This window comes from Cherax quadricarinatus, chromosome 28, assembly GCF_038502225.1.
Source record: "Cherax quadricarinatus isolate ZL_2023a chromosome 28, ASM3850222v1, whole genome shotgun sequence".
Lineage (NCBI taxonomy): Eukaryota > Metazoa > Arthropoda > Malacostraca > Decapoda > Parastacidae > Cherax > Cherax quadricarinatus.
Window position 1 is genome coordinate 20,050,149 of NC_091319.1, and position 144,179 is coordinate 20,194,327.

Below are 144,179 nucleotides of genomic sequence, written 5' to 3' on the forward strand. Positions count from 1 at the left end.
ATGTTATTATTATTTTACATATGTATGTACTTGATTTCTTATTGTTTTCTGTATGTAAATCTTTATTTAATTTGAAAAAAAATAATTTTTTTTTTTTTAATATTTTTCGGTGTCTGGAACGGATTAATTTTATTTCCATTATTTCTTATGGGGAAAATAGTTTCGCCATTCGCCAATTTCGTCCTTCGGCAGACTCTCTGGAACAGATTAATTACGAAACTCGAGGGTCTACTGTAATTCGTTCCATTGGAATTCCAGGCATGAAAAAATACTTCAATAATTTCCCTAATATCATCTCTATGGTTTATTTATCTATCACAATTCATTTAATATGACATAATAAGCAATATTAATAACATAGAAAGATATATACACTAGAATGAATACAATACAGGTCTCCCTCAACATTTGCGAGGGTTAGGGGATCAAGAGCCTCGCGAATGTTGAAAAATCGCGAATGTTTGGCGCCCCAATATATTGTAGGGAAATATAATACAATACTGCTTCCTTTACTTGTTGAACCATGAACAATTATAAAATACATGAAAACATTGTAAATTGTACTAAATACATACATGTTATGGTTTAATAACGTTTTTTTTATTATTAGCACACTGGCCGATTCCCACCAAGGCAGGGTGGCCCGAAAAAGAAAAACTTTCACCATCATTCACTCCATCACTGTCTTGCCAGAAGGGTGGTTTGCACTACAATTTTTAAACTGCAACATTAACACCCCTCCTTCAGAGTGCAGGCACTGTACTTCCCATCTCCAGGACTCAAGTCCGACCTGCCGGTTTCCCTGAATCCCTTCATAAATGTTACTTTGCTCACACTCCAACAGCACGTCAAGTATTAAAAACCATTTGTCTCCATTCACTCCTATCAAACACACTCACGCATGCCCGCTGGAAGTCCAAGCCCCTCGCACACAAAACCTCCTTTACCCCCTCCCTCCAACCTTTCCTAGGCTGACCCCTACCCCGCCTTCCTTCCACTACAGACTGATACACTCTTGAAGTCCTTCTGTTTCGCTCCATTCTCTCTACATGTCCAAACCACCTTAACAACCCTTCCTCAGCCCTCTGGACAACAGTTTTGGCAATCCTGCTCCTCCTCCTAACTTCCAAACTACGAATTCTCTGCATTATATTCACACCACACATTGCCCTCAGACATGACATCTCCACTGCCTCCAGCCTTCTCCTCGCTGCAACATTCATTACCCATGCTTCACACCCATATAAGAGCATTGGTAAAACTATACTCTCATATATTCCCCTCTTTGCCTCCAAGGACAAAGTTCTTTGTCTCCACAGACTCCTAAGTGCACCGCTCGCCCTTTTTCCCTCATCAATTCTGTGATTCACCTCATCTTTCATAGACCCATCTGCTGACACGTCCACTCCCAAATATCTGAATACATTCACCTCCTCCATACTCTCTCCCTCCAATCTGATATCCAATCTTTCATCACCTAATCTTTTTGTTATCCTCATTACCTTACTCTTTCCTGTATTCACTTTTAATTTTCTTCTTTTACATACCTTACCACCAACCTCTGCAACTTCTCTTCAGAATCTCCCAAGAGCACAGTGTCATCAGCAAAGAAGAACTGTGACAACTCCCACTTTATTTGTGATTGTTTATCTTTTAACTCCACGCCTCTTGCCAAGACCCTCGCATTTACTTCTCTTACAACCCCATCTATAAATATATTAAACATCCACGGTGACATCACACATCCTTGTCTAAGGCCTACTTTTACTGGGAAATAATTTCCCTCTTTCCTACATACTCTAACTTGAGCCTCACTATCCTCGTAAAAACTCTTCACTACTTTCAGTAACCTACCTTCTATACCATACACCTGCAACATCTGCCACATTGCCCCCTATCCACCCTGCCATACGCCTTTTACAAATCCATAAATGCCACAAAAACCTCTTTAGCTTTATCTAAATACTGTTCACTTATATGTTTCACTGTAAACACCTGGTCCACACACCCCCTACCTTTCCTAAAGCCTCCTTGTTCATCTGCTATCCTATTCTCCGTCTTACTCTTAATTCTTTCAGTAATAACTCTACCATACACTTTACCAGGTATACTCAACAGACTTATCCCCCTGTAATTTTTGCACTCTCTTTTGTCTCCTTTGCCTTTATACAAAGGAACTATGCATATTCTCTGCCAATCCCTAGGTACCTTACCCTCTTTCATACATTTATTAAATAATTGCACCAACCACTCCAAAACTATATCCCCACCTGCTTTTAACATTTCTATCTTTATCCCATCAATCCCACCTGCCTTACCCCCCTTCATTTTACCTACTGCCTCAAGAACTTCCCCACACTCACAACTGGCTCTTCCTCACTCCTACAAGATGTTATTCCTCCTTGCCCTATACATGAAATCACAGCTTCCCTATCTTCATCAACATTTAACAATTCCTCAAAATATTCCCTCCATCTTCCCAGTACCTCTAACTCTCCATTTAATAACTGCCTCCACCACTTCCTCAACCACTGTGAATCCCTACTACCCTCCCTCCGACCCCCGCAACTGGCAGCCAGCCCTCCCACCAATGTGGTGTTTTGTTTGTTCATTATTTGCTATTAAACTACAGTATAAATAATGTAAACCTATTCATGACTGCATATTGGAATGGCTGTTCGGACAGGTATTGGACGGTGACATCATGTGTTTACTCTTGAGCACAGCAAAGAATCAAACATTTCTGCTACAGCTAATAATAACAATAGTAATAATAATAATAATAATAATAATAATAATAATAATAATAATAATAAATACGATAGAATTGAAGAAGGAAATTGTACAAAAATACGAGGGTTGAAGCAATAGTGGAGGGAGTGGTTGACTCATCATCAGTGTGGCTTTGTTTATGCTGGAGTGAGCATTAGTCTCCGTGCTCTTCCAAACATTTCACAATAATTCATTGTGTTTGGTGCTTGTAGATTGAGCGTGACTGGAGTGGTAGAGGCAGTGGTTGAGGCAGCGGTTGAGGCAGTGGGTGAGGCAGCAGTTGAGGCAGTGGGTGAGGCAGCAGTTGAGGCAGCGGTTTAGGCAGCGGTTGAGGCAGTGGTATTTAATAACGTATATGTCATAAATAATAATAGTACATATTATTAATAACATTTATTATTATTATTATTAATAACATGTATTATTATTATTATTATTAACAACATGTATGTTATTAAATACCATTGCCTCAACCGCTGCCTCACCCACTGCCTCACCCACTGCCTCACCCACTGCCTCAACTGCTGCCTCAACCACTGCCTCAACCACTGCCTCTACCACTCCAGTCACGCTCAATCTACAAGCACCAAACTCAGTGAATTATTGTGAAATGTTTGGAAGAGCACGGAGACTAATGCTCACTCCAGCATAAACAAAGCCACACTGATGATGTGTCAACCACTCCCTCGTATTTTTGTACAATTTCCTTCTTCAGTTCTATTGTATTTATTATCATTATTATTATTATTATTATTATTATTATTATTATTATTATTATTATTATTATTATTATGGTTTAGATAAAGAAAAATTGGATATCAAATTGGGGAGGAGGAGTATGGTAGAAGTGAATGTTTTCAGATACTTGGGAGTTGACATGTCGGCAGATGGATTTATGAAGGATGAGGTTAATCATTGAATTGATGAGGGAAAAAAGGTGAGTGGTGCGTTGAGGTATATGTGGAGTCAAAAAACGTTATCTATGGAGGCAAAGAAGGGAATTTATGAAAGTATAGTAGTACCAACACTTATATGGGTGTGAAGCTTGGGTTGTGAATGCAGCAGCGAGGAGGCAGTTGGAGGCAGTGGAGATGTCCTGTCTAAGGGCAATGTGCGGTGTAAATATTATGCAGAAAATTCAGAGTGTGGAAATTAGGAGAAGGTGTGGAGTTAATAAAAGTATTAGTCAGAGGGCTGAAGAGGGGTTGTTGAGGTGGTTTGGTCATTTAGAGAGAATGGATCAAAGTAGAATGACATGGAGAGCATTTAAATCTGTAGGAGAAGGAAGGCGGGATAGGGGTTGTCTTCGAAAAGGTTGGAAGGAAGGGGTAAGGGATGTTTTGTGGGTGAGGGGCTTGGACTTCCAGCAGGCGTGCATGAGCGTGTTTGATAGGAGTGAATGGAGACGAATGGTAGTTGGGACCTGACGATCTGTTGGAGTGTGAGCAGGGTAATATTTAGTGAAGGGATTCAGGGAAACCGGTTATTTTTATATAGCCGGACTTGAGTCCTGGAAATGGGAAGTACGATGCCTGCACTCTAAAGGAGGGGTTCAGGATGTTAGCAGTTTGGAGGGATATGTTGTGTATCTTTATACGTATATGCTTCTAAACTGTTGTGTTCTGAGCACCTCTGCAAAAACAGTGATTATGTGTGAGCGAGGTGAAAGTGTTGAATGATGATGAAAGTATTTTCTTTTTGGGGATTTTGTTTCTTTTTGGGTCACCCTGCCTCGGTGGGAGACGGCCGACTTGTTGAAAAAAAAAAATTATTACTATTGTTATTATTAGCAGTAGCAGAAATGTTTGATTCTTTGCTGTGTTCAAGAGTAAACATATGATGTCATCGTCCAATACCTATCCGAATAGCCATTCCAATATGCAGTCATGAATCGGTTTACATTATTTATACTGTAGTATAAATAATGTAAACTGACTGGCTGCCAGTTGCAGGGGTCGGAGGGAGGGTAGTAGGGACTCGCAGGTGGCGGGAAACTTAAATATGATTTGGCAGCTGGGAATTTGGAGGCTGGGAATTCGCGAATGTGTGAAGCCCCCCGAAAGTTGAAAACGCGAATGTTGAGGGAGACCTGTACATATCATTACGTATGTGGCTAGTGGTGGTGACAGCGGCCATTGTTGTTATTGGGGTTTATAGGGCCACCACAGCGGCCATTTCTGCTCCTGACTACATGTGTAGAGAACCTAGGATAACCCAGAAAAGTCAGACAGTGTGACTTTTAATTGCTACACTCTTAATGCTGCACTTTGTCACTGACTCCTCCTGCTTTAGTATTGTACATATCGTAAAGTGGTATGCTGGTACTGCCTGGCCAAGTCCTTAACCCTCCACCTAGTTTGTTTATCTGTGATTTCTTGCTTTTATTCCGTGGAAATCATTTTCTTTTTCTTCTCAGCATTGTCCTTTGCACTTGCTTTCTTAGGACCCATGGTTAGAAAGAAGAAACTTCACAAAATAGCTGCACGAAATGTAAGAAAAACATGAGAATTCCCTCCACCATAAGTGGAGTGAATTGCCATTTTGTGGTGGCGTTCGGACTCTCACTCATAGTATACAGTACAACAAGGTCTGCCGTTGCTGTTTCATGTTGTCTGCCACTGCTGCTTCATGATGTCAACCACTGCTGTTTCATGTTGTCTGCAACTGCTGTTTCATGTCTGCTACTGCTGTTTCATGTCTGCCACTGCTGCTTCATGATGTCTGCCACTGCTGCTTCATGTTGTACCACTGCTACCTCATGATGTCTGCTCCCACTTTTGCTAGCATGTTGAAGAGCTTTCCAATATGTGAAGGTTGGGGGGCAGTGCCAATTGGACAGGTATTGGACGGTGACGTCATTTGTTTACTCCTGAACATCGCCAAAGAATCGAACATTTCTGCTACTTTGAGCTCAATTTCATGGTACTTTTCGTCATGAAACAAATCAAAATCATATCTATTTCTGTAGTATATCTTCCATTCTATCAAATGAGACCAAAAAAACGAGAATACAGCCATAAAAAACCATACGAAAATATACCGCTAAGGGGAGGCTAATGGCCAAGAAATGAACTCCGTTATTTATGGTCCGATTTCTTTCATTTATGGTGTACATTAAGAAGCATCTTTCCATCATGCATTGTCCAAGTTTCAGTAAGATAGTCCAACAAACAGCTGAGATCCAGTTCCCTAGATCAAGAGCAAGAGCCCCTCACCAGCGTCAAGGAACCTCCCTTGAGGCCTGCTCGCATCTGGAAATTTCATTCACATATGGAAGCAAAAAATCAACTGAGTGACTGCTTGTATCTGGAAAAACTCGCATGCGGATGCACTCGTAAGTAGAAACTCCACCATATATGTTAGTGTAAACTTGTTATCTGGTGTTTATATGCATTTATAAGTGGAAAAAATGGTGTTCTGCTTTGCGGCGGTAGCCTGGACCCTAACCTGCCGTATAAGTGGGGCCCTAATGTATACATGGAAAAATGGACTAGAGCTGCAGTACAGCATACAGTACAGTTCAGATGTATAGGGCAGACAGCAGCTGGACTGTCCCAGAGAAGGAGGAAAAAATGAAGGAGTAGGGGGAAGGAGAGAAGCATAAAGAGACATGGGGATTGGAGATTGTATGTAGTGTGGAAAGGTAGTGATGAATAAGATTGTGTAATGTAAGTTACTGTGTGAGCTGCTGTTCTGCACCTCACCCACTGAACATATGTAGTACCAAGAGCAGCCAGCAGCAGTTATCACAGCCCAGCCAAACAACATAGGTAATTATTTAATCACCAGTTCTTAGCCAGTATCTGCTAAAAAAAAATTTACACATGCATAAAAAAGAATATGCAGTATTCAAAATACCAATGCATTTAGTAAACAGCTATTCAGGAAAAAATAATGCTCTAATTATAATTCAGCCTTAAGAAAAGAGAAGAGTAAATGTTAAATTTAAGAGTTCTTGACCAATCCCTGCTAAACAAATGTGAGCTCTCTACACATGCACAAAATGAACATTCACAAAGAATTAAGGCATTTGGTAGAAACAACGGAGAAAAAATTTATAAAATAATTTGAGTTTTTGCAGTGCAGATCAGAGTTCTAATATCCTAAGTACAGTACATTGTATGTTGAGGCCTTACTGTAATTAATTTATCCTTTTTGTCTTCTTATATTTTTTATTTGGATTTTCTCTTTATCTTTTCTTCATTAATTCAAACTGCATTTAGCAGGCAACTCACTAACTCATATTAAATTGTTCAGTATTACTCTTACACGGTTTTTTGTTCATAGCCTCAAATAAGTGTTTTTCTCAGTGATGTTATAGTAACTGAGTTTGTAAAAATGACACTCAACAGTAAGACTGCTTAATGATGTCCCAGTGTTACAATATACCTTGTCTTTTCACAGGAATTGGGTGTGCCAAAATGTGAGGTGCTTCAAATAGCCATAGTGTGTGCAGGATACAATTCTTCACGATCAGTAGTGACACTCTTCAAGTCTCTCTTGTTCTATCGTCGTAATCCACTTCACTTCCATATGATTGCTGATGCCAAAGCTCAGGTTGTCTTGCATACGCTTTTTTCATCATGGAATGTTCCTCATGGTAATTTTTTTTTTTTCTGGTTTAACTGTATTTCATGCAGTATTAAAGAGTTTGTGTACATTCTTTCAGTAACAGTAGAATCTCAGGAAGTCAAACTTGGTGTCACAAAATCTGCTTGTTTGAAAATAATGCAAATGTAATACTCTGCGCATGTGTCTTAATTTCATCTTGTCGGTATTATATACCATTCTTGTACTACTACTACTACTACTACTATACCACCACCACCACCTCTTCCTACCTATATATAGTCGTCCTGCTCCACTTCTGGTTAGTGTGACTTTGTCAGTGGTCCAAGTCGGACCGAAACGTTGTCGTAAGCTTCTCTGTTTTTTGTGCGGGTTATTTGTGTATCGTTCCATTCACGGTATTGTGCATTTTTTTGTTATTTATGTAATACTCTGGCAAAGTTTGATAACCTTAATTTTTTGGAAGACTTGGCATAGCCATCTCGGTCCTGTGTTAAATGTATAAAGATAGGAAAGTTTGTTAACTTTAATTTTTTGGAAGACTTGACATAGCCATCACAGTCTATGTTCAATGTATAAAGATGTGAAAATCAATTACAAAAAGATTATGAATTCTTTAGTTTTCATTGAGGACAACTAGGCATAATTCTGTCTCTGAGCCACCACTATATACCATGCTCTTGGCATTTCTTCAAGTTACATGCTAAATTATATGCTCTTTCATTCTACATTATGTGCTCACACTCAAAAAGTTGCACAACTGACAATGATTTTGGCATATTAAACATGCTGTTATATTGGGCTGCATGATGATGATACACAATTGTACCAAATATTGTATTCCGAATCTAGGGCCTCATCTGCCTCAAAGTTTTATTTCAACTCTTTTTAAAGTTTAATTTTCCAAGATCAATCTGTGCTAGAGCTGTTGAGATACCATCTTAACTTTAGGAATGGGAAAGGGTGGGGCTCCATATTTGTTACTCTCAATGATCTGTGTTCTTACAAGACTCTGAAATAGTAGGGGAATTGGAAGTAAAATACTAGTATCAGTATGTAATAGTAAAACATGTAATAATAGAATCCCCAAGGGACTGCAAGCAACAGAGGTTTAATTTTATAGGATGGGCAAGATAAATTAATAGATTGTTTGGCAGAATTAATATATTGAAGGTAAATGTGGTATTATGTAAAAAATTATTAGGCATAATGTAGATGTAGCGTTTACACAGCATAATTTATGCTCAGAGAAGAGACAGAAAATGTTTAAGTGAGAATGTACAGTATTAATGGCTATGTTCATGAGTACTGGGAATGTGAAAATGGAAGTGGAAAATATCTATTGTAAAAGAGAAATTTATAAATTGAATGTCCAAGGATTATAATATGCAGATGAGATTTTGAATTATTTTAGTAACTGATAAAAGTTTGTGCACAGTCTGTTACTTATTTGTTATATTCTGTTGTATGCAGTATGTTAATGCATACTGCATGTTGTGGGAGATTTAGCTTTGTTAGCTAGGTAGATTCAGTTCAGTAACTTTAATACAGTATCTCATTCTTTACAGTTGAGGTGAGCTTTTATTTAACGGATAATTTAGCTGCCGATATCTCATGGGTTCCAAACAAGCATTACTCTGGAGTGTTTGGGCTCATGAAGCTTACTCTCAACAAAGCTCTTCCATCATCACTCAAGAAAGTTATTGTTTTAGATACAGATATTACAGTGGCTACAGACATTGCAGAACTGTGGAATCTATTTTCAAAATTTGGACCAAAACAGGTGAGAAAAGTTTGTTTCAGGAAAATTTACAGTTTCATACAGTCTTCTTGAATAAAATATGTTGGCATGTCATCAAATATGCATTCTAAATTTTACTTAAGGGTTTTATTGAAAAGGCCAGCTTGTTTCCAAGCATAATTTAAGAATGTTTCATTAGATTAACTTAAGATAGGTAGCATTTGTTTGTCCTCTCATTTTGTTAAGTTTCCAGAGTCTGTAGTATATGCTACTTCCATTTGCACTGCACTCTGGTTTTTTTTTTTTTTTTTTTTTTTAACATGCTGGCCATCTCCCACAGAGGCAGGGTGACCCAAAAAAGAAACACTTTCACCATCATTCACACATAATCACTGTCTTGCAGAGGTGCACAGATATGACAGTTCAGATGTCACTCCAAACAGCAGACATCCCAAACCCCTCCTTTAACCCTTTGAGGGTCGACAGGCCCTCTCCGAGACTTCTTCTCAGGGTCGGCCAAATTTAAAAAAAAAAAAAAAATTCTTACGAAAAGATAGAGAATCAATTCCTGATCATAATGACACCAAAAGTATGAAATTTGATGGAAAACTCACGGAATTATGCTCTCGCAAAGTTAGCGGTCTCGACGATGTTTACACATCAGCGATTTTGCCCACTTTGAGCCCTATTTTCAGCCAATTCCAGTGTACAAGTCAACAAAAATCATAACTATTTCTCTAGAACTCCATTTTTTCTATTGAATGAGTACAAGAAACCACCCATTTACTGATTTCAACTATCCAATACAGTGGTCAGAATTTAGCAATTTTGCCAATTTCACACAAATTTCAAAAGATCCCAATTTCCAAATAGGGTCCAGAATAAACAAGAAAGACATTCCTGGCACTAAAATAACATTTCCTCTGTTTGTTAGTCACATTCCCAGGCCCCTCTTATATTTCTTTGGCTTTCCACATTCAATTTTTATTCTTACAAAAAATAGAAAATTTACTGTTATGCAGACTGCTGCATTAGTGTAGAAATGATATAAATAATATCAGCGCACTTGTGAAAGAATATTAGACTCACCAGTTGATGTGTATTGGACGCTTGGCATGATTTGTTTACCTTTGAACTTTGGTAAAAATTGAACATTTCTGGTACTTTGAGCTCAATTTCAAGGTACTTTTCATTGTAAAACCAGTCAAAATCATTTCAATTTCTGTAATTTGTCTATCATTCTATAAAATGAGACCAAGAAAACTAGAATACAACAATAAATACCATACGAAAATACAGTGCAAAGTCGCTGTTTAATTCCAAAAACACTGTCACAATTTTTTTTTCTCATTATGCACTGTGTGCTGCAGGATTTTTTTTTATACTGCGCACACTGAACCACATAGACCCATTCTTTCATATGTAGGCCTACCAGCTTTCTCCCACTAGATTTGAGGGCGCTAGAACTTAGGTGTACTAGTACGTCAAAAACCCTGGGTCGTAAGCCGTAATAGTACGGCCGAAACCCTCAAAGGGTTAAAGTGTAGGCATTGTACTTCCCACCTCCAGGACTCAAGTCTGGCTAACTGGTTTCCCTGAATCCCTTCACAAAATACTGCTGTATGTTCAGGCCCCTTGCACTCAAAACCTCTTTTACCCCCTCCCTCCATCCATTCCTTTACTTTTTTTTTTTTTTTTTTTTTTTCAACAAGTCGGCCGTCTCCCACCGAGGCAGGGTGACCCAAAAAAGAAAGAAAATCCCCAAAAAGAAAATACTTTCATCATCATTCAACACTTTTACCACACTCGCACATTATCACTGTTTTTGCAGAGGTGCTCAGAATACAACAGTTTAGAAGCATACACATATAAAGATACACAACATATCCTTCCAAACTGCCAATATCCCAAACCCCTCCTTTAAAGTGCAGGCATTGTACTTCCCATTTCCAGGACTCAAGTCCGACTATATGAAAATAACCGGTTTCCCTGAATCCCTTCACTAAATATTACCCTGCTCACACTCCAACAGATCGTCATGTCCCAAGTACCATTCGTCTCCATTCACTCCTATCTAACATGCTCATGCACGCTTGCTGGAAGTCCAAGCCCCTTGCCCACAAAACCTCCTTTACCCCCTCTCTCCAACCCTTTCGAGGACGACCCCTACCCCGCCTTCCTTCCCCTATAGATTTATATGCTTTCCATGTCATTCTACTTTGATCCAGTCTCTCTAAATGACCAAACCACCTCAACAACCTCTCTTCTGCCCTCTGACTAATACTTTTATTAACTCCACACCTTTTCCTAATTTCCACACTCCGAATTTTCTGCATAATATTTACACCATACATTGCCCTTAAACAGGACATCTCCACTGCCTCCAACCGTCTCCTCGCTGCTGCATTTACTACCCAAGCTTCACACCCATATAAGAGTGTTGGTACTACTATACTTTCATACATTCCCTTCTTTGCCTCCATAGATAACGTTTTTTGACTCCACATATACCTCAATGCACCATTCACCTTTTTTCCCTCATCAATTCTATGATTAACCTCATCCTTCATAAATCCATCCGCCGACACGTCAACTCCCAAGTACATGTATCTGAAAACATTCACTTCTTCCATACTCCTCCTCCCCAATTTGATATCCAATTTTTCTTTATCTAAATCATTTGACACCCTCATCACCTTACTCTTTTCTATGTTCACTTTCAACTTTCTACCTTTACACACATTCCCAAACTCATCCACTAACCTTTGCAATTTTTCTTTAGAACCTCCCATAAGCACAGTATCATCAGCAAAAAGTAACTGTGTCAATTCCCATTTTGAATTTGATTCCCCAAAATTTAATCCCACCCCTCTCCCGAACACCCTAGCATTTACTTCCTTTACAACCCCATCTATAAATATATTAAACAACCATGGTGACATTACACATCCCTGTCTAAGACCTACTTTTACCGGGAAGTAGTCTCCCTCTCTTCTACACACCCTAACCTGAGCCTCACTATCCTCATAAAAACTCTTTACAGCATTTAATAACTTACCACCTACTGTATATATTTATCACTGCAGGATTACTGTCCTATGACTGTCACATACCTCTCCCACCCTTGCAGTCTGCACTGCAGACCTGTGGTTATTTCTTTAGGGCTGAAGAATCCATTCATGATGAAATGTTTTCTCAAAATATCCTAGCACTTCACATATGTCTTATTTCACTATTGTCAGTATTTTACATCAGCTTGAAGCAGAATAAGTAAGTGCATCAAATGATGTTACATAGAAAATATTGTTTTGAGGAAAAAATAATGATAGTAATTTGTAGTAATATGCAGGGAATTCTGACACGAGCCATGAACCTTTGACAAGCTGATGCACGTGTTGAATGACCATCTCTATTTGTTTTAGTTTTTAAGGATAAATTTATTATCATTAGCTTATGTTGTAAATTGTATTTGCTTATAATGCTGTAACTGCAAGTTAGGGTTCATTTCCTTACAGTGTTTCTCTGATTTCAAAAGTAATTTATTTTTGCTTGGGACAGTATATTGGCCTGGTAGAAAATCAAAGTGACTGGTACTTGGGTAAGCTGTGGAAGTCTCATCGCCCTTGGCCGGCTCTTGGTCGAGGGTAAGTCTGTCTGTCTTTGTCTGTTGGTAAGGTTCATAGTGTTATATATACAGATGTTAAAGGAGTTATGTTAATAATATAATATTCTACTTAGGTACAATATTTGCTTGGTTTGTTCGTATGTCAACATTGTATAATTCAGTGTGTTCTAATTTTTATTTTTCAAATGACCTCTTTTTAAAGTTTTAATAAAAAGAAATTCCCGTAGTTATAACACTGGTGTCATTCTCATTCGGTTGGATGTCATGAGGAGAAGTAACTGGTCTCAAAAGTGGAAACTAATAGCAGAAAGGGACTTGACAACGCTCTTCTCCACCCAACTTGCTGATCAAGATATAATTAATGCTGTTATCAAGGTATGATCTTGGGTATATTTTACTGTTATTGTATATAGATAGAAGAATTTTTTTTCAGGAAATAGTGGAATACTTTTCTAGTGTGTCTATCCTCATTACTATTTACTTGTCTAGATATTCACATTTCTTTAGGAAATATGTACTACTATTATATTGATTTTTTGTGTTCTTTGTTAAAATTCTTTTCTTTAGCTTGTGTTTCCCAGTTGAATTAATAATAAATAATATTAGTATAGGTAGTAGGTTGGTAGACAGCAACCACCCAGGGAGGTACTACCGTCCTGCCAAGTGAGTGTAAAACGAAAGCCTGTAATTGTTTTACATGATGGTAGGATTGCTGATGTCTTTTGTCTGTCTCATAAATATGCAAGATTACAGGCATGTCTTGCTACTTCTACTTACACTTAGGTCACACTACACATACATATACACATTTATTCATACACACTCATCTGAGTTTTCTTTGATTTTATCTTAATAGTTCTTGGTCTTATTAATTTTCCTTTTATATCCATGGGGAAGTGGAATAAGAATCTTTCCTCCGTAAGCCATGCGTGTTGTAAAAGTCAACTAAAATGCCGGGAACAATGGGCTAGTAACCCCTTTTCCTGTAAAGATTACTAAAAAGAATAAGAAGAAGAAAATTGTCAAAGTGGGAAGTCTGAATGTGCGTGGATGTTGTGCAGATGATAAGAAAGAGATGATTGTGGATGTTATGAATGAGAAGAAGCTGGATGTCCTGGCTTTAAGTGAAACAAAGCTGAAGGGGGTGGGAGAGTTTCAATGGAGAGGAATAAATGGGATTAGGTCAGGGGTTTCAAATAGAGTTAGAGCTAAAGAAGGAGTAGCAATAATGTTGAAGGATAAGCTATGGCAGGAAAAGAGGGACTATAAATGTATTAATTCAAGGATTATGTGGAGTAAAATAAAGATTGGATGTGAAAAGTGGGTTATAATAAGCGTGTATGCACCTGGAGAAGAGAGAAGTGTAGAGGAGAGAGAGAGATTTTGGGAAATGTTGAGTGAATGCGTGGGGAGTTTTGAATCAAGTGTGAGAGTAATGGTGGTTGGGGATTTCAATGCTAAAGTGGGTAAAAATGTTATGGAGGGAGTAGTAGGTAAATTTGGGGTGCCAGGGGTAAATGTAAATGGGGAGCCTTTAATTGAGCTATGTGTAGAAAGAAATTTGGTAATAAGTAATACATATTTTATGAAAAAGAGGATAAATAAATATACAAGGTATGATGTAGCACGTAATGAAAGTAGTTTATTAGATTATGTATTGGTGGATAAAAGGTTGATGGGTAGGCTCCAGGATGTACATGTTTATAGAGGGGCAACTGATATATCGGATCATTATTTAGTTGTAGCTACAGTTAGAGTAAGAGGTAGATGGGAAAAGAGGAAGGTGGCAACAACAAGTAAGAGGGAGGTGAAAGTGTATAAACTAAGGGAGGAGGAAGTTCGGGCGAGATATAAGCGACTATTGGCAGAAAGGTGGGATAGTGCAAAGATGAGTAATGGGGGGGTTGAAGAGGGTTGGAATAGTTTTAAAAATGCAGTATTAGAATGTGGGGCAGAAGTTTGTGGTTATAGGAGGGTGGGTGCAGGAGGAAAGAGGAGTGATTGGTGGAATGATGAAGTAAAGGGTGTGATAAAAGAGAAAAAGGTAGCTTATGAGAGGTTTTTACAAAGCAGAAGTGTTATAAGAAGAGCAGAATATATGGAGAGTAAAAGAAAGGTAAAGAGAGTGGTGAGAGAGTGCAAAAGGAGAGCAGATGATAGAGTGGGAGAGGCACTGTCAAGAAATTTTAATGAAAATAAGAAAAAATTTTGGAGTGAGTTAAACAAGTTAAGAAAGCCAAGGGAAAATATGGATTTGTCAGTTAAAAACAGAGTAGGGGAGTTAGTAGATGGGGAGATGGAGGTATTAGGTAGATGGCGAGAATATTTTGAGGAACTTTTAAATGTTAAGGAAGAAACAGAGGCAGTAATTTCATGCACTGGTCAGGGAGGTATACCATCTTTTAGGAGTGAAGAAGAGCAGAATGTAAGTGTGGGGGAGGTACGTGAGGCATTACGTAAAATGAAAGGGGGTAAAGCAGCTGGTACTGATGGGATCATGACAGAAATGTTAAAAGCAGGGGGGGATATAGTGTTGGAGTGGTTGGTACTTTTGTTCAATAAATGTATGAAAGAGGGGAAGGTACCTAGGGATTGGCGGAGAGCATGTATAGTCCCTTTATATAAAGGGAAAGGGGACAAAAGAGACTGTAAAAATTATAGAGGAATAAGCTTACTGAGTATACCAGGAAAAGTGTACGGTAGGGTTATAATTGAAAGAATTAGAGGTAAGACAGAATGTAGGATTGCGGATGAGCAAGGAGGTTTCAGAGTGGGTAGGGGATGTGTAGATCAAGTGTTTACATTGAAGCATATATGTGAACAGTATTTAGATAAAGGTAGGGAAGTTTTTATTGCATTTATGGATTTAGAAAAGGCATATGATAGAGTGGATAGAGGAGCAATGTGGCAGATGTTGCAAGTATATGGAATAGGTGGTAAGTTATTAAATGCTGTAAAGAGTTTTTATGAAGATAGTGAGGCTCAGGTTAGGGTGTGTAGAAGAGAGGGAGACTATTTCCCGGTAAAAGTAGGTCTTAGACAGGGATGTGTAATGTCACCATGGTTGTTTAATATATTTATAGATGGGGTTGTTAAGGAAGTAAATGCTAGGGTGTTTGGGAGAGGGGTGGGATTAAATTATGGGGAATCAAATTCAAAATGGGAATTGACACAGTTACTTTTTGCTGATGATACTGTGCTTATGGGAGATTCTAAAGAAAAATTGCAAAGGTTAGTGGATGAGTTTGGGAATGTGTGTAAAGGTAGAAAGTTGAAAGTGAACATAGAAAAGAGTAAGGTGATGAGGGTGTCAAATGATTTAGATAAAGAAAAATTGGATATCAAATTGGGGAGGAGGAGTATGGAAGAAGTGAATGTTTTCAGATACTTGGGAGTTGACGTGTCGGCGGATGGATTTATGAAGGATGAGGTTAATCATAGAATTGATGAGGGAAAAAAGGTGAGTGGTGCGTTGAGGTATATGTGGAGTCAAAAAACGTTATCTATGGAGGCAAAGAAGGGAATGTATGAAAGTATAGTAGTACCAACACTCTTATATGGGTGTGAAGCTTGGGTGGTAAATGCAGAAATTAGTATGGTACAGTATATTAACTTTTAAACAGATTTAGCATGAGATATCTTAAAAGATATGCACTTTGATATTGCCATATACATGTATATCTGTCTTTTTCAGTGGTTTTGTAATTCTTTTTCTGTGCAGGACTTAAAGAAATACAGTATCAAAATAAGTTTCACATAAATTCTTGTTTTCCATGTCCTTACAAGCAAAATGCCTTGGAAGATGTTACTTTATTATTTGAAACTGTACTTTAAATTGAATACGAATAATGGTGTCATTGATGTCAGTGATGCCAGCTAAATAAAAAGATGGCTAGAGAAGGTTATATTAGGGTTTCTTTCTGGTACTTAAAACCCTATTGAATACCTGCATAATCAAACACCTCCTGCTTGAATAATTATATATAAAATATAAAGAATTTAACAAAGTGGGTGTTGTCACAGTTGCTCTTTGCTGATGACACTGGGCTTTTGGTAAATTCTGAAGAGAAGTTACAGAGGTTGGTAGGGTATGTAAAAGAAGAAAATTAAAAGTGAATATAGAAAAGAGTAAGGTGATGAGGATAACAAAAAAATTAAGTAACAAAAGATTGGATATCAGATTGGAGGGAGAGAATATGGAGGAGGTGAATGTATTCAGATATTTAGGAGTGTTCGGGAGAGGGGTGGGAATAAATTACGGGGAATCAAATACAAAATGGGAATTGACACAGTTGCTTTTTGCTGATGATACTGTGCTTATGGGAGATTCTAAAGAAAAATTGCAAAGGTTAGTGGATGAGTTTGGGAGTGTGTGTAAAGGTAGAAAGTTGAAAGTGAACATAGAAAAGATTAAGGTGATGAGGGTATCAAATGATTTAGATAAAGAAAAATTGGATATCAAATTGGGGAGGAGGAGTATGGAAGAAGTGAATGTTTTCAGATACTTGGGAGTTGACGTGTTGGCAGATGAATTTTTGAAGGATGAGGTTAATCATAGAATTGATGAGGGAAAAAAGGTGAGTGGTGCGTTGAGGTATATGTGAAGACAAAAAACGTTATCTATGGAGGCAAAGAAGGGAATGTATGAACGTGTAGTAGTACCAACACTCTTATATGGGTGTGAAGCTTGGGTTGTGAATGCAGCAGCGAGGAGGCAGTTGGAGGCAGTGGAGACGTCCTGTCTAAGGGCAATGTGTGGTGTAAATATTATGCAGAAAATTCAGAGTGTGGAAATTAGGAGAAGGTGTGGAGTTAATAAAAGTATTAGTCAGAGGGCTGAAGAGGGGTTGTTGAGGTGGTTTGGTCATTTAGAGAGAATGGATCAAAGTAGAATGACATGGAGAGCATTTAAATCTGTAGGGGAAGGAAGGCGGGGTAGGGGTTGTCCTTGAAAAGGTTGGAAGGAAGGGGTAAGGGAGGTTTTGTGGGCGAGGGGCTTGGACTTCCAACAGGCATGCATGAGCGTGTTCGATAGGAGTGAATGGAGACAAATGGTATTTGGGACCTAACGATCTGTTGGAGTGTGAGCAGGGTAATATTTAGTGAAGGGATTCAGGGAAACTGGTTATTTTTATATAGCCAGACTTGAGTCCTGGAAATGGGAAGCACAATGCCTGCACTTTAAAGGATGGATTTCGGGATATTAGCAGTTTGGAGGGATATGTTGTGTCTCTTTATACATATATGCTTCTAAACTGTTGTGTTCTGAGCACCTCTGCAAAAACAGTGATTATGTGCGAGTCAGGTGAAAGTGTTGAATAATGATGAAAGTATTTTCTTCTTGGGGATTTCTTTCTTTTTGGGTCACCCTGCCTCAGTGGGAGACGGCCGACTTGTTAAAAAAAAAAAAAGTGTCAGCAAATGAGTCTGTAAAAGATGAGGTGAATTGACAAGGGGAAAAAGGTGAGTGGTGCACTGAGGAGTTTGTGGAGACAAAGAACTTTGTCCATGAGAGCAAAGAGGGGAATGTATGAGAGTATTTATTTATTTATTTATTTATTTATTTAAAAATTTGTGCACACATACAGAGGTACAAAAAATACAGAAAAGAGCAGTATGCCAAAGCCACTTATACTATGCATAGCATTACGGGCTGGCTTAAAATTAACTTAAGATGAACTAAGCAATGATGACATCGGTGATAAAACTTTAATGTAAACAGATTACTATAAAACACAAGTGAGTATTACAAAGACAGGTCATATGGTTGTATGCATTGTTGTACATTCAGTAGAATGGAGTATTCTGTTAGGTAGTGTATTTAAAAAATAATAAAGTTAGATTGGGTTTTAGGTTTAACATTTATGTGATATAATTGTGAGAAACATTTAAGATATACAATTTATAAGGTTCAGTTATTCAGTATTTATTTGGTTTTGGGTGAGTAAGTGATCTTTGAGAAGAGACTTGAATTTATAAACAGGTAGTGTTTCTTTTATATTTACAGGTAATGAGTTCCAGATTTTAGGGCCTTTTATGTGCATTGAGTTTTTGCATAGTGTGAGATGGACACGAGGAACATCAAAGAGTGATCTGTGCCTTGTGTTATGGTCATGTGTTCTGTTGAGGTTGGCAAGGAGATGTTTGAGGGGAGGGTTAATATCAGAGTTAAGTGTTCTATGTATGTAATAGGTGCAGTAATAAGTATGAATGTTTTGTATGGTGAATAGGTTTAGTGTATTGAATATTGGTGGAGTGTGCTGCCTATAGTGAGAATTTGTTATCATTCTAACTGCAGCCTTTTGTTGGGTAATTAGTGGTCTGAGATGGTTACTTGTTGTTGAGCCCCATGCACAAATTCCATAGGTGAGATAGGGGTAAATAAGAGAGTGATATAGGGCCAGGAGGGCTGACTGTGGAGCATAGTACCGTATCTTCGATAGTATGCCTACAGTCTTGGAAATTTTCTTAGAAATTTGTTGTATATGTGTATGAAATTTGAGTCTATTATCAAGGTGGATTCCTAAGAATTTTCCCTCTGTTAGCTTTGTGATAGGTGATCCGTTTATCATTATGTTAAGAGGGACATCTGTAGCTCTGTTACCAAACTGAATGAAGTAGGTTTTGTCAATGTTTAGTGTAAGTTTGTTAGTCCTCATCCAGGTAGATATTTTCTGTAATTCTGTATTTACAGTATTGGCTAGCGTGACTGGGCTCGGGTGGGAGAAGACGTATGTAGTGTCATCTGCAAATAGTGTGGGTTTGAGTAATTGCGAAGCATTTGGTAGGTCATTTATGTATAGGAGAAAGAGAAGAGGGCCAAGGACACTTCCCTGTGGGACACCAACTGTAATTGGTTGTGCAGAAGAGTTTGCCCCATTTGCATACACATATTGGCTTCTGTTGCTGAGGTATGACTTGAGGTAGTTGAGGGAGTGCCCTCTTATACCATAGTGTGACAATTTTACGTGGAGCAAGTCATGGTTAACTGTATCAAAAGCTTTACGTAAGTATAGTTATACCAACACTCTTATATGGATGTGAAGCATGGGTAGTGAATGTTGCAACAAGGAGAAGGCTGGAAGGAGTGATGTCATGTCTGAGGGCAATGTGTGGTGTGAATATAATGCAGAGAATTTGTAGTTTGGAAATTAGGAGTGATGGAGTGAATGATGATGAGAGTTCTTCTTTTTCGGGCCACCCTGCCTTGGTGGGAAACAGCCAATGTGTTAGCCCTTTCAGGGTCCAGAGGCCAAATTTCAAAGTGTTCACCAGGGTACAAGAATTTTCAAAAAATAATTTTGTTATTTTTTCTTATGAAATGGTAGAGAATCTTTTTCTGAAGGTAATAAAACAAAAACTAAAAATTTGATGGAAAATTAATGAAATTATGCTCTCGCAAATTTTGATGTGTCGGCGATATTTACGCATCAGCGATTTTGCCGACTTTGACTCCCATTTTAAGCCAATTACAGTTTTCCAGTCAACCAAATTCTTAGCTATTTCACTAGTATTTCTTCTATTCTATCGATTGAGAAGAAGAAATCGCCAAGTCAACTGTTTCAACAACAAAATAAAGTGACCGGAAATTAGTAATTTGGCCAATTTAACGCAAAGTTCAAAATATTCCAGTTTCAAAATAGGGACCAGAATAAACAATGCAGGCATTCCTGGCACTAAACTAACATTTCCTCTGTTCATTAGTTACATTTTCAGACTTTACAAATGAATTCCATTTTGATTTTTTATTATTTTTATTTTTTTTTTTTATTATCACACTGGCCAATTCCCACCAAGGCAGGGTGGCCCAAAAAAGAAAAACTTTCACCATCATTCACTCCATCACTGTCTTGCCAGAAGGGTGCTTTACACTACAGTTTTTAAACTGCAACATTAACACCCCTCCTTCAGAGTGCAGGCACTGCACTTCCCATCTCCAGGACTCAAGTCCGGCCTGCCGGTTTCCCTGAACCCCTTCATAAATGTTACTTTGCTCACACTCCAACAGCACGTCAAGTACTAAAAACCATTTGTCTCCATTCACTCCTATCAAACACGCTCACGCATGCCTGCTGGAAGTCCAAGCCCCTCGCACACAAAACCTCCTTTATCCCCTCCCTCCAACCTTTCCTAGGCCGACCCCTACCCCGCCTTCCTTCCACTACAGACTGATACACTCTTGAAGTCTCACTGTTTCGCTCCATTCTCTCTACATGTCCAAACCACCTCAAGAACCCTTCCTCAGCCCTCTGGACAACAGTTTTGGTAATCCCGCACCTCCTCCTAACTTCCAAACTACGAATTCTCTGCATTATATTCACACCACACATTGCCCTCAGACGTGACATCTCCACTGCCTCCAGCCTTCTCCTTGCTGCAACATTCATCACCCATGCTTCACACCCATATAAGAGCGTTGGTAAAACTATACTCTCATACATTCCCCTCTTTGCCTCCAAAGACAAAATTCTTTGCCTCCACAGACTCCTAAGTGCACCACTCACCCTTTTCCCCTCATCAATTCTATGATTCACCTCATCTTTCATAGACCCATCCGCTGACACGTCCACTCCCAAATATCTGAATACATTCACCTCCTCCATACTCTCTCCCTCCAATCTGATATCCAATCTTTCATCACCTAATCTTTTTGTTATCCTCATTACCTTACTCTTTCTTGTATTCACTTTTAATTTTCTTCTTTTGCACACCCTACCAAATTCATCCACCAATCTCTGCAACTTCTCTTCAGAATCTCCCAAGAGCACAGTGTCATCAGCAAAGAGCAACTGTGACAACTCCCACTCTATGTGTGATTCTTTATCTTTTAACTCCACACCTCTTGCCAAGACCCTTGCATTTACCTCTCTTACAACCCCATCTATAAATATATTAAACAACCACGGTGACATCACACATCCTTGTCTAAGGCCTACTTTTACTGGGAAATAATTTCCCTCTTTCCTACATACTCTAACTTGAGCCTCACTATCCTCGTAAAAACTCTTCACTGCTTTCAGTAACCTACCTCCTACACCATACACCTGCAACATCTGCCACATTGCCCCCCTATCCACCCTGTCATACGCCTTTTCCAAATCCATAAATGCCACAAAGACCTCTTTAGCCTTATCTAAATACTGTTCACTTATATGTTTCACTGTAAACACCTGGTCCACACATCCCCTACCTTTCCTAAAGCCTCCTTGTTCATCTGCTATCCTATTCTCCGTCTTACTCTTAATTCTTTCAATAATAACTCTACCATACACTTTACCAGGTATACTCAACAGACTTATCCTCCTATAATTTTTGCACTCTCTTTTGTTCCCTCTGCCTTTATACATAGGAACTATGCATGCTCTCTGCCAATCCCTAGATACCTTACCCTCTTCCATACATTTATTAAATAATTGCACCAACCACTCCAAAACTATATCCCCACCTGCTTTTAATATTTCTATCTTTATCCCATCAATCCCGGCTGCCTTACCCCCTTTCATTTTACCTACTGCCTCACGAACTTCCCCCACACTCACAACTGGCTCTTACTCACTCCTACAAGATGTTATTCCTCCTTGCCCTATACACGAAATCACAGCTTCCCTATCTTCATCAACATTTAACAATTCCTCAAAATATTCCCTCCATCTTCCCAATACCTCTAACTCTCCTCTCCTGTTTTTAACTGACAAATCCATTTGTTCTCTAGGCTTCCTTAACTTGTTAATCTCACTCCAAAACTTTTTCTTATTTTCAACAAAATTTGTTGATAACATCTCACCCACTCTCATTTGCTCTCTTTTTCTCCATATACTCTTCCCTCCTTGCATCACTTCTACTTTGTAAAAACTTCTCATATGCTAACTTTTTCTCCCTTACTACTCTCTTTACATCATTCCACCAATCGCTCCTCTTCCCTCCCGCACCCACTTTCCTGTAACCACAAACTTCTGCTGAACACTCTAACACTACATTTTTAAACCTACCCCATACCTCTTCGACCCCATTGCCTATGCTCTCATTAGCCCATCTATCCTCCAATAGCTGTTTATATCTTACCCTAACTGCCTCCTCTTTTAGTTTATAAACCTTCACCTCTCTCTTCCCTGATGCTTCTATTCTCCTTGTATCCCATCTACCTTTTACTCTCAGTGTAGCTACAACTAGAAAGTGATCTGATATATCTGTGGCCCCTCTATAAACATGTACATCCTGAAGTCTACTCAACAGTCTTTTATCTACCAATACATAATCCAACAAACTACTACTGTCATTTCGCCCTACATCATATCTTGTATACTTATTTATCCTCTTTTTCTTAAAATATGTATTACCTATAACTAAACCCCTTTCTATACAAAGTTCAATCAATTTACAGCTGGCACCCCGAACTTACCTACCACACCCTCTCTAAAAGTTTCTCCTACTTTAGCATTGAAGTCCCCTACCACAATTACTCTCTCACTTGGTTCAAAGGCTCCTATACATTCGCTTAACATCTCCCAAAATCTCTCTCTCTCCTCTACATTCCTCTCTTCTCCAGGTGCATACACGCTTATTATGACCCATTTTTCGCATCCAGCCTTTACTTTAATCCACATAATTCTTGAATTTACACATTCATATTCTCGTTTCTCCTTCCATAACTGATCCTTCAATATTACTGCTACCCCTTCCTTTGCTCTAACTCTCTCAGATACTCCAGATTTAATCCCATTTATTTTCCCCCACCGAAACTCCCCTACCCCCTTCACATAATGAATTTTTATTCAAGCCAAAAAATAGAAGATTTACTGTTATGCAATATTGTAATAATTGTATAAATAATATCACCACATTTGTGAATGTATATTAGACCCACCAGCTGTCATGTATTAGACGTGTGAGGTCATTTGTTTACTCTTGAACATCGGCAAAAATTTAACATTTCTGCTACTTTGAGCTCAGTTTCAAGCCATTTCCAGTACTAAAACCAATCAAAATCATCTCTATTTCTGTAGTATATCTTCCATTCTATCAAATGAGACCAAGAAATTGCAAATACAACTAGTATAAAAACATACGAAAAACACTGCAAAGTCACTGTTTTAATCGAAAATTACGGTCTCAGTTTTTTCTCTCATTATGCACTGTGTGCTGCAGGATTTGTTTTATGTGGTGCACACATACCACATAGATGTATTCTCTCATATCTAGGCCCAAATTTACTGCTCATGGCATAGATCTATGGTTTGGACCCTGAACGTAAAGCCGTAGATGTACGGCACGGACCCTGAGAGGATTAATGATAAAAAAAATAACAAATAAATTAAAAAATAAAAAATGCATTATGTTAAGTATAGAGTGAAACAGATGCTTTGGTAGCAGGGAAAATAATAGGACAGAGGGAAAATGGAAATTAGATAGCAAAGTTCAGTATTTTTTAGGGGTACAGTACAGTGGACCCCCGACATTCGATGGCATCGACATTCGATAAATCAGACATTCGATGCATTTTAATGCAAAAATTTCGCCTCGACATTCGATGGAAAACCCGACATTCGATACGATTCGTACGAGACGTGTCCACGTGTGGCCTGAACTGCCCGGTGTGTGCCAGTGTTTACAAGCCAGCCAGTGTGCGCGATTCGTAGGATACATTCGGTACATTCCATATTATCCATATTATCACTGTTTTTGGTGCTTGTTTCTGCAAAATAAGTCACCATGGGCCCCAAGAAAGCTTCTAGTGCCAACCCTTCGAGAAAAAAGGTGCTAATGACTATTGAAATGAAGAAAGAGATAATTGCAAAGTACGAAAGTGGAGTGCATGTGTCGAAGTGCATGATGATTTGGTAAAGAAATTGCCTGCAACTAGTGGTGATGTGAGTGAATTTAAGGCCAGCAAAGGTTGGTTTGAAAGATTTAAGAATCGTAGTGGCATACACAGTGTGGTAAGGCATGGTGAGGCTGCCAGTTCAAGTCCTAATGGAAGGGGATTCCCCTTCTAAACACTAACACCATCCACACTCTCCCCTCCTCCTATCCCATCAATCATCACCAGATCTTCATTAAAGGTAAGTGTCAATTATTCTATTGTTATTAATCTATTATTATTGTTATTATTGTAATTATTCTATTGCATTAAACTAAATATTTCATGTGGTAAAAATTTTTTTTTTCATACTTTTGGGTGTCTTGCATGGATTAATTTGATTTCCATTATTTCTTACGGGGAAAATTAATTCGACTTTTGATATTTTCGACATTCGATGGCTCTCAGGAATGGATTAATATCGAATGTCGGGGGTCCGCTAGTGGAATGTGAGCAAAGCAGCAGTTATGAAAGGATTCAGGGAAAACTAGTTAGTCGGACTTGAGTCATGGACCACATAAAGAGGGGTGAGAATGTTGCAATTTTGGAAATCATCTAAACTGTGATTTCAGCACACTTCTGGCAAGATAGCAGTTAAATAAATGGTGGTGAACTTATTTCCTCTTTGCTTTTTAGTCACCACACATTGGTAGAAGATAGCCAGTATTACATAAAAATATAATGGAACTTATTATTAATATTGTAGCATGGCTAATGATATTTTGATAAATGTAGTAATTTACTTATCTGTTTTTAGCAACATCCTGAGATTGTGTACAACCTTCCATGTCAGTGGAATGTGCAGCTATCGGATAACACTCGCTCAGAATTATGCTACTTAGAAGTAATGGACTTAAAGGTACAGTATGTTTATAATTTGTTACTTAATGATGGACGTAAGTGTTACCTCATATGATATTACTGTGATTAGTTTGCCATATACAGACGCCACCCTACTTACGAACATTCGGACATACAAACAGACATTACCAAGTTTTTTCTACCAATTAAAAAGGTAAGAAATTTTTTATTACAGTATTTATTATTAAAATATGCTTTAGTATTAAGAACTGAACATTACTGATACTGTACAGCATTGACTTTAAGTTTTCAACAAACAATGGCATAGAGAACAATAATAATAATGATAATATTAAAAACAATAATAATTGTAACAATAGAAAAATGGCAAAATAACGACTTATGAACAATTCAGGATATGAGCAGCCTTCTGGAACATAACTTGTTCGTAAGTTGGGAGCGTCTATAATGTGCTTCCCACCATATTTTCACATCTGAGGAAGAGTTGGTAGAGTAATAAGCTCTGTTAAACTTAATGAAGTTTAATAGTTGGTTATGCTTCAGTTAATTATCTGTTTTCTCACAGCTGTTTGTTTGATATGGGAGAATGATTCAAGGTGACTTTATGGAAAGAAACATTTACTACATTCTGTTTTGCTTTAGCGCTTAATTAGTATATATATTTTATTTTCTAAATGGGAGTAGACACTGTTACTTTTTGTTGATGATACTGTGCTTTTGGGAGACTCTAAAGAAAAGTTACAAAGGTTAGTGGACAAGTTTGGGAGGGTGTGTAAAGGTATAAAGTTGAAAGTGAATATACAGTGGAACCTCTACTTGCGAGTTTAATCCGTTCCATGACCTTGCTCACAACTGGATATGCTCATTTGCAGAGTCAATTTTCCTCATTTAAGTTAATTGAAATGCAATTAAAACCACCTGGTGGTTCACACTTACACTCACTCACTCACCCATTTGACTATAAGCACAGAAATACGTATCTTAATCTTAAAATAATGATTCCTAACTAGATGCCTATGAAACTCCAATATAGAAACTATGTATTTTGCCAAAACAAAAGCATTCACATTGCTAAACTCACAAACTAGTATTTAGTCACTTAGTATTTAGTCAACTTACTCTGCAATTTGTAATAATTTAGAGTTAAGAATTAATCTGAGTTTGCCCGAAATGCCTAGCCATGCTAGGTGTCCTAGTGGGCCCCTCTGTAATTAGTATTTTATTACATGTAAACCACACAATAACCAAAATCTGTAAACCCTGCATTGTAAACCTTATAGAGAATAAACTTTGATTGATTTGATTGATTGTTCCAGTGGAATTCTGTACTTCAATAATTTTGCTAATATCAACTCTGCTGCTTATTTATCTATCTCACTTCATCTTATATGACATAATAAACAATATAAACAACATAGAAGCCTGATATATACTCTAAAATGAATAAAATGTCATTCATGTAGTGGTATGGGCAGTATCGGCGGTGGACGAGTTTGTCTGGAGACCGGACAAAATACTTCTTGAATAATTTCGCTAATATCATCTATACGGCTTATTTATCTATCACAGTTCATCTAATGTGACATAACAAACAATATAAGTAACATAGAAACCTGATATATACTCAAGAATGAATAAAATGTGTCATTATATATGTGACGGCAGCAGCGGCCGACGAGTGCTTGTCTGGAGACAGGACGAAATACTCCTTGAATACTTCGCTATCATCAACTCAACGGCTTATTTATCTACCACAGTTCATCTGATATGAAACAATGAACAATATAAATAACATAGAAACCTGATATATACTCTAGAATGAATAAAATATGTCGTTATGTAACAGGTGGAGGCGGCCACAATCACTCCCTCTTCGTTGTGGTAAACACTGCCATATAGTGACAGCCTTTTGAAGCCGTCTATTATTATAATTATTATTATGTAGTACATTATTATTATATATGTGTGTATTATTATTACACGTATTATACTATTATTATTATTGTATTACAGTGGACCCCTGAGTTTCGTGATTAATCCGTTCCAGAGAGCCTGCCGAAAGTTGAAATTGCCGAATAGCGAAACCATTTTCCCCACAAGAAATAATGGAAATAAAATTAATCCGTTCCAGACACCCAAAAATATTAAAATAAAATATTTTTTCAAATCAAATAAAGATTTACATACCGAAAACAACGAGAAATCAAGTACAGTGGACCCCCGATATTCGATATTAATCCGTTCCTGAGAACTCAGCTAATCAATTTTCCTCATAAGAAATAATGGAAATTAAATTAATCTGTGCAAGACACCCAAAAGTATGAAAAAAAAAAATTTTACTACATGAAATATTAAGTTTAATGCAATAGAATAATTACAATAACAACAATAACAATAGAATAATTGACACTTAGCTTTAATGAAGATCTGGTGATGATTGATGGGATGGGAGGAGGGGAGAGGTGTTAGTGTTTAGAAGGGGAATCCCCTTCCATTAGGACTTGAGGTAGCAAGTCCTTTTTCGGGGTTACTTCCCTTCTTTTAATGCCACTAGGACCAGCTTGAGAGTCACTGGACTTCTGTCGCACAACATATCTGTCCATAGTGGCCTGTACCTCCCGTTCCTTTATGACATTCCTAAAGTGTTTCACAACATTGTCAGTGTAATAGTCACCAGCACGACTTGCAATAGCTGTGTTAGGGTGATTGTCATCAAAAAAGGTTTGCACTTTAAGCCACAATGCACACATTTCCTTAATCTGTGAAGTAGGCAACTTCTTCAATTTCTCTATCCCCTCCTCTGAAGCAGTTTCCTCAGGTGTGACCTCTTGCTGTTGAAGATGATCTAGCAGCTCATTAGTGGTTAGTTCTTCATTGTCCTCCTCCACCAACTCTTCCACATCCTCCCCACTAACCTCCAACCCCAAGGACTTCCCCAATGCCACAATGGATTCCTCAACTGGCATAGGCTTCTCAGGGTTAGCCTCAAATCCTTCAAAATCCCTTTTGTCTACACATTCTGGCCAAAGTTTTTTCCAAGCAGAGTTCAAGGTCCTCTTAGTCACTCCCTCCCAAGCCATACTTATAAGGTTTATACAATTGAGGATATTAAAGTGATCCTTCCAAAACTCTTTTAGAGTCAGTTGAGTTTCTGTGGTCACTACAAAGCACTTTTGAAACAGCTTTTGTGTACAGTTTCTTGAAGTTGGAAATGACCTGCTGGTCCATGGGCTATAGGAGAGGAGTGGTATTAGGAGGCAAAAACTTGACCTTAATGAAGCTCATGTCCCCAGAAAGTCGCTCTGCCAAGTCTGTAGGATGACCAGGGGCATTGTCTAATACCAGGTGGCATTTAAGGTCTAATTTCTTTTCAATTAGGTAATTTTTCACAGTGGGGGCAAATGCATGGTGTAACCAGTCATAGAAAAAGTCCCTAGTGACCCATGCCTTACTGTTTGCCCTCCACAGCACACTCAAATTAGCCTTGAGGACATTGTTTTTCCTGAACACTCTGGGAGTTTCAGTGATACACCAATAAAGGCTTCACTTTGCAATCACCACTAGCATTGGCACACATGAGAAGAGTAAGCCTGTCTTTCATAGGCTTATGTCCTGGGAGTGCCTTTTCCTCCTGAGTAATGTAGGTCCTGCTTGGCATTTTCTTCCAAAACGGGCCTGTTTTGTCGCAATTAAACACTTGTTCAGGTTTCAAGTCTTCATTGTCTATGTAATCCTTGAATTCCTTCACATATTTTTCAGCTGCTTTTTGGTCCAAACTGGCAGCCTCACCATGCCTAATCACACTATGTATGCCACTACGATTCTTAAATCTTTCAAACCAACCTTTGCTGGCCTTAAATTCACTCACATCAGCACTAGTTGCAGGCAATTTCTTTACCAAATCGTCATGCAACTGCCTAGCCTTTTCACAAATGATCGCTTGAGAGATGCTATCTCCTGCTATCTGTTTTTCATTTATCCAAACCAATAACAGTCTCTCAACATTTTCTAACAATTGCGGTCGCTGTTGCACCTTTTGCAAAAACAGCTTCCTTGATTGCCGTTTTCCTGGTCACTATAGTAGAGATGGTTGATTGGGGTTTATTATGCAACCTGACCAGCTCCGACACACGCACTCCACTTTCGTACTTTGCAATTATCTCTTTCTTCATTTCAATAGTCATTAGCACCTTTTTTCTCGAAGAGTTGGCACTAGAAGCTTTCTTGGGGCCCATGATGACTTATTTTGCAGAAACAAGCACCAAAAACAGTGATAATGTGGAATGTACTGAATGTATCCTTAGATGCGTGCACACTGGCTGGCTTGTAAACACTGGCACACACGGGGCAGTTTAAGCCACACGTGGACACGTCTCATGCGAATCGTATCGAATACCGGGTTTTCGATCGGATACCGAGGCAAAATTTTTGCAATATAATGCATCGAATACCGGATGTATCGAATACTGATGCCATCGAATACCGGGAGTCCACTGTACAAGAGCATCCAATGGGCTTGTGTGAGCATATTAGACAGGAGTGAATGGAGACTAGCTTTTTTTATGGATGTGTTGTAGTGTGAGAAGGGTAAATTTTACAAGGGAATTTAGGGAAAACTGGTTAACCAGACTTGAGTCCTGGAGTTGGGAAGGGCATTTCCTGCACTCTGAAGGAGAGGTAGGGATGCTGCAGTTGGAGAGGTGGTCTGATTATGATGTCAGCACACTTCTGGAAAGAGCAGTTAAGTGAATATTGGTGAATGTGCTTTTTTTTTTGGGTCATCCTGCCTTGGTGGGAGATCGCCGTTGAGTAAAAGACATAATAATAACAGTTATATTATACTTTGCTGATACAGTAGTTTATATTGTATATATTAAAGAGACTTCAACAACAGGATTTGAGGCTTAGAGATTTACAAGTTTAACCCTTTGACTGTTTTGGTCGTATATATATGTCTTACGAGCCAGTGTTTCGGTCGTGTATATACTGAATAATTCTAGCGGCTTCAGATCAAGCAGGAGAAAGGTGGTAGGCCCACATGTGAGAGAATGGGTCAGTGTGCACCACATAAAAAAAATCCTGCAGCATGCAGTGCATAATGAGAAAAAAAAACTGATCGTTTTTTTGGATTACAACGCCGACTTTGAGGTGTATTTTCCCATAGTATTTATCGCTGTATTCTCATTTTCATGGTCTCACGTGATAAAATGGAAAGCATATTGCAGAAATAGAGATGATTTTGATTAGTTTCACGATGAAAACGACCTTGAAATTGAGCTCAAAGTAGTGGAAATGTTCGATTTTTACCAATGTTCAAGAGTAAGCAAATCACACCACACGTCCAATGCACGTCAACTGGGAAGTCTAATATTCTTTCACTAGTGCACTGATATTATTTATATCATTTTTACAGTAATGCAGTAGTATGCATAACAGTAAATTTTGTATTTTTTGTATGAATAAAAAATCAAAATACAGAAAGATCACCTCCATAGTAAGTGTATATGTAGACGTGGGCTGAAATGGACTAGAGGTCACTGGCACCTGAACATACTACTGGAATGAAAAAAGTTCGTTAACCGGGGGTCCACTGTAGAAAGCAATAGTAATATAAGAGGGGCCTAGAGACATGACTAATGAACAGAGGATATGTTATTTTAGTGCCAAGAATGTCTACATTGTTTATTCTGGACCCTATTTTGAAATTGAAATTTAATTTGCGTGAAATTGGCCAAATTGCCAATTTGACTACTTTATTGGGTAGTTCAAATTGGTAAATGGGCAGTTTCTTGTACTCAATTGATAGAAAAAATGGAGTTCTAAAGAAATAGCTATGAGAGTGGTCAACGGAATTGGCCAAAAACAGGGCTCAAAGTCGGCGAAATCTCCGATGTGTATATGTCGCCAAGACCGCTAACTTCGCAGGAGCGTAATTCCGTGAGTTTTCATTACCATTGGGAAAAGATTCTTTATCATTTCATAAGAATTTTTTTTTTTTTTTTTTCCAAAAATTTTGCAACATAGAATGACAGTTTCAGAAAGGAGCTTGCGACAGTCAAAGGGTCAACCCTTTCAGGGTTTTGGCCGCAGTAGTACGGCTTACGAGCCAGGGTTTTTGACGTATTAGTACGCCTAAATTCTAGTGCCCTCAAATCTAGGGAGAGAAAGCTGGTAGGCCTACATGTGAAAGAATGGGTCTATGTGGTCATTGTGCACGGTATAAAAAAAATCCTGCAGCAAACAGTGCGTAATGAGAAAAAAAAAACTTTGACCGTGTTTTTGGATTAAAACAGCGACTTTGCACTGCATTTTCGTATGGTATTTATTGTTGTATTCTAGTTTTCCTCATCTCATTTTATAGAATGGAAGATATATTACAGAAATTGAGATGATTTTGACTGGTTTTACAAAGAAAAGTACCTTGAAATTGAGCTCAAAGTAGCAGAAATGTTCGTTTTTTACCAAAGTTCGAAAGTAAACAAATCATGCTATGCATCCAATACACGTCAACTGGTGAGTCTAATATTCTTTCACAAGTGCACTGATATTATTTATACCATTTCTACACCAATGCAGTAGTCTGCATAACAGTAAATCTATTTTTTTGTGAGAATAAAAATTCAAAGTGGAAAGCAAAAGAATGTAAGAGAGGCATGGAAACATGACTAATGAACAGAGGAAATATTATTTTAGTGCCAGGAATGTCTTTCTTGTTTATTCTGGACCCTATTCGGAAATTGGCATCTTTTGAAATTTGTGTGAAATTGGCAAAATTGCTAAATTCTGACCACTGTATTGGATAGTTGAAATCGGTAAATGGGTCGTTTCTTGTACTCATTCGATATAAAAAATGGAGTTCTAGCGAAATAGTTATGATTTTTGTCGACAAGTACACTGAATTGGCTGAAAATAGGGCTCAAAGTGGGAAAATCGCCAATGCATAAACATCGTCGAGACTGCTAACTTCGCGAGAGCATAATTCCGTGTTTTCCATCAAATTTCATACTTTTGGTGTCATTATGATCGGGAAAAGATTCTCTATCTTTTCATAAGAAAAAAATATTTTTTTTTTTTTTAAAGATTTGGCCGACCCTGAGAACAAGTCTCTGAGAGGGCCTGTCGACCCTGAAAGGGTTAATATCAAATTGTTCATATTTATCTTTCATTTTTCAGGCCATTCACTGGAACTCGCCAAAGAAATTGAAGGTAAAGAATAAGCATGTAGAATTTTTTCGAAATTTGCACCTGACCTTTCTAGAATATGATGGGAATCTGCTTCGACGGGAACTTTTTGGCTGCAATAACTCTCGCTATATCACCGCATCTAATTCACTGTCACAGGTATGTTGGTGTAAAATATAAACATAAAAATATTGATTATAAATTGCTTTCACAAATTTTGTTCATTATTATTAATTGTTAATATTCCAGGTAAAGATATATTATGCTTTTGATTGTTGGTCATGTCCCAAGTAGGAATATTAGAATTTTGACTTGATAATTTTTTTTCTGGCTCTAGGTTCTTGATGATTTCTTGCGAATATTTTTTTTCATCAATCAGAAAACTTAAAGCTATTTGTACAGTGGTTATAATCTATGTATGAAGGACTTATAATGTCATGCTTAATGGTAGAGAAGGAGAGGGGGAGGAGGAAAACTGTCAGCTACACAATACACATTGGTACAGTAGGCTTTACCAGGCTCCCTCAAGCAACCTTCTTGCCTCTCAGTATATGGTTGCTTAGTGAAGATGTGGTGGGCCCCTATTTATTTTGTATAATTTGATCAAGAAACTTATTTTTTTTTTAAACTACAATTCTCAGTGAGAGATATTCAGACTCATTAACCTTTCCTAAAATTAGAGTAAGGCTAATACATAGGTGTGTCTTATATGATGGATTAGATTATGCTGCCTAGATGGCTAGTTTCTTATTCACTTTGTTTCCTTCCTGTAAATGGTAGCACAATAACATATGGATACACAAAAGGGTTAAACAGGATTATATCTGTATTGTGTAGGATTACATCTGGATTTTTTTTTTCAACAAGTCGGCCGTCTCCCATTGAGACAGGGTCACCCAGAAAGAAAGAAAATCCCTAAAAAGAAAATACTTTCATCATCATTCAACACTTTCACCTCACTCACACATAATCACTGTGTTTTGCAGAGGTGACTAGATACAACAGTTTAGAAGCATATACGTATAAAGATATATAACATACCCCTCCAAACTGCCAATATCCCAAACCCCTCCTTTAAAGTGCAGGCATTGTACTTCCCAAGATTTTCCAGTACTCAAGTCTGGCTATATAAAAACTGGTTTTCCTGAATCCCTTCACTAAATATTACCCTGCTCACACTCCAACAGCTCGTCAGGTCCCAAAAACCAGTCATCTCTGTTCACTCCTATCTAACACGCTTATACATGCTTGCTGGAAGTCCAAGTCCCTTGCCCACAAAACCTCCTTTACCCCTCCCTCCAACCTTTTCAAGGACAACCCCTACCCTGCTTTCCTTCCCCTACAGATTTATACGCTCTCCAAGTCATTCTACTTTGATCCATTCTCTCTAAATGACCAAACCACCTCAACAGCCCTTCTTCAGCCCTCTGACTAATACTTTTAGTAACTCTACACCTCTTCCTAATTTCCACATTCTGAATTCTCTGCATAATATTTACATAGCACATTGCCCTTAGACAGGACATCTCTACAGACTCCAGCTGCCTCCTCGCTGCAGCATTTGCAACCTAAGCTTCACACCCATATAAGAGTGTTGGTACCACTATATTTTCGTACATTCCCTTCTTTGCCTCCATAGATAACGTTTTTTGTCTCCACATATACCTCAATGCACCACTCACCTTTTTTCCTTCGTCAATTGTATAGTTAACCTCATCCTTCATAAACCCCTCCACTGAGAAGTCAACTCCTAAATATCTGAAAACATACACTTCTTCCATGCTCCCTCTCTCCAATGTGATATCCAATTTTTCTTTATTTAAATAATTTGATACCCTCATCACCTTTCTCTTATCTATGTTCACTTTCAACTTTCTACCTTTACACACCCTCCCAAACTCGCCCACTAACTTTTGCAACTTTTCTTTAGAATCTCCCATGAGCACATTATCATCAGCAAAAGTAACTGTGTCAACTCTCATTTTGTATTTGATTCCCCATAACTTAATCTCACCCCTCTCCCCAACACCCTAACATTTACTTCTTTTAAAACTCCATCAATAAATATACTGTGGACCCCCCGGTTAACGATATTTTTTCATTCCAGAAGTATGTTCAGGTGCCAGTACTGACCGAATTTGTTCCCATAAGGAATATTGTGAAGTAGATTAGTCCATTTCAGACCCCCAAACATACACGTACAAACGCACTTACATAAATACACTTACATAATTGGTCGCATTGGGAAGTGATCGTTAAGCGGGGGTCCACTGTATTAAACAACCATGGTGATGTTACACATCCCTGTCTAAGACCTACTTTTACCTGGAAATAATCTCCCTCTCTTCTACACACCCTAACCTGAGCCTCACTATCCTCATAAAAACTCTTTACAGTTTTTAGTAACTTACTACTATTCCATATACTTGCAACATCTGCCACATTGCTTCCCTATCCACTGTATCATATGCCTTTTCTAAATCCATAAATGCAATGAAAACTTCCTTACCTTTATCTAAATACTGTTCACATATATGCTTCAATATAAACACTTGATCTACACATCCCCTACCCACTCTTAAGCCTCCTTGGTCATCTGCAATCCTACTCTCTGTCTTACCTCTAATTCTTTCAATAATAACCCTACCATACACTTTTCCTGGTATACTCAGTAAACTTATTCCCCTATAATTTTTACAGTCTCTTTTGTCCCCCTTCCCTTTACATAAAGGAACTATATATGCTCTCTGCCAATCCCTAGGTACCTTTCATACATTTATTAAACAAAAATACCAACCACTCCAACACTATATCCCCCCTTCCCCTGCTTTTAACATTTCTGTCATGATCCCGTCAGTTCTAGCTGCTTTACCCCCTTTTATTTTACATAATGCCTCACGCATCTCCCTCACACTCACATCCTGCTCTTCTTCATTCCTAAAAGATGTTATACCTCCCTGGCCAGTGCATGAAATTACTGCCTCCCTTTCTTCATTGACTTTTAAAAGTTCCTCAAAATATTCCCACCATCTACCCAATACCTCCAGCTCCCCATCTACTAACTCCCCTACTCTGTTTTTAACTGACAAATCCATTCGTTCCCTAGGCTTTCTTAACTTGTTTATCTCACTCCAAATTTTTTTCTTATTTTCATCAAAATTTCTTGACAGTGCCTCTCCCACTCTATCATCTGCTCTCTTTTTGCACTCTCTCACCACTCTCTTCACCTTTCTTTTACTCTCCATATACTCTGCTCTTCTTATAACACTTCTGCTTTGTAAAAACCTCTCATAAGCTACCTTTTTCTCTTTTATCACACCCTTTACTTCATCATTCCACCAATCACCCTTCTTTCCTCCTGCACCCACCCTCCTATAGCCACAAACCTCTGCCCCCATACTAATACTGCATTTTTAAAACTATTCCAACCCTCTTCAACCCCTTCCCTACTCATACTTGCACTAGCCCACCTTTCTGCCAATAGTTACTTATATCATACCCTAACTTCCTCCTCCCTTAGTTTATACACTTTACCCTCTCTTTTTACTTGCTGTTGCCATTTTTCTTTTGTCCCATCTACCATTACTCTAACTGTAGCTATTAAATAATGATCCGATATATCAGTTGCCCCTCTATAAACATGTACATCCTGAAGCCTTCTTATCAACCTTTTATCCACCAATACATAATCTAACAAACTACTTTCATTACATGCTATATCATACCTTGTATACTTATTTATCCTCTTTTTCATAAAATATGTATTACTTATTACTAAACCTCTTTCTACACATAGCTCAATTAAAGGCTCTTCATTATCATTTACCCCTGGCACCCCAAATTTACCTACTACTCCCTCCACAACATTTTTATCCACTTTAGCATTGAGATCCCCAATCACAAGTACTCTCTCACTTGGTTCAAAACTTCCCATGCACTCAACATTTCCCAAAATCCCTCTCTCTCTCTCTCTCCTCTACACTTCTCTCTTCTCCAGGTGCATAAATGCTTACTATAACCCACTTCTCACATCCAGCCCTTATTTTACTCCACATGATCTTTGAATTTATAAATTTATATTCCCTCTTTTCCTGCCATAATTTATCCTTCAACATTGTTGCTACGCCTTCTTTAGCTCTAGCTCTATTTGAAACTCGTTATTTCTCCCCACTGAAACTCTCCCACCCCCTTCAGCTTTGTTTCACTTAAAGCCAGGACATGCAGCTTCTTCTCATTCATAACATCCACATTCATCTCTTTCTTATCATTCACACAGCATCCACGCACATTCAAGCATCCCACTCTGACAGTTTTCTTCTTTTTCTTTATAGTAGGCTGTACGGGAAAAGGGGTTACTAGCCCATTGTTCTTGGCATTTTAGTTGACTTTTACAACACGCATGGCTTACGGAGGAAAGAATCTTATTCCACTTCCCCATGGATATAAAAGGAAAAGCAATAAGAACAATCAAAGAAAATTCAGATGAGTGTGTATACATAAACATGTACATGTATGTGTAGTGTGACCTTATTGTAAATAGAAGTAGCAAGCCATACCTGAAATCTTGCATGTTTGTGAGACAGAAAAAAGACACCAGCACTCCTACCATCATATAAACAATTACAGGCTTTTGTTTTACACTCACTTGGCAGGATGGTAGTACCTCCCTGGGTGGTTGCTGTCTACCAACCTACTACTGTTACAAGAAATTTAGGATATGTTCTTAAAATATCTGGTATCTTATTTTCATTAATAAAATACCTTGACATATCACAAAGGTTATTATACTCTTTAGATTCCTCACCCAGTGGATGATCATTATGATTGAAAATACAGTAACTCAACAAAATTATATTTTTTTCCATTTTACAATATGCAGAACAACCACTGTGAAAAAATAAGTGAAAATTCCATTTTATTCACAGTTAAGTGAAGAAGATGAATGCTATGAGTTTCGTCGTGCTCGTCAGACTAATTACCGCACACACTTGTTCTTCCTCGACCATGAATATGATCCTACGACAGATGGTTATGATGTGACACTTGTTGCTACTCTCTCCATGGATCGTTTGCAAATGGTAGAACAGCTTCTAACACACTGGGATGGTAAGCAAAGTGATAAATGATAGTGATAGATATTACTTTGTTTTATTTATATAATCAAACACTACTAATCTAAAACTATGTAGGTCAGGACACATTTTGCAATAGATAATTTTTTAAAAATAAACTGTCAAAAACTATAGGAAAATTAAATAAAACTGTTCACTGGTTAGCCACCAGATGTGCTCAGGCAGTAGTAACTCATAACATCATCTGTAATTGTTTTAGTAACACTGTCAGGCTGTTTCAGGATACGAACCATCGTTTGGTCGATATTTTGCTTTAGGATACGAAAAAAATTTCAGGATGCGAACTTCCCTGAAGGGATTCAGGGAAACCGGTTATTTTCATATAGTCGGACTTGAGTCCTGGAAATGGGAAGTACAATGCCTGCACTTTAAAGGAGGGGTTTGGGATATTGGCAGTTTGGAGGGATATGTTGTGTATCTTTATATGTGTATGCTTCTAAACTGTTGTATTCTGAGCACCTCTGCAAAAACAGTGATAATGTGCGAGTGTGTTGAAAGTGTTGAATGATAATGAAAGTATTTTCTTTTTGGGGATTTTCTTTCTTTTTTGGGTCACCCTGCCTCGGTGGGAGACTGCCGACTTGTTGAAAAAAAAGAAAAAAAATATATTTCTTTGCAAAGGTTACAGTGTGTGTTTACATATCATAATATGATTGGAGCAAAGAACGCCACAATCATGCCGAGGCATTTCGGGCAGAAATACCTACTTAAGACTTCACACAAGTCTAGACAGGTGAAAAGTGTACTAGTAGTGGTTACCAGTGTTTTGCTGATGGTGGTGCCAATTACTGGCAGCCTTTTGAAGTTTCTCCTTACTGTTATTATTATTATTATTACTATATTGTATTATTGTTATAATAATAATGATTCTTATTATTACTATTAGTAGTAGTAGTAGTAGTAATAGTAGTACATACGTATGTGGTGAGGGGCTCTAGATCTAGGAAATTGAAGCTGTGCTCCAGGTCCCTAAATTAATAATAATATACTAATGCTTAGGTACTACTAATAATGAAAATACAGTGGACCCTCAGCTAATGATATTAATCCGTTCCTGAGAGCTCATCGTTAGACAAAATTATTGTTAGCTGAATTTATTTTCCCCTTAAGAAACAGTGGAAATCAAATTAATCCGTTCCTGACACCCCAAAGTATGAAAAAAAAAAAAATTACCACATGAAATATACATTTTCCTACACACAAAAAGAAGACGACATGCACAATTACTACTGTACTAAATAAAGAATACATGACACTTACCTTTATTGAAGATCTGGTGATGATTGATGGGATGGGAGGAGGGGAGATGGTGGAAGTTGTTATTGTTTGGAAGTGGAATCCCCTTCCATGAGGACTTGAGGTAGCTAGTCCTTTTCCGGGGTTACTTCCCTTCTTCTTTTAATGCCACTAGGACCAGCTTGAGAGTCACTGGACCTCTGTCGCACAAATCTGTCCATAGAGGCCTGTACCTCGTGTTCCTTTAAGATTTGCCTAAAATGGGCCACAGCATTGTCATTGTAATAGTCACCAGCATGGCTTGCAATAGCTGTGTTAAGGTGATTTTCATCCATAAAGGTTTGGGCTTCAACCCACTTTGCACATTTCCTTAATCTTTGAAGTAGGCAACTTCTTCAATTTCTCTCTCCCCTCCTCTGAAGAAGTTTCCTCAGGTCTGGCCTCTTGCTGTTGCAGATGCTCTTGCAGCTCATCAGTGGTTAGTTCTTCATCGTCCTCCTCCACCAAGTCTTCCACATCCTCCCCACTAACCTCCAACCCCAAGGAATTCCACAACTGGCATAGGCTTCTCAGGGTTAGCCCCAAACCCTTCAAAATCCCTCTTTTCTACACATTCTGGCCACAATTTCCTCCAAGCAGAGTTCAAGGTCCTCTTAGTCACTCCCTCCCAAGCCTTACCTATAAGGTTTACACAACTGAGGATACTAAAGTGATCTTTCCAAAACTCTCTTAGGGTCAATCAAGTGTCTGAGGTCACTTCAAAGCACTTTTGAAACATAACTTTTGTGTAGAGTTTTTTGAAGTTTGAAATGGCCTGCTGGTCCATGGGCTGCAGGAGAGGAGTGGTATTAGGAGGCAAAAACTTGACCTTGATGAAGCTCATATCCCCAGAAATTCACTCTGCCAAGTTTGAAGGATGACCAGGAGCATTGTCTAATACCAGGAGGCACTTAAGGTTCAATTTATTTTCCAGGAGGTAATTTTTCACAGTGGGGGCAAACACATGGTGAAACCAGTCATAGAAAAAGTCCCTAGTGACCCATGCCTTACTGTTTGCCCTCCACATCACACACACATTAGCCTTAAAGACATTGTTTTTCCTGAATACTCTGGGAGTTTCAGAGTGATACACCAATAAAGGTTTCACTTTGCAGTCACCACTAGCATTACCACACAACAAAACAGTAAGCCTATGTTTCATAGGCTTATATCCTGGGAGTGCCTTTTCCTCCTGAGTAATGTAGGTCCTGTTTGGCATTTTCTTCCAAAACAAGCCTGTTTCATCACAAACACTTGTTCAGGTTTCAATCCTTCAGCCTCTATGGGAAAGAAGTCATGGGAAAGAAGTGAATAGGTAAACAGTCAAGGTTAATGTTTTAGTAGCTGACCTATATTCAGCTGACCAGTGTACAGTGAGAGAATCATAGCAGAAAATGCCAAATATATCTATAAACTCAAGGAAAGTCAGGTTGTAGGTGGCGTTTACTTCCCTCAGTGTTTTAAAAATGGCCGAGTCAGCAGACCAGGTCAGGCAATCAACAACACCACACAACCCCCGATAAATGGAATTGAGGGGGATTTGGAAGGATAAAACCATTGATTAAACCTTTCTGGTCTACCAGAATGGAAAGGAGTTAGAAGTTAATAGGTGAAGCCGGACTGTGAAGTGAGGTGGGAAGGGGAGTGTGTAATAAGGGGTTAACTGAAAGGGGTTTGTGAAGTTAAGGGAAAAGTGAGCAGTGAAGAGGGTTTTGAAGAAGAAAATTTACTAGTAATTCAGTGGTGATTGCTAAAGCAGATACTAGGGTGTACTAGGTGACTGGAAAAGAGAAATAAATATTATTGTATATGAGTAAAAGTGCAAAGAGTGAAATTGGAAGGCATTAGGGGGGTACAGGCTGCCATAATTATATTTATCTTTCTTCTTCAATTCCATGAAGAAAGAAATCAGTCATGGGGACTGGAAAAGGTGATTGGAGTAACAATGCCCTGAACAGTAAAAGCCCAACAGTTGCCATCCTACCAGAAAAGTAAATGTCACTATCTCCGCAAGGTATGGCAACACCGCATACCCAAACAGAAACAGTGGCACACAGCTCTTGTTGTAGCGCTCTTAAGTGGTGATATCCAAATTAATCCAGGACCTCAAACTATTGTGCAGAGGCAAAGCAAACAGATAAATGACAGTGATAATGACGGTCTACTAGCTAGGAACGATAACCTTAACTCCATATGTAATGCATACATAGGTCAATGTGAGACAATACAGCCATTATTATCTCAAACACTACCAAACAAGTGCATACACTGTACTAAAGTACACATGAAAAACAGAAAAGGCACCTTATGTAAAATGTGTAAGGGGTGGGTGCATGATGGATGTATGTACAATTATAGCAATGGTGCCAGAATTCATTTTGTGTGTAACAAATGCACTTTGGCACAGTTACTTTAGCAATGATGACATTGATTTACCTAATTTTAATACAAATGACCCATTGCCATATATTGATGATTATAATTGTTTTATGAAAACAGGCCTTCACTTTATTCATGTCAACACAAGATCACTTCTTCCTAAATCGGCAGAGATTAGGATTCTAGCTAACAAAATTAGGGCGGTATTTATAACCATCTCTGAATCCTGGTTGGATGATACGGTGACTGACGACGAGGTCAAAATAGAAGGTTACAATATAAAACGCTTAGATAGGAACAGAAAGGGTGGTGGAGTATGTGCCTACATTAGAAATGACTTAGCTTACAACCCAAGACCTGATTTAAATAACAATAAACTGGAGATTCTATGGTTTGAAGTGCTGCTTCCCAAGACCAAACCCATCTTAGTAGGAACTAATTACCGCCCTCCCACCCAGGACCAGTTCTTAGAAGACTTTTCCAGAATATTGTCCGGACTTGAAAACAATTGCGAGACAATAATACTGGGCGACTTCAATATCTGTTTTCAGCAGCAAAATAACGGGCTATGCAAAAGGTATAAGCAAATTCTAGGTTTAAATAGTTACACTCAACTAATTAATACACCAACCCGGATCACACAGTTCTCAGCCACCCTAATTGACCACATACTTTGTAACCGTGCTGAGAACATTAGTCAGTCAGGCGTCATTACCACAGGTCTTAGTGATCATTTCATCATTTACTGCACCAGGAAAATCACTAGGGATAGAATAGGCCTACACAGGACAATAAAAATGAGGTCAACTAGAAACTACAGTAAAGAAACACTGGTAAATAGACTACACAATTGTGACTGGACAGAGATAACAAGTTGCACGGATGTAAACGATGCCTGGGAAAAATTCAAAACAATGTTCACTACCATCCTTGACAATATTGCACCAGTTAAAGAGGTTAGGATTAAACAAAGAACTGAACCCTGGATGACTACTGAGATATTAGATAATATGAAATTCAGAGACCAGCTGCTAAAAAGATTTAAAGCAAACAGACAGGATATTGCAGCACTAAATGAATTCCAAAGGGTGAGGAACAGAGTACAGAGACTTATAAAAGGAGCAAAGGCAAAGCACTATTGCTCAAAAATTGAAGAGTATAAGCATAACCACAGAAAGCTCTGGCAACAGCAAAAACAGGTGGGGTATAGCCATAAGCCAGTAGATAGGTCTAACATAGTACTCACTATCGATAATGAGGTATGCCACGAAACATCTAAGGTGGCAAATTGCTTTAATTCCTACTACACATCTGTTGCATCAACACTAGTAAGTAAACTACCAGCTGCATCAAATACCTTTAACACAGACTCTGATAAGTTTCAAACATACTATACCAATAAAGGGGTAACCCCAAACAGTTGTCAACTAGTAAGTGTATATCATGACTTTATTCAAAAAGAACTAAGCAGGTTAAACCCAACTAAGAGCACAGGCCCTGATAACATCCCATCTAAATTCCTAAAAGATGGTGCTTCTGAACTGTCAATCCCTATTGCTCACATAATAAATCTATCAATCACCACTAATACTGTACCGGAGGGGTTCAAGGAAGCCAGAGTTACTCCTATCTTCAAGAAAAATAGTAGGTCTGATATCAGCAACTATAGGCCTGTTAGTATACTCAGTATAATATCCAAAATTCTAGAGAGGGCAGTGTACTCTCAAGTAGTTAAGTACCTTAATGACAACAACATTCTCCATAGCTATCAATCGGGCTTTAGAAGATCTTCCTCAACCGATACCTCCCTAATTGATCTGATGGATTACCTGAGAACTGAAATGTCAAAGGGGAACCTCATAGGTATGGTAACCTTAGACCTGCAGAAGGCCTTCGATACTGTCAACCACAATATATTAGGTAAGAAACTTCAAGCTATCGGTATAGGTTCTGTAGACTGGTTTAAGTCCTACCTTAGCAACAGGAGACAAATTGTCAAAATCAACAAAACGGAATCAGAACCCCTGCCGATAACATGTGAAGTTCCCCAAGGTAGTATTCTGGGTCCCTTATTATTCTTATGTTGTATCAATGGCATGCCTATCAGTGTCAGGTGCAAACTCCTACTGTATGCAGATGACAGTGCCCTGTTAGTGTGAGGTAAAGACCCACATGATATAGCTAATGTTTTAACTCTGGAACTGGAGTCCTGCAGCAAATGGTTAGTAGACAACAAACTATCATTACACCTCGGGAAAACTGAAGCCATTCTCTTTGGCACGAAACATAAACTGAGAAGGGTAAATAATTTTAATGTCCAGTGTAATGGGGAGCCCATCACTTTGGTTTCATCAGTAAAATATCTGGGAATCCCCTTTGACCCATGCATGTCAGGAGAATTGATAGGGAACAGTGTAGTAAAGAGAGCGAATGCCAGACTGAAGTTCCTGTATAGACAAGCACAATGCCTACCTACTGAGGCTCGCAGGACCCTATGTCTAGCCCTTATACAATGCCGTATGGATTACACTTGCTCTTCATGGTACTCTGCCTTGACAAAAAAACTGAAAGATAGACTGCAAATCACCCAGAACAAAATCGTAAGATTTATCCTGGGGCTGGGACCAAGAGAACATGTAGGCCAGGATGAATTACAGCAGTTGGATATGCTGAATGTTGAAGACAGAGTAAAACAACGGAAGCTAAATCATGTTTATAAAATTGCTCACAAACAGTGTCCAGAATATCTTGCTGTCAATTTTGTCAAGGTTGGGAACCAAAGCAATCATAGTACTAGGGGGAGAGAGCACAACTTTGTAGTACCCACAGTCATTGGCCAGGCTTCAAACACCTTTTATTGTACAGCAATAAAGGAATGGAACAGACTACCCGCACATGTCAAAGCCAGTCATAGCATGAACCAGTTCAAGAAGAGTGCCAAAAGGTGTCTGATGAATGTAGCTACAGAAAGGGAGGGGAAAGATTTTCTATTTTTTAGCTAACATGCGTGTAAATTTGACCTTATTCCTAGTAATGACCCTCGTATTGTAGATAGTCTTAATGACCCTCGTGTAGTAGATAGTCTTTTTAGTATGATAATAAGATGTTATCTTCATTATAGAATAATAAGAAAATATTATAACCTTTATATTATAATAATAAGGTAAAAGGACCCCAATGGAAATAAGTCACTCTGTCTGACTTTTTTGGGTTATCCTAGGTTCTCTACACATATGCTGCTATGTATGATAATTCTGTGTAACTGTATTTGTGTATACCTGAATAAACTTACTTACTTACTTAAAGTGCAGGCATTGTACTTCCCATTTCCAGAACTCGAGTCTGGCTAACCGGTTTCCCTGAATCCACGAATCTTGTAACCAGCTGGCCCAGTGACTAGCACGTCGGTCTGAAGTTTTATGACTTTCTGATCATGGGTTCTATCCCCACCCATGGTATGGTTTCCCTGAATCCCTTCACAAAATATTAAAAAAGAAAAAGGTCACATATAAGAGATTTTTACAGGGCAGAAGTGATATAAGAACGGTGGACTATATGGAGAGTAAAATGGAGGTGAAGATAATGGTGAGGGAATGCAAAAGGAGAGCAAATGATAAAGTGGGCGAGGTGCTGTCAACAAATTTTGCTGAGAATAAGAAAAGTTTTGGAGTGAGATAAATAGATTTCTTAAGAAAGCCTAGGGAACGAATGGATTGGACATTTAAAAACAGGGGAGTTAGTATATGGGGAGTTGGAGGTATTGGGAAGCTGGTGGGAATATTTTGAGGAACTGTTAAATGTTGAAGAAGAGAGGGAGGCAGTAATTTCATGCACTGGCCAGGGAGATAACAACATCCTTTAGGAGTAAAGAAGAGCCGGATGAGAGTGTGGGGGAGGTGCGTGAGGCATTACGTAGAATGAAAGGGGGTAAAGCAGCTGGAACTGATGGGATCATGACAGAAATGTTAAAAGCAGGGGGAAATATAGTTTTGGAGTGGTTGGTAGTTTTGTTCAATAAACGTATGAAAGAGGGACCTTTGGATTGGCAAAGAATGTGTATACTTCCTTTATATAAGGGAAAGGAAGACAAAAGAGACTAAAAATTATTGGGGGAATAAGTTTACTGAGTATACCAGGTAAAGTGTATGGTAGGGTTATTATTGACAAAAAAATAGAGGTAAGACAGAGCAGGATTGCAGATGAACAAAGAGGCTTTAGAATGGGTAGGGGATGTTCAGATAGTGTTTACATTGAAGCATATAAGTGAACAATATTTAGATAAAAGTAGGAATGTTTTCATTGCATTTATGAATTTAGAAAAGGCATATGATGGAGTGGATAGGGGAGCAATATGGCAGATGTTGTAAGTGTATGGAATGGGTAGTAAGTTGCTAAATACTGTAAGAGTTTTTTATGAGGATAGTGAGGCTCAGATTAAAGTGTGTAGAAGAGAGTGGGATTACTTTCCAGTAAAAGTAGGCCTTAGACAGGGATGTGTAATGTCACCATGGTTGTTTAATATATTTATAGATAGAGTTGTAAAAGAAGTATATGCTAGGGTGTTGGGGAGAGGGGCGAGATTAAATTATGGGGAATCAGATACAAAATGGGAGTTGAAGTGTGTTCAGATATTTGGGAGTAGATTTGTAATCAGATGGGTTTTTGAAGTGCAAAGTTAACCATAGAATTGATGAAGGAAAAAAGGTGAGTGGTGCATTGAAGAGTATGTGGAGACAAAAAATGTTATCCATGGAAGCAAAGAAGAGAAGGTACAAGAGTATAGTGATACCAGGAATCTTATATGGGGGTGAAGCATGGGTTGTGAATACTGCAGTGAAGAGGAGGTTGGAGCCAGTGGAGATATCATATCTAAGGGCAATGTGTGGTGTAAATATTATGCAGAGAATTCATAGTGTGGAAATTAGGAGGAGGTGTGGAGTTACAAAAAGTATTATTCAGAGGGATGAAGAAGGGCTATTGAGGTGGTTTGGTCATTTAGAGAAGATAGAGCAAAATAGAATGATTTGGAGGGTATATAAATCTGCAGTGGAGGGGAGGATGGGTAGGGGTCATCCTAGGAAAGGATGGGAGGAAGGGGTAAAAGAGGTTTTGTGTGCAAGGGGCCTGGACATACAGCAGGCATGTGTGAGCGTGTTAGGAGTGAATGGAGACGAATGGTTTTTGGGACCTGACGAGCTGTTGGAGTATGAGCAGGGTAATATGTTCTGAAGTGATTCAGGGAAACTGGTTAGCCAGACTTGAGTCCTGGAGGTGGGAAGTACAGTGCATGCACTTGAAAAGAGGGGTTTGGGATATTGGCTGTTTGAAGTGATATCTAATTGTCATATCTGGGCATCTCTGCAAAAACAGTGATTATGTGGGAATGATGGTGAAAGTGTTTCTTTCTTTTTTGGGGTCACCCTGCCTCAGTGGGAGATGGCCGACGTGTTTAAAAAATATAGCTATATATCTATACTGTATTTAGTACAATATATATTAGCAGTTTGGTAGTTATACTTGAATTTTGTGATAAATAACTTTGTATGTTTATGACAGGACTCACATTGTAGTGATCATAGTTAATTTTGTATTATTTATCAAAATATAAGGAGTAATATGTCCCTCATTTTATGCAGCAAATGTGGTCCAGGATCCTGGCAACCATACTAAGTTCACTGGACCATCAACACTTAATTTTATATAATAAAAATTCATTATATTTTGTATATGTGGTATATGTGGAGACAAAAATCGTTATCAGTGGAGGCAAAGAAGGGAATGTATGAAAGTATAGTGGTACCAACACTCTTATATGGGTGTGAAGCTTGGATTGTAAATGCTGCAGTGAGGAGGTGGCTGGAAGCAGTGGAGATGTCCTGTCTAAGGGCAATGTGTGGTGTAAACATTGTGCAGAGAATTCGAAGTGTGGAAACTAGGAGAAGGTGTGGAGTTAATAAAGGTATTAGTCAGAGGGCTAAAGAGGGGTTGTTGAGGTGGTTTGGTCATTTAGAGAGACTGGATCAAAGTAGAATGACATGGAGAGCGTATAAATCTGTACGGGAAGGAAGGCGGGGTAGGGGTCATCCTCGAAAAGGTTGGAGGGAGGGGGTAAGGGAGGTTTTGTGGGCAAGGGGCTTGGACTTCCATCAAGCGTGCATGAGCGTGTTAGATAGGAGTGAATGGAGACGGATGGTTTTTGGGACCTGACGATCTGTTGGAGTGTGAGCAGGGTAATATTTAATGAGGGGATTCAAGGAAACCGGTTATTTTTATATAGCCGGACTTGAGTTCTGGAAAGGGGAAGTACTATAATGCCTGCACTTTAAAGGAGGGGTTTGGGACATTGGCAGTTTGGAGGGATGTGTAATAGGACAGTATATATATAATTGGGGCCCTGATATTATATTCTATAGGGAGTTTATTATATTATTTCAGGTCACTTTTTATATTGTATCCTTATATATGCTTCTAAACTGTTGTATCTGGGCACCTCTTCAAAAACAGTGATTATATATGAGTGAGGTGAAAGTGTTGAGTGATGATGAGAGTATTTTTGTTTTGGGAATTTTCTTTCTTTTTGGGTCACCCTGCCTAAGTGGGAGACAGCCAACTTGTTGAAAAAAAAAAATAAAAAAAAATTGTAAACTGCACTGATCACATGTACAGAATTACTGATCGATATAGGACATCATATAATAGCAAATTCACATAAATTGAACCTGCATGAAGTGAGGGGAACTGTATATAGTGCTATTTTCAGTAAACTGAACTTGTACACAGAAGTTATGTACTGAGTAGTTAATCCTTTGATTTTGATTTACAGGTCCTGTAAGTCTGACACTGTACATGTCAGATGCAGAAGCTCAGCAGTTCCTGTCCTATACCCAGAGTTCAGAAATCATTGCTAACAGGAAAAATGTTGCATATCATGTTGTTTACAAAGAGGGGGTAAGTTACCAGCTCTTCTGACTTAATATTTAACCCTTTCTCTATTGACACCTTCCAGATTGAAAGCACCTTCTGTCTGCATTTAAAAAGTAGTAATTTCTGAAATAGAGAATTTTTTTCTAAAATACAGATTTGATATAATGCTTATGAAATTATGCAGGTGCAAAATGGAAAGTCGAGGAGCACTTTATACAGCAACAATTTCACCCACTTTTAGATAAGTTTCAGTGCTCAAACCATCTCACTTCCTGGTTATATTGCTATTATGCCTTCCATATTACCCACTGATCAGAAAAAAACTGCTTCTTCAACTAGAGTTAAGCACCCAGAAGTCATTGACTTGGCCAGTTTTATGCTCTTTTCAACAAATTCCAATTTAAAAGCAGAATTCAAAACATACACTGTAAGCATTCCAGCCATTAAAGCAACTTTCCCTGTGTTCATTAATCATGTCCCCAAGCCTTTCCTCTCTAACACTAGCCCTCCATTTTGAAACCATTTTAACACAAAAATTATGTTTTTTTCCCTATTTCTTGGCTAATAAACCATAACAAGAATGGTTGAGGCCTTCCTAATAATTGAAGCAGACCTACAAAAACCTATGAAACAGACCATTGAGAGGAGGGGGGAGGGAAGGCTCCTTCCCTTCCCCAGGAAAATCAACAAAAATTGATAATTTCTGCTTCTTTGAGGATGATTTCAGGCCACAAAATCCTCTCCATTTCACCAGTATGTCTTTGGATCTAGCTATTGACATTAAGAAACCCATGAAAGCCACCCTAGAAAATGTCCCAAATTTACTGTTTTAACCCAAACACAAGGTGAAAAATTATCTGTTCCTATCATGCATTGCATGGAGACAAGATTTTTTTGATACTATGCACAACCACTGCACAGACCCATTCTCTCATGTCTTGACCAAAACTGGCCACTCACAACAAATTTGGGAGCACTATGACTTATGCACAGATCTAAGTGAGCTACACTGACCCCAGTGATGTTGATCTTTGTGACCAACAGTGAAAGGATTCAAGATGTTTTCCTAATTCTAGTAAGATAAGAATTATATTTAGTGAAAAGAACTACTTTTGACCTAGGTAGTAGGTTGGTAGACAGCATCCTCCCAGGGAGGTACTACTGTCCTGCCAAGTGAGTGTGAAATGGAAACCTGTAATTGTTTTACGTGGTAGGATTGCTGGTGTCTTTTTTCTCTCATAAACATGCAAGGTTTCAGGTATGTCTTACTGCTTCTACTTTCATTTAGGTCACACTACCTATACATGTACAAGCATATACATGTATGTATATACACACCCCTCTGGGTTTTCTTCTATTTTCTTACTAGTTCTTGTTTATTTCCTCTTATTTCCATGGGAAAGTGGAACAGAATTCTTCCTCCATAAGTCATGAGTATTGTAAGAGGTGACTAAAATGCTGGGAGCAAGGAGCTAATACCCCTTCTCCTGTATGCATTACTAAATTTAAAAAGAGAAACTTTCATTTTTCTTTTTAAGTCATGCTGCCTTGGTGGGATTTGGCTGGTTTGTTGAAAAAAAAAAAAAACTTGAACGCTGTTGTAGGATGCTATACATATACACTGGAACCTCGGCTTACAAGTTTAATCCGTTCTGTGACCTTGCTCGTATCCTGATCTGCTAGTATGCTGAGTCAGTTTTCCTCATTTAAATTAATTGAAATGCCATTAATCTGTTCCAGCAGAATTCCTGCTCTCAGGAGGCAGGAATATGATGCTAATATCAACTCTATGGCTTATTTATCTATCACAATTCATCTAATATGACATAAACAATATAAATAACATAGAAACCTGATACTGTATGTGCTCTAGAATGAATAAAATATGTCATTATGTGACAAATGGTGGCGGCCGCCTTGTTGTGGATCAGCGGGGGAGACCTTATGCCATCCCCTGCCATCCACTGACACTCCCGATACCACCATCCCAGCTTAGGTGTTCAGTTCCACTTCTCTCCTACAAGCTAGCTGTGTTTGTGAATGTGTTTTGATCTTTTAATTACCATATCTTGTACAGGTACCATCCGACTTATGACCGAGTTCGGTTCCGAGAAACCGGTCATAAGTCGAAATGGACGTAAGTCGAACTTTACTACTGAATATCAACATCACATTTTTGTAATGACTTTATTTTATTGTTTTATTTTGGTATTTCATGTTTTACTTTACTTTTTATGCTGTTAGTACTGTATTTTATACTGTAAGGTTTAGGATAAACACTGTGTGCAACACAAACAGTTGTTTATTTCCCAGAAATTTGGCATAAAAAACACGGTCATAAGTCGAGTGGTCGTATGTCGAGCAGGTCGTAAGTCGGATGGTAGGTGTATATGCCAAGCAACGATGACACCCAGTAGGCATTCCAGTGTTGCTGAATGACTTACTGACTTGACTGGCTTACTGATTTGACTGAATGGCTTGACTAACTGATTTAACTCACTGACTTAACTAAATGACTTAGACTTTTTGACTGAAGAGGACCCTGAAACGGTGTTTAAAGCAGCTGATGCCTTACCATCAGTTGTATAATGTACTGCAGGGTAAAATAAAACAGAAATCCATTACAGAATTTATGCACATTCCAGTACAACCATCGACTTCAGTACCAGAACCTCTATCATCCACCGGAGCCCAATAGGGCCACAGCATAACTCTCCACTCTCTTCACAATCATCGACAAACACCAGCACCCGCAATTTAGGTAAGAAATGCTATTATTTCTGTTGCAGTTATAGTCTTAAGTAGTAAAAACAACATAATACATCACAACAATGAACTACAATTATATATTCACTTTTACTTTTGTAAGATCTAAAGGTATAACAAAAAAAGTTGTTTGAGGGGGGAAGCTTACATCCTGAATTTTTATTAGTATCCAGAAACAAAAAATCAACTGAGCAACTGCTCGTATCCTGAAAAACTTGTATGATGGGGCACTCGTAAGCCGAGGTTCTACTGTACTGGTATATGTTATAATTACTAAAACAGGAACTTGTTAAGAAAAATTTAGTACAGGTCCGCCATCACAAATCCGGCAATCAGTTATTCGGTTCCTTCAGTTATTCGGCACTAATTTTGGCTAGCATAATTTCAAATTTCCAGGGTCGCCACACCAACCTGCTGGTACTGTTTGGTGGCGCTACTTGCTGCACAAGTCATTCAAATTTCTTTTTCTCCATTTATTGTTTTAACCTGCTTACTTTTAGCCCTAGCCATGGTTCCAATGAATAAAAGAAATGCTTCTCATTATGTAAAGCACCTACACAGTACATTATCCATTAAAGATAAGGTGGCTTTGAAGCCACTGTCGGTTGCCATGAGCTCAGTCTCATGAAGCAGGAGAATATGCTTTATTATTACGCTAATATCAACACTACAGCTTATTTGCCTATCACAATTGATCTAATATGACATAAGAAACAATATAAATAACATAAAACATGTTAAATACTCCAGAATGAATAATATTTGGCATAACAGCGAGCAGTTCGACAGAGTTATGAAGAGGATATGGTAAACAAGTACCATTCTCCTATCCTTGTCTTGGGGGCTTATATTAGAGAAAACGGAGTATAGCACAGGGCTAACTATGATATACACTCGTACTCCACCATAAACATGAAACAAAAAAGTTATTTTCTCTATATAGATTATCACACATAGCAGCATATGTGTAGAGAACCTAGGATAACCCCAAAAAAGTCAACGTGGCTTATTTTTAGTACCTGGCTTGGGTTAGCCATATGTGATTTTTGGTAAATATTCGATTCCCATCCAGGGTAGAAACATTAGGCATGTTTCTTTACACCTGTTGTCTATGTTTACCCATCAGTAAATGGGTACCTGGGTGTTAGTCATCTGGTGTGGGTGTTATCCTGGGACACTGACCTAATTTTATTGAAATACTCAGCATAACAAGTGCCTTTCTATACAGTAGTATGTCACTGATGTCAGCTAGGCCTGTATACCTTGTACATGTACGTGTAGTAAATAAAGATATTATTATTATTATTATTATATTATTATTATTATTTTCTCAGTTGTTTGTTGGGTTATCTTATTCAAACTTGGGCAATGTATGATGGAAAGATACTTCTTCACGTACACCAAAAATGAAAGAAATCAGACCATAAATAGCGGAGTTCACTTCTCAGCCATTAGCGGCCGCTTAGCAGTATATTTTTGGATGGTTATGGTTATATTCTCATTTTTTCGGTCTCATTTGATAGAATGAAAGATATATTACAGAAATAGATATGATTTTGATTGCTTTCATGACAAAAAGTACCTTGAAATTGCGCTCACAGTAGCGAAAATGTTCTATTCTTTAGCGAAGCTCAAGAGTAAACAAATGACGTCACCGTCCAATACCTGTCCACCTGCCAGTCTAAATTCCAGTACGGAGTCAAGAATGGATTGACATTATTTATACAATTATTACAATAATGCAGTAGTGTGCATAACAGTAAATCTTCTATTTTTTTTTTTTTGTGAATAAAAATTCCAAATGGTAAGCAAGAGTAATATAAGAGGGGCCTGTAGTCGTGACTAATGAACAGAGAAAATGTTATTTTAGTGCTGGGAATGTCTGCATTGTTTATTCTGGACCCTATTTTGAAATTGGCATCTGTTGAAATTTGTGTGAAATCAGCCAAATTGCCAATTTCTGACCACTTTATTGGGTAGTTGAAATAAGTGAATGGGCGGTTTCTTGTACTCAGTTGACAGACTAGAAGTAAATAAGTTTATTCAGGTATACACAAATACAGTTACATAGATTATCATACATAGCAGTGTATGTATAGAGAACCTTGGATAACCCAGAAAAGTCAGACAAAGTGACTTATTTCCAGTACCTGGCTTAGGCTTGCCATATATGATTCTTGGTAAATACTTTTTTTTCTCGGTTGTTTGTTGGGCTATCTCATTGAAACTTGGCCAATGTATGATGGAAAGATGCTTCTTAACGTACAACAAAAATAAAAAAGACGGACGATAAATAAGGGAGTTCACTTCTCAGCCATTAGTTGCCTCTTTGCAGTATATTTTTGTATGGTTTTTATAGTTGTATTCTCATTTTTTGGACTCATTTGATAGAATGGAAGATATATTACAGAAATAGACATGATTTTGATTGCTTTCATAACAAAAAGTACCTTGAAATTAAGCTCAAAGTAGCGGAAATGTTCGATTTTTGCCGATGTTCAATAAGCTGTGTAAGTCAAGTTGGTTAATTTTATTAAGTGTATTCTAACCTAACCACTCTGTAATTCGGCAAACTCAGTAATCCGGCACACTACAGGTCCCAATGATGCCGGATTTGTGATGGAGGACCTGTAGTGTATTGTATTGTGTAGCGTGTTCGAACACTATGTTTAACCCCTTCAGGGTCCAAGGCCCAAATCTGAAGTGGTGCCCCAGTGTCCCAAGAATTTAAAAAAAAAAAAAAAAAAAAATTATTTTTTCTTATGAAATGGTAGAGAATCTTTTTGTGAAGGTAATAAAACAAAAAGTATGAAATTTGATGGAAAATTGACGAAATTATGCTCTTGCGAATTTTGATGTGTCAGCGATATTTACGAATCGGCGATTTTGCCGACTTTGACTCCCATTTTAGGCCAATTACATTATTCCAGTCAACCAAATTCTTAGCTATTTCACTAGTATTACTTCTATTTTATCGATTGAGCACAAGAAATCGCCAAGTCAACTGTTTCAACTACAAATTAAAGTGATCGGAAATTGTTAATTTGGCCAATTTAACACAAAGTTCAAAATATTCCAATTTCAAAATAGGGTCCAGAATAAACAATGTAGGTATTCCTGGAACTAAACTAACATTTCCTCTGTTCATTAGTTACGTTTTGAGGCTTTACAAATAAATTCCATTTTGATTTTTTATTCACATAATGAATTTTTATTCACACCAAAAAATAGAAGATTTACTGTTATGCAATACTGTAATAATTGTATAAATATCATCACCATATTTGTGAATGCATATTAGACCCACCAGCTGGCGTGTATTAGACGTGTGAGGTCGTTTGTTTACTCTTGAATATCGGCAAAAATTTAACATTTCTGCTACTTTGAGCTCAGTTTCAAGCCATTTCCAGTGCTAAAACCAATCAAAATCATCACTATTTCTGTAATATGTCTTCCATTCTATCAAATGAGACCAAGAAATCGCAAATACAACTATAAAAACATACGAAAAAACACTGCAAAGTCGCTCTTTTAATCGAAAAATCATGATTTCAGTTTTTTTTCTCTCATTATACACAGTGTGCTGCAGGATCTGTTTTATGTGGTGCACACATACCACATAGATGTATTCTCTCATATCTAGGCCCAAATGTACCAGTCAGTTTATCAGAGTGAGCTGAGCTCATTATCATGTGGGAGTTCGACACGTGGATTAGGTAAAGAAATACTCACGTAGGCTGGTAGTACGTATAATTACAGATAATGTGGAGTGCGCCCTTACAGCCGTACCTATCTCTCTGCTCTCTTAACACTGACTGACTGGCCGCCCACAGTACCCATATGTGAGGGGGTCTTTGAATAATGCCAGGTCAGCGCAATATGAGTTCAGATAGTGACTCAGGCAGAGACGGTTGGTCGTTGAGTCAACGGTACACTGGTTACTGGTAACTGGTTACTACTACTGAGATCATGACGTAGATCTACAGTTTGGACCCTGAACGTAAAGCCGTAGATCTACGGGACGGACCCTGAAAGGGTTAATGTGCATTTAGATTTTAATATTTTTCAAAAATTTTTACTGATTTGCCCAGATAAGCATGCTTGATAATTATTATATTTTATTTACTTTTTGTACACCAACCATCTCCCACTTAGGTAGGGTAACCTGAAAAAGAGGAAATGCTTCTACCATCACTCATTCATTCACTCTCTTGTTCAATGTGTAAGTAGGTCGTGACACCACCTACGACTGCTGCACTTCTGCCTACGGTTTATAAGCTCCTTCTCCGCACTTATGCCATATTCTATTCAAGATTGATGGACTGACCACATCGACTCAAGGTTGAGGGACTGATTACCTCATTCTCCTCCTGTTCTTCAAGATTCTCCTTTGTATGGACTGATGAAGCCACTGTGTGGCGAAACGTTTCCTCAATAAAGATACCCAAGAGTTGCACATGTGTCTAATTTATCAACATGTCGGTTCTCTGAACCATTCATCTACAATCCTGTCAGACACTGCAACTTCTTGGGATCTTAATACTTGGGAATTCTTCGCTTGCTTAACCCTTGGGCATGACCTACTTCCACATTGAACAAATGTGACACCACTTACGACTGCTGCACCTCTCCTGCCTATGGTATATAAGCTACTTCTCTGCACATATGCTGTATTCTGTTCAAGATTGATGGACGGATCACATCAACTCAAGGTTGAGGGACTGATTACCTCATTCTTCTTCTGTTCTTCACGATTCTCCTTTGTATGGACTGATGAAGCCACTGTGTTGCGAAACGTTTCCTCAATAAAGATACCCAATAGTTGCACATATGTCTAATTTATCAACGTGTCGGTTCTTTGAACCATTCATCTACAATAAATGTTATGAACTGTACACAAGTGACTTGTTCCACAGTTTGTTAGTATCACCATACCATTTACAACTTAAATGCTTCTGTGTAAACACTTGGCCTACACATCTCTTACCCTTCCTAAAGCCCCCTTGTTAGTCTACAGTCCTACTTACTGTCTTACCCATAATTCTTTCAATAATAACTCTACCATAGCTTTTACCCAGTATATTCAACAGGCTTATTTCCCTATAATTCTTACTCTTCTGTTATCTTTTTCCTTATACAAAGGAACGGTGCATGCTCTCTGCCAGTCTCTACTTATCCTCTCCTTTCCCTTTCATGCATATATTGAAAAAATACCACAACCAATCCAAAATTACATCCCCCTCTTACATTTAACCCTTTCAGGCTTGAGAGGCCCTCTCAGGGTCGAAAATTTTTCGGAAAATTTTTTTTTTTTTTCTTACGAAATGATAGAGAATCTTTTCCTGATCATAATGGCACCAAAAGTATGAAATTTGATGGAAAACTTATGGAATTATGCTCTCGCGAAGTTAGCGGTCTCGAGAATGTTTACGCATTGACGATTTCGCCCACTTTGAACCCTATTTTCAGCCAATTTCAGTGTACAGTGGACCCCCGGTATTCGATGGCATCGGTATTCGATGCATTATATCGCAAAAATTTTGCCTCGGTATCCGATCGAAAACCCGGTATTCAATACGATTCATACGAGACGTGTCCACGTGTGGCCTGAACTGCCCAGTGTGTGCCAGTGTTTACAAGCCAGCCAGTGTGCGCAGATCTAAGGATACATTCGGTACATTCCACATTATCATTGTTTTTGGTGCTTGTTTCTGCAAAATAAGTCACCATGGGCCCCAAGAAAGCTTCTAGTGCCAACCCTTCGAGAAAAAAGGTGCTAATGACTATTGAAATGAAGAAAGAGATAATTGCAAAGTACGAAAGTGGAGTGCTTGTGTCGGAGCTGGTCAGGTTGCATAATAAACCCCAATCAACCATCTCTACTATAGTGACCAGGAAAACGGCAATCAAGGAAGCTGTTCTTGCAAAAGGTGCAACTGTGATTACGAAACAGCGACCACAAGTGTTAGAAAATGTTGAGAGACTGTTATTGGTGTGGATAAATGAAAAACAGATAGCAGGAGATAGCATCTCAAGCGATCATTTGTGAAAAGGCTAGGCAGTTGCATGACGATTTGGTAAATTGCCTGCAACTAGTGCTGATGTGAGTGAATTTAAGGCCAGCAAAGGTTGATTTGAAAGATTTAAGAATCGTAGTGGCATACATAGCGTGATTAGGCATGGTGAGGCTGCCAGTTCGGACCAAAAAGCAGCTGAAAAATATGTGAAGGAATTCAAGGATTACATAGACAGTGAAGACTTGAAACCTGAACAAGTGTTTAATTGCGACAAAACAGGCCTGTTTTGGAAGAAAATGCCAAGCAGGACCTACATTACTCAGGAGGAAAAGGCACTCCCAGGACATAAGCCTATGAAAGACAGGCTTACTCTGTTGATGTGTGCCAATGCTACTGGTGATTGCAAAGTGAAGCCTTTATTGGTGTATCACTGAAACTCCCAGAGTGTTCAGGAAAAACAATGTCCTCAAGGCTAATTTGTGTGTGCTGTGGAGGGCAAACAGGAAGGCATGGGTCACTAGGGACTTTTTCTATGACTGGTTACACCATGCATTTGCCCCCACTGTGAAAAATTATCTAATTGAAAATAAATTAGACCTTAAGTGCCTCCTGGTATTAGACAATGCCCCTGGTCATCCTACAGACTTGGCAGAGCGACTTTCTGAGGACATGAGCTTCATTAAGGTGAAGTTTTTGCCTCCTAATACCACTCCTCTCCTGCAGCCCATGGACCAGCAGGTCATTTCCAACTTCAAGAAACTGTACACAAAAGCTATGTTTCAAAAGTGCTTTGTAGTGACCACAGAAACTCAACTTACTCTAAAAGAGTTTTGGAAGGTTCACTTTAATATCCTCAATTGTATAAACCTTATAGGTATGGCTTGGGAGGGAGTGACTAAGAGGACCTTGAACTCTGCCTGGAAAAAACTGTGGCTGTGTAGACAAAAGGGATTTTGAAGGGTTTGAGGCTAACCCTGAGAATCCTATGCCAGTTGAGGAATCCATTGTGGCATTGGGGAAGTCCTTGGGGTTGGAGGTTAGTGGGGAGGAGGGGATAGAGAAATTGAAGAAGTTGCCTACTTCACAGATTAAGGAAATGTGTGCAATGTGGCTTAAAGTGCAAACCTTTATTGATAACAATCACCCTAACACAGCTATTGCAAGCCGTGCTGGTGACTATTACACTGACAATGTTGTGAAACACTTCAGGAATGGCATAAAGGAACGGGAGGCACAGGCCACTCTGGACAGATATGTTGTGCGACAGAAGTCCAGTGACTCTCAAGCTGGTCCTAGTGGCATTAAAAGAAGAAGGGAAGTAACCCCGGAAAAGGACTTGCTACCTCAAGTCCTAATGGAAGGATATTCCCCTTCTAAACACTAACACCTCTCCCCTCCTCCCATCCCATCAATCATCACCAGATCTTCATTAAAGGTAAGTGTCAATTATTCTATTGCATTAAACTTAATATTTCATGTAGTAAAAATTTTTTTTTTCATACTTCTGGGTGTCTTGCACGGATTAATTTGATTTCCATTATTTCTTATGAGGAAAATTGATTCGCTTTTCGATATTTTCTGTATTCGATGAGCTCTCAGAAATGGATTAATATCGAATACCGGGGGTCCACTGTACTAGTCGACAAAAATCATATCTATTTTGCTAGAACTCAATTTTTTCTATCAAATGAGTACAAGAAACCACCCATTTACCGATTTCAACTATCCAATAAAGTGGTCAGAAATCAGCAATTTTGCCAATTTCACACAAATTTCAGAAGATGCCAATTTCCAAATAGGGTCCAGAATAAACAAGACAGACATTCCTGGCACTAAAATAACATTTTTTCCTGTTCATTAGTTACATCCCCAGGCCCCTCTTACATCTCTTTTGCTTTCCACTTTAAATTTTTATTCTCACAAAAAATAGAAGATTTACTGTTATGCAGACTACTGCATTAGTGTAGAAATGGTGCAGAAATGGTGTAAATAATATCAGCGCACCTGTGAAAGAATATTAGACTCACTAGTTGACGTGTATTGGACGCTTGGCATGATTTGTTTACTTTTGAACTTTGGTAAAAATTGAACATTTCTGGTACTTTGAGCTCAATTTCAAGGTACTTTTCATCATGAAACCAATCAAAATCAATTTCTGTAATATGTCTTCCATGCTATAAAAAGAGACCAGGAAAACTAAAATACAACCATAAATACACTGCAAAGTCGCTGTTTTAAACCAAAAATACGGTCGGAGTTTTTTTTTTTCTCATTATGCACTGTGTGCTGCAGGATTTTTTATACCACGCACACTGACCACATAGACCCATTCTTTCATATGTAGACTTACCAGCTTTCTCTCGCTAGATTTGAAGGCGCTAGAATTTAGCCGTTCTAGTACGTCAATAACCCCGGTGCGTAAGCCATACTAGTACGTCGGAAACCCTGAAAGGGTTAACATTTGTCTTGATTTCATCTATCCCAGCTGCCTTAACCTCTTGTTCTACCCATTACCTCATGCTCTTTCCCTACCCTCACACCTCGCTCTTCCTCACTCCTACAAAATGTTATACCTCCCTGCTCAGTGCATGAAATCGCTGCCTTTCTTTCCTCATTATCATTTACCATCTCAAAATATTCCCTTCATCTTTCTCATCTTTTGTTTTTGACTGCTAAATCCATGTGTTCTATAGGCTTTCTCAACTTATTAATCTCACTTAAAAGCTTTCTTATTCTCAGCAAAATTTATCAATAAAATCTCACCCTGTCTCATTGCCTCTCCTTTTGCACTCATCTTTTAAATTTTATTATACCCTCCACATACTCATGTCTACATTTTAAAAACCTCATATATGCTAGTTTATCACCCTTTTACCTCATTTTACCATCAATTGCTTCTCTTCCCACCCACACCTACTCTCATGTACCCACAAACTTCTGCTTCACACTAACTCTGCATTCTTAAATCTATTCCATACTTCTTTGATCCCCTCCTCATTACCTGTACACTGTAGCTCATATTTCTCCCAGTATAGTTTCTTACATCTTACCCTTTCATCTTTAACTTTAATTCATTAACTTCTACTTTATTCTAACCCAATGATGACATTCACCTTGTACTCCATCTACCTTTTACTCTCAATGTAACTACTATTAAATCATGAGCTGGTGTATCAGTTGCCCCTCTAAAAACATGCACAGCCAGAATTACAATGGTACCCCGAGTTTCGTACAGCTCCCAACTCGAACAATGATGTAAGTGTATTATTGTAAGTGCTTTTTTAAGTGTATTTTTGGGGGTCTGAAATGGACTAATTTAATTTACATTATTCCTTATGAGAATAAATTCGTTCGGTAAAGGCATTCGAACAGCCTTCTGGAATGAATTATGATCGAAACTCAGGGTACCACTGTACAGTATTTTGAGTAGTAAGACTCTCAAAACTCATCATAGGTATCAATGGACCCTGTATCCGCAGTTTACCATGGCCTGAAAATAACTCTTCGTTTTTCCATAATAATGACCTCAAAGTGTAAAAGTAGTGATGGTAAAAGTTCTTCAGAACCTAACAGAAGCCATGAAGTGCTTCCCATCAGTGAAAAATCATTCTCCACTTATTGTGCATAATTTATCAATTAACCCTTTCAGGGTTTCGGCTGTACTAGAACGGCTTACGCACCAGGGTTTTTGACGTACTAGTACGCCTAAATTCTAGCGCCCTCAAATCTAGTGAGAGAAAGCTGGTAGGCCTACACATGAAAGAATGGGTCTATGTGGTCATTGTGCGCGGTATAAAAAAAATCCTGCAGCACACAGTGCGTTATGAGAAAAAAAAACTTTGATCGTGTTTTTGGATTAAAGCAGCGACTTTGCACTGTATTTTTGTATGGTATTTATGGTTGTATTCTAGTTTTCCTGGTCTCATTTTATAGAATGGAAGACATATTATAGAAATTGAGATGATTTTGACTGGTTTTACAAAGAAAAGTACCTTGAAATTGAGCTCAAATTAGCAGAAATGTTAAATTTTTACCAAAGTTCAAAAGTAAACAAATCATGCTATGCGTCCAATACACGTCAACTGGTGAGTCTAATATTCTTTCACAAGTGTGCTGATATTATTTATACCATTACCATTTCTACACTAATGCAGTAGTCTGCTGAACAGTAAATCTTCTATTTTTTTGTGAGAATAAAAATTCAAAGTGGAAAGCAAGAGAATGTAAGATGGGCGTGGGGATGTGACTAATGAACAGAGGAAATGTTATTTTAGTGCCAGGAATGTCTTTCTTGTTTATTCTGGACCCTATTCGGAAATTGGCATCTTTTGAAATTTGTGTGAAATTGGCAAAATTGCTAAATTCTGACCACTGTATTGGATAGTTGAAATCAGTAAATGGGTGGTTTCTTGTACTCATTCGATAGAAAAAATGGAGTTCTAGCGAAATAGTTACGATTTTTATCGACAAGTACACTGGAATTGGCCGAAAATAGGGCTCAAAGTGGGCAAAATCGCCGATGCGTAAACATCGTTGAGACTGCTAACTTCGCAAGAGCATAATTCCGTAAGTTTCCCATCAAATTTCATACTTTTGGTGTCATTATGATCGGGAAAAGATTCTCTATCTTCTCATAAGAAAATTTTTTTTTTTTTATTTTTTTTTTTGAAATTCGGCCAACCCTGAGAACAAGTCTCTGAGAGGGCCTGTCGACCCTGAAAGGGTTAAACTTTATAATATTCAAATTCCAATTCAAAGTTTATTCTCTATAAAGATTACAATGTTGAATTTACAGAATTTGGTTGTTTTGTGGTTTACATGTAGTTAAATAATGATTACAGAGTGTACCACTAGAACGCCTAGCATGGCTAGGCATTTCGGGCAGACTTAGTTTAATTCTTTATTTTAAAATATTACAAATTATGAGGTAAGTTGGTATTATGGCTAAGTGACTAAATACTAGTTTGTGAGTTTAGCAATGTGAATGCTTTTGTTTTGGCACAGTACATAGTTTCAGTATTGGAGTATCATAGGATTCATTGTTTTAAGATTGAGATTAATATTTCTGTTTATGGTCAAATGGGTGAGTGAGTGTAAGTGTGAACCACCAGGTGGTATTCGTGTAGTTAGTTGATGGGGTTTATCAGGGAGATAAGATGTTTTCTAATCGTAGTTTTGAAGGTGATGAATGTGTCTGCAGTTCTAGAGTTCTCCGGTAGGATGTTCCAGATTTTAGGGCCTTTGACATACATTGAATTTTTGTAAAGGTTTAGTCGGACATGGGGAATGTCGTAGAGATGTTTGTGTCTGGTGTTATGCCTGTGGGTTCTGTCACAACTATCAAGAAAGTATTTTAGGTCAAGGTTGATATTAGAGTTTAAGGTCCTGTAGATGTAGATTGCACAGTAGTAAGTGTGGATGTACTGAACAGGGAGTAAGTTTAGATCTATGAAGAGTGGGGGGGTGTGTTGCCAGGGATGGGATTTAGTGATTATTCTTACTGCAGCTTTTTGTTGGGTTATAATTGGCTTTAGGTGTGTTGCTGCAGTTGATCCCCAAGCACAAATAGCATAGGTGAGGTATGGATAAATAAGTGAGTGGTATAGTGTGAGAAGGGCATTTTGCGGCACGTAGTATCGTATCTTGGAGAGGATCCCAACTGTTTTGGATACTTTTTTGGTTATGTGTTGGATATGGGTGCTGAAATTCAGGTTGTTGTCAAGGTATAGGCCTAGGAATTTGCCCTCATTATGTCTGGTAATTAGAGTGTTGTCGATCTTAATGTTAATTTGTGCATCTCCTGCTCTGCTACCAAACATAATATAGTAGGTTTTGTCAGTGTTAAGCGTAAGTTTATTGGCTGTCATCCAAGTCGATATTTTGATCAGCTCCTCATTAACAATGGTGTTGAGGGTGGCAAGATTAGGGTGAGAGATGACATAAGTCGTGCCGTCAGCAAAGAGAATGGGTTTCAGGTGTTGGGATACGTTTGGAAGATCATTGATGTATATGAGGAACAGCAGGGGACCAAGGACACTTCCCTGCGGAACTCCAGTATCAAGTGGCAGTGTTGTTGATGCTGTGTCTTTAATGGTAACATACTGATACCTATTAGTAAGGTAAGATTTGAAATAAGCAAGCGCATGGCCTCTTATACCGTAATGGTCAAGTTTGTGGAGTAGGATGTCGTGGTCTATTGTGTCAAAAGCTTTTCTTAGGTCAATAAAAATTCCTAGTGGATATTCCTTATTTTCCAATGCTGTGTAAAGCAGATCTAGCATTTTTATGATTGCATCATTAGTGCTTTTATTTTTCCTAAATCCAAATTGGCAGGGGTTGAGTATGTTTTGTGCTGTTATAAACGAATATAGTCTCCTGTGCACGAGTTTCTCAAAGATTTTGGATAGCAATGGTAAGTTTGATATTGGCCTATAGTTGTTTAAGTCTGTAGGGTCACCACCTTTATGTATTGGTGTAACCCTTGCCATCTTGAGTAGTTTCGGGAAGGTGCTAGTCTCTAGTGACTTGTTAAAAAGTAATGAAATAGCATGCGAAAGAATATGGGCCGCTCGCTTGTACAGTAATGGTGGGACATTAGACAGATTCCCCGAGTTGTTTTTAAGTGACTTTATAATCTCGGTGACTTCCGAGGGCTCAGTTGGTGCAAGATAGAAGGAATTTGGGAAATTCCCATCTAGGTAGTCCCCGGCATGGGCATTAGTATGTGGGATTTTATTGGCGAACTAGATCCTATGGTTGAGAAGAAGTCGTTTATCTTGTTAGCTGTGTCAGTGGGATGTAGTGGTGTTTCATTAGGTTTAGTTAGGACAATATTCTTGTTTTTTTTCAGTTTGTGGGTCCCTAGAATCTGAGAGAGTGTTTTCCAGGTCTTTTTTATATCTCCTCTAGTGTCTGTGAATCTACTGGAGTAGTATAGTTGTTTGGCTTTCTTTATTACTTTGGTGAGAACTGATGAATAGTGTTTAAGAATATCTTTGTGTATTATGCCCTGTCTATATTGCTTTTCATATTGGTGTTTCTTGTCAATGGATTTCAGAATGGTGCTGGTTAGCCATGGGCAACCAAGCCGTTTGTTTGTGATCTGTTTCGTTTTTATAGGACAATGTTTGTTGTATAGTCTAAGTAATTTGTTAAGAAAAATGTCTGTCCAGTCATCAATACCATTGGCCTTGGAGAATTCTGTAGGCCAGTCAACAATCTCTAGGTCAGTTGTGAACTTCCTTATTGAGGCCTTGTCATGGAGTCTAAATGAGACTTTGTTGTATTCAAGTGGTGGTTTATTAATGTTTGTCAGGAGGAAGGTAGGGTAATGGTCTGTAGTGCTATCTGTGATTATCCCTGATTTAAGGGGGGCTAGTATATTGGTCCATATGTGGTCTATTATGGTTGCACTTGTCTCAGTGAGCCTGGTTGGTTTAGTTATTGTTGGTATGAGAAGTGTGTTGTTCATATTGTTGATGAAATCAGTTACAGGCTGATCATCTAGTAAGCCAAGGTTGATGTTGAAGTCTCCAGCTAAGAGAAGGTGGTGTTTATTCATTTGTCTGTTTGTTATTAGTGACTTTAATTTCTCACTGAAATTTGGGATGTTTGTGTGAGGTATCCGGTAAATGGCACCGATTGTTATAGGTGTCGTTTTTTACAGTAAAATTAGCAAAAATGTATTCCCCATATTCATCACTAAAGCAAGTGGTGCTAATACAAGATAATTGGTTAGAGTAATAGATTGCAATACCACCCCCAACTTGGTTTGGTCTGCAGTTGTGAATTGCTGTGTATCCTGGTAGAGGGTAGATATCTATTGTGTCCTGCTTAAGCCAGGTCTCAGTAAGAATAATGCAGGAGAAGGGTGTCTTTAGTGATTCAAGGAGTGCCAGGAGGTCATCATAGTGTTTGCTTAAGGACCTGATGTTGTAGTTAAGTACTGATAGGCTTTTAGCATTGTTTAGGATAGTGCTGGCTTGTGATGCTGTGTAATAAAGGCAGTTACTTTCCAATAGGTTTTGATTGGGTGTCAGATTATGGAGGTTTAGATCAGGGTCAACATGATCAATCATCTTCTAGGTTTAAATTATGGTTATTTATATCCTGAGTTATGTGTTGAGTTCTAGTACTGATATCTGTAGTGGTGGGAAGCTTGGATAAGTATATAGCTAGAGTATTTTGGTCATATAGAGTATAGTCACTACTACACATAATGAAGTTGATGTTGTCTATGTGTTGTGCTGGAATGAACTAAAGTACAACTAGGTATAAACTAGTAATATAAAAATACAAATTTAAAATAGAACAAGACTCTCACTTGTAATTGCACTAAGGTCTAATATAATGACTTTTGTGGAGTCTATGTTTTGAGCTAGAATGAGCTATAGTACAACTAGATTTAATCTAATAATATAAAAATACAAGTTAAAAATAGCACCAGTCTCTCACTAGTAATTGCAATATGGTCTAATATAATGAATTTGGTATTGACTATAGTACAACTGAGTTTAATCTAATAATATAAAAAAGGCACAAGGCTCTCAATTGTAATTGCACTAAGGTGTTATATAAGTTGTTTACAAGAATTAGAGTATAACTAGATTTAAATTGACAAGATAAAATATACAAGGTAAGGTAGCAAAAGAATAAAAAAAGTAGAAAAAAAAAAATATGAGGTAGTTGGTACTAGTTAGCAAAAGATAGTTAAGGGCCTTGAACAATAATATAATTGAAATATACACTAATTGCACACACAATATAGTCACTAAGATATGAAAACAATCTTAGAGTAGGAATTAAATATAAACTTATAATATAAAAATACAAATTGAAATGGTACTTGCAATTGCACTAGAGTTTGGTATAGGTTGTTGACAAGATCAAGAGTATAACTAGATTTAAATTGACAAAATAAAATTCACAAAGTACCAAAAGAATAATAGTAAAAAATAACAATGGTAATGTCTTGGTTATAATATGATAGTAAGATGGTAGACAGGTACACAGGTACAAAGGATAATATAAAGGTTGGAGTTGAATATACAAACTTGATAATTTGGCAACAAAATGTTTTGGGAAGTATTAAATAATGTTTAATGTACAAAAGTAAAATTGACTGGTAGTAAATATGGTGTTTAATAAAATTTTAGTAAGTAATAATGATTACAAAAAAAGTGAAAAAGTAATGTTTATTTCATTCAATATTGCACTGGTAGTTATACTAGAGGTTATATGGCAGTACAAGGTAATTAAGAGTACTCTAAGAGAGTAAATGTGGTATTAAAACAGGTAAAGGTAATTAGACAAGTAATGGTTATTAAATGTCAAAAATGTTAAGAGTAAATTGAAATTATAGTAAAAATTATAATTATTAATTTTAGTAAGTAATATCAATTGATAGTATTTAAAAAAATATGAGGTAGTAATATGGACAAAGAAAGTATCAATTCAGCTAATGTTTAAGCAAACAATAGTAAATAAGAAAATTACATAAGGTGACTTATGCTTACTAGTAAATCACAAAATGAGGTAGTTGATTATTTAATTACTAAGAGATTGTACAATGAAATTTGAACAATAATGGAGCAAAACATACACTACACTACGTAGGCTTTTAAGTTGGACATTGTTTAGTTATTCTCTGTAAGATTAGTATCCCTGAGGAATCGTGATAGATCATTCTCGTTCGTGATTGTGTACAGTTGACCTACATTTGTTTTCCTAACAAGAATTTTCCCATCCCGTGTGAAGCATTGGTGTATTGTGTCGTTATTCTCCCGCTTAAGTTTTCTGACTCTATACAGGAGGTTCTTGGAACCTATCCCCTGCAGATACAGGGGGTCTTGCTGTATACCCATTAGCCTTTTATCTACTAATATATAGGCTAACAAACTATTGTCAAGTCTTGTACTTATTTATCCTTTCTTAAACTACCTATTGCCAAACTTCTTTCTATATACTGTATATGGTAGTTCAAATACAGGCCTCCCGTTGTCATTTACCCTGGTATTCCAAACTTACCTACTATGCCATATACACCATTTTCTCATTTTTAGCATTTTTGTTCCCACAACATTTATTTCCTTACTTGGTTCAAAACTCCCTAAATATTCACTTAACACCTTCTAAAATCTCTTACTATAACCCCACTTCTTACATCCCACCTTATTCTAATCCACATATTGTAATTCTTGAATTTAAACACCCATACCCTGTTTTTGCCTTCCACAGTTGATAATTTAATAATACTACTACCCATTTTTAACCCTTACGAGCCACCATTTTTGATGTATATATACTCATAAATTCTAGCAGCTTCAAATCAAGCAGGAGAAAGCTGGCAGGCCCACATGTGAGAGAATGGGTCTGTGTGGTCAGTGTGCACCATATAAAAAAAATCCTGCAGCACACAGTGCATAAGGAGAAAAAAAACTCCGACCATTTTTTTTTAATTAAAATGCCGACTTTGTGGTCTATTTTCGCATAGTATTTATGGTTGTATTCTTGATTTCTTGGTCTCATTTGATAGAATGGAAAACATATTATAGAAATAGGGTGATTTTGATTGGTTTTACTATGTAAAGAACCTTGAAATGGAGCTCAAAGTAGGGGAAATCTTTGATTTTTGCCAATGTTCAAAAGTAAACAAATGATGTCATTGTCCAATAAATGTCCAAGTAGCCATTCTAATATGCAGTCATGAATGGGTTGACATTATTTATACAATTATTACAATATTGCAGTAGTCTGCATAACAGTAAATCTGCTATTTTTTGTTTGAATAAAAATTCAAAATAGAAAGCAAGAGTAATATCAGAGGGGCCTGGGGACGTAACTAATGAATAAAGAAAATATTATTTTAGAGCCAGGAATGTCTGCATTGTTCATTCTGGACCCTATTTTGAAATTGTCATATTTTTTTAATTTTCGTGAAATTGGCAAAATTGCAAATTTCTGACCACATTATTGGGTAGTTGAGATCAGTAAATGGGCAGTTTCTTGTACTCAATTGATAGAAAAAATGGAGTTCTAAAGAAATAGCTATGAGTTTGGTCGACTGGAACAATGGAATTAGCCAAAAATAGGGCTCAAAGTGGGCGAAATCGCCGATTCGTAAATATCACAGAGGTTGCTAACTTCGCGAGAGTGTAATTCCATCAGTTTTCCATCAAATTTCATTCTTTTGGTGGCATTACAATCGGGAAAAGATTCTCTATCATTTCGTAATTTTTTTTTTTTTTTTTTTTTTTTTTTTTGGCGACACCAGGATGTCAGCATAGTTGCTGATCCCTGTATTCCCAGTATTATATAGCATAGCATATTAGTATCATCCCACCGCTGCCACCATTTGTAGAGTGCATGAATACAGATCGATCGATCAATTCCATCCATATTGTATAATGATTTGTACTTATAGTTTGTAAGGATTACGTTAACACCCATTACGTCAAAATCATGTTGTACCATCCATTAGTTCTAAGTTATATATGCATTTGTTATTGTATAGAATCAGCCCAGATCCGCCTGCCTGTTCAGCCTATAGATAGTAGTGTATGTCGGGACGACATACGTAACATGACCGAGCTGTCAGCATAGTTGCTGATCCCTGTATTCCCAGTATTATATAGCATAGCATATTAGTATCATCCCTGTGCTTTAGACACGAGATCCCTCGTAAGCCTTTGGCTTTGTGTGACGTCATAGGCATACACATGGGCAGTGATCCCTTTGTCCCGCTCTCACTCGGCGGCAGACCTACAAGACGTGAACAGGCTTGGCACCGGGCTCCATCTCTCATCTCAGTCTGACAATATATCTACCATCCTACAAGTGTGTCTACTTTCAACCTGTGATATCTCCATTTAAGAACCATTACGACAAGGAGACACCTCAGGATTTGGGGTTGTGACAGTCAAGGGGTTAAGCTCTAGCTCTCAGATACACCTGATTTAACCCCTTTTAATTCTCATTGAAATTATCCTACTTTATTCATCTTTGTTTTGTTTAAAGCTTGGACATCCAGCTTCTTTCATTCGTAACATTAACAATTAATTCTTTCTTTCCATCTGTACTACATCCTCGCACATTCAGAAAACCCAACTTCATGCTTCTGGCACTCTAGTCACCTTTCTTGAAATACATTACTTATGGAGGAAGAATTCTACTCTACCTCTCCATGGAGATGAAATGAAATGCTATAAGGACAAGAATTGTTTAAAAATTAAGAGAAACTCAGATGAGTGTATACACGTAAATGCACAATTGCACATGTAGTATGACCTAGGTGTTAGTAGTTGTATCAAGTTGTACCTGTCATCTTATTTTTTTTATTATTATTAACCCTTTCAGGGTCGACAGGCCCTCCCAGAGACTTGTTCTCAGGGTTGCCCAAATTTCAAAAAAAAAAATCCTTATGAAAAGATAGAGAATCTTTCCTGATCATAATGACACCAAAAGTATGAAATTTGATGGAAAACTTACGGAATTATGCTCTCGCGAAGTTAGCGGTCTCGACAATGTTTACGCATTGGCGATTTTGCCCACTTTGAGCCCTATTTTCGGCCAATTCCACTGTACTAGTCGACAAAAATCATAACTATTTCACTAGAACTCCATTTTTTCTATCGAATGAGTACAAGAAACCACCCATTTACCGATTTCAACTATCCAATACAGTGGTCAGAATTTAGCAATTTTGCCAATTTCACACAAATTTCAAAAGATGCCTATTTCCAAATAGGGTCCAGAATAAACAAGAAAGACAATCCTGGCACTAAAATAACATTTCCTCTGTTCATTAGCCACGTCCCCATGCCCCTCTTACATTCTTTTGCTTTCCACTTTGAATTTTTATTCTCACAAAAAAATAGAAGATTTACTGTTATGCAGAGTACTGTATTAGTGTAGAAATGGTATAAATAATATCAGCGCACTTGTGAAAGAATATTAGACTCACCAATTGACGTGTATTGGACACAGCATGATTTGTTTACTTTTGAACTTTGGTAAAAATTGAACATTTCTGCTACTTTGAGCTCAATTTCAAGGTACTTTTCATTGTAAAACCAGTCAAAATCATCTCAATTTCTGTAATATGTCTTCCATTCTATAAAATGAGACCAGGAAAACTAGAATACAACAATTAATACCATACGAAAATACAGTGCAAAGTCGTTGTTTTAATCCAAAAACACGGTCAAAGTTTTTTTTCTCATTATGCACTGTGTGCTGCAGGATTTTTTTATACCACGCACACTGACAACATAGACCCATTCTTTCATATGTAGGCCTACCAGCTTTCTCTCATTAGATTTGAGGGCACTAGAATTTAGGTGTACTAGTACGTCAAAAACCCTGGTGCGTAAGCCGTACTAGTACGGCCGAAACCCTGACAGGGTTAATACATCCCCCCCCCCAAAAAAAAAATATGATCATCATTCACTCCATCACCATTATGCCAGAGGCATGCTTGAACTACAGTTATATAGCTGCAACATTAACACCCCTCCTTCAGAATGCAGGCACTGTACTTTCCACCTCCAGGACTCAAGTCTGGCCTGCCAGTTTCCCTGAATCCTTTCATAAATATTACCTTGCTCACACTCCAACAGCATGTCAAGTCCTAAAAATCTAACACATTCACACATGCTTGCTGGAAGTCCAAGCCCCTCACACACAAAACCTCCTTTACCCCTCCTTCCAACCTTTCCTAAGGCCTACATGTTTATCTGACAAAGAAAAAATGCCAGCAGCTCTACCAGAATGCAAAACAATTACAGGTTTCTAGTTCACACTCATTTGGCAGGATGGTAATAAAACACCTCTCTCTGTGGTTGCTGTCTACGAACCTTCTGCCTGTGGGAATAAATCCTAGAGCATTGCTTCTTTAAAAAATATTTTATCCATGCCTGCTAGTAATAAATTTATGGCAATTTCTTGATTAAAAATATTATAATTAGGGAATGGGCCTTATTAACTTAGTGTCTTACCTCAACATTGTCACTTAGTATTTTAAATATGATTTCCATAGAATTATTTGCAGTTCATTTTAGTCCAAATTGTAAAAAGAAATAAAAATGGGAACATTTGAAGAAGCATTGAAAAATCATATAAAGCAAAATTTCAGTTTCAAACCAAAAATAATAAATTAGAATATGTTTGTCTCAATACTACAGTTTATCACATAATATTTAGAGCTGAATGTTGCATACTAGAAATAGAGTAAGTTCAAAATATGCTTGTAATAATTATCATAGCATTGGACAATGTACCTCTTATTTGACATTGTTTGCCCTCATATATTATTATTTCATTGAATAATATGTTAAATATAAGATGCCTCAAATGTTGCCTAAACTTACATCGTACAGAGATCCTGATCCTTTGTTTCAACAGCATGTGACTCATATGTCTTGCATTCAAAGTAATATTTGTGATGTTAGTCATTTTGTTCTAAGATAACATCTTTAAAGATGTACTGTACCTGTTACCAAGGTTGAGTTTTTCTACCCTTTCAGTGTAGCCTGAGGCCAGGCATTTCTGTTTATGAAAGTAAAGACACATGTGCAACATCTGGATATCTTTATTGTAGATAAAGATATCCAATAAAGATATCCAGATGTTGCACATGTGTCTTTACTTTCATATTGTCGGTATTTTATACCTTTCTTGCACAACTTGTCAGACACTGCAACATCATGGAATCTTGGTTCAGAGGACATCTACAAGACCTTCTTCATGGCTGCTGCAACTAACCCATCTCTTTGGGAAGGACCTACTTCCTCTGGGGAATCCCGCCTACCAGTGACTATGCCCCTGTCTGCTGCATGTCCTTATCCACTGACGCCTATATAACCGCCAGTCTTCTTGCCTTTACTCCAGATTCTCCTCCACCACGATGCTGTGAACACTAACTCCAAGGCTGAGGGACTGATTACCTCATCTTTTGTATATAGTTCTACAGTCTTCCAATTATGTCCTAGAATTTGTATTGATAAAGCCACTGGATGGCGAAACGTCTACAATAAAGATATCCAGATGTTGCACATGTGTCTTTACTTTCATATTGTTGGTATTTTATACCTTTCTTGCACATTTCTGTTTACTTGTTGAATATGACTGTTGCTGTTGATGCCTCCCTGGCTCATAGCCATCACAGCTGGTTGGTGTGGCAATATTGCTGGTATCTGTTTTTAGCAGGTAGTCTTGGACTATCGATGTTGATATAGTGCTCTCTTATTGTGCCCATGTCACCCCTGCTTTTCACTGGGTGTATTTTACACTTCTTCCCATATCTCTTTCAGTACATTGTTTTGGTAGTGTATACATTTGGGACTAAGCCCTCAGGTATATTTGACTAAATTAATTTTTTTTGCATTTTTTTTTTTCAGAATTTTTATCCTGTCAATTTCCTTCGTAATGTTGGGGTGCAACATGTAAATACACCATACGTCTTCCTAACAGATATAGACTTTCTTCCCATGTTTGGCCTTTATGTCTACCTAAGAAAAACACTTCAAAATTTACACCCTGATGATAGCAAAAAGGTGGGTAAATATGCATAATTAATTGTGAGGATCACTTTGTTATTTAAATTAACAGAGATTCACTAGTGTTGGAGTTACATAAAGTATTAGTTATGGAGTCCATATTTAATTTTCTAAACTCCTTTCTTGGAGTTTGTCTCTAAGCTTGTGTAACCAATTTTTAATTATTTATTTACATGGAATCTACAATGTCCAACTTTTTATCTATCAGTCTCCTGAGTGAATTGTTAAAAATGCATTAAGCTTCAATATAAAATAGCATATGTCCTTTATGGTCTTCAACTTTGAAAAAATGGTTTCATTATATAGTAATCTTTCTCAAACAGCTAAGCAGGGAAGATTTGTAAATGTGCGCTTGAAACATTTGCTTTTACAGTATAACAATATTTACTTTTCTCTTCCTACAAATCTATATTGCACTTTTTCTTTTCCTCGCACATCAAGGACATGGAAAATTAATTATATAACATTGAAAATGAAGAGGATTCCAAATGCTAGCTTTATAATCAGAAGTAAATATCTTTCAACAAATCGGCTGTTTCCCACCGAGGCAAGGTGGCCCAAAAAGAAAAACAAAAGTTTCTCTATTTAACTTTAGTAATGTATACAGGAGAAGGGGTTAGAAGTAAATATTACTACCACAAAATAAATAACTGCTGTGAAATAAGTGAACACAAATTGGAGCAGGAGTAGGAGAAAGAACAAAGTACCTGGACTGTTTGTGCTATTTAGATTAAAGAGGGTAGAGGATGGGAAAAAAAATGGGTGCTACCAATTTTTACATATGGTTGCTGGTTTGTGTTATTTTTTGTTTTCTTTGTGTTGATATACTTGTGATGTTTATTAAACGTGTTCATCCTTAACTGAAACCAAGAGCAGCTGCCTTCATCACTCATTCACACACTATATACCCAGGCATCTAATGCCCACACCATAACAGTGAGAAGGAGAGCTCACATAAAGAGTGTTGTGTCAGATACGATGAGGCAGAAATGTAATCATGCTGACTATTTCTGCGTGTAGAGATAGGAAGCATGTAAAATATGACTGCAGGACTGCATTTCTGCCTCTTCATACTGCCTCTCTATACATGTTGGGATAGGAAGCATGTAAAATAGAACTGCAGGACCACATTTCTGCCTCAGTGTATCTGACACAACACTCTTTACATGTGCTCTCCATCTTCTCACTGTTGTGTGTGGTGTGCAAAGGAGTCATGAAGGCAGCTGCTTGTGCAGGAGGGCATGGTGTGAGTAAGTGGAGCTGCTGCATTTAAACTATTTTCACAAATTGAACACTGTAGTTCTCTTCGTTAATATTTGTAGGATCGTCTATATAATCATTAGTCGAGCAGCCATCATAATTATTAACCACTTCACTGACTGTGCCGTAGTGCTATGCCTTTGAGTTCACTGGCCATGCCATGGTACTACGGCATGAGCTCAGCTCACTCAGATAAGTGTGAGCGGTAAATTTGGGCCTAGATGTGAGAGAATGGGTCGATGTGGTAAATATGCATTATATAAAAAAAATCCTGCAGCAAGCAGTGCATAATGAGAAAACCCTGCAACTGTGTTTTTGGTTTAAAATCAGTTTTGCAGTGTATTTTCATATTGTTTTTATGGTTATATTCTCAGTTTCCAGGTCTCATTTGATAGAATGGAAGATATATTATAGAAATAGAGATGATTTTGATTGGTTTTAGGACAGGAAATAGTGTGAATTTGAGCTTAGATTAGCAAAAATGTTGGACATGTATTGGACATCATGCATCCGACACACATCCAACTAGTGGATCTAATATGCGTTCACGAATGCGCTGATATTATTTGTACAGTTATTACAATATTGCATAACAGTAAATCTATTTTTTTTGTGTGAATAAAAAATCAAAATGGAATTCATGTGTAAAGCTTGGGAATATAACTAATGAACAGAGGAAATGTTATTCTAGTGCCAGAAATGCCTGCATTCTTTATTCTGGACTCTGTTTTGAAATTGTAATACAGTGGTACCTTGACTTAGGAGTTTAATTTGTTCCGTGACCGAGCTCATAACTCTATTTGCGTGTATGTTAAATCAGTTTTCCTCATTGAAATTAATTGAAATGCCATTAGTCTGTTCCAGCCCCCAAAAGCCACCCCAATTTTTTTGTCATGAGTTTTTAAATAAGAAAAATGTATTTATAAATAAAAAATGTTTTTTCCTTTTTTGCCAGGTCCCAGCAATGTTTTAGAAATGCTGGAGTATATATGACATTCCTTGAAGCTTTGTGTAAGATGAGTGTCACTCCACGGCTGACAGTGCAGCAGTGGAGTGGCATTTGATGATCGTGCACTGCCTTGGCTTTATTTTTCACTGTTACACATAAACATGTCTGTCTAGCTTTGTCTCTGCTTATATGTCTTTCTGTCTGCCTGTGTTTCTGTCTCAGAGAGAGATCCTCTCATGAACCAACAGGTATTACACACGATGCAGAGCCGTAATGTCTGATTCCTGAACAAGTGAAAATGTGTATTACTTGCCAGTCATGCTTATTATACTTTATATCTACAAGCATAGTACAATATAGCATTTTGTCTGTATTTTTTGGGGTTATCCTAGGCAATTTACACTATGTACAACTGTATTTATGTGTACCTGTGAGATAGATACAGAGAAAATTTGCACAACTTTAATGCTTCTTATTTGAAATACAGTGGACCCCCGCATAACGATCACCTCCGAATGCGACCAATTATGTAAGTGTATTTATGTAAGTGTGTTTGTACGTGTATGTTTGGGGGTTTGAAATGGACTAATCTACTTCACAATATTCCTTATGGGAACAAATTTGGTCAGTACTGGCACCTGAACATACTTCTGGAGTGAAAAAATATCGTTAACCGGGGGTCCACTGTACTCATTTGTACTTCATGTTGTAATTTGTTTACTGTAGTTTTTACCACTGAATATATCATTGCTTAGTTAATCTTAAGTTAATTTTAAGCCTGCCCATAATGCTCTGCATACAAGGGGCTTTTGGCATGTACACCCAATCACTATATTTCTTTGTACAACTATATATCATGTCCAAATAAAAAAATAAATAAATAAAAATCAGCCAGCCAGCCGGCTGCCCACCCAACCAGCTGGCCTATCGAACATATGTTACACATGTTCCAGAATTGTTTCTCTTTACCTAGGGCATAAGTTATAGAACATTCTGGCAGGATGACATTACCAGTGGTATCAGAATTGAAAGGATGTTACATATTGGTTATTATTAAGGTTTCTGATATTTCCTTGGTATCTCCTGCGAGTGGTAGCGTATCTGAAGCTTGCACATAACTCGGATTTTGGCTCACAACTCAAAGCAAAAAATCGACCAAGCGACAGCTCATAACTCGGAAAACTCATAAGTTGGGGCACTCGTAAGTCAAGGTACCACTGTATTTTGAAATTTGTGTGAATTTGGCCAAATTACCAATTTCTGATCACTTCATTGGTTAGTTGAAATAATTGATTGGGCAATTTCTTGTGCTCATTTGATAAAGACATGCTTGTGAAATAGCTAAGGATTTGGGTGACTGGAACAATGTAATTGGCATAAAATAGGACTCAAAGTGAGCAAGCAGCGATTAACCCTTTGACTGTCGCAAGCCCCTTTCTTAAACTGTCATTCTATGTCGCAAAATTTTTTTTATGAAGTGATAGAGAATCTTTTCCCGATGGTAATGACACCACTCACAGAATTACGCTCCGGCGAAGTTAGCGGTCTTGGCAACATATACGCATCGGCGATTTTGCCGAATTTGAGCCCTGTTTTTGGCCAATTCCGTTGTTCCAGTTGACCAAACTCATAGCTATTTCTTTAGAACTCCATTTTTTCTATCAGTTGAGTACAAGAAACCGCCCATTTACCGATTTGAACCAACCAATAAAGTGGTCAGAAATTGGTTATTTGGCCAAATTCACGCAGATTAAAAAAGATGCCAATTTCAAAATAATGTCCAGAATAAACCATACCCCCGGCCGGGATTGAACCCGCGGATTCAATCCCGGCCGGGGGTATGGTTTGTTTGCAATCGTGTCATTACGATTTCTTGAGTCATGTTAAGGTCCAGAATAAACAGTGTAGACATTCTTGGCACTAAAATAACATCCTCTGTTCATTAGTCATGTCTCTAGGCCCCTCTTACATTACTATTGCTTTCTATTTTGAATTTTTATTCGTACAAAAAATAAAAAATTTACTGTTATGCAGACTACTGCATTATTGTAAAAATTGTATAAATAATATCAATTTTCTAGTGAAAGAATATTAGACTCCCCAGTTGACGTGTATTGGACGTGTGGTGTGATTTGCTTACTCCTGAACATTGGTAAAAATCAAACATTTCTGCTACTTTGAGCTCAATTTCAAGGTCATTTTCATTGTGAAACTAATCAAAATCATCTCTATTTCTGTAATATGTTTTCCATTTTATCATCTGAGACCATGAAAATAAGAATACAGTGATAAATACTATATGAAAATACACCTCAAAGTCTGCGTTCTAATCCCAAAAAAACGGTCAGTTTTATTTTTTCTCATTATGCACTGCATGCTGCAGGAAATTTTTTATGTGATGCACTCTGACCACACAGACCCATTCTCTCACATGTGGGCCTACCAGCTTTCTCCCGCTTGATTTGAAGCCGACAGAATTTTTGCGTATAAATACGTCCGAAACAGTCAAAGGGTTAACCCTTTCAGGGTCCAAGGCCCAAATCTGGAGTCACGCACCAGTGTCCAAGAATTTTCCAAAAAAAAATTTGTTATTTTTTCTTATGAAATCGTAGAGAATCTTTTTGTGAAGGTAATAAAACAAAAAGTACAAAATTTGGTGGAAAATTGACGAAATTATGCTCTCGCGAATTTTGATGTGTCAGCAACATTTACGAATCGGCGATTTTGCCGACTTTGACTCCCATTTTAGGCCAATTACATTATTCCAATCAACCAAATTCTTAGCTATTTCACTAGTATTACTTCTATTCTATCGATTGAGCACAAGAAATCGCCAAGTCAACTGTTTCAACTACAAAATAAAGTGATCGGAAATTGTTAATTTGGCCAATTTAACACAAAGTTCAAAATATTCCAATTTCAAAATAGGGTCCAGAATAAACAATGTAGGCATTCCTGGCACTAAACTAATGTTTCCTCTGTTCATTAGTTATGTTTTGAGGCTTTACAAATAAATTTCATTTTGAATTTTTATTCACATAATGAATTTTTATTCACACCAAAAAATAGAAGATTTACTGTTATGCAATACTGTAATAATTGTATAAATATCATCACCATATTTGTGAATGTATATTAGACCCACCAGCTGACGTGTATTAGACGTGTGAGGTCGTTTGTTTACTCTTGAATATCGGCAAAAATTTAACATTTCCGCTACTTTGAGCTCAGTTTCAAGCCATTTCCAGTGCTAAAACCAATCAAAATCATCTCTATTTCTGTAATATGTCTTCCATTCTATCAAATGAGACCAAGAAATCGCAAATACAACTATAAAAACACGAAAAAACACTGCAAAGTTGCTGTTTTAATCGAAAAATCATGATTTAAGTTTTTTTCTCTCATTATACACAGTGTGCTGCAGGATCTGTTTTATGTGGTGCACACATACCACATAGATGTATTCTCTCATATCTAGGCCCAAATGTACCACTCACAGTTTATCAGAGTGAGCTGAGCTCATGGCGTAGATCTACGGTTTGGACCCTGAACGTAAAGCCGTAGATCTACGGGACGGACCCTGAAAGGGTTAAATAAGGTTTACAACTGCTGCTCGTTTCTCTTTGTCATCTACCAAACAAATATGATGCATATAATAAACACAAAATACTAATACAGTGGACCCCCGCCTTATGAACGCATCGCATTACATTAACCCTTTGACTGTCGCAACCCCCAATCCTGAGGTGTCTCCTGGTGTCACAAAATTAAAAAAAAAAAAAAAAATTTCTTATGAAGTGATAGATAATCTTTTCCCGATTGTAATGACACCAAAAAAACGAAATTTGATGGAAAACTGACGGAATTATGCTCTCGCGAAGTTAGCGACCTCGGCGCTGTTTACAAATCGGCGATTTCGCCCACTTTGAACTCTATTTTCGGCTAATTCCATCGTTCCAGTTGCCCAAACTCATAGCTATTTCTTTAGAACTCCATTTTTTCTATCGATTGAGTACAAGAAACTGCCCATTTACCGATTTCAACTACCTAATAATGTGGTCAGAAATTTGCAATTTGGCCAATTTCACGAAAACTAAAAAAATATGACAATTTCAAAATAAGGTCCAGAATGAACAATGCAGACATTCCTGGCTCTAAAATAACATTTTCTTTGCTCATCAGTCATGTCTCCAGGCCCCTCTGATATTACTCTTGCTTTCTATTTTGAATTTTTATTCAAACAAAAAATAGAAGACTTACTATTATGCAGACTACTGCAATACTGTAATAATTGTATAAATAACATCAACCCATTCATAACTGCATATTAGAATGGCTAGTTGGACATTTATTGGACAATGGCATCATTTGTTTACTTTTGAACATTGGCAAAAATCAAACATTTCTCCTACTTTGAGCTCCATTTCTAGGTTCTTTTTATAGTAAAATCAATCAAAATCACCTCTATTTCTATAATATGTTTTCCATTCTATCAAATGAGACCAAGAAAACGAGAATACAACCATAAATACTATACGAAAATAGACCACAAAGTCGGCTTTTTAATTAAAAAAAAAGGTCTGAGTTTTTTTTTCTCATGCACTGCGTGCTCCAGGATTTTTTTTATATGGTGCACACTGACCACACAGACCCATTCTCTCACATGTGAGCCTACCAGCTTTCTCCTGCTTGATTTGAAGCTGCTAGAATTTATGAGTATATATACGTCAAACACGGTACCTCGTAAGACGTATATATACGGCCGCGACAGTCAAAGGGTTAAATCCGCCATACGAAGCATTTGAACACAAAAATTTTGCCTCGCCTCACGATAAAAAAACTCTCCTTACGTGATTCATCCGGGACGCGTCCCACATGTGGCCTCAGCGCCAGTGTAGGCGCATCTACGCATACATTCGGTACTTTTCACATTATCCCAGTGTTTTTAGTGCTTGTAACTGCAAAATAAGTCACCATGGATCCCAAGAAAGCTTCTAGTGCCATCCCTGTGGTAAAAAGGGCGAGAACTAGTATGGAATTGAAAAAAGAGATTAAGGAAATGTGTGCAAAGTGGGTTGAACTGCAAACCTTTATGGATGAAAATCACCCTGACACAGCTACTGCAAGCCATGTAGGCAACCTGTACAATGACAATGTTATGGCCCATTTTAGGAAAGTCTTAAAGGAACAGGAGGTACAGAGCTCTATGGACAGATTTGTTGTGCGACAGAGGTCCAGTGACTCAAGCTGGTCCTAGTGGCATTAAAAGAAGAAGGGAAGTAACCCCGGAAAAGGACTTCCTACCTCAAGCCCTAATGGAAGGGGATTCCCCTTCTAAACAATAATTTCCACACTCTCCCCTCCTCCCATCCCATCAATCATCACCAGATCTTCAATAAAGGTAAATGTCATGTACAGTGGACCCCCGCATAGCGACCTTAATCCGTGCAAGAGGGCTGGCTGTTATGCGAAATGTTCGGTATGTGAATGAATTTTCCCCATAAGAAATAATGGAAATAAAATTAATCCGTGCAAGACACCCAAAAGTATGAAAAAAAATTTTTTTTACCACATGAAATGTTAATTTTAGTACACACAAACTGAAAAAGGCATGCACAATTACATGACACTTACTTTTATTGAAGATCTGGTGATGATTGATGGGATGGGAGGAGGGGAGAGAGAGTGTTAGTGTTTAGAAGGGGAATCCCCTTCCATTAAGACTTGAGGTGTCGAGTCCTTTTCTGGGGTTACTTCCCTTCTTCTTTTAATGCCACTAGGACCAGCTTCAGAGTCACTGGACTTCTTTCGCACAACATATCTGTCCATAGTGGCCTGTACCTCTCGTTCCTTTATGATTTGTCTAAAGTGGTTCACAACATTGTCATTGTAACAGTCACCAGCACGGCTTGCAATAGCTGTGTGAGGGTGATTTTCATCAAAAAAGGTTTGCACTTCAAGCCATTTTGCACACATTTCCTTAATCTTTGAAGTAGGCAATTCCTTCAATTTCTCTCTCCCCTCCTTTGAACCAGTTTCCCCAGGTCTGGCCTCTTGCTCTTGAAGTTGATCTATCAGCTCATCAGTGGTTAGTTCTTCATTGTCCTCCTCCACCAACTCTTCCACATCCTCCCCACTAACCTCCAACCCCAAGGACTTCCCCAATGCCACAATTGATTCCTCAATTGGTATACTCCTCTCAGGGTTAGCCTCAAACCCTTCAAAATCCCTTTTGTCTACACATTCTGGCCACAGTTTCTTCCAAGCAGAGTTCAAGGTCTTCTTAGTCACTCCCTCCCAAGCCTTACCTATAAGGTTTATACAATTGAGGATATTAAAGTTATCTCTCCAAAACTCTCTTAGAGTCAGTTGAGTTTCTGAGGTCACTACAAAGCACCTTTCAAACAGAGCTTTTGTGTACAGTTTTTTGAAGTTTGCAATAACCTGCTGGTCCATGGGCTGCAGGAGAGGAGTGGTATTAGGAGGCAAAAACTTCACCTTAATGAAGCTCATGTCCCCATAAAGTCGCTCTGCCACGTCTGTAGGATGACCAGGGGCATTGTCTAACACCAGGAGGCACTTAAGTTCTAATTTCTTTTCAGTTAGGTAATCTTTGACATTGGGGGCAAATGCATGGTGTAACCAGTTATAGAAAAAGTCCCTAGTGACCCATGCCTTACTGTTTGATCTCCACAGCACACACAAATTATCCTTGAGGACATTCTTTTGCCTGAACGCTCTGGGAGTTTCAGAGTGATACACTAATAAAGGCTTAACTTTGCAATCACCACTAGCATTGGCACACATCAACAAAGTAAGCCTGTCTTTCATAGGCTTATGTCCTGGGAGTGCCTTTTCCTCCTGAGTAATGTAGGTCCTGCTTGGCATTTTCTTCCAGAACAGGCCTGTTTCATCACAATTAAACACTTGTTCAGGTTTCAGTCCTTCAGTTTCTATGTACTCCTTGAATTCCTGCACATATTTTTCAGCCGCTTTGTGGTCCGAACTGGCAGCCTCACCATGCCGTATCACACTATGTATGCCACTACGCTTCTTAAATCTCTCAAACCAGCCTTTGCTGGCCTTAAATTCACTCACATCATCACTAGTTGCAGGCCTTTTTTTAATTAAATCCTCATGCAACTTCCTAGCCTTTTCGCTTATGATCGCTTGAGAGACACTATCTCCTGCTAGCTGTTTTTCATTTATCCACACCAATAAGAGTCTCTCAACATCTTCCATCACTTGCGATCTTTGTTTCGAAAACACAGTTAAACCTTTGACAAGAACAGCTTCCTTGATTGCCTTTCTGTTGCCCACAATAGTAGAGATGGTTGATTTGGGTTTCTTGTACAACCTGACCAGGTCGGTGATACGCACTCCACTTTCATACTTATCAATGATCTCTTTCTTCATTTCTATTGGAATTCTAACCCTTATTGCTGTAGGGTTGGAACTAGAAGCTTTCTTGGGGCCCATGGTCACTTATTTTCCAGAAACAGCACCGAAAACACTGTAATAATACGAAATATTCCGATTGTATGCTTGAATGTTACCGTGGAGGCTGGCTGGTAAACAATGCCACCGGCGGAACATATGAGGCTGGCTCAGGCCGCACATTGGACGCGTCTCGGACGAAGGGCGCTGAGCGGGTTTTTGGGCGGTATGCGGGGCAAAATTTTAGCGATCAAAGCGTCCGGTATGCGGATTGTCCGTTATGCAAGGCGTCCGGTATGCGGGGGTCCACTGTATTCTATTCTTAGTAGAGTAGTAATTGTGCATGTCTTCTTCAGTTTGTGTGTATTAAAATTAATATTTCATGTGGTAAAAAATTTTTTTTTCATACTTTGGGGTGTCAGGAACGGATTAATTTGATTTCCATTATTTCTTATGGGGAAAATTAATTCGGCTAACAATAATTTCAGCTTACGATGAGCTCTCAGGAACGGATTAATATCGTAAGGCGGGTGTCCACTGTACAGTGGTACCTCGGGATACGAACAGCTCAAAACTCGAACTATTATGTAAGTGTATTTTTGTAAATGCTTTTGTAAGTGTATTTTTGGGGGTCTGAAATGGATTAATCTAATTTACATTATTCCTTATGGGAACAAATTTGTTCAGTATCGGCATTCGAACAGCCTTCTGGAACGAATTAAGTTCGCATCCCGAGGTACCACTGTACATCGCATTATGAATTACCTGAAGAGGTAATAATATTTATAATTCATCTTTAACCCGTAAACGGTCCAAACGTATATATACGTTTTTACCGCTAGTGCCCCAAACGTATATATACGTTTTATGTGTTCTACATTTAACATTGCCACGATAAGCCTGAGTCGCCCAGACATGTGAGAATGGGTGTGAGCACTCACTGTGCACCATATTAAAATAATTGGGGATGCCTGGGTACCATATGCTCTTTTTTCTTATTAAAAAACATTTTTTTTTTCTCAAAAAAGTTGGGGCAGTACGGTAGTGAACGTTTATATACGTTTGGACCATTTACGGGTTAAGGCAAGTACAGTGGAACCTCAAATTTCAAACGTATCACTTATCGAACGTTTCAAAAATAGAACCCTTTTTGCAAACCAACTTTGTCGCTATTATTGAACGTGCCCCTATTTTCGGACTGCCGGGCACCGGACCTGTCCACCAGCCCACTCTGTCCGCATCCCCGCGCAAGCACCATGAGCCAGTCTGGCTTTGTTGATGCTTGAGTGAACACTAACCTGCGCTCTCATTCAAACATTTTATGATTATTTCATTGTGTTTAGTGATTGTAGGACTGTGGAATAAGCTACCATGGGCCCAAAGAAACTTGCTAGTGGTGCCCCTGTGGTAAAGAAAGTGAGAAACACCATGGATGTGAAGAAGGAAATAATTCAGAAGTATGAGTGGTGTGAGACTTGTTGAGCTTGCCAGGATGTACAGAGGACTGTGAGACAGAAACAGACGACTGTGAACAGTAATTTTGTGAGACAGAGCTCCAGTGACTCTCAAGCTGGCCCTAGTGGCATTAAAAGACAGAGAAGGGAAGTAACCCCAGAGAGGGCTTTGATACCTAAAGTTCTTATGGGGGGATTCCCCTTCCAAACACTACCCCAACTCCCTCTCTCCTCCTCCCTATCTTCCAGATGCCGTCACCAATCTTCAATAAAGGTAAGTAAAAATGTTATTTTATATTTATATACATAATTGAACACTATATTATTTGTTGTGTGTATGTAAAACTGTAATTAATCTATATAAAATGTATTTTTTTGTGAATATTTTTGGGTTTCTGGAACGGATTAATTGTATTTCCATTATTTCTTATGGGAAATATTGCTTCGATTTTCAGACTTTTCGAATTTAGAACTAGCTCCTGGGACGGATTAAGTTCGATATTTGAGGTTCCACTGTATATATAATTACTAAATCTACAATTCCTAACCAGTCTCTCACAAACAAATAGGAGCCCTGCACACATGCATAAAATGATTATATACAAGATATGAATGCATTTTGTAAAGAAAAACTGAAAAAAGTTATTGAAAATGATTTCTTTCAGTTTTTACATCTGCAGATCAGCATTCATAGGACACTGTGTTCTGAATTGCCTTGTTCCTAAGTGTGGATGTTCATAACTTTGGTGCTTGTAACTGCAGGTTCTACCGTACTATATGTTTTCTTTGCAAATACATGTGAATTTCAAACCTTCACTCGTCATCCAATCACACTTAATTTTCTCTTACTGCAGTACAATATTATAATTTTTTTCTCTTGACAGGCATGGGTCGTGCCCGCATTTGAAACACAGCGTTACCGCTTATCATTCCCACGCAGCAAGGCTGAGCTCCTTAACAGACTTGACATGGGAGAACTGTTTACTTTTAGGTTAGTGAAAAGTGGAGTTCTGAAGATATTAAGTTGGTAATATAATCTTACATTTGCAAAATATTTTTTAATTGTAAGTTTAAAAAATGGTATTACTGTACTAGATATGTATCAGCAATTCTATTATTCCATGTTTGAATTGTTTGAGTTTTTTAAGATGCTGTTAATTTTATCATCAGTTTCCTATTTTTCATTTTCATGGGGGTAGAACAGCCCACATTAGAGGTTACAGAATATAGTCTCACCCCCACCCGCTCACACTATCCTTTACATTCAATAGCACGATGCAGAACTAGCAAAATATGTGTCGGTATTACAAGCATTTCATAGAAAAGTAACAAAATTACTACATAAAAAATTACTACATACTTGTTCATTATCTCTTCTTGTGCTTTCTCCACACTTGCACTATACTTGCCCACCTGCCTCTATTGGCCTTCCTTTACTCTTCCTATCCTTAAACTCTCTTGTATAAATAATCATAATTACACTCACATTATTCAAACATATTGACACTACAATACCACTGTAGCAAACTCCTAAATCTCTCTAAGTTACAGACTTTTATATTCCACATCTTTTATTTTATTTTATTTTTATATTTATATAGCCGGACTTGAGTCCTGGAAATGGGAAGTACAATTTCCTGCACTCTAAAGGAGGGGTTTTGGGATATTAGCAGTTTGGAGGGATATGTTGTGTATCTTTATATGTATATGATTCTAAACTGTTGTGTTCTGAGCACCTCTGCAAAAACAGTGATTATGTGTGAGTGAGGTGAAAGTGCTGAATGATGATGAAAGTATTTTCTTTTTGGGGATTTTCTTTCTTTTTGGGTCACCCTGCCTCGGTGGGAGACGGCTGACTTGTTGAAAAAAAAAAAAATTTATTAACATTGCCATTCCTTATTGTTTATCCCAATGCTACTGCTCTATATTTTTTCATGTTTATGGCACTGACACAAGAATTTCACACCCATACATTAAATAAGCATGATTGAAGCTAAAGGGGTGGGTGAATTTCCCTGTAGGAAAAGTGGGATTAAGTGTCAGTTGTATCTGAAAAATGAGAGCCAAAGAAAGAGTATCAGATACTTGTGGAAAGAAAAAAGGACATATAAACATTTAAATTTAAGAATTATGTTCAGAATAAAATTAGAAAATGAAAAGTGGGTTATATTAATTGTTATATTGTTTCTGCATCTGGAGATGAGAAGAGTGTAGAAAAGGTAGTTTTCAGGAGGTGTTAAATGATGATTTAGGGAATTTTCAACTAAGTGAGATTATTAATATTAACAGAGTGCTAAACCTATCAGAATCAGAACCATGAGTTAGTTTGTGTTAAAACCATTGCTACCTTTAACAAAAATGACACACTGAAAATGGGACACAAGTATAACTATGCTCCCATAATTACAACTTAAGTATTCACAAATGCACATTTGCAACTAGTTTTTCTACAAAGGGACAAACTAATTTTCAAAAGCTCATTTAACATTTTATTATGACAGGGTGGATAGGGGGGCAATGTGGCAGATGTTGCAAGTGTATGGTGTAGGAGGTAGGTTACTGAAAGCAGTGAAGAATTTTTACGAGGATAGTGAGGCTCAAGTTAGAGTATGTAGAAAAGAGGGAGATTATTTCCCAGTAAAAGTAGGCCTTAGACAAGGATGTGTGATGTCACCATGGTTGTTTAATATATTTATAGATGGGGTTGTTAGAGAAGTAAATGCGAGGGTCTTGGCAAGAGGCGAGGAGTTAAAAGATAAAGAATCACACATAAAGTGGGAGTTGTCACAGTTGCTCTTTGCTGATGACACTGTGCTCTTGGGAGATTCTGAAGAGAAGTTGCAGAGATTGGTGGATGAATTTGGTAGGGTGTGCAAAAGAAGAAAATTAAAAGTGAATACAGGAAAGAGTAAGGTTATGAGGATAACAAAAAGATTAGGTGATGAAAGATTGAATATCAGATTGGAGGGAGAGGGTATGGAGGAGGTGAATGTATTCAGGTATTTGGGAGTGGACATGTCAGCGGATGGGTCTATGAAAGATGAGGTGAATCATAGCATTGATGAGGGGAAAAGGGTGAGCAGTGCACTTAGGAGTCTGTGGAGACAAAGAACTTTGTCCTTGGAGGCAAAGAGGGGAATGTATGAGAGTATAGTTTTACCAACGCTCTTATATGGGTGTGAAGCATGGGTGATGAATGTTGCAGTGAGGAGAAGGCTCTAGGCAATGTTTGAGGGCAATGTGTGGTGTGAATTTAATGCAGAGAATTCGTAGTTTGGAAGTTAGGAGGAGGTGCGGGATTGCCAAAACTGTTGTCCAGAGGGCTGAGGAAGGGTTGTTGAGGTGGTTCGGACATGTAGAGAGAATGGAGCGAAACAGAATGACTTTAAGAGTGTATCAGTCTGTAGTGGAAGGAAGGCGGGGTAGGGGTCGGCCTAGGAAAGGTTGGAAGGAGGGGGTAAAGGAGGTTTTGTGTGCGAGGGGCTTGGACTTCCAGCGGGCATGCGTGAACGTGTTTGATAGGAGTGAATGGAGACAAATGGTTTTTAATACTTGACGTGCTGTTGGAGTGTGAGCAAAGTAACATTTATGAAGGGATTCAGGGAAACTGGCAGGCCGGACTTGAGTCCTGGAGATGGGAAGTACAGTGCCTGCACCCTGAAGGAGGGGTGTTAATGTTGCAGTTTAAAAACTGTAGTGTAAAGCACCCTTCTGGCAAGACAGTGATGGAGTGAATGATGGTGAAAGTTTTTCTTTTTTGGGCCACCCTGCCTTGGTGGGAATTGGCCAGTGTGCTAATAAAAAAAATACCCTATAGAATACTTCTGAAGTCCACATGCACATTCAATTCATTAGTACTTCACATACCAGCTCTGAAGTTTTTTAGGAATATATACTGTGTGATTGACAGTAGGTCACCTGGTTTTATTAACCCTTTCACTGTCTCTCACATATTTACGTTATTTAAGCCAGTGTTGCTTATGTAGATCTACATTCTAAACACAGTGCCCTCAAATATGCTGTGAGTGATCAGTTTTGGCCCAGACATGAGAGAATAGGTCTGTTCAGTGAGTGTGCACAGTATAAAAAAAAATCCTGCCCCCACAAAGTGCATGATGGGAAAAGCAAACCTCTTGACATTGTTTGGCTGAAAATAGCAACTTTGAGGTGTTTTCCAGAACAATTTTCATGCTTTTATTGGCTGTTTCTTGATATCAGCTGATAGACTGGAAGACATACTAGTGAAACAGAGAGGATTTTGGTCAGTTTCAGACTGGAAGTACAGTAGCTTGAAATAGGGCCCACATTGGCAGAAATAATAAACTTTTGGTGATTTTTCTGTGGAAGGAGAGGGGCTCCAGTACCCCCTGGTCTATTTCATGGGTTTTTACTAGGTCTGCTTCAGTTGTTAGGATGGACTAAACTATGGTTATATTTTATTAATCTGAGAAATAGGGTAAAACTTGGACTGTGTGATGTTGGATTCAAAATTGAGGTCAGTGTTATATAGGAGAGGCTTGGGAACAAGGAAAGGTTACTCTGGCAACTGGAATAGTTGCAATATATATTTTGGACTTTTTTTAAATTGGAATTTGTTAAAGTTTGACCAAATTACCAACTTCCGTGCACTTTGTAGGGTAGTTCTGATCATTGAATAGACAGTTTCTTGCATTCAGTTGATAAAACAGAAGGAATACTATTGAAATAGCTAGGAATTGGGTTGAATTAAACACTAGAATGGACTTAAAATAGGACTCAGATTGGGCAGAAACTGTGATGTGTAACTTGCGCCCAGACTACCAAATTTGTGCCTATATAATTCTGTAAGTTTTCCATTAAATTTTCCATCATTACTTTTAGTTTCAGGGGTCATGACAGTGAAAGGGTTAATTACCTTTTTTTGGTACCAGTAAGTAAAGTTTTAGGCTTTGCAAATATATACTTTACACTATAGATGATGCTTAGAGCATAGTAATAAGGGGTGTTTTATTTTGAGCGTCTGATCATTGGTATTCCTAGAAGTCTCTGGATAGCACAGCATTTTTTTTTTCTAAAGTAAGGCTTATTCTTGGTAACATTATCTAGTGATGAATTGTCAATGACATCAAAATAGTATTGTATATCTAAGCATGTTTCCATTAAGTCAAAGAAAATTTTATTTTTAATCTATAAATCAAAGATAGATGCATCTATGATTTTTTTTTTTTTTTTTTTTTTTTTTTTTATAAACAAGTCGGTCGTCTCCCACCGAGGCAGGGTGACCCCAAAAAGAAAGAAAATCCCCAAAAAGAAAATACTTTCATCATCATTCAACACTTTCACCACACTCACACATTATCACTGCTTTTGCAGAGGTGCCCAGAATACAACAGTTTAGAAGCATATACGTATAAAGATACACAACATATCCCTCCAAACTGCCAATATCCCAAACCACTCCTTTAAAGTGCAGGCATTGTACTTTCCATTGCCAGGACTCAAGTCCGACTATAAGAAAATATAAATATATATATATATATATATATATATATATATATATATATATATATATATATATATATATATATATATATATATATATATACATATATATATATATATATATATATATATATATATATATATATATATATATATACATATATATATATATATATATATATATATATATACATACATATATACATGCAAAACAACCACTCTGAAAGAATAGAGAAATTCCAAGCGCTTTCGTGACTACTCACATTATCAAGGATAATGTTCCTTGATAATGTGAGTTTTTTCAACAAGTCGGCCGTCTCCCACCGAGGCAGGGTGACCCAAAAAAGAAAGAAAATCCCCAAAAAGAAAATACTTTCATCATCATTCAACACTTTCACCACACTCGCACATTATCACTGTTTTTGCAGAGGTGCTCAGAATACAACAGTCTAGAAGCATAAACATATAAAGATACACAACATATCCCTCCAAACTGCCAATATCCCAAACCCCTCCTTTAAAGTGCAGGCATTGTACTTCCCATTTCCAGGACTCAAGTCCGACTATATGAAAATAACCGGTTTCCCTGAATCCCTTCTCTAAATATTACCCTGCTCACACTCCAACAGATCGTCAGGTCCCAAGTACCATTCGTCTCCATTCACTCCTATCTAACACGCTCATGCACGCTTGCTGGAAGTCCAAGCCCCTTACCCACAAAACCTCCTTTACCCCCTCTCTCCAACCCTTTCGAGGACGACCCCTACCCCGCCTTCCTTCCCCTATAGATTTATATGCTTTCCATGTCATTCTACTTTGATCCATTCTCTCTAAATGACCAAACCACCTCAACAACCCCTCTTCTGCCCTCTGACTAATACTTTTATTAACTCCACACCTTCTCCTAATTTCCACACTCCGAATTTTCTGCATAATATTTACACCACACATTGCCCTTAAACAGGACATCTCCGCTGCCTCCAACCGTCTCCTCGCTGCTGCATTTACCACCCAAGCTTCACACCCATATAAGAGTGTTGGTACTACTATACTTTCATACATTCCCTTCTTTGCCTCCATAGATAACGTTTTTTGACTCCACATATACCTCAACGCACCACTCACCTTTTTTCCCTCATCAATTCTATGATTAACCTCATCCTTCATAAATCCATCCGCCGACACGTCAACTCCCAAGTATCTGAAAACATTCACTTCTTCCATACTCCTCCTCCCCAATTTGATATCCAATTTTTCTTTATCTAAATCATTTGACACCCTCATCACCTTACTCTTTTCTATGTTCACTTTCAACTTTCTACCTTTACACACATTCCCAAACTCATCCACTAACCTTTGCAATTTTTCTTTAGAATCTCCCATAAGCACAGTATCATCAGCAAAAAGTAACTGTGTCAATTCCCATTTTGAATTTGATTCCCCATAATTTAATCCCACCACTCTCCCAAACACCCTAGCATTTACTTCCTTTACAACCCCATCTATAAATATATTAAACAACCATGGTGACATTACACATCCCTGTCTAAGACCTACTTTTACCGGGAAGTAGTCTCCCTCTCTTCTACACACCCTAACCTGAGCCTCACTATCCTCATAAAAACTCTTTACAGCATTTAATAACTTACCACCTATTCCATATACTTGCAACATCTGCCACATTGCTCCTCTATCCACTCTATCATATGCCTTTTCTAAATCCATAAATGCAATAAAAACTTCCCTATCTTTAAATACTGTTCACATATATGCTTCAATGTAAACACCTGATCTACACATCCCCTACCCACTCTAAAACCTCCTTGCTCATCCGCAATCCTACATTCTGTCTTACCTCTAATTCTTTCAATTATAACCCTACCGTACACTTTTCCTGGTATACTCAGTAAGCTTATTCCTCTATAATTTTTACAGTCTCTTTTGTCCCCTTTCCCTTTATATAAAGGGACTATACATGCTCTCTGCCAATCCCTAGGTACCTTCCCCTCTTTCATACATTTATTAAACAAAAGTACCAACCACTCCAACACTATATCCCCCCCTGCTTTTAACATTTCTGTCATGATCCCATCAGTTCCAGCTGCTTTACCCCCTTTCATTTTACGTAATGCCTCACGTACCTCCCCCACACTTACATTCTGCTCTTCTTCACTCCTAAAAGATGGTATACCTCCCTGACCAGTGCATGAAATTACTGCCTCTGTTTCTTCCTTAACATTTAAAAGTTCCTCAAAATATTCTCGCCATCTACCCAATACCTCCATCTCCCCATCTACTAACTCCCCTACTCTGTTTTTAACTGACAAATCCATATTTTCCCTAGGCTTTCTTAACTTGTTTAACTCACTCCAAAATTTTTTCTTATTTTCATTAAAATTTCTTGACAGTGCCTCTCCCACTCTATCATCTGCTCTCCTTTTGCACTCTCTCACCACTCTCTTTACCTTTCTTTTGCTCTCCATATACTCTGCTCTTCTTATAACACTTCTGCTTTGTAAAAACCTCTCATAAGCTACCTTTTTCTCTTTTATCACACCCTTTACTTCATCATTCCACCAATCACTCCTCTTTCCTCCTGCCCCCACCCTCCTATAACCACAAACTTCTGCCCCACATTCTAATACTGCATTTTTAAAACTATTCCAACCCTCTTCAACCCCCCCACTACTCATCTTTGCACTAGCCCACCTTTCTGCCAATAGTCGCTTATATCTCACCCGAACTTCCTCCTCCCTTAGTTTATACACTTTCACCTCCCTCTTACTTGTTGTTGCCACCTTCCTCTTTTCCCATCTACCTCTTACTCTAACTGTAGCTACAACTAAATAATGATCCGATATATCAGTTGCCCCTCTATAAACATGTACATCCTGGAGCCTACCCATCAACCTTTTATCCACCAATACATAATCTAATAAACTACTTTCATTACGTGCTACATCATACCTTGTATATTTATTTATCCTCTTTTTCATAAAATATGTATTACTTATTACCAAATTTCTTTCTACACATAGCTCAATTAAAGGCTCCCCATTTACATTTACCCCTGGCACCCCAAATTTACCTACTACTCCTTCCATAACATTTTTACCCACTTTAGCATTGAAATCCCCAACCACCATTACTCTCACACTTGATTCAAAACTCCCCACGCATTCACTCAACATTTCCCAAAATCTCTCTCTCTCCTCTACACTTCTCTCTTCTCCAGGTGCATACACGCTTATTATAACCCACTTTTCACATCCAATCTTTATTTTACTCCACATAATCCTTGAATTAATACATTTATAGTCCCTCTTTTCCTGCCATAGCTTATCCTTCAACATTATTGCTACTCCTTCTTTAGCTCTAACTCTATTTGAAACCCCTGACCTAATCCCATTTATTCCTCTCCACTGAAACTCTCCCACCCCCTTCAGCTTTGTTTCACTTAAAGCCAGGACATCCAGCTTCTTCTCATTCATAACATCTATGATTTATAGATTTTAATTAACCCGTAAACAGTCCAAACGTGTATATATGTTCTCTCCCATAGTGCCCCAAATTTTTTGAGAAAAGAAATTGTTGTTTTTAATAGGAAAAAAGAGCATATGGTACCCAGGCATCCCCAGTTATTTTAATATGGTGCACAGTGAGTGTGCACACCCATTCTCTCATGTCTAGGTGACTCAGGCTTATCGTGGCAATGTTGAATGTATGACAAATAAAACGTATATATATTTTTAGACCGTTTACGGGTTAACACCCAAATTGTACCCTAATATTACATTCAAAACAACTACATCTCAGAACTAACTCACAATTTGGAGAGGAGACTTTAGACTATGTTTCAGTTCAACTTGGTTCGTTATCATGACTTTATCTATGGACCAAGATTAACTGAAATTTCTTCTAAGGTTTCCTTTCCAAATTATGTGTTACTCTTGAAATATTTTAACCATGTTATTGTGAATTTATTCAGTCACAGCTCATTTCATTCAAATAACTTTTACAGTATAACGTCTCACTTGAACTAACTCACAGTGGTGCCTAGAGGGTGAGTGGCATACAAATCATGCTAGGTCAGCTGTAACAGTGAATAACAGTCAGTGATTCACGCAGGAGCAGAGGATCAGTAACGGTCGGTGTATGAGTCATTACTACTGACACTAGTAACTAGTACTATTGAGATAGGTATCGTAACCCCATCTGGCCACCCCACCCACACATTAAATACTATTTAAAGCACCCTAGAGTGATAAAATGCATATACAGTACTCTCATTACTTACCTTAAAATATTTGTAGTCTTAATGTAGGGTGAGAGGCAAGTAAATGAGATTAAATGAATAAACGAGAGAGGGAGAGAGAATGAGTACACGTAAACCAGCCGGACACGTATGGTTTTAGTTCACTCCGCAAGCTGACTAGAAAAACATCCCATATTTGTGTTAATTTATTCTACTGTGGGTATATTTGTCATGTTTATATGTTATGTAGCGTGTTTATTATAGAATTTTGAAAAAAAAAATCATAGATGGATTAGGTAAAATGTCTATGTTAACGTTTTATACAACATTTAATGCGCCTCATTCTCGGACTTTTTTGGATTATCGTAGGTTCCTTACACATATGCTGCTATGTATAATAATCTGTGCAACTGTATTTGTGTATACCTGAAAAAACTTACTTATTCAAAGTGATTATTATTATTACAATCATAATAAAAAAGAAGTGCTAAACCCACAAGGGTTGTGAATAGCTATAGATAGATATTCTTCAGACACCTACTAACCGCTTTGTAAAGAAATCTCATATTTATGTCAGTTTTTATACTGTGAGTGTAATTATCATGTTTATATGTTATGTAGCATGTTTATTACATAACTTTGAAAAAATATCATAGATGGATTAATGGAAATGTCTATATTAATGCAATATATGACATTTAATGTGCTTAAGAGATCCTTATATGTTTTGATTAGAGACAAACTTAGTGATTTAATGTGTACCTGTATGCCAGTACAGTGTGTAAGTATATTTAGGTACAGGTATACATAAGTATAAGAGTATATATAAATATGCAATAACTTTAAAACACTTGAAATTATGGAAAATTTCCAGACATAATAGAGAGATGTGCTAATGGAGAATGTAAACAAACTGGGTGGGGCGTGCCATATTTGAAAGACTTCTTACTGTATAGCAAATTTTGGTCATAATTTGAAATCGCTGTAAGGTGGAACGCCGTAAAGCAGGGCCCTACTGTACTTCTATGTCAAATGTCTCTCTAATTTTTTTCTTTTTCTGAAGCAAACTTCTGTATGTATTTACAGGTATCATGTTTGGACAAAAGGTCATGCTCCAACTAATTTTGCCAAGTGGAGAACTGCTACCACTCCCTATAAGGTATAATATTGCTTTAGCTCATATTGTAACTAGTTTTTCTTAACTTTTACTTATTCATTCTCATTCTGTTATAATTAATATTTATAATATACATTACATACATAAATATTCATGTATGCATTCTTCTTTCAACAAACTAGCTGCAAATCACAGAAGCAGTGTGGCTTATTAGTAAAAAAAAAAAAAAAGGTGTGGTGGGTTAAACTGTAACACTAAAGAAAAACTTACATAGATGATTCCTTGAGTTCTTTTGCATACGTATTTATATTTTGTAACATTTCAGTGATTTTTTTTTTTAACACGTCGGTCGTCTCCCACCGAGGCAGGGTGACCCAAAAAGAAAATACTTTCATCATCATTCACCTCACTCACACATAATCACTGTCTTTGCAGAGGCGCTCAGATACGACAGTTCAGAAGTCCCTCCAAACTGCCAATATCCCAGACCCCTCCTTTAAAGTTCAGGCATTGTACTTCCCATTTCCAGGACTCAAGTCCGGCTAACCGGTTCCTCTGAATCCCTTCACAAAATAATACCCTGCTCACACTCAACAGCTCGTCAGGTCCCAAAAATCATTCATCTCCATTCACTCCTATCTAACACGCTCACACATGCTTGCTGGAAATCCAAGCCCCCTCACCCACAAAACCTCCTTTTCCCCCGCCCTCCAACCTTTTCGAAGACGACCCCTACCCTGCCTTCCTTCCCCTACAGATGTATATGCTCTCCAAGTCATTCTACTTTGATTCATTCTCTCTAAATGACCAAACCACCTCAACAACCCTTCTTCAGCCCTCTGACTAAAACTTTTAGTAACTCCACACCTTCTCCAAATTTCCACACTCTGAATTCTTTGCATTATATTTACACCACACATTGCCCTTAGACAGGACATCTCCACTGCCTCTAGTTGCCTCCTTTCTACAGCATTTGCAACCCAAGCTTCACACCCATATAAGAGTATTGGTACCACTGTACTTTTGTACATTCCCTTCTTTGCCTGCATGGGGAAGTGGAATAAGAATCTGTCCTCCATAAGCCATGCGTGTTGTAAAAATCAACTGAAAAGCCGGGAACAATGGGCTAGTAACCCCTTTTCTCCGTATAGCTTAGTAAAAAAAAAGATTTTAGTGATATGTGTGTATATTAATTCATGCAGTTTTTTGAAGTGAGAATAGCAGACAAATATTATTATGCAAGAATTAGAATAATAATGCTGTTCTTTTCTATAATAATTATGCATGATGTCTCAGATACAAATAATAGTTGACGTTAATTAATAGATATATATGAAGGGATATGAAGGTAAATGAAAATGGGGGGGGCCTTTAATTGAATTGTGTGTAGAAAGGGGTTTGGTAATAAGTAATACGTATTTTATAAAGAGAAGGATAAATAAGTATACAAGATATGATATAGCATGTAATAAAAGTAGTTTGTTAGATTATGTATTGGTGGATAAAAGGTTGATGGGTAGGCTTCAGGATGTGCATGTTTATAGAGGGGCAACATATATGTCGGATCATTATTTAGTTGTAGCTAAAATTAGAGTAAGAGGTAGATGGGACAAAAGGATAATGGCAGCAGCAAGTAAGAGAGATGAAAGTGTATAAACTATGGAAGGAGGAAGTTAGTGCGAGATACATGTATAAGCAACTTGGCAGAAAGGTGTGTTAGTGCGAGTATAGGTAGTGGGAGGTTGAAGAGGGGTGGGATAGTTTTAAAAATGCAGTGTTAGAATGTGGGGCAGAAGTTTGTGGCTATATCACGGTGGGTGCAAGAGGAAAGAGAAGTGATTGGTGGAATGATGAGGTAAAGGAGAAAAAGGTCGTTTGTGAAGTTTTTACAAAACAGAAGTGATATAAGAAGGGCGGAGTATATGGAGAGTAAAAGGAAGGTGAAGAGAGTGGTGAGAGAGTGCAAAAAGGAGAGCAAATGATAGAGTGCATGAGGCACTGTCGGTAAATTTTGCTGAGAAAAAGAAAAATTTTTGGAGATAAACAGGTTAAGAAAGCCTAAGGAACGAATGGATTTGTCTGCTAAAAACAGAGTAGGGGAGTTATTAGATGGAGTTGTAGGTATTGGGAAGATGGTGGGAATATTTTGAGGAACTTTTAAATGTTGATGAAGGGAGACAGTAATTTCATGCACTGGCCAAGGAGGTACATCTTTTAGGAGTGATGAAGAGCTGGATGTGAGTGTGGGGGAGGTGTGCTAGGCATTATGTAGAATGAAAGGGGGTAAAGCAGCTGGAACTGATGTGATCATGACAGAAATGTTAAAAGCAGGGGGGATATATAGTGTTGGAGTGGTTGGTATTTTTATTTAGTAAATGTATGAAAGAGAGAGGAAGATTGACAGAGAGCATGTATAGTTCCTTTATATAAAGGGAAGGGGGACAAAAGAGTGTAAAAATTATAGGGGAATAAGTTTACTAAGTTTCCATGGGGATGTGGAACTGAATTCTTCCTCCGTAAGCCATACGTGCCATAAGAGGTGACTAAAATGCCGGGAGCAAGGGGCTAGTAACCCCTTCTCCTGTATATGTTACTAAATATAAAAGGAGAAACTTTCATTTTTCCTTTTGGGCCACCCCACCTTGGTGGGATACGTTCGGTGTGTTGAAAGAAAGACGTTTACTAAGTATACCAGGTAAAGTGTATGGCAGAGTTATTATTGAAAGAATTAGAGGTAGGACAAAGAGCAGGATTGCAGATGAACAAGGAGGCTTTAGAATGGGTAGAGATGTGTAGATCAAGTGTTTACATTGAAGCATATATGTGAACAGTATTTAGATAAAGGTAGGGAAGTTTCTTTGTATTTATGGATTTAGAAAAGGCACATGATAGGAGAGCAATGTGGCAGATGTTGCAAGTGTTTTCTGTCCCAAGGAATACAGAGACTCCACGGGGCATTTGATGAACTGGAACGAGGCACAACTCGTTCTCACCGAACCAGACCTCAGCAGTAATCATAGTTTCTAAATGCTGTAAAGAGCTTTTATGAGGATAGTGAGGCTCAGGTTAGGGTGTGTAGGAGAGAGGGAGATTACTTCCTGGTAAAAGTAGGTCTTAGACAGGGATGTGTAATGTCATCATGGTTGTTTAACATATCTATAGATAGGGTTGTAAAAGAAGTAAATGTTAGGGTGTTGGGGAGAGGGGTGGGATTAAATTTTGGGGAATCAAATAAAAAATGGAAGTTGACACGGTTACTTTTTTCTGATGATACTGTGCTTTTAGGAGATTCTGAAGAAAAGTTGCAAAAGTTAGTGGACAAGTTTGTGAGGGTGTGTAAAGGTAAAAAGTTGAAAGTGAACATAGATAAGAGTAAGGTGATGAGGGTATCAAACAATTTAGATAAAAAAAATTGGATACACATTGGCGAGAGGGCGTATGGAAAAAATAAATGTGTTCAGATATTTGGGAATTGACTTGTCAGCAGATGTGTTTATGAAGGATGAGGGTAACCATAGAATTGATGAAGGAAAAAAGATGAGTGAAGACAAAAAACGTTATCCATGGTGGCAAAGAAGGGAATGTACGAGATTATAGTGGTACCAACACTCTTATATAGGTGTGAAGAATGGGTTGTAAATGCTGCAGCAAGGAGGAGGCTGGAGGCAGTGATATCCTGTCTAAGGGCAATATGTGGTATAAATATTATGCGGAGAATTTGTAGTGTGGAGTTACTAAAAGTATTAGTCAGAGGACTGAAGAAGGGTTGTTGAAGTGGTTTGGTCATTTAGAGGGGATGAAACAAAGTAGCATGACCTGGAAAGCATATAAATCTGTAGAGGAAGAAAGGCAGGTTATTGTGGGTGAGGGGTTTAGACTGCCAGCAAGCATGCATGAGCATGTTTGATAGTGAATGGAGACAAATGGTTTTTGGTACCTGATGAGTTGTTGGAGTGTGAGCAGGGTAATATATTATGAAGGGATTCACGGAAACCAGTTAGCCAGACTTGAGTCCTGGAGGTGGGAAGTACAATGCCTGCACTTTAAAAAAGGGGTTTGGGATATTGGCTGTTTGGAGGGACATCTAAACTGTTGTATCTGAGTGCCTCTCCAAAGACAGTGATTATGTATGAATGATGATGAAAGTTTTTTTTCTCTTTCTTTTTGGGTCAGCCTGCCTCGGTGGGAAACAGCCGTGTTAAAAAAAAATGTAACATAAGGAAGTTGTACTGCAACTGGCTGGGAATCAAACCCCCAATATTTTAGCATGTCTCCCAGGAAGCCACCCAAAATTCCAAGATGCCTTAGTCCACTTGGCCATCAGTGCTTCAAACATCAGGTGACCAGTACCACTGGACATTTCATGCCTGATGTGAGCACATAAATGGTCATGGAAGCTACAGGACTAACTTCTTTTTCCTGTGGCTTGTTTACATTACATGACATTTATCTCCATTGAACTTCACCACCCATCTTTCACTCTGCTTAATTTGTCAAAATTGTACTGTAAGGAGTTAGTCATTTTTCTTGCTTATTTTGCATAAAATATTTGCAGCATTTATCAACATACTCATATACATGTATCTTTTTTTTTTATAGACATTTATTTAAATATTGGGACAAACACCCAGCCCAAGAAAATGGACAGATGATGTATGTGAAAAAATGGGGTCTGCGTATAAGACAACAGTAGCGAAGAGCAGAACTTAACTGAAGGAATCTGTTATGAGCAAATGATGACTACTGCTTAATATTTTTCTTTCCTTTTTGACAGGTTCCATGGGAACAAGACTTCGAACCATATATTGTAGTCCGCAAGGATGTTCCTGAATATGACACACGCTTCGTTGGTTTTGGATGGAATAAGGTGATATATGATTTTGCTTCATGAAAATATCCACCCCCCCCTCACCCACCTTTTTCTGTTCTACATCGACTGTCTCCCACCAAGATATGATGACCCAGAAAGTTAATACATCTATTCACTCAATAGCTGTCTTACCAGAACTATGCAAACATAATTCAGATGATCCTCCAAACAGCAACATCCCCAACCAGCCTTTAGAGTACAGGCAGTGCACCTCCCACTTCTAGGACTCAGTCAAGCTAAATAGCTTCCCTTTGTAAAAATGTTAAGTTGCTCACACTCCAACAGCGTAATAAACCCTAAAAACTACTCGTCTCCAGTCCAGCCTGATACGGTCACAACCTCTCCCTCCAGTCTTTCTAGAGATGACCCATACTCCTCCTTTCTGCCACCCTGGATTTATAATTATAACACCTTCATCCTATTCTGGTCCATCCTTTCTAAGTGACCAAACCACACAACAACCCCTTCTCTGCCCTCTTAAATTATACCTTTAATAACCCAATACCATATTATTTCTGTGCTCCTAATTCTCTGCATATTTACGCCACATTGCATTCAAATGTAACATCAACCTCCTCCTTGCTGCTAAGTTTAAAGACCATGCCTCACACCCATATATGTATTGGTACCATTAAAGTCCACTGCATTTTCCTTTTTTTGGCCTCAAACTTCTGTCTCTCAGATGCCTTCATCTAATCTATTTTTCATCTCATCTGTTATACACACATTTGCTGATATGTTCACTTCTAAATATCTAAATACATTGACTTCTTCCATAGTCCTTCACTACAGTCTTTGATTGCCCAGACTTTTTTTTGTTACTCTCATCACTTTCTCTTTTCTGTGTTCATTTTTAATTTCCTGCTTTTACACACCTTCCCCAATTCTTCCACAACCATTGCAGCTTTAAAATCTCTCAGAAGAACTGTGTCATCAGTAAAAAGCAACTGTGACAATTCCTGTTTTGCATCTTGACTTGTTATCTTTCAATCCCACACCTCTCTCCAGCAGCCTAGCATTCACATCTTTTACCACCCTATCTAAACAAATAACCATGGGGACATCACACATCTCTATATATGGCCTGCTTGTTATGAAAAAAATAGTCCCTCCTACATGAACTTCACTTTCCATATAAAAGTTCTTGACTTAGTAATCTACTACTTATTTTATACATTTGCAACATTGACCTCTGTCCACTATATCATATGCCTTTTCTAAATCTACCAGTTAGACAGTGAGTTACTTACTCCATAAATGAGACTTACGAGTTCCTTTCTCTTATATAAATATTGTTCACCTAAATACTTCAATATAAACACTTTGTCTGCACATCCTCTATTCTTCCTAAATCCTTCTTGTTCTTCTGCAATCCTACTTTGTCTTATCCCTTACATTTTCAATAATAATTCTTCAATACACTTTACATGGTGTACTTAATGGCTCTTTCCCTTATAATTCTTAGATTTTTCTTTGTCTCCTTTTATAGGAACTATACATTCTTTGCCAATCCTTAGATACCTTCCCTGCTTCCTTGCATATATTCATCAGATACACCAACCACTCCAAAACTATACCCTCAACTGCTAATATTTCAAGTCTTAATTCTATCTGCTTTAGCTTCTTTACCCTCTCTCATTCTCTCCATTGTCTTGCACACTTTTCCTACACTCAGTTCTGGCTCTGCCTTACTCCTACCATATAGGATTCCTCCCTGCCCAAGGCATGATACCACCACTTTCCTTTCATCACCAGTATTTAATTCTTCCTCAAAATATTTCCTCCATCTTTCAAGTACCTTTACCTTCCCATCTAACATCGCTCTTAACTGTTAAGTCCAATTGCTCCCCAGGCTTTCTGAGCTAAATCTCTCTCCTCCTCCCTATTCTCTTATATTCTTTCTGAAGAAACCCATATCTTTCTGCAAAGTCTTGCTTATCTTCATCTGTCTAGAAAAGTTTTCAAGGAAAATTTTAAACCAACTATGGGAACCTTATTCTTCTTTCTTTCAACAAACTGGTCATATCCCACAGAGGCAGGGTGCCCCCCCCCCCCCCAACATGAAAGTTTCTCTTTTTGAATTTAGTAACATATACAGGAGAAGGGGTTACTAACCCCTTGCTCCCGGCATTTTAGTCACCTCCGATGACACACTTGGCTTAAGGAGAAAGAATTCCGTTCCACTTTCCCGTGGAAATAAACAACAAGAAGAACTAGTAAAAAAAAATAGAAGAAAACCCAGAGGGGTGTGTGTATACATAGGTCACACTACACGTGCATGTACAAACATAAGTGTAAGTAGAAGTAGCAAGACATACCTGAAACCTTGCATGTTTATGAGACCAGCAATCCTACCATCATGTAAAGCAATTACAGGTTTCTGTTTCACACTCACTTGGCAGGACAGTAGTACTTCCCTGGGTGGTTGCTGTCTACCAACCTACTACCTATTTATTTGAAAATCTTAATGTGAATCCTTTCCCTTTTATGGCAAAATGGTGCTTATTAGGAACTATACATTTTGTTTCCTTATTATTTACCCTATATTTTGCTTAAGCCTAATTCTAACTGTAAGCCCTGATTATTTGACAGGTCTCCCACATTATGGAACTGCATGTGATTGGTTTTGAATTCATTGTGCTTCCCAATGCCTTCATCATCCATATGCCACATGCTCCTAGTCTTGACATTGCAAAGTTTCGTACATCACCCCAGTACAAAAAGTGAGTACAGTAATTTGTTGTGCTACAGGATATAAATTAATAAATAGCAACTTGTAAAAAATGACCGCGTGGTTGAGTGAACGAATAATTATACGGATGGAAAAATGGATGAGATGCTAATACTGTACACAGTGGCAGCTCGTCCATAAGAGCTGCAGTCCCCCAGATACTCACTGCCAGATGTATGACATCATCAACCTTATGCTAAAATAATTTGCAACTGACAAATACATTAAGCTGTTGTATTCTGGGCACCACTGCAAAAACAGTGATTATATGTGAGTGAGGTGAAAGTGTTGAATGATGATGAAAGTATTTTCTTTTTGGGGATTTTCTTTCTCTTTGGGTCACCCTGCCTCAGTGGGAGACAGCCGACTTGTTGAAAAAAAAAATAAATTACTGGGAAAATCTGTTGTATGTTGTTTTCAATGTATTTATAAGCAAATTTTTTTTGTTGAAACGAGATAAAAATGAAAGTCTGATGCAGTACGATGGTATAGGTATTACTGCTACTACGAGCCACCACTGACTGTATAGTAAAAAAGTATCTGTTATCAATTACAGTGGTCCCTCGTTTTTCGTAATTAATCCGTTTCTGGAGGAGCTACTATAAACGAAATTTACGACTTGCGAATCAATTTTCCCCACAAGAAATAACGTAAATGCAATTAATCCGTTCCTGACACCCAGAAGTATTAAAACAAAAAAATTTTTTACATGAAATATACATGTAGTACATAAACAATACAATGGGAAATGATGAATGAAACATTAACAGCATAATGCTTACCTTTATTGGAGATTCTTCTTAGTGTATGGGAGACTGGAGGAGGAGAGAGATTGGATTGTTTACAGTTTGGAAGGGGAATCCCCTTCCAGCAACACCTCAGGTACCAATTGCTTTTCTGGGGTTACTTCTCTTCTCTGTTTCTTAATGCCACTAGGACCACCATGAGAGTCACTGGAGTCCTGTCTCACAAAATAACTGTGGAGAGAGCTCTGTTTCTGGCGTCTCTTTAGCGCTTCCCTAAAATGGCCCAAGACTTTGTGACTGTACATATTTCTCACCTTCTTTACAACAGGCTTGGCACTAGGAGCTTTCTTTTGAGCCATGGTAGCTTATTTAGTACTTGCAAGCACTAAAATGAGTGGAATATTATGAAATATTTCGTAGGAGCACTTGAGGGGACCTTCACTCACTGGTAAACAATGCCAGACTGGCTGGGTAGGGAGGCCTCACCGTGCTTACGCGTCCCAGACAAACTACTATTCGCGAGTCAACCTATGAAAAGCGAGTCCATGTTTATACGAAAATACCCCTATGATTGGCGAAATTTACGATTGCCGAGAACTACGAAAAGCGAGGGACCACTGTACTATATTTATTTGAATTTGCTGGGATGACCTTTAACTCTTAATCCCATCCTTTAACTTTTAAATGACTGAAAATTTTCAGGCATTTCTAATTTTGATCCTCTGTAGGGGTTCCATTGATGATTTTTAAATATTAATCTTAATACTTGTGGGTACTGTTTATTTTGTGTTAAATATAATACACTACAGTATAAGTTTTCAACAGTCTATCAGCAGATTTCTTATTCACTATTACTAGGCTTCATACAAGCTTCCAAAATATAAATACATTATTACATAATAAACTTGACCCTGTTTTCCAGATGTGTAAAAATCCTCAAGAGGGAATTTGTGGATGACATTAACCGGAAACATAATAGTGACATCGCTCTCCAATAAAACCAGTGTTAACTGTGGAATTTCTGTTTTCCAATTTATATTGAAGAAAGACTGTTGCATCATAATTAAGTACAGGTCAGCCATCACTAATCTGGCCAGATTACAGCGGTTAGGTTAGAATACACTTAATTAACCCATCAATAGAGAGACTGCTACATCTTCCTCATTTTCATCACTGCTTTCTCCTCCACTGGCTTGCTGCTGTAGATTTACAACCATCTGCACAATTTCCGAGTCAGTATAATGATGAAATTTGAAATTATGCTAGCCAAAATTAGTGCCGGATTACTGATGGAATCAGATAACTGATTGCCAGATTAGTGATGCATGACCTGTATTAGTTAAGTCTTTTATTGTGTCAAAGTTGTCAACTTAACAAAAAAATTTATTTTGCAGTATACTATTATTACAACCCCTAAAAATTTATTGAAAATGTAGGAAATTACTAATGTGTTCAGGAAACAATTTTAATTGGTAATTCATTTATCAAATGAATTTGTAATGTTTTAATTGTTTGTAGAATTTATAAACTTGGTAACTTTTATTTCTGGTATCTCATAAGTTTTCATCCAATTAAAAAGTAGTTGAATTCTTGGTGTACTTATCTTACAAAGGGAAACAGATGTGTAATAGTTTGGATGTGCCAAGATACCACCACATCTGTTGTTTTGGTCTCAAAAGTGCCAATTGTTAAGAGAGATCTTTACAAATATTAGCTTCACTATGTGCAAGCATTTAACCTGGCTTTCTTGAGCTGATTAACCTTATATAAACAACGAAATGCAAGATCTGTCTCATTTAAAGGTGATACAAGCAAATTTTGCTTAAGATATTATATTTTTTGTATTTAGAGATACAGTATTACTTAATATATTCAGATAGCATTGATATGTGTAATTTTTGAACTGGGTTTATTATTACAGTGTAGGTATATTATCTATAGCTGTTACCCAAGTTATCAACATTCTGAAATGAGGTACAGTATTTTCCATTTTATTGTACTCCTGTGAATAATCTACTTAAAAATTTTAATTTTTTATGAATATTTCTGTAATGATTTTCTTTTATAGAAAGTTTGTTTTTTAAACATAACATTTTGTTTGTTATATTAAACAGTTTAATCTTTATTAATAAACACTATTTTGTATGGGATTTCTAGCCTTTAGTGTTGTGCATTTTTCTTTATATAATCAGCTGTCCTATATACATTATCTATATTTAGTAAAAATTTGGTGCTGTTTCAATTACCCCATGAAGCAGACCTGTCCTCTCATTTATGCTGCAGTATTTTAATGGTAAAGCTCTATACTTCCAGTTGCATTATACTGTATCATAGTCAAAACTCATTCAGTGAGTGTTGGTTGTCTGTGATTTTTCTTAAGGCAAGTTAGTGTATTTGAATCTTTATGAATAACTATATTATTTTATAAACTGTATCCTTAATTTATACTCCTCATGAAATTTAAGTATAGCAGAATGTATACTTTTATATTATTTTATATACTGTATCCTTAATTTATATTCCTCATGAAATTTAAGTATAGCATAATGCATTAGAATAAGTTTCTAGATATAGGCTGTAATGTACTACTGCTTTACAGATGTACCTGTGTTCACTTCAAGGTCATACCATGCATAAGAGCATTTACTTTTTTTCTTAAGATGCTGAAATTTTCAAAAACTATTGCCTGTATTTAAAAGTTATTTTGAAGCATTTATCATGTGCTCTCTGGTTTACAGAACGAAGGGTGTACCTTTAGTAGATTTCTTTCTTATACATGTCTTCCAGCTTGATAGAAAGTGGAGATTAGTACAAATATGTGCTACTAGTGTTGGTTTTACAACATTTAACTGGCATGAGAGGGTCTTTACCACAGTATTGTTGATCTCATATCATGGTATAAAGGTTGTGTCTTGGTTTATTGGGTTTTGTTAACTTAATGAATAAAGCCACTTTTAGAACCCTACTTTTGATCAGTACTGTTTTCAAATCACAGACCTGGTGGAGCTCAAACCCACCCATTCTCTGATTTGTTTGCAATTGTGTTATGTTTTTGTGAGTACTGTGTATGATTATTTATACTGTATCTTATAAAATACACTTATTCAGTGCACAGAACCCTCTGAAATCTATTTATAATGGGAGTGGGTGAGGACCAAACATTTTTAACACTTTAACTGTCCAAAGATAGATCTACATTTTTACTGCTAGTGCTCTGAATTTTTTTTTTATGTAAGAAACAGAGAGCAATTTTCTGTGTAAAAAATTTGAGTGTCAGTACTTTTTGAGATATAAGGCAGCAAAGTTGGCACTGGATGCTCAATATGGAGTCCTGCTTGCAGAAATATTACCAATTTAACTTTTTTCTCTTTTTTTTTTCAACAAACTGGCCGTGGCCCAAAAAGAAAAACAAAAGTTTCTCTTTTTAAATTTAGTAATTTATACAGGAGAAGGGGTTACTAGCCCCTTGCTCCCGGCATTTTAGTCGCCTCTTACAAAACGCACGGCTTATGGAGGAAGAATTTTGTTCCACTTCCCCATGGAGATAAGAGGAAATAAACAAGAATAAGAACTAGAAAGAAAATATTTTTATACGTACAGTGGACCCCCGAGTTTCGGCAGCCTCGACTTTCGCGAAATTCGACCTTCGGCGAGTTTTTTTTTCTTTTAAAGTTTGGCCTCGAGTTTCGTGAAAAAACTCGTGTTTCAGCGACCGTCCGGTACCCGTCTGCCCGTCACTGTACACACATTATTATTATTATTATTATAATCAAAAGGAAGCGCTAAGCCACAAGGGCTACTGTACACACAAAGCCAGTCTCCCACGCCATTCACGCTCAGTGTGCCATTGTTTACCAACACGTGACCATCACCCCGCGGGTTCATGCAATACATTTCATAATAATCCATTGTTTTTTGTGCTTGCAACTGCTAAATAAGTCATCATGGATCCAAGGAAAGCTAGTGCAAACCCTTTGGTAAATAAAGTGAGTGACGGGTGTGGAAGAGTTGGTGGAGGACCACAGGGAAGAGCTAACCACTGACGAACTGCAAGAGCTTCAACTGGAACAGCATCAGACCACAGCCAAGGAACTTGCTTCAGAGGAGGAGAAAGAGGGAGTGGATGAGGTGCCTTCTTCAGTGATTAAGGACATGTGTGGAATGTGGAATGAGTTGCAAAGTTTCACCCTGACCAAGCTGAAACAAGCCGTATCTGCAACTTGTACAATGACAGTGTTGTGTCCCACTTCAGGGAAATCTTAAAGAAACGCCAGAAAAAGACCTCTCTGGATAGATATTTTGTGCGTCAGGGGTCCAGTGACTCTCAAGTTGTTCCCAGTGGCATTAAAAGAAGAAGGGAAGTAACCCCAGATAAGGACTTGCTACCTAAAGTCCTAATGGAAGGAGATTCTCCTTCCAAACAATAGTGTACACCTTCCTCCTATCACCTCCTCCCATCTTCCATCCACCCAGAAGTCTTCAGTAAAGGTAAGTGTAATGTTATTATTTATTTTAAATGAATGTACTTGATTTCTGATTGTTTTTATTATGTAAATCTTTATTTAATTTGAAAAAAAAATATTTTATTTTAATATTTTTGGGTGTCTGGAACGGATTAATTTTATTTCCATTATTTCTTATGGGGAAAATGGTTTCGAGTTTCATGAATTTCGGCCTTTGGCGGGCTCTCTGGAACGGATTAATCACGAAACTCGGGGGTCCACTGTATATACTACTAAACTGTTGTATTCTGGGCACCTCTGCAAAAACAGTGATTATGTGTGAGTGAGGTAAAAGTGTTGAATGATGATGAAAGTATTTTCTTTTTGGGGATTTTCTTTCTCTTTGGGTCACCCTGCCTCGGTGGGAGACGGCTGACATGTTGAAAAAAAAAAAAAAAGTATGTGTAGTGTGACCTAAGTGTAAGTAGAAGTAGCAAGACATACCTGAAATCTTGCATGTTCATGAGACAGAAAAAAGGACACCAGCAATCCTACCATCATGTTAAACAATTTCAGGCTTTCGTTTTACACTCACTTGGCAGGACGGTAGTACCTCCCTGGGCAGTTGCTGTCTACCAACCTACTTCCTAGGTTAATTAGTTTTTATGTTCTGATAATCACAATTTATAGTAGATCTTGTGATATAGCCAATTTTTGTTCTTACACAAATATTAAGTATGGATATAGTAATGAAATAGTAACAAACACATTGATAGGTGAACATGTTCACCTGCCTCAGTCACATTATGTTATCTAGAAATATATACAAATTATTTATATAGTAGGTTCCAGCAATGTTTTTAGAAGTGCTGGAGTATATGAAACTCCTTGAAGCACAGTGTCAGACAGAGTGGCACACTAAATTGCTAATGGTGCAGTCACTAAACATTGCTGCACCATCAGCACTACCCCCAGTGAACCATGGCATGTTTTCAATTTATTCTCACTGTTCCATACACACAAGCATGACTGTTTCTGTCTATCTGTCTCAGAGAGAGCTACTCATGAACTTCATCATAAGCTAGCCAAACAGGTATTACACATGTTGCAGTGTTGTCACATCTGCACAACTGGAAACATACAACTGTGGCCAAAATGTGTATTACAGTGGTCCCTCGTTCATCCATTCCTGGAAGTGCGACGATTATCGAACCAATTTTCCCCATAAGAAATAATGTAAATACAATTAATCCATTCCTGACACCCAGAAGTATTAAAACAAATTTTTTTTTTTTACATGAAATATAGATGTAGTACATAAACAACACAATGGGACATGATGAATGAAACATTAAGAGCAAAACACTTACCTTTATTGGCGATTCTTCTTAGTGTATGGAGACTGGAGGGGGAGAGAGATTGGATTAGTTACTGTTTGGAAGGGGAATCCCCTTCCATCAACACCTCAGGTACCCAGTCCTTTTCTGGGGTTACTTCTCTTCTCTGTTTATTAATACCACTGGGACCAGCTTGAGAGTCACTGGCCTAAAATGGGCCAAGACTCTGTCACTGTACAAGTTGCCGATATGGCTTGCAACATCCTTCTCTGGGTGATGTTTCTCCATAAATCTTTCCATTCTACCCCACATTTCAAAAATCTCCTTAATTTCTGAAGAAGGCACCTTCTTCCATCTCTCTTCCTCCTCCTCTGCAGCAAGATTCTGAGCTGCGATCTGTTGCTCTTTCTGCTGAAGCTCTTGCAGCTCTTCAGTGGTTAGCTCTTCGTTGTGGTCCTCCACCAACTCTTCCACATCCTCCAAACTCACATCCAACCCCATGGAACTCCCCAATGCCACAATAAATTTCACAACTGACATAGGCTCATCAGGGTCAGCCACAAACCCTTCAAAATCCCTCTTGTGGACACAATCTGGCCAATTTTCTCCAAGCAGAGTTCAAAGTCCTGGTAGTCACTCCCTCCCAAGCCTTACCTACTGTTCAATGATGTTTTTCTTAAATTCAATCGTATTTCTCACCTTTACCAAAAGCTTGGCACTAGGAGCTTTCTTTGGAGCCATGGTAGCTTATTTAGCACTTGCAAGCACTAAAATGAATGGAATATTATGAAATATTTCGTATGAACAAGTGAAGGGACCGTCGCTCACTGGTAAACAATGGCACACTGGCTGGGAAGGGAGGCCGATGCGGCTCAGAGCCGTGAATACGTGTCCAGGACGAACAATGATTAGCGAGTCAACCGACCATTTCCGAGCCAATGTTTGGACGAAAATAACGCGACGATTTCCGAAAAGGATGACTATTGAGCCGGACAATTATCGAGGGACCACTGTACTTGCCACAGTCATGCTTATGCCTCATATCTACTAGCACAGTACACTGTATAGCACTTAGTTTGGCTTTTTTTTTTTCAACAAGTCGGCCGTCTCCCACCGAGGCAGGATGACCCAAAAAAGAAAGAAAATCCCCAAAAAGAAAATACTTTCATCATCATTCAACACTTTCACCACACTCGCACATTATCACTGCTTTTGCAGAGGTGCTCAGAATACAACAGCTTAGAAGCATATACCTATAAAGATACACAACATATCCCTCCAAACTGCCAATATCCCAAACCCCTCCTTTAAAGTGCAGGCATTGTACTTCCCATTTCCAGGACTCAAGTCCGACTATATGAACATAACCGGTTTCCCTGAATCCCTTCACTAAATATTACCCTGCTCACACTCCAACAGATCGTCAGGTCCCAAGTATCATTCGCCTCCATTCACTCCTATCTAACACGCTCATGCACGCTTGCTGGAAGTCCAAGCCCCTAGCCCACAAAACCTCCTTTACCCCCTCTTTCCAACCCTTTCGAGATGACCCCTACCCCTCCTTCCTTCCCCTATAGATTTATATGCTTTCCATGTCATTCTACTTTGATCCATTCTCTCTAAATGACCAAACCACCTCAACAACCCCTCTTCTGCCCTCTGACTAATGCTTTTATTAACTCCACACCTTCTCCTAATTTACACACTCCGAATTTTCTGCATAATATTTACACCACACATTGCCCTTAGACAGGACATCTCCACTGCCTCCAACCGTCTCCTCGCTGCTGCATTTACCACCCAAGCTTCACATCCATATAAGAGTGTTGGTACTACTATACTTTCATACATTCCCTTCTTTGCCTCCATAGATAACGTTTTTTGACTCCACATATACCTCAATGCACCACTCACCTTTTTTCCCTCATCAATTCTACGATTAACCTCATCCTTCATAAATCCATCCGCCAACACGTCAACTCCCAAGTATCTGAAAACATTCACTTCTTCCATACTCCTCCTCCCCAATTTGATATCCAATTTTTCTTTATCTAAATCATTTGATACCCTCATCACCTTACTCTTTTCTATGTTCACTTTCAACTTTCTACCTTTACACACATTCTCAAACTCATCCACTAACCTTTGCAATTTTTCTTTAGAATCTAGGGTTATCCTAGGTAATTTACATTATGTATGATAGCTATACTTATGTGTATGTGTGCCCTTGATTCTGTTCAATTACATTTGCTTGGTATGTATTTCTTAAAGGACAGGCATCCCTTGTACAGAATGAAGGACTAAGTAAGTTTATTTAGGCACAGATACACAAAAATAGTTCTCATACATTGTGTAAATTACCTAGGATAACCCAAAAAAGCCAGACAAAGTGCTATACAGTTGAACCCACAGTTTCAGCCGTAATCCATTCCAGAAGGTTGGCCTAAACTCAAAACAGCCAAGAGTCAAAGCAATATTTCCCATAAGAAATAATGTAAATCCAGTTAATCCATTCTGCTGTCAGGAGGCATGACAAAATAATACTTCGATATGAAGCTATTATGGTATCTACAGCTTATTTATCTATCACAATTCATCTAATATGACATAAAATAATAATAAATAACATAAAAACCTGATACATGTATACACTCTAGAGTGAATAAAATATGCCATTACGTATGTGGTGGCGGAGGGGAGGACAGTCGTTGCGGGCATGCTCTCTCCAGCTATGAAAATGTCTTCCCATTCTTTCCTCCTTCAGACATGTTAGTATAAGAGAAAATAGAATTTGTGAGGCTAATTGCATTAGATCACTTCTTTCATAAGAAAACCATAATGTAGAAATGAACTGGTGTACATATGCCATTTACATACCTTGCAGAAGATAGGCAGAGCGGCGTATGCTGTCAGGAGTTTATTTCGTTTCGTCCTTTTTCTATTGCTTAATCGCTTAGTTACTACACTCTTAATGCTACACACTTAATGCCACACTCAATGCTACACTTTGTCACTGAACTTTAAACTCCACAACTTGCACCTGTGTTGGCATGCAGGAACACATTAAAATCATTAAGTGTGTGTTATTAGTCTTGAAGATGCCATATTAATAATAATAATAACAACACAATGATAATCACTCTGAGGTGCATTAAATGTTGTATAAAACTTTAATATAGACATTGTGCTTAATCCATCTATATTTTTTTTCAAAATTATATAATAAACATGCTACATATAAACATATAAATTAACAAATATAAGATGTTTTTCCAGTCAGCTTGACACAGTGAACAAAATCCATTCGTGTCCGGTCTGGTAACAACAACAACTAGTTTGTTTACAAAACTTGCAAACCTTCTACACTCATGTACTCATTCTCTCTCTCTCGTTTAATCTTGTTTACTCACTTCTCACTCTACATTAAGACTACAAATACTTTTTGGTAAGTAATGAGTGTACCGTATATGCCTTTTATCACCCTGTGGCACTTTAAATGCCTAGTATATAATGTGTGAGTGAGGTAGCCAGATGGGGGTTACATACCTGCCACACTTTGATACCTACCTTACTGTTCATCTTGCAACCTATATTAAGACCATTAAGACTGCAAATATTCCTTGGTGAGGGGCATCACTGCCTCCCAACATCAGCTTCCTTAATTTCTTTTTTCTTCGCCAGGATAGAAGTGATTGTTGATTTGTTTTTGCCATACATCCTGGCAAGCTGGAGCACACAACCACTCTCACGGTTAATTATGTAGCAGTTGCACTCAATCAACAAGCACAAAACACAATGAATTATTGTGAAATGTTTGGATGAGCGCAGGGTGATGTTCACTCGAGGAGAAACAAAGCCACACTGACTCACGATGCCTGCCTGGGCAGGCGGACAGGTCTGGTACGCCGGCCAAAACTCAGGGCACAGTGTGAAACTCAAGACAAAATTGAGCCGAAAAGCGATCTAAACTCGGAGCGGCCAAAACTCGGGGATCCATTGTACTGTGCTTGTAGATAAGAGGCATAAGCATGACTGTGGTGAGTAATAAACATTTTGGCCACAGTTGTATCTTTTCATTTGTGCAGGCGTGATGATTCTGCAATTTGTGTGATGCCTGTCTGAAAGTCTAGCTGACTATCAGGTTCATGAGCAGATCTTTCTCAGAGACCAGAGAGATAGGCCAGCCAACTGAACACATGTTATGCATGTTGCAGAATTGTTTCTCTTTACTTAGAGCATATGTGATAGGACATTCTGGCAGGATGACACTACCAGTGTTAACAAAATTGAAAGGATTTGGCACAAATGTTGCACATGGTTTATTATCTAGGTTTTTGATATTTCCTAGACCACTTCTGGCCACATCCATCTCATAGCTATTAAACTTGAGGTCAACATCACTTTCCTTCTAAAAGGAGTGTTAATGCTGTTTGCTCTAGCTGGTGCTCAACTGAACTGGTGCTCCCACAAGGTATTAAGTGGTCCCAGATTTTTTTAATACTGTGCACAATGTTAAGACCTATATTTCCTAGGCTTATCAGGCCTCTAAACTCTAAATTTAAAGGTAGGAAAAATAAAACATTCACCTACGTTTGGAGCAGTAGCAGTAAGATCTACGTTTGGACTGTTAATGGGCTAACAATGTAAAATTAATGAATATGTTCTGAGCTATAATATTCTGTATCAAGTTTCATTTCATTTTTTCAAGAGAATTTTCTAACCCATGTTTTACATTCAGTATTGTTTCTTTCCAATTAGAAATAGAGGGGTGAGAGTGGGTAAGTGTGAGGGGCAGCTGGTTTGGGTGTGGAAGGGTGTGGGTGGTGTTGTTGGGTGAGGGAGGGTGAATGGTGATGGATAGGAGAGAGGGGGTGACTAGTATGGGAGAGAGAGGATGAATGGGTGAGGGAATGAGTGGTGTGCATGAGAGAGGATGGATGGGTGTGTGGATGGATGAGTGTTGTGGGTGTGAGGGGGGAGGGAAGGTGAGAGGATGGGTTAGTGTGAAAGGGACAATGTTGTAATATAAGGGCCTCAGACAACCCACCTGCCAATTACAACCACTGATGTATTAACACAATGTAAATATTAGATCTTCAGTTCTTTACCCAGTATGAGTTCTCTATGCAGTACATTCATATAATGTTCATATACAATTTTTTGAATGCATTTTATAAAAAAGCAACGAAGAAAAATATTTATAATTCACCCCTAGGAAAATAATAAATATAGTTGTTCCAGTATCAGAAAAGTGAGCCATTATTTGTAATTAATTGGTTCCAAAATACCAGTGTTATAAGTGCAAAACCTCATAAGTTGGGGCCCCTACTCTACTTCCACAAGGAAATGCTAAACCCATAATGGTCATACAGTAGTAATTAAGATTTGATCCAAGAAAGAGAAGAATAGCTCTAATTTCTTGGATTATCATTCCTTCACCAACATAAAAGTATAGTTGACTTGTTTAATTTTTTTTGTATCTTATACTGTATACAGTGAAATTCATGAATTTATAGAAGATGGTTCCTAGAAATTCCTGCAAGTCTAGAAGCTGCAAATACACCATTTTTTTTTAAACTGGCTGTATCCCATCATAGCAGGGTGACCCAAAAAGAAAAACAAAAGGCTTTCTTTTTACATTTAATAATTTATACAGGAGAAGGGGTTATGAGCCCCTTTTTCCTGGCATTATAATCGCCTCTTACAACATGCGTGGCTTACAGAGGAAGAATTCTTTTCCACTTCCCCATGAAGAAAAGAGGAAATAAAGAAGAACAAGAACTATTAAGAAAACAGAAGAAAAACCCAGATGGGTGTGTAAATATATATATGTGTGTGCATGCATTTATAGTGTGACCTAGGTGTAAGTTGAAGCAGTAAGATATACCTGTTATCCTATGTGTTTATGAGACAAAAAAAAAGACACCAGCAATCCTACCATTGTGCAAAACAATTACAGGTTTCTGTTTCACACTCACTTGGCAGGATGGTAATGTCTCCCTGTCTACCAGCCTACTACCAAGGCCCACTAAATGTCTTTATATTTTGTTTCAGATTTAGGCTCATTCTGTGTTTCAGAAGCCATATTCCTAAATATTGTTCAAACATAATTGATATTGACATTCATAAGAAAAGAGATGTGGGCATGGGAAATCCAGTGAGCACATTTGGAGGACATAAACCAAGCCAAGCCAAAATAACTGAGGATGTTCAGAGGAGAACCTTGATTAGAAAAGCTAGATAACTGTAACACACAAATGCATGGCCACACATTTGGAGGTTTAAGTAGAAAGTATATTGGAATCTATTAGTGGTCCCAGGGATCATCGTCGAATCTCAGACTAGGCCTCCTCAGTTAGAAATGAAATATTTCAGGAATAAGAACCATTAAGAAACAAGAAACGAAACATATACTCAATGTAAGTAGACATTTTTAAGATTTATCTGCATGTTCATGAGACAAGAAAAATCAGTAATTCTGCGAGAGTGCTGACCATCAAATAGGATTCCATTTCAACTTCTAAGGCAGGATCATATAGTAGTACATTACCTCCCTACATGTTCAATGTCTACCAACCTATTATTCTTCCAGCTGTTTTTGTTAAAAAAAATTCTGCAACCCCATTTCCATATTTATTTGAGTTTCAGGGAATATAACTCAAGTAAATGGTTTAAGGTATACAGTATTTTTTTAGGAATTATACGATCTGTCTTAATTAGAAACTGGTGTATTTTTTTCATCGAGCTTCAGCAGTAAATAAATGTAAAACCTTAAAAGGCGATGTACACATAAATGACAGCTAAATCCATGACTTAACCACCTAGAAGCAGACTGTAACCCGTGTATGAATTTTGGGTATTTTAAACGATGTGCAGAATCGAATTTATGTTTTAAAGATGCATACAATGTGAAGACTTGGTGTCTTTAAATGTACAATTTTTAATTCAGTTTTTATACTACAGTGTACAGTATTGTGTTTTTCCATATACATGTACAGTGGTCCCTCAATTATCGTCCATAATCCGTTCCTGGAAGTGGGACTATTATCGAAATAGACGATTTTCGAATCAATTTTCCCCATAAGAAATACAGTGGACCCCCGGTATACGATATTAATCCGTTCCTGAGAGCTCATCGTATGCCAAAAGTATTGGAAGGCGAATTAATTTTCCCCATAAGAAATAATGGAAATCAAATTATTCCGTGCAAGACACCCAAAAGTATGAAAAAAAAAATTTACCACATGAAATATTAAGTTTAATGCACACAAACTGAAGAAGACATGCACAGTTTGTAGTACTCTACTAACAATAGAATACATGACACTTACCTTTTATGAAGATCTGGTGATGATTGATGGGATGGGAGGAGGGGAGAGTGTCGCACTTATTGTTTAGAAGGGGAATCCCCTTCCATTACGACTTGAGGTAGCAAGTCCTTTTCCGGAGTTACTTCCCTTCTTCTTTTAATGCCACTAGGACCAGCTTGAGAGTCACTGGACCTCTGTCGCACAACAAATCTGTCCGTAGAGCTCTGTACCTCCCGTTCCTTTAAGATTTGTCTAAAATGGGCCATAACATTGTCATTGTAATAGTCACCAGCACGGCTTGCAACAGCTGTGTTAGGGTGATTTTCATCCATAAAGGTTTGCAGTTCAACCCACTTTGTACACATTTCCTTAATTTTTGAAGTAGGCACAATGGATTCCACAACTGGCATAGGCTTCTCAGGGTTAGCCCCAAACCCTTCAAAATCTTTCTTAATTTCCATACTAATTCTCACCCTTTTTACCACAGGGTTGGCACTAGAAGCTTTCTTGGGGCCCATGGTGACTTAATTTGCAGAAACAAGCACCAAAAACACTGTGATAATATGGAATGTACCGAATGTATGCTTAGATGCGAGCACACTGACTGGCTTGTAAACACTGGCACGCATGGGGCAGTTCAGGCCTCACGCGGACGCGTCCCGGACGAGTCGCGTGTGGTGAGGCAAATTTTTTGCGTTAAAATGTATCGAATACCGGATTTAACATATACCGATGCCATCGAATGCTGGGGGTCCACTGTAATGTAAATACAATTAATCCGTTCCTGACACCCAGAAGTATTAAAACAAAACAATTTTTTACATGAAATATAGATGTAGTACATAAACAATACAATGGGACATGATGAATGAAACATTAACAGCATAACACTTACCTTTATTGGCAATTCTTCTTAGTGTATGGAAGACTGGAAGAGGAGAGAGATTGCATTAGTTACTGTTTGGAAGGGGAATCCCCTTCCATCAACACCTCAGGTACCAAGTGCTTTTCTGGGGTTACTTCTCTTCTCTGTTTCTTAATGCCACTAGGACCAGTTTGAGAATCACTGGAGTCCTGTCTCACAAAAAAACTGTCCAGTGAGCTCTGTTTCTGGGGTCTCTTTAAAACTTCCCTAAAATGGGCCAAGACTCTGTCACTGTACAAGTTGCCGATATGGCTTGCAACATCCTTCTCAGGGTGATGTTTCTCCATAAATCTTTCCATCCTACCCCACATTTCAAAAATCTCCTTAATTTCTGAAGAAGGCACCTTCTTCCATCTCTCTTCCTCCTCCTCTGCAGCAAGATTCTGAGCTGCGATCTGTTGCTCTTCCTGCTGAAGCTCTTGCACTCCTCAGTGGTTAGCTCTTCGTTGTGGTCCTCCACCAACTCTTCCACATCCTCCAAGCTCACATCCAACCCCATGGAACTCCCCAATGCCACAATAGATTTCACAACTGACATAGGCTCATCAGGGTCAGCCACAAACCCTTCAAAATCCCTCTTGTGGACACAATCTGGCCACAATTTTCTCCAAGCAACAACAGCTTCCTTGATTTCCTTTTTCTTTGCCACGATGGAAGATATGGTTGTATGGGGTTTGTTATACGTCCTGGCCAGTTCGGCCACACGTACGCCACTATCATATTGTTCAATGATGTTTTTCTTAAATTCAATCGTATTTCTCACCTTCTTTACCAAAGGCTTGGCACTAGGAGCTTTCTTTTGAGCCATGGTAGCTTATTTAACACTTGCAAGCACTAAAATGAATGGAATATTATGAAATATTTCATATGAACACGTGAGGGGACCATCGCTCACTGGTAAACAATAGCACACTGGCTGGGAAGGGAGGCCGAGGCGGCTCAGAGCCATGAGTACGCGCCCAGGATGAAAGACGATTTGCGAGTTAACAGACCATTTGTGAGCCAATATTTAGACGAAATAATGAGACTATTTCCGAAATGGACGACTTTCAGGCCGGACGATTATTGAGGGACCACTGTACAGTACAATAGTGCCTCTTTGAATAATGCTAGACATCTTATTTAGTTAACATTAAAGAGATTAACATGGTAAGTGGATATGCAGTAGGTGCTGTACTTACTGTATAGTACATATAAAGTTTCTGAATAAGCTTGAGAAAGTAGCACCTCATGTGTTCCTAGATATTTGTTTTATACTTAAATTTACATTTGGACATGTCAGCTATAATGATACTGGAGTCATTGCAGAGATTATTTTTTGCTAAGAAATAAGGTTTTATTTATTGTAACTTTTTCAAGGTAATGTATGATAGATATGTTTTTAATACATTTGAGAATTTAAAAAAATCTCTTTTTATAAACTGTTTTAAGCACCCAGTATTGTAATGGGTTATGCTGTAGGTTTCATATATAATAAATTAGTAATATTTTTCATTTAACTGTTTGTTACTTTTCCAGTGGGTGTGCAAGTTACATTTCAAGTTCACTTTAGATGAAAAAATATAAAAATGAATCTGAGAAGTTGTGCCCTTGTACTTCTTAACAAAATTTAATACGGCATTGTACTTAAAATATGGTAGAGATATTTTTTTTTATTTTTTACTTATGGTATTTGTGCATGGGGATCAACAATAGTAAGTTATCTAAAACCTGTCATGCCTCAACAAAAATCTACTCTAGAATGATCACTAATTTCACTTACTCAACATACAAAATGTCCATACTTACTACTGTGCATACAGTGCTAGTCACTGCATTATGCCGCCCCTCCCCCACACACGGTACCAAAACACATACTGTGAAAGATTATAATATATAGATTTGCACACTTACTGAGGTTTTAATACTTGGTGCTGCATCCATCAGCTGTGTAAGAAGAGACTCACACAAATTCTTGAGGGTTTGGGAAGGTATATTATTCCATGCCTCTTGTAGACCAGCCTCCAGCCGGGGGATGGAACTGATATCCTTGCCCAGTAAACTTTGTTTCACTATTGACCAGAGGTTCTCAATAGGGTTTAGGTCTGGGGAATTGCCTGGCCAGTCATTAAAGAACCTCACTTCATAGTCCTTAAGCCATTGAACTACAAATTTGGTGGTATGACACAGTGCACCGTCCAGCATAAAAACCGTAGCTCCACACTTGTCAAACGCCTCAGGTAAATTGTCACACAATAACTCCAGGTAATTTTACTGATTCATATACTAGTTTTTGGGAAGCACAATGAGTTCACCAACACTCCGAGCACTGAAACACCCCCAAACCATGAGCGAGTCTGGGTATTTGGTGGTCCCACAGGTGTAGCATGGGTCTAGCAGGTCACTACCTCTGGGCCAATACTCATGTCCCCCACAGTTACAGGTGACAGTGAAGGTTGCTTCATCACTCCAAAGTGAAGATATTTCTTTGCATAATCCAGCCTACATTTCTTCTGTGGCTTGGAGAGGATCAGTTTCTTAACCTTGTGGTGACTACTGTACCCCAGTTCTGACACACATCTGTTAACAGTTCTTACAGACACCTCTGAAAGAAGATGTGGGTCTTTTCTTTCAATTTTCTAGCAGTTATCTTAGGTGTACTCTCTAACTGCTTCTTTAACACAGTTAAGGTATGAACAGATGTCTTCTTCAAGGGGCCAAGCTGAGGTTTGGCAGACGGTAACTTGACACCGCCACCATCCTGGAAACGTTGCACCCAGTTCCTCACTGAACGCTCACACACACCAACATTCTCCACCATTTCTTTTGTCTGGTGCCCAGCTTTGTGAAGCCATATGATTTGAGCTATAGTGTCAGGTGTTAAAGGCTTCCTTTTACCCATAATCAAACATGTATAGCCCCAAAACCAAAGGGAACACCAGACAAAAGATGGGGCAGATGAGAGACAAAAGTGCAACACTTCCTCTCACCACGGCAGCCACATGAGCACTGAGGAGTCACTGTGGAGTGTTGTGGCAGGCCGTGATGTCATGTTAACGGCTGCTACCTGGCATAATGCACTGACGAAAAAAAAAAAACCTGTATGGTAGGCCCTTCATTTTTGCCACAGCATTATGCCGGGTGTTCACCCAGCATAATGCTGTGACTAGCACTGTATGTACAAAATACTTAACATAAATGTAAACCCTGACTTAAAATTCTAACTAGAAAACTGTAACAATGTACAGACACAATACTGGTTGACCAGCACTAATCCGGCATCATTGGGACCTGTAGGGTGCCAGATTAGAGTGGTTAGGTTAGAATACACTTTAACCCATCGGCGATATTTATGCATTGGCAATTTCACCCACTTTACGCAGTATTTTTGGCCCATTCCATTGTTCCAGTTTACCAAACTCATAGCTAATTCACTAGTACAGTGGACCCCCGCATAACGATCACCTCCAAATGCGACCAATTATGTAAGTGTATTTATGTAAGTGCGTTTGTACGTGTATGTTTGGGGGTCTGAAATGGACTAATCTACTTCACAATATTCCTTATGGGAACAAATTCGGTCAGTACTGGCACCTGAACATACTTCTGGAGTGAAAAAATATCATTAACCGGCGGTCCACTGTATTCCTTCTATTCTGTCGACTGAAGTACAAGAAACTGCCCATTTACCTATTTCAACTACCCAATAAAGTGGTCAGAAAAAAGTAACTTGGCCAATTTCACACAAATTTCAAGAGATGACAATTTCAAAATAGGGTCCGGAATAAACAATGCAGACATTCCTGACACAAATAACATTTTCTCTGTTCATTAGTCACGTCTCCAGGCCCCTCGTATATTATACTTGCTTTCAATTTTGAATTTTTATTCACACAAAAAATAGAAGATTTACTGTTATGCAGACCACTGCATTATTGTAATAATTGTGTAAATAATGTCAACCCATTTGTAACTGCATATTAGACCAGCCAGTTGGACACGTATTGGATGGTAACATCATTTGTTTACTCTTGAAAATCGGCAAAAATCGAACATTTCTGTTACTTTGAGCTCAATTTCTAGGTACTTACCTTTGTGAAACCAATCAAAATCATATCTACTTCTGTAATATATCTTCCATTCTATCAAATGAAACCAAAAAAAAACAAGATTAAAACCTTAAAAACCATTTTTGAGCATACATACAGAGGTAAAAAAAAATACAGGTAAGAGCAGCATGCCAAAGCCACTTATATGCATTGCATTACGGGCTGGCTTAAAATTAACTTAAGATTAACTAAGCAATGATGAAATCAGTGATAAAACATTATTGTAAACAGATAACTATAAAGCACAAATGAGTATTACAAAGACAGGTCATGTGGTTGCATGCATTGCTGTACATTCAGTCGAATGGAGTATTCTGTTAGGTAGTGTATTTAAAAAATAATAAAGTTAGATTGGGTTTTAGGTTTAACATTTATGTGATATAATTGTGAGAAATATTTAAGATATACAATTTTTAAGGTTCAGTTATTCAGTATTTATTTGGTTTTGGGTGAGTAAGTGATCTTTGAGAAAAGACTTGAATTTATAAACAGGTAGTGTTTCTTTTATATTTACAGGTAATGAATTCCAGATTTTAGGGCCTTTTATGTGCATTGAGTTTTTGCATAGCGTGAGATGGACACGAGGAACATCAAAGAGTGATCTGTGCCTTGTGTTATGGTCATGTGTTCTGTTGAGGTTGGCAGATGTTTGAGGGGAGGGTTAATATCAGAGTTAAGTGTTCTATGTATGTAATAGGTGCAGTAATAAGTATGGATGTTTTGTATGGTGAGTAGGTTGAGTGTTTTGAATATTGGTGGAGTGTGCTGCCTGTAGTGAGAATTTATCATTCTAACTGCAGCCTTTTGTTGGGTAATTAGTGGTCTGAGATAGTTAATTGTTGTTGAGCCCCATGCACAAATTCCATAGGTGAGATAGGGGTAAATAAGAGAGTGATATAGGGCCAGGAGGGCTGACTGTGGAGCATAGTACCGTATCTTCAATAGTATACCTACAGTCTTGGAAATTTTCTTAGAAATTTGTTGTATATGTGTATGAAATTTGAGTCTATTATCAAGGTGGATTCCTAAGAATTTTCCCTCTGTTAGCTTTGTGATAGGTGATCCGTTTATCATTATGTTAAGAGGGACATCTGTAGCTCTGTTACCAAACTGAATGAAGTAGGTTTTGTCAATGTTTAGTGTAAGTTTGTTAGTCCTCATCCAGGTAGATATTTTCTGTAATTCGGTATTTACAGTATTGGCTAGCGTGACTGGGCTCGGGTGAAAGAAGACGTATGTAGTGTCATCTGCAAATAGTGTGGGTTTGAGTAATTGCGAAGCATTTGGTAGGTCATTTATGTATAGGAGAAAGAGAAGAGGGCCAAGGACACTTCCCTGTGGGACACCAACTGTAATTGGTTGTACAGAAGAGCTTGCCCCATTTGCGTACACATATTGGCTTCTGTTGCTGAGGTATGACTTGAGGTAGTTGAGGGAGTGCCCTCTTATACCATAGTGTGACAATTTTACGTGGAGCAAGTCATGGTCAACTGTATCAAAAGCTTTACGTAAGTCAATGAAGATCCCCAGTGGGACTTCTTTTTTCTCTATTGCAGTGTATATATGTTCTAGCATGTGTATAATAGCATCATTAGTATTTTTATTAGGCCTGAATCCAAATTGGCAGGGGTTGAGTATGTTTTGGGAGATGAGGTAGGAGTAGATTCGTTTATGAATTAATTTTTCGAAGATTTTTGAGAGAGGGTGTAAATTGGATATTGGCCTATAGTTATTCAACTCTGTTTGGTCTCCTCCTTTATGGATCGGGGTGACCCTTGCTATTTTGAGAACTGTAGGGAAGGTGGAGGATTCAATGGATTTGTTAAAGAGTGTTGCAATGATTGGTGATAGCACTTGTGACACTTTTTTGTATATAAAGGGTGGTAAGGTATTTAAATCTCCTGCCTTGTTTTTTAGTGCGTGGATAATAAGGGAGACTTCGTATGGGTTAGTCGGAGCTAGGAACAGTGTGTTCGGGTAGTTGCCAGTGAGGTAGTCATTTGGTGGGGTATCTGAGCTTGGGATTTTATTGGCAAGGTTTTGTCCTAGAGTGGAGAAGAAATCATTGAGTCTGTTTGCTGTTTCTGTTGGTGGGAGTTGGGGTTCATCTGATTTTGCTAATTTTATTTCGCTATTTCGTGATATCTTTTTTGTTCCCAGAATTTCTGATAGGGTTTTCCAGGTCTTTTTTATATCACCTCGTAAGTTGGATAATCTGTTCTCATAATACAATTTTTTTGCCCTTCTTATCAGGCTGGTTAGGATTGACGAGTAACGTTTTGTTTGGTCTCTGGTTATGTAACCCATTCTGTACTGTTTTTCATATCGGTGTTTTGTATTTATGGATTTGAGAATGCTGGGTGTTAGCCAGGGACTGTTCAGTCTCTTAGCTGTCATCTGTTTGGTTTTTTTAGGGCAGTGCTTGTTATAGAGGTATTGGGTCTTTTTTAGAAAATTATTAATACATTTGTCAATATCTGTATAGATTTCTAGCTCAGTGTGCCAGTCAATGTTTGTTACTGCTTTTGTGAAGTTATTAATGGCTGCCTCATTGTGAAGTCTGAAGGTGACTTTAGTAGTGTCTTGGGGTAATTTACCAAGAATTGTTATGAGGAAAGTAGGGTAGTGGTCTGTGGTATTATCTGTAATTATGCCTGATTTTAAAGGGGATATGGTGTTGGTCCAGATGTGGTCAAGTAGGGAAACACTAGTCTCCGTAACTCTTGTAGGCTTTGTTACTGTTGGTAGCAACATGCAGTTACTCATTGTGTTTGTGAATTCAGTAACGTGTGGGTCCTGGTCTTGCAGGAGATTTATATTGAAGTCACCTGAGAGTAGTGAGTGATCTTTGTTCATGCGTGCATCAGTTATCATACTTCCTAGGTTTTGACTAAATTGGCTAATGTTTGACTGTGGAACTCTGTAGATGTTTATCAATGTGAGAGGTTTTTGTAGGTATTTGGATTTGAATTTAGCTATTATATATTCCCCATGTTCATCCCTTGTGCAAGTATTAGTGATACATTCTAGTTGGTCTGAGTAGTATATAGCTGTGCCACCCCCTTGTTGATCTGTCCTACAGTTGTGTATGGCTGTGTAACCAGGAATGGCATAGACATCTGTAGTATCAGGCTTTAGCCAGGTTTCAGTTAGTGTAATGATGGACATATTGGCATGCAAGGAATTTAGTAATGCTATGAGGTCATCGTAATGCTTGCTTAAAGATCTGATATTGTAGTTAAAGACAGTTATGTTTTTGTTGGCTCTGAGAAGTGCCTTTGATTGTTCTGCTGTGTAGTAATTACAGTAACTGTTTGATTCATTTAAGTCATTCAATAAGAGGTTGGTATCAGGATCAATGCTTGTAATCATAAGATTTGTAGTGAATCTATAGTTAGAATTAAGTATAAAACAAAGTAAATATTCTAAAGCTAAAAAATAGCACCACCTGAATTATTTAACAAATGTAAAAATAATGAGCTAAGGTAGTTTTTTAACCCTTTGAGGGTCCGTCCCGTAGATCTACAGCTTTACATTCAGGGTCCAAACCGTAGATCTACATCATGAGCTCAGCTCACTCTGATAAACTGTGAGTGGTACATTATAAGTTGTGGTGAACAATAAAGTGGTAATCAAATAAATGAGCTTTGGAATATAATGGCAAAATAGTGAACTTATTACACTTTAGCGCCTGAGAATAGCACCTTGATTATTTTAACAATTGTGAATATATGAACTAAGGTAGTTATATAAAGCTAAAATAAAGGAAAAAATATATAAGGGACTAAAATTAAGTAATGGTAAACAAAGTTAAATGGACAGATAGTCACTATGAAATAATATTGGTTTAGGAGTAAGATCTGATTTGTAATATTAAATAAGTTGAGCAGTTTATTGCACAATAAAAAGTAAAAAAATGAGGTAGTTGGTACTAGCTAGCAAAAGATAGTTTTTGGTACTTGCAAAAAAGTAATTGGAATATACACTAATTGCACACACAATAAAAAGTGACTAAAAAAACAAGTAGTGGTAAACAAAATTAAATGGACAGGTAAGAACAATGAATAATATTAATTTGGAGTAAGATTTGACTTGTAACTTAAAATTATGAGCAATTAATAGCAGTAAGAAAGAAGTATAAAGTATTGGAGGTAGTTAGCATTAGCTAGTGATGAAAAAATAATAAAAATAATAATGCAAAATATAATAGTAACGTACACTATATGCACCACACGTATATATGTATTAAGGGCACTTATCTAATCTGTTACAGAAATGTCAGCTTTTCTAAGGAAGGTAGAGAAATCATGTTCGTTTGAGATAGTATATTGTTGTCCTGTTGATGTTTTCCTTACTAGTATTTTCCCATCTCGCATGAAATACTGATGTATTTTGTTTTCCTGCTTAAGTTTTCTCAGCCTGAACAGAAGGTTTTGACGTTTTCTTGTTAGACACTCATTTGTAATTGCTGATTTAATTAGGTTCTTTCTTTTATCGTATGAATGAAGTTGGATCATTATACGTACTGTGTTTACTTCCTGGTTTTCCTAGCAAACGTGTTTCTTTGATTTCATTGTTTTGCACGATGACTTGTACGTGGTCCTGTATTATCCTGACAGCAGTTTCTTTGCACTGTGCTTGGGTTATGTCACTTGGAATGTGTGGACTGTTTATTATAACTGCATCAGACAACTTATCTTGTTCAGTTTTGTCGTCTTGGAAATCAAGGTATTCATTTAGTCAAGTGTGCATGTTCTGATTCCAGTCCTTGATTGCTTCTTCAACCTTCATATTTATTGTTGTTATTTGTTCAGTGTGACTGGCTATAGCTGCTTTCAGAGTATTTTCTGTGTCAACACTTCCCGATGTAATCTTCTCTTCAAGGTTTTGGATCTTGTTCTCGAGGTTGGTTATCTTGGATTCTCGTCGCCCGAGTGTTGCTTTGATATCTTTGATTTCGTTTTCTAGAGCAACGATGTAGTCCTTGATATTGTCAGGAATAATCATACCTGAGTAATCATGGGTGAATCCTTTGAAGGGAGTGGAGTTGGAGGGGGAGTCAGCCATGTTTGTTGTTGTTCCCTGGGTGGCGGCGGTGAGGGGGGTTGATGATACACCGGCGTCCTGCTGGGTAGACAAGTTGAGTTCTAGGGTCCTTGCTGTTATTCTTTTATTACTGATGTTGTTTCTTCTACAAAGCAAAGTCGCTGTTTTACACCAAAAACATGTTTTTTTTTCTCATGCACTGCATGCTGCAGGATCTTTTTTATATAGTGCACACTAACCACTCCTATGTGGCCCCGGTGGCCTGGTGGCTAGAGCTCTCACTTCACACACGGAGGACCTGGGTTCGATTCCCGGAGGGGTGAAAACATTTTGACATGTTTCCTTACACCTGTTGTCATGTTCACCTAGCAGCAAATAGGTATCTGGGTGTTAGTCGACTGGTGTGGGTCGCATCCTTGGGGACAAGATTGAGGACCCCAATGGGAATAAGTTAGACAGTCCTCGATGACGCACTGACTTTCTTGGGTTATCCTGGGTGGCTAACCGTCTGGAGTTAAAAATCCAAAGAAAATCTTAACTTATCTTAGGCCCAGATTTACCTGTCACAGCTTATCTGAGTGAGCTGAGCTCATGGTGACCAACAGTGGCTTCAAAGTCACCTATCTTTTATAGATAATGTATAGTGTATGTGCTTTACACAACAAGAAGCATTTCTTTTATTCATTGGAACCATGGCTAGAGCTAAAAGTGAGTGGGTTATAACAATGGAGAAAAATAAATTTGAATGACTTATGCAGCAAGTAGCGCCACCCAACAGTAGTGGCAGGTTGGTGTGGCGACCCTGGAAATTTGAAATTGTGCTAGCCAAAATTGGTGCCAGATTACTGATTGCTGGGTTAGTGATGGCTGACCTGTACAAGAAGTAAATACCCATTTGACATCCCATGTGTTCAAATCGGCCTAACTTATGAACCATTTGCACACCAGAAGCCTCTAAAAATTCTGTATCAACTAGCAGCTTAAAAATAATGTCAAAAAACACTGTACAGTAGACCCTCGACCAACGATATTCATCTGTTCCTGAGAGCTCATTGTTAGTCGAAATTATTGTTATTCGAGTTAATTTTCCCCATAAGGAATAATGGAAATCAAATTAATCCGTTCCTGACACCCCAAAGTATTGAAAAAAAAAAATTTTACCACATGAAATATTAATTTTAATACACACAAACTGAAGAAGACATGTACAATTACATGACACTTACCTTTATTGAAGATCTGGTGATGACTGATGGGATGGGAGGGGAGAGTGTGGATGGAGTTAGTGTTTAGAAGGGGAATCCCCCTTCCATTAGGACTTGAGGTGTCAAGTCCTTTTCTGGGATTACTTCCCTTCTTCTTTTAATGCCACTAGGACCAGCTTGAGAGTCACTGGACCTCTGTCTCTCAACATATCTGTCCATAGAGGCCTGTACCTCCCGTTCCTTTATGACATTCCTAAAGTGTTTCACAACACTGTCAGTGTACAGGTTGCCAACACAGCTTGCAGTAGCTGTGTCAGGGTGATTTTCATCAAAAAAGGTTATCACACTATGTATGCCACTACGATTCTTAAATCTCTCAAACCAACCGCTGGCCTTAAATTCACTCACATACCACTAGTTGCAGGCATTTTTGTAATTAAATCCTCATGCAACTTCCTAGCCTTTTCACATATGATCACTTGAGAGATACTATCTCCCGCTATCTGTTTTTCGTTTATCCACACCAATAACAGTCTCTCAACATCTTCTATCACTTGCGATCTCAGTTTCGAAAACATAGTTGCACCTTTGGCAAGAACAGCTTCCTTGATTGCCGTTTTCTTGGCCACAATAGTAGCGATGGTTGATTGGGGTTTTGTGTACAACCTGGCCAGCTCGGAGACACGCACTCCACTTTCATACTTACCAATGATCTCTTTCTTCATATCCATAGTAATTCTCACCCTTTTTGCTGTAGGGTTGGCACTAGAAGCTTTCTTGGGGCCCATGGTGACTTATTTTGCAGGTGCAGTCACTAAAAACGCTGTGATAATATGAAATGTTCCGATTGTATGTTTGGATGGGACCGCGGTGGCTGGCTTGTAAACACTGGCGCGCTCAGGCCAAAGGTGGACGCGTCTCGAACGGAACGAATCTCGTTGGTCGAGTTTTTTAGCGCTAGTCGAGGCAAAATTTTTGCGTTAAAATGTATCGCTAGTCGGATTTAACGTTAGACGATGCCATTGTTGGTCGAGGGTCCACTGTAATTTGATTTAATTCGTGAAGATCAAATATACAGTGGACTCCCGGCATACGATATTAATCCGTTCCTGAGAGCTCATCGTATGCTGAAATTATCGTAAGGCGATTTAATTTTCCCCATAAGAAATAATGGAAATCAAATTAATCCGTGCAAGACACCCAAAGTATGAAAAAAAGTTTTACCACATGAAATATTAAGTTTAATGCACACAAACTGAAGAAGACATGCACAGTTAGTAGCACTTTACTAACAATAGAATACATGACACTTACTTACCTTTAATGAAGATCTGGTGATGATTGATGGGATGGGAGGAGGGGAGAGTATGGAAGTTGTTATTGTTTAGAAGGGGAATCCCCTTCCATTAGGACTTGAGGTAGCAAGTCCTTTTCCGGAGTTACTTCCCTTCTTCTTTTAATGCGACTAGGACCAGCTTGAGAGTCAATGGACATCTGTCGCACAACATATCTGTCCATAGAGGCCTGTACCTCTCGTTTCTTTATGACTTTTCTAAAGTGGTTCACAACATTGTCATTGTAATAGTCACCAGCATGGCTTGCAATAGCTGTGTTAGGGTGATTTTCATCCATAAAGGTTTGCACCTTTGTCCACATTGTACACATTTCTTTAATCTTTGAGGTAGGCAACTTCTTCAATTTCTCTATCCCCTCCTCCGAAGCAGTTTCCTCAGGTCTGGCCTCTTGCTGTTGAAGTTGATCTAGCAGCTCATCAGTGGTTAGTTCTTCATTGTCCTCCTCCACCAACTCTTCCATATCCTCCCCACTAACCTCCAACCCCAAGGACTTCCCCAATGCCACAATGGATTCCTCAACTGGCATACGATTCCCAGGGTTAGCCTCAAACCCTTCAAAATCCCTTTTGTCTACACATTCTGGCCACAGTTTCTTCCAAGCAGAGTTCAAGGTCCTCTTAGTCACTCCCTCCCAAGCCTTACCTATAAGGTTTATACAATTGAGGATATGAAAGTGATCCTTCCAAAACTCTTTTAGAATCAATCGTGTGTCTGTGGTCACTTCAAAGCATTTTTGAAACATAGCTTTTGTGTACAGTTTCTTGAAGCTGGAAATGACCTGCTGGTCCATGGGCTGCAGGAGAGGAGTGGTATTAGGAGGCAAAAACTTGACCTCAATGAAGCTCATGTCCCCAGAAAGTCGCTCTGCCAAGTCTGTAGGATGACCAGGGGCATTGTCTAATACCAGGAGGCACTTAAGGTCTAATTTCTTTTCATTTAGGTAATTTTTCACATTGGGGGCAAATGCATAGTGTAGCCAGTCATAGAAAAAGTCCCTAGTGACCCATGCCTTACTGTTTGCCCTTCACAGCACACACAAATTAGCCCCAAGGAGACTGTTTTGCCTGAACGCTCTGTGAGTTTCTGAGTGATACGCCAATAAAGGCTTCACTTTGCAATCACCACTAGCATTGGCACACATCAGAAGAGTAAGCCTGTCTTTCATAGGTTTATGTCCTAGGAGTGCCTTTTCCTCCTGAGTAATGTAGGTCCTGCTTGGCAGTTTCTTCCAAAACAGGCCTGTTTCGTCACAATTAAACACTTGTTCAGGTTTAAATTCTTCACTGTCTATGTAATCCTTGAATTCCTTCACACATTTTTCAGCTGTTTTTTGGTCCAAACTGGCAGCCTCACCATGCCTAATCATACTATGTATGCCACTACGATTCTTAAATCTTTCAAACCAACCTTTGCTGGCCTTAAATTCACTCACATTACCACTAGTTGCACGCATTTTTTCAATTAAATCCTCGTGCAACTTCCTAGCCTTTTCACATATGATCGTTTGAGAGATGCTATCTCCTGCTATCCGTTTTTCATTTATCCACACCAATAACAGTCTCTCAACATCTTCTAACACTTGCGATCTCTGTTTCAAAAACAGACATGCACCTTTTGCAAGAACAGCTTCCTTGATTGCCATTTTCTTGGCCACTATAGTAGTGATGGTTGATTGGGGTTTGGTATACAACCTGGCCAGCTCCAACACACACACTCCACTTTCGTACTTTGCAATTATCTCTTTCTTCATTTCCATAGTAATTAGCACCCTTTTTCCCACAGGGTTGGCACTAGAAGCTTTCTTGGGGCCCATGGTGACTTATTTTGTAGAAACAAGCACCAAAAACACTGTGATAATATGGAATGTACCGAATGTATGCTTAGATGCGAGCACACTCACTGGCTTGTAAACAATGGCACGCACGGGGCAGTTCAGGCCACACGTGGGTGCGTCCTGGATGAATTGCATGTGGCGGGTTTTTTAATGTGTGGCGAGGCAAAATTTTTGCGTTAAAATGTATCGTATGTCGGATTTAACGTATGCCGGGGGTCCACTGTACATGTCAAATTTACCAATTGCTTCTTATCTGACCCATTCTGAGCAGCATTCATATTTGTAAACTAATTGTGCCATCCATGCTTACTCCCACATTGACTGTCATTAACCCTTTGACTGTTTCAGTTGTATATATACGTCTTACGAGCCACCGTATTTGACGTATATACACTCAAAAATTCTAGCAGCTTCAAATCAAGCAGGAGAAAGCTGGTAGGCCCACATGTGAGAGAATGGGTCTGTGTGGTCACTGTGCACTATATAAAAAAATCCTGCAGCACACAGTGCATAATGAGAAAAAAAAACTCTGACCTGTTTTTGGATTAAAACGTCGACTTTGTGGTGTATTTTCGTATAGTATTTAAGGTTGTATTCTCGGTTTCTTGGTCTCATTTGATAGAATGGAAAACATATTATAGAAATAGAGGTGATTTTGATTGGTTTTACTATGAAAAGAGCCTTGAAATAGAGCTCAAAGTAGGGGAAATGTTTGATTTTTGCCAATGTTCAAAAGTAAACAAATGATGTCATTGTCCAATAATGTCCAACTAGCCATTCTAACATACAATCATGAATGGGTTGACATTATTTATACAATTACGTATTACAATATTGCAGTAGTCTGCATAACAGTAAATCTTCTATTTTTTGTTTGAATAAAAATTCAAAATAGAAAGCAAGAGTAATATCAGAGGGGCCTGAAGACGTGACTGATGAACAAAGAAAATGTTATTTTAGAGCCAGGAATGTCAGCATTGTTCATTCTGGACCCTATTTTGAAATTGGCATATTTTTTTAATTTGCATGAAATTGGACAAATTGCAAATTTCTGACCACGTTATTGGGTAGTTGAAATCGGTAAATGGGCAGTTTCCTGTACTCAATCGATAGAACAAATGGAGTTCTAAAGAAATAGCTATGAGTTTGGTCGACTGGAACAATGGAATTAGCCAAAAATAGGGCTCAAAGTGGGCGAAATCGCCGATTCGTAAATATCGCCGAGGTCGCTAACTTCATGAGAGCATAATTCCGTAAGTTTTCCATCAAATTTCGTTCTTTTGGTGTCATTACCATCGAGAAAAGATTCTCTATCATTTCATTTTTTTTTTTTTTTTTTCAAAAATTTTTCGACACAGGAGACACCTCGGGATTTGGGGTTGCGACAGCCAAAGGGTTAATGGTTATGTTACTGTCCCCTTATTTCAATAGTGCTGTTATAAAAAGACAGTTTTGTCACTCTGAGTAATCATTGTAGTAAACTTATCCTCGGGCAACTAAACTTATCAGTGTTTTATTGTTTATGACAGTCTGCGTTAGTATTACTCTTAAGTTAGCCTTAAGTTATTCCTAATTTACCAAAAATTCACTTGATATCTAGGAGCTTATGTGTGTAAGTAATTATTGTAGAGCATTATAATTCATATTGTATTTCATGAATAATAAAGAATTTTTTTAAAATTAGTATGGATGAGAGAAATAGTAATATATAACTGGTACCTTTAAATTGCTTAGAATAATTTTGGGAAAATAAATGAAGTTATACTGTATATGCAAACACAATTTAAATACAGTGAACCCTCCCTTTTCATCGATCACCGTTATAGCCGATTTCCATTTTTGCCGAGTTTTTTCGTCAAAATATTGGTTCCGTTTTCGTCGATTTTCTCCGTTTTCATCAGTGGTACAGGACCTGTCTAGTGCCCAGCACACACACAAAGCCGCCTCCCAAACACATTCTCAGGCAGTGTCATGTTGTTTCTCAGTGAGTGAACATGTCTTGCGAGGTTGTACGAAACATTTTGTAATAATCCATTGTTTTTGGCACTCGTTTATTGTGCTTGACTGCTAAATAAGCCACCATGGCCCCAAAGAAAGCTCCTAGTGCCAGTCCTTTGGTAAAGAAAGTGAGGAACACTGTAGAAATGAAAAAAGAAATCGTTCAAAAATATGATTGTGGCATACGCATTGCTGAACTTGGCAGGATGTGCAGGAAGGTGCCATCAACCATCAGCTCCACTGTGGCGAAGAGAAAAGAAATCATGGAAGCTGAAAGGGGTGAATGCGATAACAAAACAGAGATCCCAAACATTTGAAGATGTGGAGAAATTGTTGTTGGTGTGGATCAAAGAGAAACAGTTAGCGGGAAATAGTGTTGTGCAGTCAATAATTTGTGAAAAGGCAAGTCAGTTGCATGACGATCTCAAAGAAAATGCCTGCAATAGGTGCTGGTGTTGGTGAATTTAAGGCCTGCAAAGGCTGGTTCGAAAAATTCAAGAAGTGAAGTGGCATACAGTGTTGTAAGGCATGGTGAGGGTGCCAGTTCAGACAAACATGCAGCTGAAAGATTCGTGCAGGAATTCAAAGACTATGTAGAGGCTGAAAAATTCCAACCCCAACAAGGGTTCAGTTGTGACAAAACAGGCTTGTTTTGGAAGACAATGCCAAAGAGGACCTACATCACACAGGAGGAAAAGGCACTCCCAGGACACAAGCCTATGAAAGACAGGGTAACACTCTTGTTGTGTGGTAATGCTAGTGGGGATTTCAAAGTGAAGCCTTTACTTGTGTATCACTCTGAAAATCCCAGTGTTTTCAAGAAAAACAGTCTCGTCAAGAGTAAATTGTGTGTGATAAATTGCCACTCCGGTGCCTCCTGTTAATGGACAATGCTCTTGCTCATCCTCCAGACTTGGAAGACCAGTTGTCTAAGGAATTCAACTTTGTAACAGTGAAGTTCTTGCCTCCTAACACCACTCCTCTCATCCAGCCCATGGACCAACAGATCATTGCAAACTTCAAAAAACTGTAAACTAAAACAATGTTTCAAAGGTGCTTTTGACATAACCTCAGACTCTGAATTGATCCTAAGAGAGTTCTGAAGGGGTCACTTCAATATCTTCCATTGCATAAGCCTTATAGATAAGGCTTGGCAAGGAGTGACTTCCAGGATGATGAACTCTGCTTGGAGAAAATTGTGGCCAGATTGTGTCCTCAAAGATTTTGAAGGGTTTGAGGCTGACCCTGACAACCCTATGCCAGTTGTGCAATCTATTGTGGCATTGTGGAATTCCATGGGGTTGGATGTGAGTGGCCAGGATGTGGAAGAGTTGGTGGAGGACCACAATCAAGAGCTAACCACTGATGAGCTGCAAGAGCTTCATTTTGCAACAACAACAGACCACAGCTCAGGAAATTGCTTCAGAGGAGGAGGAAGAGAGATGGAAGAATGTGCCTTCTTCAGAGATTAAGGAGATTTGTGCAATGTGGACTAGGGTGCATTCATTTGTGGAGGAACATCACCCTGAGAAAGCTGTTGCAATCCGTGCCGGCAACTTTTACAATGACAATGCCATGTGCCATTTTAGGCAAATCTTAGAGATGCCAAAAACAGACCTATCTGGACAGATATTTTGTGCGACAGGGGTCCAGTGACTCTCGAGCTGGTCCTAGTGGCATTAAAAAACAAAGAAAGAGAAGTGACCCAGGATAAGGACTTGGTACCTAGAGTCCTTACGGAGGGGGATTCCCCTTCCAAAGAATAACCTCTCTTCCCTCTCCCCTCCTCCCTGTCTTCCATCCACCAACAACAGTCTTCAATAAAGGTAAGTGCCATGTTGAATGTTCATTCATTTCTTTTGTGTAAGCTGCCCCGGCTGGGGCAACTTGCGCTTCAGTTTGGCTTTGTCTCTCGGTGGCTGAGGAAGCTTCTGCTCATACATCCAACCATTTTGCTTGTTTACCATTGTTTTTAGTGGTTTTTCTTGTAGTGCAACTGTGAAATAAGTAACCATGACTCCAAAGAAAGTTCCTAGTAAAGTTCCTGTGGTAAAGAAAGTGAGAAACACCATGGAATTTAAGCGTGAAGTGATAGAAAAGTTTGAGAGCAGTATGAAGGTGGTGGAACTTGCCAGGATGTACAGCAAGAATAAATCAACAATTACATCCATTTATGAAGGGATTCAGGGAAACCGGCAGGCCGGACTTGAGTCCTGGAGATGGGAAGTACAGTGCCTGCACTCTGAAGGAGGGGTGTTAATGTTGCAGTTTAAAAACTGTAGTGTAAAGCACCCTTCTGGCAAGACAGTGATGGAGTGAATGATGGTGAAAGTTTTTCTTTTTCGGGCCACCCTGCCTTGGTGGGAATCGGCCAGTGTGATAATAAAAATAATAAAAATACATCCATCCTGGCAAAGAAAGAACAAATCAAAGACGCTAATGTTGCAAAAGGAGTAGCTTTTCTAACTAAACAAAGGACACCGATAATGAAAGAGATGGAAAAGTTATTATTACTGTGAATTAAGGAAAAAGAATTACTGGGAGACAGTGTTGTGGAGTCGATCATTTGTGAGAAAGCAAAGCAGTTGCATAAGGATCTTACAAAGATCTTGGAACAAGTGCTGCAGTTTGTGAATTTAGGGCCAGCAAAGGATGGTTTGATAGATTTAAGAAGTGTAGTGGCATACACAGTGTTGTAAGGCATGGTGAGGCTGCAAGTTCTGACAAATGTGTGGCTGAAAAGTATGTTCACGAATTTCAGGACTATGTAAAGGCTGAAGGATTCGAACCCCAACAAGTGTTCAATTGTGACGAAACAGGCCTGTTTTGGAAGAAAGTGCCAAACAGGACCTACCTTACCCAGGAGGAAAAAATACTGCCAGGACACAAGCCTATGAAAGACAGGCTTACTCTTTTGTTGTGTGGTAATGCTAGTGAGGATTTCAAAGTGAAGCCTTTACTCGTGTATCACTCAGAAAATCCCAGAGTGTTTAAGAAAAACAATATTATGAAGAATAGATTGTGTGTGATGTGGAAAGCTAATCATAAGGCATGGGTCACAAGGCAAATTTTCAAAGAGTGGGTTAATGATGTGTTTGGCCCAAGTGTGAAAAAATACTTCCTGGAAAAGAAATTGCCACTCAAGTGCCTCCTGGTACTGGACAATGCTCCTGCACATCCTCCAGACTGGAAGACCAAGTATTTAGGGACTTCAGTTTTATAAAAGTGAAGTTCTTGCCTCCTAACACCACTCCTCTCCTCCAGCCCATGGACCAGCATGTCATTTCTAACTTCAAAAAACTCTACACAAAAGCAGTGTATCAAAAGTGCTTTGAAGTGACCTCGGACACTAAGTTGACCCTAAGAGAGTTTTGGAGGAATCACTTCACAATCCTCCATTGCATAAGCCTTATAGGCAAGGCTTGGGAGGGAGTGACTTCCAGGACTTTGAACTCTGCTTGGAGAAAACTGTGGCCAGATTGTGTCCAAGAGAGGGATTTTGAAGGGATTGAGGCTTACCGTGACCCTGACCCTGCCGACCCTGTGGACTCTATTGTGGCACTGGGGAGGTTCCTGGGGTTGGAGGTGAGTGGCGAGGATGTGGAAGAGTTGGTGGAGGACCACAGGGAAGAGCTTACCACTGAAGAGCTGCAAGAACTTCAACTTGAACAGCAATAGACTGCAGTTGAGGAACTTGCTTCAGAGGAGGAGGAGGAGGGAGTGAAGGAGGTGCCTTCTTCAGAGATTAAAGAGGCGTGTGCAATGTGGACTAGGGTGCAAGCTTTTGTAGAGAAACATCACCCTGACAGAGCTGAAACAAGCCATATCTGCAACATGTTTAGTGACAAAACCCTGTCCCACTTCAGGGAAATCTTAAAGAGACGCCAGAAACAGAGCACTCTGGACAGCTATTTTGTGAGACAGGGGCCCAGTGACTCTCCAGCTGGTCCTAGTGGCATTAAAAGACAGAGAAGGGAAGTAACTCCAGAGAAGGCCATTAATTCTTATGGGAAATATTAATTCGGTTATTGACCATTTCGGTTATCGGCCTACCTTCAGAAACAGATTACAGCCGATAACCGGGGGCCCACTGTACATTTCTTATGGGGAAAATGGTTTCAGGTTTCACCGATTTCCATTTTTGCTGATCTCTCTGGAATGGATTAAACACAAAAACTGAGGGTCCACTGTAGTACTTGTATGTATGTATGTATAATATTATTACATAATTATTTTCCTTAGGTACATATAGACTTATCCTTCCCAAAATATAAAAGGCAAGATATAAATGTTTCTTGGAAATAAAAACACTGGTAGCAGAGAATCCGTTTAACCCTTTCAGGGTCCAAGGCCAAAATCTGAAGTCACGCACCAGTGTCCAAGAAATTTTGAAAAAAAAAAAAATTATTTTTTCTTACAGAATTAAAGAGCATATTTTTGTGAAGGTAATAAAACAAAAAAAATTAGAATCTGATCAGTACTTACCGAGATACAGTGCCAAGAAGTTTGTAGAAAATGATGTGGTGGTGGCAACATCGACGAATTCCACATACGCGTACTATATTATTTTGTTGTTTTAGTTGTTTTTTCTTTTCTTTTCCAATTTTTTTCTATTCCTACTAACATTTGGGGCCTGAGAGACCAATACTGTATATAATTGATATACATATACTCACTGTATTGAACACAATAACCGCACTAAAGTTATTATCATATTATTGTTTACCACTGTTGTTTATTACAATAAACATGCACAAATATTGTATAATACTAATGTTCTATCATATATTTACATATTTACAATCACTGGACATGGTTTTAGAACTGCTGGAGCTTGTGGAACTCCTTGAAACAAGGCACCATGCACAGAGGCACCTTACATTCCTCACACATAAACCGAGTGTCTTTGCGTCTTTGTTGCCGTCGTTTTGTTTGTGCACAGACAATGCATCTCTTCTGAGCAAATTTCTTTTGAGTTGAAGGAAGCTGTATTATGAAATGATCACCTTCTCTTCTCAAACGCTTGGGTATATTGTGATGAATTCGAGGACCATGTTGTATTGCAGGTGTTGTTACCTGGTACTTCATTATGAGTTGTCTGACAACAGACAAACAAAATTCACCATACGGTGGTCTGTTACCAGTCTTTATTTGGTACATATTATATGCATTCAGCATTGAAATGTCCATGAGATGGAAGAAAAGTTTCATGTACCACTTGTAACTCTTACGAACACAGTCAACAAAACCAATCTGCATGTCACACTTGTCAACCAAGCGCATGTTTTGTGTATAATCAATCACTGTCACTGGTTTTCGAATACGTTCATTAGTCACTCGATCAACTTTGCCACTGTCTTGCATTTCATTATGGTGAATGGTTGTCAACAATGTGACATCTCGTTTGTCATGCCACCGTAATGCCATGATGTCATTGGCAGTAAACACCTGCACGTCATCACCACGAACACCTGCGTTGAGCCTGGGCATATATTTACGATTAGAACGCACTGTGCCACACACATCTGTCTTGTTCACTCGCATGAAATCACTGAGTAATGGGCTTGTGTACCAGTTATCGGTATATAATGTATGGCCCTTACCAAGATAAGGTGCCATCATGTTTCTCACTACGTCACCTGATATACCCAATAACATCTTGGTATCTTTCAATGTTTTACTACCCGTGTATACAACAATATCCAACACCAGGCCACTGTCACAATCACAGAGTACAAACAATTTTATACCAAAGCGGTTCCTCTTGCTCGGTATATACTGCTTGAATGACAGTCTACCTTTGAACAAAATCAAAGACTCGTCAATTACAAGATTCTTGAATGGATAAAAGTATATCCTGAACTTTTGTTTGAGATACATGAAAACATTTCTAATCTTGTATAACCTGTCACTTCTGTCAGGCCTGGTTTTGTCAGAGAAGTGCAACATATGTAACAGTAAGATAAACCTGTTCACTGGTATTATTTCACTGAAGGATGGGGTACAAATTAGCCGATCTGTGGACCAGTATGCTTTTATATTATGCTTATAGACGTGAGGCATAAGCATTATTGTTGCAAAAAGCAAATACATTTCTGCAACAGTCGTCTCTTTCCACCTGTGTAGTCTTGACTGTGGTGATAAGATCGTATTTGCCATGGTGTACTGAAAATACTTATTACTTTCCCTGACAATAATTTCCATCAATGGCTGGTCAAAGAATAATTCAAAGAATTCCAGTTCATTGGCCGTGGTTCCAAGGGGACAGGTAGGTAGAATTCCACTTTGCGAGTCATCAAAGTGGTGAGGGCTGGGAACAAAATTGGGATTTTGCTGCCAATCCCAGATACGGTTTGCTGGTGGATACTGGACATCATAGGCTGGTTGTACGGGTGGTTGTGGCGGGCTGGTGGGTGACGCTCCGCTTTGTCCTTGAACTGACGAGTCAGCAGCGTGGGTTCCCACGTGGCACAGCGAGTCACGCATGGCGGTGCCACTACCACCACCAGCCCCACTAACACCATCCACTGATGTCTGTGGCCCATCCATGCCAAGTGTAGCCACATCATCCTCACTATCACTACCTAAAACGGGTGTAGGGCCACGGGATGTACTCCGTCCCCTGGGCACAGCATAGGGTACACTACCCGAGCGCATGCGGCGGCGAACATACCGACGCTTCACTGGTGAATATGTTTCCTCACTATCACTACTCGAATGATCGTCGAGTGCAATAAAATCACAATCCACGTCAGAATCATCGTCATTACTGAAGTCAGAGGCCAGGCCACGGGAAAATATTAGTTTTCTCTTACGTTTAGGAACACCCGACGGTGAGTCACGAGTGCCCACACCAGAGGTAGAAGGTCGAGGATCGTCGGGGTTTTCTGCACTATTATCGATATCCTGGTCATTATTTTCGGTCACTAACTTATCAAAGCCGTAGAATTCGTCTTCATTTCCACTTCCATCAGTGTCAGAACTATCAGACAGGAAGAGGAGAGTCCCAATTTTCCGGGGAGTGAGAGCTGACTTGCGACGAGGCATGGTGAACAAGGGTGACTGAGCCGGCGTTCCCACAATGCTATGCAGGCGCCTAGATTTTTTGTTTACGGCGCACACCCACGGCGCAGACCCATTCTCTCATATGTAGGCCTATGAGCGCTTTCGCGCTAAATTTGACGGCGCTAGAATTTTGGCGTAGATCTACGGTTTGGACACTCACCGACCAGCCGTAGATCTATGGGACGGACCCTGAAAGGGTTAATACACAGTTTCACCCAAGGGTGGCTTTAACAGGTACGTATACAGGAAAAAGCAATTACAGTGGAACCTCGGTTTTCATGATTAATCCGTTCGAAAAAGTCTGACAAAAACCGAATCGTAAGAAAAGTGAAGCAATATTTCCCATGAGAAATAATGTAAATCCAATTAATCCATTCCAGACACCCAAAAATATTAACAAAAAATACATTTTATAGAGACTAACTATAGTTTTACATACAGAAAACAATGAGAAATAAATATAAGTGACTAGTGAAATGGATAAATGAACATTTAGCATCACTTTTACCTTTATTGAAGACTCTTGTTGGCGTATGGAAGACAGTGAGGAGGGGAGAGGGAGGAGGAGAGGTTATTGTTTGGAAGGGGAATCTCTGTCCATAAGGAATTCAGGTATCAAGGCCCTATCTGGGGTTACTTCCCTTCTTTGTCTTTTACTGGCACTAGGACCAGCTTGAGAGTCACTGGACCCCTGTCACACAAAAAATCTGTCCAGAGAGGTCTGGCATCTTTAAGATTTGTCTAAAATGGGACAAGGCTTGCAACAGCTTTGTTAGGGTGATATTTCTCCACATAACTTTGCAACACATTCTACTTTGCACACATATGTCCTTAATCACTGAAGAAGGCACATTCTTCCCACTCTCTTCCTCTTCCTCTGAAGCAATTTCCTCAGTTGTGGTCTGTTGCTGTTCAATTTGAAGGTCTTGCAGCTCTTCAGTAGTTAGCTCTTCCCTGTGGGCGCTCGATTCTGGGAAATGAGTGGCTGAGTCATGCGGGCAGGCGGACAAGTTTCATGCAGACCATTTTCAACTGTATGAAAACCGAGCAGATGTACGAAAACTGAGACAAAATTTTGATGAAAAAAGTCGTCGAAAACCAAATCGTATGAAAACTAGGGCATATGAAAACCAAGGTTTGACTGTACACTACTTTATAAGGTAAATGAGCACCCTGGAGTCAGGTTGTCAGAAAGATAGGTCACATATGAGGCCATGAAAGTGCAATGGTGAGAGTAAAGGGTGGAGCTAAAGTGATGGGTTTGTTATATGAGTGGTAGACAATATGGGCAATAGACCCAGCCAGTGTATACATATAGGTGAGGTGAATCACTGCTGGTTCCAAAATTCTTGTGTCTAGCCTTGTCACTCTTGTTATATAACCATTGTGTTCCCCAGTACATGATGTGAGAATGAAGGTTGTGATGGTTTACACATGCTTTGTACCTTTTATTCCTCCTACAGGCATATTTATGTTCCTGAAGGCATATCTGGATGTCTCAAATGGTATCCCTGATGTAGAATATACTGTATCCATTACACAGTGTACTGTATACTCCTGCTGTGTAAGTAGTTCTGAGTTTATGTCTTCTGGTGATCTCTGAAAGTTTTCATGGTAAGGCCTGCTACATCCATGTTGGTTTTTCGAAGAATCGGGTCAATGGTGGTAGTCAGCCTAGTGGGAAGGACTAGTCATCTATTGATGTTGGTATCTTCTTTGGGTGTGTTGTATATTAAGAAGTGAACATACATTGTATGATGAGAACTTTTAAGTTGGCAAATAGTACTGCTTCAATGTTTTCCTGTTTGTCTAAAATATTTATCACTTCAAGTTCAGAAGAAACCTACTATAATTCTCTGCCTGATTTTAAAGTCATGGTGGGAGTTGTAGTATAGTAGGTCATCCTTATAAATGAGCTTTTTGCATAATTAGGACTCTTTCTGAATGTCCTACTTATCCTTGATAAGTAGGACATTCCAATATTTTAGTCACCTCTTATAACATGCATGGCTAACAGGGGAAACGATTTGTCTCCAATTGCCCCTGGAGATGAAAGAATATAAATAAGAACAAGAGCTACTAAGAAAATAGAAGAAAACTTGGATGGGTGTGTATACATAGGTCACACTACATGTGCATGTACACATAAGTGTACCTGGAGTATACCTAGAGGGGAATTTCGAGAGTCAACACCCCCACGGCCCGATCTGTGACTAGGCCTCATGGTGAATCAGGACCTTATCAACCAGGCTGTTACTGCTGCCAGCACATAAACCAATGTATGAGCCACAGCCCAGCTGGTCAGGTACTGACTTTAGGTGCCTGTCCAGTGCTTTCTTGAAGACAGCCAGGGGTCTACTGGTAATCCTTGTGTATGCTTGGAGGCAGTTGAACAGTCTTGGGCCCCAGACACTTAATGTGTTTTCTTGTAGCATACTCGAGGCACCCCTGCTTTTCATTGGAGGGATGTGGCATCTCCTGTACTTAGCTCGAGTGGTGACGTGTACTTAGCTCTGTGAAGACCTGTTTGCGCGCTCTCTACGAATTGAACCAAGATGCCCCCCATCGAACAACTTTACCAACAGCTTAAAGAAGAATTGAGGATGGCGAAGATGGAGATTCGGCGACTGACCGAGGAAAACAAGAAGATTCGTAGTAGTCCTCCTGTTTCGAGTCCTCAGGTCAAGAAAGGAAACTGGTCAGTGGCTGGGCAGCAGGGAACGAAGTTGATGATCAAGAAGACTAATGGAAAGGTAGAAACGATGAAGAAGAAAGAGACTGCCGTGGAAACTGTTGTGGAAACATCTAATACATTCTCAGTGCTACCCGACGAATGTGAGTCGACTACTGGGAACGTCACGACGAACGACACCAAGGAAGGTAAGAATATTGTTGTTGTTGGGGATAGTCAAGTTAGGTATATGGATAGGGCGTTCTGCTTGAAGGACAGGAGTAGGAGACAGAGAGTTTGCTTTCCTGGGGCTGGGATGGAGGATATTGTTAGCCATCTGGATGGCATCATGAGAGGTAATGGGAGCAATCCTATTATCTGTCTCAGTGCTGGAGGCAACGATGTTGGCAGACGTAGGAGTGAAGACCTGATTAGCAGGTATAGGTCAGCAATAGAAATAATTAGGAGGAAGGGTGGGAACCCTGTCATATGTGGTATTTTGCCAAGGAGAGGAGTTGGAAATGAATGGTTGTCCAGGGCAATTGGTGTCAATTGCTGGCTGGACAAATACTGTAAGGAAAATGCGGTAACATTCATTGACAACTGGGACCTCTTCTATGGAAGAAATGACATGTATGCCAGGGATGGGGTTCACTTATCTAGGTCTGGGGTGGGAGCACTGGCAACTACAGTGGAGGGAGCTGTTAGGACTTTAAACTAGGAATAGGTAGTGGTATGGGTTCTGGCAGGAAAACAGTGAAGTCCCAGTGTAGTAATATTATGAGTTCTAGGGGAACTAGTAAAAAGTAGAACGAGGTAGATATTGAAAAGCCAGTGACATTGGGTGATAAGGACAGTAATAGGTTTAGTAGAAAAACAGAAATGAGCAGGAAGGGTAAAGAGAAAGGAGAGTCTTTCAATGTTTATTATGCTAATAGCTGTAGTGCTAGGAATAAGATGGACGAGTTGAGATTAGTTGCTAGTGCAGGTAACATTGATGTATTTGCCTTAACCGAGACGTGGTTTAATTCAAAAAGTCGGGACATGCCTGCGGAATGTCACATTCAGGGTTTTAAATTGTTCCAAGTAGATAGAAGTGTCGGGAAGGGGGGTGGGGTGGCACTGTATGTCCGAGATCGCTTGAACTGTTGCATAAAAATGGGTATTAAGTATGAAGTAACGCATACAGAGTCTGTTTGGATAGAATTTTCAGAGGGGCATGAAAAATTAATTTTAGGTGTGATATACTGTCCCCTAAACTTAGATAGAGACCAGGGGAGACTACTATGGGAGGAAATTGTTAGGGCCACGAGGCACGATAATGTAGTAATTCTAGGAGACTTTAACTTTAGTCATATTGATTGGAATTTCTTGACTGGGAATTTAGAATCATACGACTTCTTAGAAGTAGTTCAGGATTGTTTTTTGAAGCAGTTTGTAAAAGAACCTACAACGGGTAATAATCTGCTTGATTTAGTTCTGGCAAACAATGAATCCCTTGTTAATAATTTAGAAGTTTCAGAGGAACTGGGTGCTAGCGACCACAAATCAATTACATTTAGCATTGAATGGAAGTATGATAGTAGGGATAACTCAGTAACAGTCCCAGATTTTCGCTTAGCAGATTACGATGGGCTTAGAGAACACTTATCATCTGTTGACTGGGGTAATGAAGAGAGCTATCAATATGACAGTTTTCTGAACACTATACATGAGGCTCAAAGAATGTTTATCCCGTATAAAGAAATTAGATCAAATAGAAATGACCCAAAATGGATGAATAATAGGCTGAAATATCTACTAGGGCATAAGAAAGGAATTTATAGGCGTATCAAAAGAGGTGAGGGTCATCTTATGAATCAGTATATTGACATTAAGAGGGACATTAAAAAGGGGATAAGAAAAGCTAAAAGGGACTATGAAATTAAAGTTGCTAGGGATTCTAAAACTAACCCAAAAAGTTTTTTCCAGGTCTATAGAAAAAAAGT

At 38.4% G+C, this 144,179-nt stretch overlaps 1 protein-coding gene across 2 annotated transcripts; it reads left to right on the top strand.

The window, feature by feature from the left end:
• Nucleotides 1-7,176: 7,176 nt before the first annotated feature.
• LOC128693178 (xylosyl- and glucuronyltransferase LARGE1-like) lies at nt 7,177-118,423 on the top strand (the record flags this gene model as incomplete). 2 transcript variants are annotated; one of them, XM_070089449.1, is given in 14 exon segments in its annotated part: nt 7,177-7,372; nt 8,910-9,124; nt 12,641-12,726; nt 12,935-13,082; nt 25,322-25,423; nt 32,560-32,727; nt 37,494-37,674; nt 48,178-48,302; nt 72,457-72,612; nt 84,600-84,706; nt 94,538-94,610; nt 99,343-99,435; nt 102,031-102,161; nt 103,838-118,423. In XM_070089449.1, coding segments are annotated over 14 exon segments (1,857 nt in total), but the record flags the coding sequence as incomplete, so codon positions are not given.
• Nucleotides 118,424-144,179: the final 25,756 nt, after the last annotated feature.